General features: G+C 47.1%; 8 protein-coding genes and 1 long non-coding RNA gene across 25 annotated transcripts in view; 4 read left to right on the top strand and 5 right to left on the bottom strand.

The window, feature by feature from the left end:
• map3k12 (mitogen-activated protein kinase kinase kinase 12) overlaps positions 1–26,301 on the top strand; it is a 57,137-nt gene extending 30,836 nt beyond the window's left edge. For 2 of the 4 annotated variants that reach the window (XM_064304376.1, XM_064304375.1), the window contains exons 3-15: positions 1,437–1,620; positions 2,449–2,640; positions 4,229–4,387; positions 12,395–12,553; positions 12,836–12,944; positions 14,099–14,208; positions 16,163–16,279; positions 16,618–16,749; positions 17,276–18,029; positions 19,700–19,767; positions 20,201–20,483; positions 20,519–20,533; positions 24,348–26,301. In XM_064304376.1, coding sequence (XP_064160446.1) covers positions 1,437–1,620; positions 2,449–2,640; positions 4,229–4,387; positions 12,395–12,553; positions 12,836–12,944; positions 14,099–14,208; positions 16,163–16,279; positions 16,618–16,749; positions 17,276–18,029; positions 19,700–19,767; positions 20,201–20,483; positions 20,519–20,533; positions 24,348–24,446 — 2,381 coding nt within the window. In that variant the 3' untranslated portion in view covers positions 24,447–26,301. Of the gene's footprint in view, positions 1–1,436; positions 1,621–2,448; positions 2,641–4,228; positions 4,388–12,394; positions 12,554–12,835; positions 12,945–14,098; positions 14,209–16,162; positions 16,280–16,617; positions 16,750–17,275; positions 18,030–19,699; positions 19,768–20,200; positions 20,484–20,518; positions 20,534–20,568; positions 20,584–24,347 lie in introns of all 4 variants that reach the window. The other 2 variants (XM_064304378.1, XM_064304377.1) reach the window with 2 other exon arrangements.
• Positions 26,302–29,753: 3,452 nt separating this feature from the next.
• Positions 29,754–47,735, bottom strand: LOC135237326 (poly(rC)-binding protein 2-like). 4 transcript variants are annotated; one of them, XM_064304390.1, is made up of 13 exons: positions 47,575–47,735; positions 46,163–46,301; positions 45,561–45,584; positions 45,412–45,444; positions 44,837–44,953; positions 44,035–44,166; positions 41,813–41,941; positions 39,576–39,650; positions 38,728–38,769; positions 36,372–36,471; positions 34,364–34,416; positions 33,466–33,635; positions 29,754–31,088 (listed from the first exon to the last, which is right to left on the bottom strand). In XM_064304390.1, exons 2-13 carry the CDS (start codon positions 46,229–46,231, stop codon positions 31,052–31,054), a joined length of 981 nt encoding a protein of 326 aa, XP_064160460.1. In that variant the 5' UTR covers positions 46,232–46,301; positions 47,575–47,735; the 3' UTR covers positions 29,754–31,051. The 4 variants fall into 4 exon arrangements, with proteins under 4 accessions (XP_064160460.1, XP_064160461.1, XP_064160462.1 ...); XM_064304391.1 differs by having other exon boundaries at positions 36,372–36,444; XM_064304392.1 differs by lacking the exon at positions 38,728–38,769.
• A 637-nt stretch (positions 47,736–48,372) lies between these two features.
• Positions 48,373–53,791, bottom strand: prr13 (proline rich 13). 2 transcript variants are annotated; one of them, XM_064304401.1, is made up of 4 exons: positions 53,596–53,791; positions 51,322–51,387; positions 50,546–51,048; positions 48,373–49,543 (listed from the first exon to the last, which is right to left on the bottom strand). In XM_064304401.1, the coding sequence occupies exons 2-4, from the start codon at positions 51,335–51,337 to the stop codon at positions 49,499–49,501; spliced, it is 564 nt and encodes a 187-aa protein (XP_064160471.1). In that variant the 5' UTR covers positions 51,338–51,387; positions 53,596–53,791; the 3' UTR covers positions 48,373–49,498. The 2 variants fall into 2 exon arrangements, with proteins under 2 accessions (XP_064160471.1, XP_064160470.1); XM_064304400.1 differs by lacking the exon at positions 53,596–53,791 and adding an exon at positions 51,949–52,032.
• Positions 53,792–53,867: 76 nt separating this feature from the next.
• On the top strand, positions 53,868–60,524 carry LOC135237323 (cell division cycle-associated protein 7-like). 8 transcript variants are annotated; one of them, XM_064304379.1, is made up of 9 exons: positions 53,868–54,017; positions 54,130–54,261; positions 54,667–54,945; positions 56,155–56,256; positions 57,045–57,209; positions 57,567–57,710; positions 58,166–58,315; positions 59,433–59,636; positions 60,356–60,524. In XM_064304379.1, exons 1-9 carry the CDS (start codon positions 54,009–54,011, stop codon positions 60,377–60,379), a joined length of 1,209 nt encoding a protein of 402 aa, XP_064160449.1. In that variant the 5' UTR covers positions 53,868–54,008; the 3' UTR covers positions 60,380–60,524. The 8 variants fall into 8 exon arrangements, with proteins under 8 accessions (XP_064160449.1, XP_064160451.1, XP_064160450.1 ...); XM_064304381.1 differs by having other exon boundaries at positions 53,869–54,017; positions 56,155–56,238; XM_064304380.1 differs by having other exon boundaries at positions 53,869–54,017; positions 57,063–57,209.
• A 3,185-nt stretch (positions 60,525–63,709) lies between these two features.
• LOC135238017 (uncharacterized) lies at positions 63,710–66,027 on the top strand. Its single transcript, XR_010324988.1, has 3 exons — positions 63,710–63,786; positions 64,558–64,734; positions 65,065–66,027. It is a non-coding gene; the product is annotated as an uncharacterized LOC135238017 (long non-coding RNA).
• Positions 66,028–69,883: 3,856 nt separating this feature from the next.
• sp1 (sp1 transcription factor) lies at positions 69,884–81,011 on the bottom strand. 2 transcript variants are annotated; one of them, XM_064304812.1, is made up of 6 exons: positions 80,808–81,011; positions 80,008–80,087; positions 77,993–79,187; positions 72,526–72,676; positions 72,056–72,252; positions 69,884–71,957 (listed from the first exon to the last, which is right to left on the bottom strand). In XM_064304812.1, exons 1-6 carry the CDS (start codon positions 80,812–80,814, stop codon positions 71,659–71,661), a joined length of 1,929 nt encoding a protein of 642 aa, XP_064160882.1. In that variant the 5' UTR covers positions 80,815–81,011; the 3' UTR covers positions 69,884–71,658. The 2 variants fall into 2 exon arrangements, with proteins under 2 accessions (XP_064160882.1, XP_064160883.1); XM_064304813.1 differs by having other exon boundaries at positions 72,056–72,249; positions 80,808–81,008.
• Positions 81,012–85,271: 4,260 nt separating this feature from the next.
• Positions 85,272–102,635, top strand: tespa1 (thymocyte expressed, positive selection associated 1). The gene is made up of 13 exons (XM_064304670.1): positions 85,272–85,507; positions 86,217–86,385; positions 86,697–86,739; positions 90,383–90,423; positions 92,684–92,740; positions 94,226–94,265; positions 94,932–94,988; positions 95,794–95,886; positions 96,232–96,440; positions 97,077–98,179; positions 98,705–98,840; positions 101,207–101,315; positions 101,358–102,635. The coding sequence occupies exons 2-12, from the start codon at positions 86,238–86,240 to the stop codon at positions 101,284–101,286; spliced, it is 2,007 nt and encodes a 668-aa protein (XP_064160740.1). The 5' UTR covers positions 85,272–85,507; positions 86,217–86,237; the 3' UTR covers positions 101,287–101,315; positions 101,358–102,635.
• Positions 102,636–105,266: 2,631 nt separating this feature from the next.
• Positions 105,267–113,365, bottom strand: tarbp2 (TAR (HIV) RNA binding protein 2). 2 transcript variants are annotated; one of them, XM_064304387.1, is made up of 7 exons: positions 112,967–113,365; positions 112,028–112,357; positions 110,775–110,844; positions 110,277–110,394; positions 110,043–110,170; positions 108,072–108,264; positions 105,267–106,658 (listed from the first exon to the last, which is right to left on the bottom strand). In XM_064304387.1, the coding sequence occupies exons 1-7, from the start codon at positions 113,017–113,019 to the stop codon at positions 106,501–106,503; spliced, it is 1,050 nt and encodes a 349-aa protein (XP_064160457.1). In that variant the 5' UTR covers positions 113,020–113,365; the 3' UTR covers positions 105,267–106,500. The 2 variants fall into 2 exon arrangements, with proteins under 2 accessions (XP_064160457.1, XP_064160459.1); XM_064304389.1 differs by having other exon boundaries at positions 108,072–108,261; positions 112,967–113,364.
• Positions 113,366–127,922: 14,557 nt separating this feature from the next.
• On the bottom strand, positions 127,923–136,475 carry sp7 (Sp7 transcription factor). The gene is made up of 2 exons (XM_064306022.1): positions 136,344–136,475; positions 127,923–132,081 (listed from the first exon to the last, which is right to left on the bottom strand). The coding sequence occupies exons 1-2, from the start codon at positions 136,362–136,364 to the stop codon at positions 130,735–130,737; spliced, it is 1,368 nt and encodes a 455-aa protein (XP_064162092.1). The 5' UTR covers positions 136,365–136,475; the 3' UTR covers positions 127,923–130,734.
• Between the last annotated feature and the right edge of the window lie 4,741 nt (positions 136,476–141,216).

The following is a 141,216-nucleotide window of genomic DNA, read 5'->3' as shown; positions in this document are numbered from 1 at the left end:
CTCTGGCCCTTAAGGCCCGGATTGCTGCTGGGTTCTGTTTTTATTACATTACAGGCATTTAGCAGATGCTGTTATCCAGAGTGACTTACAGTACACAGCTGTGTGGTACATAGCATCAATTTACACAGCTGGATATGTATGCACTGCAGTCATTTAGATAAGTAGCTTTCCTACAGTGGCAGTTTCCTACCAGAGAATTTAACCTGCAGCCTTATGAGCCAAGTCTGAATGCTCTATGGGCTGTACAGATGTGAGTGTGAATGCTCTTTACACTGTACAGATGTGAGTGTGAATGCTCTTTACACTGTACAGATGTGAGTGTGAATGCCCTGTAGACTGTACAGATGTGAGTGTGAATGCTCTTTACACTGTACAGATGTGAGTGTGAATGCTCTTTAGACTGTACAGATGTGAGTGTGAATGCCCTGTAGACTGTAGATATAGATGTGAGTGTGAATGTTCTATAGACTGTAGGTACAGATGTGAGTGTGAATGTTCTATAGACTGTAGGTACAGATGTGAGTGTGAATGTTCTATAGACTGTAGGTACAGATGTGAGTGTGAATGCTCTTTAGACTGTACAGATGTGTGTGAATGCTCTTTAGACTGTAGGTACAGATGTGAGTGTGAATGCCTAATGCACTGTACAGGTGTGAGTGTGAATGCCTAATGCAGTGAACAGATGTGAGTGTGAATGTTCTATAGACTGTAGGTACAGATGGATGTGAATCTCTTTAGACTGTGCAGAGTGTGTGAATGTTTCTTTAGACTGTGCAGATGTGAGTGTGAATGCCCTGTAGACTGTACAGATGTGAGTGTGAATGCTCTTTAGACTGTACAGATGTGAGTGTGAATGTTCTATAGACTGTAGGTACAGATGTGAGTGTGAATGCCTAATGCACTGTACAGGTGTGAGTGTGAATGCCTAATGCAGTGAACAGATGTGAGTGTGAATGTTCTATAGACTGTAGGTACAGATGTGAGTGTGAATGCTCTTTAGACTGTACAGGTGTGAGTGTGAATGCCTAATGCAGTGAACAGATGTGAGTGTGAATGTTCTATAGACTGTAGGTACAGATGTGAGTGTGAATGCTCTTTAGACTGTACAGATGTGTGTGAATGCTCTTTAGACTGTGCAGATGTGAGTGTGAATGCCCTGTAGACTGTACAGATGTGAGTGTGAATGCTCTTTAGACTGTACAGATGTGAGTGTGGATGCTGTGTAGACTGTACAGATGTGAGTGTGGATGCTGTGTAGACTGTACAGATGTGAGTTTGAATGCCCTGTAGACTGTACAGATGTGAGTGTGAATGCCCTGTAGACTGTGCAGATGTAAGTGTGAATGGTCTGTAGACATAGATGTGAGTGTGAATGGTCTGGTTGATGGGTTGCAGCTGATGTCCTCATCCCGCTCTCTCGTGTTGTGCTCTCTCAGAGCTGTGGGAGGTCCCGTTCGAGGAGATCTCGGACCTGCAGTGGGTCGGCAGCGGGGCCCAGGGGGCCGTCTTCCTGGGGAAGTTCCACGGAGAGGAAGTGGCCGTGAAGAAAGTGCGCGACATCAAGGAGACCGACATCAAGCACCTGCGAAAGCTAAAACACCCCAACATCATCACTTTCAAGTGAGGGTCCGCTGTCCCGCCAACCTGGCTTCTGGGGTCTCCAGCCCTGCAGAGCCATAGGGTCCGCTCTCCCGCCAACCTGGCCTCTGGGGTCCACAGCTCTGGCCCTACAGGGTCTGCTGGGGACCCCAGCCCTGGTCCTGGAGAGCCACAGGGTCTGCTGGAGTCCCTAACCCTGGTCCTGAAGGGCTATATCTGTTCCTGGATTTTGTTTCCACTAGGCACTCTGGCTTATTTAGCCAATTAGCTGTAAACACCAATAGTCCATTCTCTCACAGATTTGACTACTGTTAAAAGTTTTCTGTAGGGTCAGAAGAACAATCTCTCTAATATCTCTAATAACCTTCTGAATAAATACTGCTAAAATGTAAAAGCACACAGGTGATTGAGCTGATTACGTAATGAAGGATAAGCACAGGTTGGCATGGAATCCAGAAACAGATGCGGCCCTGCATGAACGGGGTTTCCTACCCAAGATTTACAGGGCAGTCTGCAAGGATCTCAGACTCTTGTGTTTTAAACCACCAGCCAAACTAGACCTTGGGAACAAAGTGCGGAGAATGTAGTTAATCAAGGACTTAAAAGTACCTTTGCGCAGAAACACAGAAAGCCAGCAGACTCTGCAGTCCTCTGGGCCTTTCTAAATGGGGAATGGATATTTTCTAAATCTCAGGAAGAAAATGGTGGTTCTTCTGTTAACACGCATCTCGATCATCATGTTTCTCTGTCGAGCCAAAAGATGGCGGCTTTGGGTGTTTGGCAGGCTGTTTGGGGGGGAAAGTGCAGAAGAGTAGGCCCTCTCTTTACCTGTGATTCTGCCTCCCCCAGGGGCATCTGCACCCAGGCGCCCTGCTACTGCATCATCATGGAGTACTGCGCCCAAGGGCAGCTGTACGAGGTGCTCCGGGCGGGACGCAAGATCACCCCCTCCCTGCTGGTGGACTGGTCCATGGGCATCGCCGGGGGCATGAACTACCTGCACCTGCACAAGATCATCCACCGGGACCTCAAGTCCCCCAAGTGAGTTGGAGCGATCCGCTGGCTTAGGCAGTTAACTAGCTAACCAGAAAAAGTAACTGGATTGTTACTTATCGTCCCTCATAGTTGGAAGCATTACAGAAAAATACTGATACTTATCGATAACATAGTTTGAGATTCGCCATGACTGACCCTAACTAACATTTGAAGATTCCCGATGACAAAATTCCTTCATCATAACATTGAAGATGTTCATGCATAACACTGGGTCAAGAAGACTTTATAACGCTCTATAGCATGTTATAATGCTTCACAACACTTATACTTCACAAGACTTTGTAACCCTTAATAACAGTGCAATTACTGTACCTGAGTTGCACTGATTCTGTGTGTGTGTTGTTTGTCCACGTACACACCGGTCACGGGAGAGAAACTTAATGCTTAGTTGACACAAGTAAAATCCACAAAATGTTCCTGTTTTGTTGAACATTCTCAGGTGTCTTCGGGAGCATTCTCAGTTGTACTAGAATCTCAAGAGTTGACATGATCTAGGGCTAGATCATGTTAAACTCTGAGGTGACACAGCTTCCCAGAGCCTTAGTTAGTGTAGACTGATTTTCTCATTAATAAAGAGTGGCAGTGTCACATGTTAGTAATTAACAATAAGAATAAACAAGGTATGTCCTACCAGAAAACAGCCTCTTACCCAATGAATAATTTATCCTGCGAAGCACAATCATGATTAAGTATTTATGATGCAATCGCAGCTAAAGGCTTTCTTTTCCTTTTTTCAGTTTTCAAATTTTAAATATGTATCTGACCCTGGTGGAAGAATGCTGATCCTTCCGAAAAGAACGGAAAATTATCCCACATTGGAATGGCTGCGTCATGGACAGCACCTGTCAAATATGATCCAAACCTATATTCTCCTATTGTCCTGTTGTCCTATGCCTGTAATAGTCTGCTCCCGCTGAACAGTAGGCCACATTTAAACTTACAAATTTTTTTATCTTTTATCCTGAAACCTACTTTGACCACTAAATGCCAACTCAGCTGGTTGGTTGATGGTCATAGCTGTAAAATGTGGTTCTGCGTTTGCAAGTTAAAGGGTCGAAGGCCTGCTGTACTCACTAGGCCACGTTGTGTGTGTTCAACACTGTGTGTTGGTTGTGTGATTGCTGGATTTGGTGATTGGTTTATTGATTTGTTTGATTGTTTGGTTGATTATTGACTGTTTGATTAACTGACTTGTTTGTTGGTTGGTTGTTAGTTGATTGGTCAGTTGGTCATGATTCCTTGATGGGTTGATTGATTGATTGACTGACTGAATGACTGTTGGATTGACTGACTGACTGAATTTCTGATTTGATTGACTGTTTGATTGGTGGACTGATTGATTAATTTATAGATAGATTGTTTGATTAACTGACTGTTTGATTGATTAACAGAGTGATTGATTGATTGGTTGATGGGTTGACTGACTGACTGACTGTTTTATTTATTGATTGAAAGACTGATTGATTGGCTGACTGACTGCTTGATTGGTTGATTGATTGATTTTTGATTGGTTGATTGATTGATTGTTGATTGAGTTGATTGGTTGATTAACTCTGTTCGGGTTCCCCCGCAGCATGCTGATCACCTACGATGACCTGGTGAAAATCTCGGACTTCGGCACCTCCAAGGAGCTGAGCGACAAGAGCACCAAGATGTCCTTCGCCGGCACGGTGGCGTGGATGGCTCCCGAGGTCATCCGCAACGAGCCCGTCTCCGAGAAGGTGGACATCTGGTGAGAGCCCGGCGGCGGGGACGGGGGAGAGGGAGAGAGAGAGAGACTCTTCTAAAAGTACAGGCCAGGGGTGCAGGGCGGGGACAGTCTGTTTCAGGATTTCCTGCCAAGCTCCTAATTATCTAATTAGCCTCACCGCCATTTTGTTTACCATTAGCTGCGGCTGCGTGTGATCCATTCCATCTTTGGTGGAAAGGTTTTTCTGTAGTGCAGTTTAGCAGTGAGCTAGCGTTAGCGTATACAGCTGTTTACAAAACTAAGCCAGGGGAATTGGCTGGAACTAAAACCAGCTCACACACCAGCCCTACAAGGCCAGAGTGTGCTGCTGCCATAAAGCCCAGGCGACGTTCCACAAAGCAGCACCGAGGAGCTGGCCTACTAAATTTTGGAAATGTTTTTGACTGGATGAAATGTGATAGTCCAGTTATTTCAAAATATTTATAGAATTTAACCAGCTACCTTTTCACTCCCACTTTGTGAAATACCCCCCGAGGTGGTTCTTTGTGAAAATAAATCTCAGGGTGTCAGGTTTGTTCAAATTGAAACACTTTCCTTGGAAGTAATTTCCAGAAACCCCTTGCCTTTTTTCAGTTACAGTGGGCTTTTAGTCCTAGAGGACATGTATTGCACATGTTGAGGTGCTTGCAATGAAAACCACAGGCACTTTTTCAGGAGGTGGTCCTGAAAAAGGTTTACATCACAGTAGACTCCACAGAAATGAGAGAGAGAACGGGATTATGGGTAATGCTTCGACACAAGGCTAACATAACACTGTCTTACACATGACGTAGCAGCTCACAAGATTGATAAATGTTATGGGAGTGACATCTGTCATGATGACGGTGATCACAGTTTTATGTCATTAACTGTCATTAACATCAGCTGACATCACTTGTTATGTCATCTTGTAACAGCTTGTGACAGGTGTATGACAGGGTTATGATAGCCTGATGTTGAAGGGCTCACGTAAAGTGTTAACACTGCTATAAGCAAGTAAATGAGTTCATTCATTCCGCTGTTTTAAGGGGTGGGTGTGATTTATGTTGGAGCATTTTGGGGCCACACCGGTATTCCTGCTTGGGGCCAACTCAACCCTAGGGTTGGCTCTGAAGCCGCATATCTGTGAAAGATATGAAACGGACACATGTAAACGTATGTCAAACAGCACTGCCGATCCCTGAACAGATCCTTCTTTCCCTGGCTATTGCCAATCTGGGGTCACATTTCCTGAGTCCTGGGTCCTGGGCTTGTTCTGTGTATGATTTATACCACAGCCTGTGCCTTCACCATTTTGATTGCGGTTTTTGTTCTTTAAATTCTGAAATACATACTTGCTTAAAACATTGAATGAAATACATTCTAGCATTCCGCCACGGAAAAGAAAGATGATTATTTCATTGATTGGGATCAGTATTGGGATGGCAGGTATGCCATCCAGCCAAGTTACGCCTTGGCAGGGCGGCATGCCCCATACCTATACAGCACCGAGAGTTTGGCACTTTTCAGGGTTCCCCACAGAAATAACCGCAATGACCACAGGCTCTCAGCCCTTAAAAACATTTATTTCTGTACATTCTGTACCCATTTCAACAAACAGAATTCATAAACAACTTCACACATCCAATCCTACTTCTTATTTTTCCTGCCACAAATGCTCCACAAATAGTCCACAAAAATATGACTTCCCATTGGTCATTTCACGTACATCAAACAATAAAAACATTGGATACAAACACAAAATGAACATATATACAAGTGCGCTCGTTTAAAACAGTACAACTTTGCAGCTCTGACATTTACTTCCCTCATAGCTCACTGGGTAGTGCCTTCTCCTTTTTCGAACTGTTTAGCTTCGAATGCAGCACTGTTAGGAGAGAATGCAGTACTGTTAGGAGGGAATGCAGTACTGTTGGGAGGAAATGCAGTACTGTTGGGAGGGAATGCAGTACTGTTGGGAGGGAATGCAGTACTGTTAGGAGGGAATGCAGTACTGTTGGGAGAGAATGCAGTACTGTTGGGAGGGAATGCAGTACTGTTAGGAGGGAATGCAGTACTGTTAGGAGGGAATGCAGTACTGTTAGGAGGGAATGCAGTACTGTTAGGAGGGAATGCAGTACTGTTAGGAGGGAATGCAGTACTGTTAGGAGGGAATGCAGTACTGTTGGGAGGGAATGCAGTACTGTTGGGAGAGAATGCAGTACTGTTGGGAGGGAATGCAGTACTGTTAGGAGGGAATGCAGTACAGTTGTGAGGGAATGCAGTACTGTTGGGAGGGAATGCAGTACTGTTGGGAGAGAATGCAGTACTGTTAGGAGGGAATGCAGCACTGTTGGGAGGGAATGCAGCACTGTTGGGAGGGAATGCAGTACTGTTGGGAGGGAATGCAGTACTGTTGGGAGGGAATGCAGTATTGTTAGGAGGGAATGCAGCACTGTTAGGAGGGAATGCAGCACTGTAAGGAGGAAATGCAGTACTGTTGGGAGAGAATGTAGTACTGTTGGGAGGGAATGCAGCACTGTTAGAGGGAATGCAGTACTGTTGGGAGAGAATGCAGTACTGTTAGAGGGAATGCAGTAGTGTTAGGAGGGAATGCAGTACTGTTAGGAGGGAATGCAGTACTGTTAGGAGGGAATGCAATGCTGTTAGGAGGAAATTAAGTATTGTTAGGACGGAACGCAGCACAAGTGTACATTTGCTGGCGTGCAGAATGTTGTCAGGCTGGGCACCTGTAATTGAGCCTTGCAGGAAGGCTACACTTTGTGCATAAGCAGTGTTTTTATCTGCTTTTCAGAGACCTGAGGAGGCATCTGTCTGAGGTGTCTGCCCGCCAACACAGAAGAGTCGGAGTCTGACACACTCTTATCTGTTTCACATCATCAGCATGCAGTATCGCTGATTGCGAGTTAATTACCATTATCTAGAATTTAGCTTGTAGTGGCAAACTTCCAAGGTCACCATTCATGATGTGTCATGCTTGGGGGCTAATATGAAAAAAATTCTGCGTTTCCATAGACCAAGCCTCAGATTATCTGCAGAAGGGGTGGGTCTTACAGTGCTGTCTGCCCCTCTCTCTCTCTCTCTCTCTCTCTCTCTCTCTCCCCCCTCCCCCTCCTCTCTCTTCTCTCTCTCTCTCTCCTCTCTCTCTCTCTCTCTCTCTCTCTCCCCCCTCCCCCTCCTCTCTCTCTCTCCCCCTCTCTCCCTCTCTAATTCAGTAATTGATTCGCCAGATGCTGTGTAGAGGCAGAAGCAGCCCTGAAACTTCTGGCTTTTTGCCCAAGGTCCATTTACACAGATGAGGAGAGTCTGATTTCCACTCGTTTGGGCAGAAAAAAAAAAAAAAAAGAACAAACCACGAATGTATTTTTATAAGTGCCTCTGCGTCAGAGAGCTCCCAGCTAATGCGACCTGACAGCGGACCCAGAGTGTGGAGTTTAGAGGAGTCCCAGAGACTGAGGACCCGACATCAGCAGTGTGTGTTCTGGTCTGTTCTCTTTTCAACCTACAGTTCCATTGGGCTGAAAAGTCATTTCGTCTTTCGCTAAAATGTCAACTGCACATTTTTTGGGCCCAACATCAGGACTGCAGTAATATTTCATGAGGGTATTACTAGAGAATGCACTTTAGCATATTAAATAGATTTGTAGCTATAGCAAAGTAAATGTCTTTCTTATAAGAACATTTCTCGCTTTAATTATAATTATCCAGTTTCACGGAAAACTGAAGAGTGTGCATATTTTTTGTGTCCGCACAAGTTCAATTTAATTTCTAACAAAACTTACGGCCGTAGTCAGCGCTTATGTGCTGACTCATTAAAATGTTGTGTTGACAAGGAAATGTTAAACCTGCTGCTCATTATCCTCTGTGTCTGAATACTGTGCACAAAAGCAAAAAATAATTCAGATAGCAGCATAACTGGTTGAGGAAGTTTAGTGTACATAGTAAAGCTCATAGAGGACGTTTAGTGTACATAGTAAAGCTCACAGAGGCAGTTTAGTGTACATAGCATAGCTCATAGAGGCAGTTTAGTGTACATAGCATAGCTCATAGAGGACGTTTAGTGTACATAGTAAAGCTCACAGAGGCAGTTTAGTGTACATAGCATAGCTCATAGAGGCAGTTTAGTGTACATAGCATAGCTCATAGAGGCAGTTTAGTGTACATAGCATAGCTCATAGAGGCAGTTTAGTGTACATAGCATAGCTCATAGAGGCAGTTTAGTGTACATAGCATAGCTCATAGAGGCAGTTTAGTGTACATAGCATAGCTCATAGAGGCAGTTTAGTGTACATAGCATAGCTCATAGAGGCAGTTTAGTGTACATAGCATAGCTCATAGAGGCTGTTTAGTGTACATAGCATAGCTCATAGAGGCAGTTTAGTGTACATAGCATAGCTCATAGAGGCAGTTTAGTGTACATAGCATAGCTCATAGAGGCAGTTTAGTGTACATAGCATAGCTCATAGAGGCAGTTTAGTGTACATAGCATAGCTCATAGAGGCAGTGCAGTGTACATAGCATAGCTCATAGAGGCAGTTTAGTGTACATAGCATAGCTCATAGAGGCAGTTTAGTGTACATAGCATAGCTCATAGAGGCAGTTTAGTGTACATAGCATAGCTCATAGAGGCTGTTTAGTGTACATAGCATAGCTCATAGAGGCAGTTTAGTGTACATAGCATAGCGGGTAGAGGCAGTGGTGAGTGTGAAGGTGAACCCTTTTGTCTTATGTCAGTCAGCAGTTGTAATTAGCCCATGGGGGGTACTGGTGTCTCCCCATAATGTGGCCTGTCAAAGCAAGGTGGGGCCCTATCTCTCTCAGAGAGCTACAGTGCAACACTGTACAACTGTGTGTGCGCACGCGCATGTGTGTGTGCGTGTGTGTGAGTGTACGTGTGTGTGTGTGTGTGTGTGTGTGTGTGCGTATGTGTGTGTGAGTGTGTGTGTGTGCGTATGTGAGTGTGTGTGAGTCTGAGTGTGCATGTGTGTGTGTGCGTGCATGTGTGTGTGAGTGTACGTGTGTGTATGTGTGTGACTGTGAGTGTGTGTGTGTGTGCATATGTGTGTGTGAGTGTGCGTGTGTGCGTATGTGAGTGTGTGTGAGTCTGAGTGTGCGTGTGTGTGTGTGCGTGCATGAGTGTGTGAGTGTGTGTGTGCGAGTGTGCGTGCGTGTGTGTGAGTGTGTGTGTGTGCATGTGTGTGTGTGAGTGTGTGTGTGCATGTGTGTGAGTGTGTGTGTGTGAGTGTATGCGTGTGTGTGTGTGCATGTGTGTGAGTGTTTGTGTGTATGTGCGTGTGTGTGAGTGTGTGTGTGTGTGTGTGCGTGTGTGTGTAAGTGTGTGTGCATGTGTGTAAGTGTGTGTGTGTGTGTGTGTGTGAGTGTGTGAAAATAGCAATCAGCCTCTCAAGCACACTTGCCTACAAATTTTTAGTGGTAAAAGAATGTTTTCATGTATGCCCAGATAAACACACACTAGTGTCCAGTGTGTCGTGCGTGGGGGGTGTAGTTACAGATGAGACTGCGGGGGGTAAAAGCTAGAACATCGAGTTTGTATTTTCAACTCATAATTTGGTTGCAGGAGCACAGAATGTCTGAACTGAGCAATCTAGGCACGCCGGTGTGCCTAGGGGGTGTGCGCTAAATGGTTAAACTATAATCAAATCTGTCTTCTTGCTGTAGCTCCCGGTCGCTCATTGCACACTGTTAAGGTGACCTCAAGCTATCCAGCTCGCTGCATTAGTGGAGGTTCTCGGGGTGAGTGGGCGGGATTTAAGACGGAGGAGGAGACTGCTTTGATTGCGAACACAGGACCACAGCAAGGCTGGAAAATCATGCATAGTGTGCCTTTAAATGGTGGTGGGCAAACAAACGTCTGCTGCAGAACCTTTGTGGAACTGGTGGGTTCAGTATTTTTACGGTCACCGTTGGGAGAAATCTGAATGAATGAAATGAAGTTATTCTGTACTGCAGTGGCAGTGATTAAACAAAGGAACTAAATAATAGAATAATGATAAGAAATGTTAGCTGGATGGATCGTAGATGTGGGCTAAATTAATGCATCAGAGATATGGAGTCTTTTAATGGAGACGCGCAGTTAATGTTCTTTCGGGGCTCAGAAGGAGTGCAGTTCTGAAAGCCAGAAGCACTTTGTTAAGAAAAATCAGACAAAATGCTCTTTAAGAGACAGCCGTGCGCTGTAAATATTTAATAGCTTGCTTTTTTTACTGTGCTGTTTTTCTTAATTATTCACTTGTGATAAATTCACATTTTTTAAATTCTGCATGCACTCACACACACGCACACACAACAAATGCACACACGCACACACGCTACACACACACACACACACACACACACCCACACAATTTAAATTTAACTCTAAAAAATTACATTCTTGCCGCCGATTAAAAATTCATTCTCAGAATGCTCTTAATATTTCATGATTTGAAAAAAAAATAATGGATTGTGTCAAGCGCTTCACATAGCTGTTCATAAATAGACCGTAAAACAGAAAAAACCGCGGTCTTATAAACAAGTCTGCAGCCTGCGTGCTGTTGCCAGGCGCTGAGGTGTCCATGGCGATCCAGCACGCCGTCAACAACCTCCGTGTCCTCGCTGCCAGTGCTCCGGGGCCCCGGGTCCCTGGGGGCCCCCGGCTCGTACCTGACAGGGGCCCCCGCCTCGCTGGGGGCCCACCGCCGGAGCCAGCCGGTCTGAGCAAGGCCTCATGGGAGCTCGGGCTCCCGCTCGATTCATAAACGTGCGGAGGAGGCAGAGGAGGAGGAGGAGGAGGAGGAGAGGTGTGTTTGGCGGGCGTGACTCCCCAAATGGAAAATCGGCCGTGCGCTTACTGAAAGCGCACGCTTCACAGTGCCTTCAGCCTGCGTTCTGCATACAGTGCCGTGAACAAACAAGTTGCCCTCCCCTGCTAATCACCTGTTTTCAGAACATTTTCAATCAGGAGGATATTTGATAATTTCTTAAGTCCTAGTATGGATACAAAGTATGATATAGCAAATAGTCACTGCTGTTGAATGAGGTTTGCTTTGTTAAGGTTGGAGTGAAACCCTAACAAAAACCCTACAGGATGCTAGATCTACAGGAACAGTGCTGGGCAGCCCGGCTCTAGCTGTTGAATGAGGCGTGCTTTCTTAGGGTTGGAGTGAAAACCTGCAGGATGGTAGATCTCCTGGAACAGGGTTGGGCAGCCCTACTCTAGCTGTTGAATGAGGTGTGCTTTGTTAGGGTTGGAGTGTAAACCTACAGGACAGTAGATCTCTAGGACCAGAGTTGGGCAGCCCTGCTCTAGTTGTTGAATGAGTTGTGCTTTGTTAGGGTTGGAGTGAACACCTACAGGATGGTAGATCTCCTGGAACAGGGTTGGACAGACCTACTCTAGCTGTGGAATGAGGTGTGCTTTGTTAGGGTTGGAGTGTAAACCTACAGGACAGTAGATCTCCAGGAACAGGGCTGGGGAGCCCTACTCTAGCTGTCGAATGAGGTGTGGCTTTGTTAGGGTTGGAGTGTAAACCTACAGGACAGTAGATCTCCAGGAACAGGGTTGGGGAGCACTGCTGTAAATGTCAATCAGTTTCTCACACTGTTTACAGAATTGTTTTAACTCTGGCTGTCTTGCATGTAAAGTGTATATCAGACCCATTTCAAACATCTCTGTAGACTTTCAGCTGTGTGATGTGTTCTGCCTAGAATAATGCAGTCAGTCAGTGAGACCACCAGAATCATGGCGGACTCATTGACTGACTCAGTGTCCGGGTCCCGAGCCCAGGGTCACTGTTCCACCACCATGTTTGATGGGGCCGAGGGGTGCAGGCAGTTCAGAGGGGGAATCAGAGAGACCCCTCTGCTGAAGTACCGCTTCACCGTGTGAGACATGACCTCTGACCTCTGACCTCTGTCCTCTTCACCACACACTCTCTGACTCGGTCAGTCTCGCCGTGTCTTACCCATCCGCCTCTCTCTCCACCCCCTCTTTTTTTCTCCCCCCCCTAGGTCTTTTGGGGTGGTCCTGTGGGAGATGTTGACGGGGGAGGTGCCCTATAAGGACGTGGACTCCTCTGCCATCATCTGGGGGGTGGGGAACAACAGCCTGCAGCTGCCCGTGCCGGAGAGCTGCCCCGACGGCTTCAAGATCCTGCTCAAACAGTGCTGGTGAGGGGGCGGGGCTAGGGGAGGGGGCGGGGCTAGGGAGCAGAGCTAGGGGGTGGGGTCAGGCCAGGCCAGGCCAGGCCAGGGGGTGAGGGGAGGGGGCGGAGCTAGAGGGCGGGGCATGGTGTGTATACACACTGGCAGATGAACGAGGGGAGTGCCTTAGGCTGCGGCAACCCGACCCAAATAGTACTGGAAGCATGAGGAAAAACGTGCATGAACAGGGAAATGCATGCAGTCCACAGACAGGAAGTATAATTTCCCATGATGCCCTTTCCTTTGCAGGAACTGCAAACCGCGGAACAGGCCGTCCTTCCGGCAGATTCTACTACACCTGGACATCGCTTCAGCAGATGTGCTGTCAACCCCGCAAGAGACGTACTTCAAATCCCAGGTACCCCCCCCCATACGACAGACAGACAGGCAGACAGACGAGCAGGCAGACAGACAGACAGGCAGATAGACACACTCTTACACTCTGTGATACAGACAGACAGGCAGGCAGACACACAGACAGACTCCGACAGACGGACAGACACACTCGTATGCTCTGTGGCATAGACAGACAGGCAGACAGACAGACTCAGCCAGACGTACTCTTACACTCTGTGGTACAGACAGGCGTGTGTCACACTGCAGTCGGATGTGCAGTGTCTGTGTCCTGCAGCTGCTGGTTAAATCTAATGACGCAGATGCTGATCTCACTTCCCTGCTTACTGCTCACATAATGGATCTATTCTGTGACAGCAGCAAGAACTATTTACTGCATGGAGTATATTGATCGCTTAAATGGGAGAGCGGGAGAGACGGAGCGAGAGAGAGGGGGAAAGGAGGGAGAGGGAGGGAAGGAGGGAGAGGAGAGGAAGAGAGAGACAGAGGACAGCCAGCTGGCAGAGAGGGCTGTGGTCAAGAAAAACCCATTAGCTTAATACCTTAATACCACTCACTCACTCACACACTCACTCACACACTCACTCACTCACTCAATCACTCACACACTCACTCACTCACTCACGAGCACACACAATTACATAAGCATACACGCATATGTGGTCACACACACACACCATCTTGTAAATGAACATCAAGTCAGGACCCTCCTTCCCCTGTCTATACACCCAGTTAACACACTCCTTTAAAGAGCGTTTCCTGTTTGGCTGTCAAATAAGCTTATGATGACAACACTTCCCCAGCAGCCAAACTTCGGTCGAAATAACAGAAAATCTTCCAGGCATGTCACAAACAAACATTTAATCATGAGAAATATCACAAAGGATATGTGTCAACAGCATTTCAAGAACGTTCTGTGTGTACATATTGAAATGGCAGATGTTTTGAGCATTGTTAACTTTCTCAGTAAAATTATTATGATTGACTATCCACAATTCAAATTCATTGAATGCAGTGATCAAAGCTCTCTGTTCTGAGACCTGCTTTATTCCTTGTGATTAAGAAATGACATTCAGGGGTTTGGAGCACAGGCTCTCACTCTGTGGTAATGGTTAGCCGGGTGTCAGCACCTGTGTGACTCACCTGCGCCCCCCACAGGCCGAGTGGCGTGAGGAGGTGAAGCAGCACTTTGAGAAGATCAAATCAGAGGGGACCTGTCTGCACCGACTGGACGAGGAGCTGATCGTCCGCCGCAGAGAGGAGCTGAGGTTATTATTATTATTATTATTATTATTATTATTATTATTATTATTAATATTATTATTATTATTATTACTGTTTATTATTATTATTATTATTATTATTATTATTATTATTATTATTATTATTATTATTATTATTATTATTAATACTGTTTATTATTATTTTTATTGTTATTATTAATACTGTTTATTACTATTATTATTATTATTACTGTTTATTATTATTATTACTATTATTGTTATTATATTACAGTGTTGTTGTTATTGTTGTTGTGATTTCTACTTGTTAATGGGAGCACAGGAGGTCTCAGCGGGGGGGGGGGGGCAGTGTGGGGGCGAGTGGGGCACAGCGATAGAAAGGAATATCAGACGCCAAGTGAAGATAGAGGCAGATGAGCGAGGTGTGGGGAGAGAGTCAGCCAATGAAGAGATGGATAGAAAGATCAGAAAAAATGAAAAAGCCAAGTGTGTGAGGTGAGAATAACGAAGTCTGCCAGACAGCCAGCTCAGCATCTCATCAAGAGTTCTGCTCGACATCTAGCTGAACAGTCTCGCAGAAATCACCAGAAACTCGTGAACAGTAGTTGAACAGTCTGTGTCTGAGCAGAATCAGCTCAGAACAGTCTCTGCTCTGAACAGTATCAGCTCAGAACAGTCTCTGCTCTGAACAGTATCAGCTCAGAACAGTCTCTGCTCTGAACAGTATCAGCTCAGAACAGTCTCTGCTCTGAACAGTATCAGCTCAGAACAGTCTCTGCTCTGAATAGTCTCTGCTCTGAATAGTCTCTGCTCTGAATAGTCTCTGCTCTGAATAGTCTCTGCTCTGAACAGTCTCTACTCAGAACAGTCTCTGCTCAGGACAGTCTCTGCTCAGGACAGTCTCTGCTCAGAGCAGTGGAAGGTTTCTGCACGTGCTGTGTAAGTATGTGAAAATGAAGCAAAACAGGATGATGTGATGGCATTATGAAGGAAGGTGGAGGACTGACACCCTGAAGTGGCTCATTTTCACACCGATGCACAGCCCAGAGCGATTTCCCACTTATACCTCAGCTACGGAAATAACTCTGCCCTCTCACTCAAAAGCACAAAACTGGTGTAATGATGTACTTTTTGTTTTTCCCTTTTCTGTGCCATGGTTTTAGCTCTGTAAAGAACGTTCAGTCCAAGCAGAATTTTGCGTATTGATATGCAACGGTGATGAGGCCACTTTCACTGGAACTACTTCATAGCCCCGAGTTACACTGTTTGTCTGCACACATTATAGGAAAATAATCAACACCCTCTCAACCAATCAGGATCTGGTATTTAATCAAGCCATGGCTATTTAAATGGCCATAAGATGACTCTGACTGTGTCAGAGCTCAGAGCAGTGATGTCAAAATCCAGTTCTGGAGGGTCTGCTGTTTTTTGGTGTGTTTAATTTGATTGACTAAAGAGAGCCTGCACACCTTGTTCTCAAGGCCTTAATTGGCCACTGATTGAAAGGAAACCACAAATTCCTGCAGATGTTGCGGCCCTCCAGGACTGGAGGTAAACCTGCAGACACTGTGGCCCTTCAGGACTGGAGTTAAACCTGCAGATACAGCGTCCCCTCCAGGACTGGAGTTAAACTTGCAGACACTGCAGCCTCAGGACTGAGTTAACCCGCGACACTGCGCCCTCCAGGACTGGAGTTAAACCTGCAGATACAGCGCCCCCTCCAGGACTGGAGGTAAACCTGCAGACGCTGCGGCCCTCCAAGACTGGAGGTAAACCTGCAGACACTGCGGCCCTCTAGGACTGGAGTTAGACCTGCAGATACAGCGCCCCCTCCAGGACTGGAGTTAAACCTGCAGACACAGCGCCCCCTGCAGGACTGGAGTTAAACCTGCGGACACAGCGCCCCCTGCAGGACTGGAGTTTGTGGAGAATCGCAGTGCAGGGCGGTGGAGGAGCTGACTGCTCTGTGCTGTTCATGCAGGCACGCCCTGGACATCCGCGAGCACTACGAGCGCAAGCTGGAGAGAGCCAACAACCTGTACATGGAGCTGAACGCGGTCATGCTGCAGCTGGAGCTGAAGGAGAAGGAGCTGCTCAGGTAGGCGTGCGGGAGAGACACCTGCCACAGGCCGAGGCACAGCCAGCCGTCCTCCGGCTCTCCATCCAATCTGTCCCTTTTACCAGGAGTGGTCTCACAGTCTGGGGTGTGGCTCATCATCACGGGTGTGGCTCATCATCAGGGGTGGGGCTCATAGTCTGGGGTGTGGCTCAGAGTCAGGGGTGTGGCTCATAGTCAGGGGTGTGGCTCATAGTCAGGGGTGTGGCTCATATTCAGGGGTGTGGCTTATAGTCAGGGGTGTGGCTCATATCTAGGGGTGTGGTTTCGGGGTGAGGTTTTAACCTAACAGCTTGTGTTCCCGTCTGTCCACATCGCAGGAGGGAGCAGTCGCTGGACAAGAAGTATCCGGGTCTCTTTAAGCACCACAGCTCCAGGCAAGGGAGCTCCTCCAACTCCATGGAGAAACTCATCAAGAAGCGAAACGTGCCGCAGAAACTGCCCTCCAAGAGGTGAGAGAGAGAGAGAGAGAGAGAGAGAGAGAGAGAAAGGGAGAGAGAGAGAGAGAGAGAGAGAGAGAGAGAGAGAGAGAGAGAGAGAGTGAGAGAGTGAGAAAGGGAGAGGGAGAGAGAGAGAAATTGAGAGAGATGGGCAGAGAGGGAGAATGAGAGAGTGAGAAATGGAGAGGGAAAGAGAGAGAGAGAGATTGAGAGAGAGAAAGACCAAGATGGCCAGAGAGGGAGAATGAGAGAGTGAGAGAGGGAGAGAGAGAGAGAGTGGAGGGAAAGAGAGAGATGGGGTGGAGAGAGAGAAAGGGGGGAGAGGGTGACACCCATCAAAGCCTCTGTACCTCACACAGGGGCTCTGACACCCTCAGCCCTTCCTGCAGCAGTGTCTTTATAGGATCAGTTGTCCCCTGTCCATATTCTGTCCTTCCCTCCGTGAGCTAAAATGGCAAATCTGATCTGGGACCAGCTGGGCTCTGACCCTGTACCTGACCCCCCTCCCCCCTCTCATCCACACCCTCTCCCTCCCCAGGCCTGACCTGCTGAAGTCGGAGGTGATCCTGCCCAAACTGGAGTCCTCCATGACCCAGGTGACCATCCCCTCCTGCCAGAACAAGGGGTCCACCTCGCCGGGACGGTCCCGCCGGGGAAAGCCGCGTTACCGCAAGGCCAGCAAGGGGAGCAGCGGGGACCTGGCGGGCCTGAAGGCCAGCCTGTCCCCGCCCTGCCCCGCCCCCGCGGCCCCCCCGACCCCCGCTGCCGCCAAGCAGCAGCCGCAGCACCTGGACCCCAGCGCGGCCCTGCGCGGCCTGCAGCACGACCTGCTGCTGAAGAAGCTGTCCTCCTCCAGCCCCGACCTCATCTCCACCACGCTGGAGGCCGAGGGCCGTCGCCACGGCAACCTGGAGCGCGCCGCCGGCGCCAGCCTCAGCGCCTCGGCCGGGCTGGGCGGGGCCGGGGCGGGCGGGGGCGGGGCCGGGGGCGGGGCCGAGCTGGAGGCGGCCGCGGCCGAGGACCTGACGGAGACCCCGCCCCGCAGTGACACGCCCAGCGAGGACGCCGCCTCCATCCCCTTCTCCAGCAGCCCGGACTCGCCCTGCGGGAGGGGGGGCGCCGCCGCGGGGAGGGGCCCGCTGGGGCCCCCCCGCCTGCCCCAGGACGGGGACGACAAAGAAGACGGGCCCAGCGTCAGCTGCCGCTCGCCCGGGGGGCTGCCAGGGGCCGGCGGAGGGCGGCACCTCACCCCCGCCGCCATCCTGTACAGGGCGGCCGTCACGCGCAAACAGGTGAGACTGCCAGCCGCTCACCTGGGTCCCAGCGTGACCTCTGACCTCACCTGCAAGGGTTCCTCATCCAAACACAACGACCAGCGCTCAGAACTATAGGGTCCAAACACAACGACCAGCGTTTCAGAACTATAGGGTCCAAACACAACAGCCAGCGCTCAGAACTATAGGGTCCAAACACAACAGCCAGCGCTCAGAACTATAGGGTCCAAACACAACAGCCAGCGCTCAGAACTATAGGGTCCAGACACACCTGCCAGCGCTCAGAACTATAGTGTCCAAACACAATGACCAGCGCTCAGAACTATAGGGTCCAAACACAACGACCAGCGCTCAGAACTATAGGGTCCAAACACAACAGCCAGAGCTCAGAACTATAGGGTCCAAACACAACGACCAGCGCTCAGAACTATAGGGTCCAAACACAATGACCAGCACTCGGAACTATAGGGTCTAGTCTGCAGTTATTTAGCTTCTTTTTACAGTAAGAGCTTCACGGTACAAAGGCACTGGGACTGGAGATCATTCAGAACTTTCTCCTGCTTGGGATAAAGGGTTGGGGTCTAATCTGCATTCCCCTGAGCACGGCCACACAGAGCATCTGGAGCTACGAGATGAAAATAAGATTCATGTCCTTAAGAGATCACGGCAATATACACTGTACACTTTACTATATACACTCTAATTCAGGATCCGTTTATCACGGTAGTTTAAAAACTGTAGGCTACGTACAGACACGGCTTGTAGACAAGCTCTGCTGAAAGTGTGATAAAAGATGTGGCCCCAAATGGGACACATTGGTCCTTGTTCACATAACGTGTACGGTCACATTTGATTGTAACCGGTGTGTACGAACGTTTCCAAGAACATTTCGGGCATTCGTCATTTCTCTATATCTGTATTTGTTCATGTTTCCTTACGCTAGTCACATGAACAGGATTGTGCATAAAATTTACCAACAGCCAGCAGTCATCATCTCATACACCTGGGATAAGCACAAAAACAAACATTTTAAGAACAAAAGTAAAAATAATTCAAGAAAAGTTTTGTAAATTAAGCATTCCATTATAAAAGTGCTAAATCTGTAAGTATATAGCTAATATACTGGACAGAGCACCTACTCTAAGAGTATGAATTAGGCTCTTTGTGAGAAGGTTTGAATCTTAAGCAATTTGCTCAGTGGTAAGTACATTTCTGAAGTACAGTAGACATATACAGGGCTGTAGCAGTTGTCAAAGATCTGATACCCCTCGATGGATGTTAGCATTAGGCTGATGTTAGCATTAGGGCTGATCAATTTCATTTCCTGTCTTTTGAGGCTTTCGGCCAATGCAAACAGTTCACTTAAAACATAGTTTTTGTGATTAAAATAGTATTCCTATTTCAAGTTTTTGAATTTTCCGGTGTAACATCAGTTTGTGTTGTTTTTAACATGTTTGAAGAAGTAATTTGGGGAATTTCTGCTGCTGTACAGCAGAAAGACATGACTGCCTTCATTACTCACTGTTAGCAAAATTGTCAAATCAGCACTGTGAGGAAGATTAAAAACCTTGAACTTTAAAGGAAGTTTTGATCACATGATGCTGGGTCATCATCTTGAGTCCGGTGCAGTCTGGGGTATAACGCTCACCGCGCTCTCACCGCGCTCTCACCTCTTATTTCCTGAACAGAAACGGGGCGTGTCCTCCGAAGAAGAGGAAGGGGAAGTCGACAGCGAGGTGGAGTTGCCACGGAGACGGTAAGGAAGCGCTGCCTCTGCAGGATTCGCACAACAGTCGCGTTCTTCCTCCCGACTCCCTCTGAGGGTTTTGAGGGTTATCCACCATGGGCACGAAGCGGCTTCTCTCATTTCCGAACCCCTTGTCCCTCAGAAAGTAGCATGGTGGGGGGTCACACCTGCACCCTCATGGGGGAGGGGGCTGGGGAATTATGGGTATAGATTTAGCCACATGGGGGGAGAGGAATTATGGGTAGAAATTTGGCCTCATTTGGGGGAAAGAGAATTAGGGGTAGAGTATTTTGGGTCTTTAAATCAAAACTGTAAACTGAAAACCACTCAACTCACCAGCCAACTGTGACCTGTGTTTGAGAGTCATTCACGAACGGCACTATACCAAAACAATCATATCTGACGCTCCTTGTTTTCCCGCTCTGTCCCGTTGCCATGGCAGCCGGCCCGTCAGCATGACGAAGTGCCAGTCGCTGTCCACCTTCAGCTCGGAGAACCTGTCGGTCTCGGACGGGGAGGAGGGCAACACCAGCGACCACTCCCACAGCGGCACGCCGGACGTGGTCAGCACCAACACCGACGAGCGGCTGGACGACAAGAGCGACGACCTGCTCTCCCAGGGCTCCGAGATCCCCGCCGACGCCGCCGAGGCCGCGCAGGCCTCCGACGGGCTGTCCGAGAAGGAGGCCGCGCTCCGGCAGGTCAAAACGCAGCTCACCTACGAGGTACGAACCGCCATCTCACGCAGCTCACCACCGAGCATAACACCTACGAGCTACGAACCGCCATCTCACGCTGCTCACCACCGAGCATAACACCTAGGAGGTACGAACCGCCATCTCACGCAGCTCACCACCGAGCATAACACCTACGAACCGCCATCTCGCGCAGCTCACCACAGTCACAGGAATGATCCTGCTCCAGTTTGTGGATGGGCCCCATGGTCTGGTATCTGTTAAGGCTCTGCTCCAGTGTGTGGATGGGCCCCATGGTCTGGTATCTGTTAAGGCTCTGTTCCAGTGTGTGGATGGGCCCCATGGTCTGGTATCTGTTAAGGCTCTGTTCCAGTGTGTGGATGGGCCCCATGGTCTGGTATCTGTTCAGGCTCTGTTCCAGTGTGTGGATGGGCCCCATGGTCTGGTATCTGTTAAGGCTCTGTTCCAGTGTGTAGATGGGTCCTATGGTCTGGTATCTGTTAAGGCTCTGTTCCAGTGTGTGGATGGGCCCCATGGTCTGGTATCTGTTAAGGCTCTGTTCCAGTGTGTGGATGGGCCCCATAGTCCGGTATTTGTTAAGGCTCTGTTCTAGTGTGTGGATGGGCCCCATGATCTGGTATCTGTTCAGGCTCTGTTCCAGTGTGTGGATGGGCCCCATGGTCTGGTATCTGTTAAGGCTCTGTTCCAGTGTGGATGGATCCCATGGTCTGGTGTCTGTTAAGGCTCTGTTCCAGTGTGTGGATGGGTCTTATGGTCTGGTATCTGTTAAGGCTCTGTTCCAGTGTGTGGCCAGTCTGGTATTAGCCTTCCGTATGGTCTTGGTATCTGTTAAGGCTCTGTTCCAGTGTGTGATGGGCCCCATGGTCTGGTATCTGTTAAGGCTCTGTTCCAGTGTGTGGATGAGCCCCATGGTCTGGTATCTGTTAAGACTTGTTCCAGTGTGTGGATGGGCCCCATGGTCTGGTGTCTTTAAGGCTTGTTCCAGTGTGTGGATGGGCCCATGGTCTGGTAGTCTGTTAAGGGTCTGTTCCAGTGGTGGATGGGCCCCATGGTCTGGTATCTGTTAAGGCTCTGTTCCAGTGTGTGGATGGGCCATGGTCTGGTATCTGTTAAGGCTCTGTTCAGTGTGTGGATGGGCCCCATGGTCTGGTATCTGTTAAGGCTCTGTTCAGTGTGTGGATGGGCCCCATGGTCTGTATCTGTTAAGGCTCTGTTCCAGTGTGTAGATGGGTCCTATGGTCTGGTATCTGTTAAGGCTCTGTTCCATGTGGCTGTATGATTGGGTCCAGTGTGTCTTTGGGCATCTGTTAAGGCTCTGTTCCAGTGTGTGTGGATGGGCCACATGGTCTGGTATCTGTTCAGGCTCTGTTCCAGTGTGTGGATGGGCCACATGGTCTGGTATCTGTTCAGGCTCTGTTCCAGTGTGTGGATGGGCCCCATGGTCTGGTATCTGTTAAGGCACTGTTCCAGTGTGTGTGGATGGGCCCCATAGTCTGGTGTCTGTTAAGGCTCTGCTCCAGTGTGTGGATGGGCCCCATGGTCTGGTATCTGTTAGGCTCTGTTCAGTGTGGATGGCCCCATGGCTGGTATCTTTAGGCTCTGTTTCGTGTGGGATGGGCCACATGGTCTGGTTCTGTTAGGCTCTGTTCCAGTGTGTGGATGGGCCCCATGGTCTGGTATCTGTTAAGGCACTGTTCCAGTGTGTGTGGATGGGCCCCATAGTCTGGTGTCTGTTAAGGCTCTGCTCCAGTGTGTGGATGGGCCCCATAGTCTGGTGTCTGTTAAGGCTCTGCTCCAGTGTGTGGTTCCAGTGTGTTCCTCATTTGAGCTCTCGAGCCGATAGTGAAGGTACCAGCAGTGACAAGAATATTACTGGGCACTGGAGAGAAAAAGATGGTAAAAGCAATTAATAAGTGGAAAAATGGAAAAACCTGCACAATGGTGTAAAATGAAAAAAAAATCCAATGAGGCTACAGCAGAAATGTAATTCATTATGAAGTCTATAATGCTCAAGATAGCAATCAAATTGTGAACATCTCGCTCTTAGACCTTCATCAGCATCTGAATGTGCGAAGGAGATTCGAGCTCGGGACAGGGTTTAAAAACAGTTAATAAAACAGCACGTGACAAACACAGTACCTGCGTAATGATAAGAGCAGCCTGTTCAGCCCGTCTAGGCTGGCCATTTACCTGCTTTCATCCAGCCCGATCTTCAGCACCCCAAAGGTGCTTCTACTGCATGACCCGGGGGAGCTGCTCCATGCATCCCCATGACTGAGCTGGACAGTCCAGGGCTCAGAGAGTGAAAGTCCTGCCATGTATTTCTTTCAGTCGTGATCTCAGCCAGCTGATTTGAGTCATCAGTTCTACCTCCTGGATGAAGAATTGTGCTGATTAGCAAATCCAGGTGATTGGAACAAAATACCGGGGACCACTTTTACTTTCTAGACCTGGATTTCCACCTCTGGCATTGATAGCTCTCTCTACGTAAAAAAAACCAAAACAATTTCCTGATGTCTGTGTGGAATTTACCTTTAACTAAATGCCACATATCTTTTCCTGTTCTGTTAGTCGGAACACAACCTGGAAACATCAGAGAGCTTTGATCGATTGGCTGGTTGACTGACTGATTGATCTGAATTGATACCAGTGTCTTGCAGGCAAAAGTGCCAACCCACAAGGGCTTAAAAAACATAAATCCAACATCTGAGAGTATTTACTTATGTTTCTGCATAGTAGATCCAAAAACCCAGGAAATAAAGAAATTGTGGATTGTCCCCTTAGATTTATAGTATTGTTTTGAGATATCACGCTAGAGAATTTTCAATTTCCTTATCGCAGCATTGTTTTGTGTAAGCATTGAATCTGTGACATGTTCATAACAAAATCATTTCAGGGGTTTGAGCTGTTGTACAGCACTAAAAAATGTACAAAAATGTCAGAACCCTGTCCCAAAGTCAGAACCCTGTCCCAAAGTCAGAACTTTGTCCCAAAGACCGAACCCTGTTCCAAAGGCAGAACCCTGTCCCAAAGTCAGAACTCTGTCCCAAAGTCAGAACCCTGTTCCAAAGGCTGAACCAGTGTCTTGCAGGCAAAAGTGCCAACCCACAAGGGCTTAAAAAACATAAATCCAACATCTGAGAGTATTTACTTATGTTTCTGCATAGTAGATCCAAAAACCCAGGAAATAAAGAAATTGTGGATTGTCCCCTTAGATTTATAGTATTGTTTTGAGATATCACGCTAGAGAATTTTCAATTTCCTTATCGCAGCATTGTTTTGTGTAAGCATTGAATCTGTGACATGTTCATAACAAAATCATTTCAGGGGTTTGAGCTGTTGTACAGCACTAAAAAATGTACAAAAATGTCAGAACCCTGTCCCAAAGTCAGAACCCTGTCCCAAAGTCAGAACTTTGTCCCAAAGACCGAACCCTGTTCCAAAGGCAGAACCCTGTCCCAAAGTCAGAACTCTGTCCCAAAGTCAGAACCCTGTTCCAAAGGCTGAACCCTGTTCCAAAGTCTGAACCCTGTCCCAAAACCGAACCTTGTCCCAATGTCAGAACCCTGTCCCAAAGTCAGAACCCTGTCCCAAAGTCAGAACCCTGTTCCAAAGGCAGAACCCTGTCCCAAAGACCAGAACTTTGTCCCAAAGTCAGAACTCTGTCCCAAAGTCAGAACTCTATCCCAATGTCAGAACCCTGTCCCAAAGATCGAACCCTGTCCCAAAGTCAGAGCACAAAGCCCTGTGTAGCACAGAGCCCTTTAGTTGTAATTCAGCCTGGTGTTCCGGGGCCGAAGGCGTGTTCTCTGAGTTAAGAGCTCCTCAGCTTCCTGTGCGGTCAGCGTGACTCAGTGCTGCCTCTCTCCGCAGAACCAGGCCCTGTACGATGACTCGGACTGCGACAGCGCGGAGCTCGACCATTCAGGCAGCGCGGACGCCAGCCGGCCCCCCAGCACGGGGGCCTGGTAAGGAGCCAGCTCCCCAAGGCCCGACGGACAGTCATCTGTACAGACGGACGAGAACCCCCCCCCACCCCTGTACAAACACCCCGCCCCCCACCCTGTAAGACTACAGAAGACTAAACGTCACTGGTCCTTTTATCAGATTCCTCTTCCCCTTATGCATCTATCATTCTTTTAACATTTTTAGACTTTTTTTTTTTTTTTTTTGGTTGTCATTGTCATTTTGCAACAAAGATGGTCTATTTTTCAAAGACCGTCAGATTGCACGGCGAACCGGATCACGTCGGAAAACCAGGATTTTCCTTGCGTGGAAAAAAAGGTCATCAGGTGATAAACGGACCATAAACCAGGTGACACCGTTCATCTTCAGAGCCAAGAGACACAACTATAATGGGAAGAACAAAAAAAACAGACAGCACTTAATCTCCATCTGCTTTACCTCCTTTTCTTCCACCCACCAGCAGTCACGGGAAACGCTGTCGGGTGGCGCATCCGTTACTGCACACGCCACGCGCACTGAAGCTTATTTTTGTACGGACCACTAGAGGGCGCCGTTTGGGCAAGAGAAACAGCAAGCTTATTACGCTACGCTCCACGTGGGACGCAAAGACGGGTTGTAACTGGTGGAAAGAATTCAATCATGTTTACATTTTTTTTTTTAATTATTATTTTTTATTATTTTTAAATTATTTTAATGGTTTACAATATATTTTTTTATATCAGAGATTATGTTGTCATTTTAAATGTTCCGTATTTTAAATTATCATCTATGTAAATATATTATGTCTTTACACTGTACAAAGTGCAAATTTTAAAAAGGTATAATAATGTTGACACTGTACTATACATTGGTGCTGACGTTCTCAATGGGAAGGAAGAAACAGTACGGCCAGTACACAAGGTGCTGCTCACGACAGGGAAATCATGGGAGGGGGGGAGGAAACAATGGCTTTCAACAAAGCAATATTTCAACCCCCTACCCATCACCCATCACGTTGCAAGCTACAATCCAGTACCATCAGGGCAGCCATGTTAGTGGCCAGATGGGCATATTAATTAGGTATTGTAGTGTTAACATTTGCTACTGATGGCGTAGGTCAGACAAGTATCCGTTTAAAATAAATCCAGTACTGCATAGCATTTCAACACCACGTGCAACAGACTGTACAGAAAATAAAAAGCATGTTTGTAATATAGTATGTGTAACTCAGATTGTATTTTGAAGTCGATTCCAAGCCACTTGGGGTCCCACACCAATCACCTGAGAACAATGTTAAACGAAGTTCCCCTTCAACACACGAATGAACAAATCTTTGACCTTCCAATAAAAGGAGTGCTGGTATTGGTCTAGTGTCTCACTTGTTTCCACTGAATTGGGCGATTATACAGAGTCCGTTGTGTCTATGGCAATGCTGAGAGAGTTCTACATGCACAGACTACCTTCCACAAAGACCTTGTCAGGTTCAATTTTATAAGCTAGAAATGGCAGCTTCTGTGTTTGTTAGAAGTTTATAGACTTGTTGGTGTTCATTTTCAGAAAAGCTTAGATTTGTACATAATAAAAAGACACTTACATTTTGTCCCATTAAAAAAAGAATTACTTAAATGAAATGTCTCATGTCTTCAGTTTGATGAAACTGATGCAATCTCCTATCCACAAAGATCCCATCGCCAGTACCGCAACGCAATACTGCCCCCTGGTGGCCGGAAGGAAGAGGCACTTGTAAGTTCCCAGTACTGGGAATCAAAAGAGCCTCCTTTGAAAGGGTTTTATACTGCATTGCATATTGTATCTGTGTACTGTAGCAAATGTATTTAAAAGGCTAAATAAGAACACAAATTAAAATGACACTGATAAAACATTGGAAGTGTAAACAGTTTCATTTTTTGGTGCCAAAAGAAACACTTGGTGGGACTAGCCCAGTGGTCTCCAACCCTGGTCCTGGAGAGCTACAGGGTCTGCTGGTTTTTGTTTTCACCTTAAAATCAGCACTCAATCGAGACCCAAGACACCAGGTAAGTTGAGTTGACTGTGTAATCAACTGCTCTAATTGATTCATGTAGTGCAGAGTCACTATGAAAACCAGCAGACCCTGTAGCTCTCCAGGACCAGGGTTGGAGACCACTGGTCTAGCAGAACTCCAGTCGTGCTGAACCACATTTCAACCTGGTGTGCACCAGCCAGCTGGGCCTCTCTGGAGAAGAATCTCAACTGCTCGCCTCTCACTACCTCTGAGAACATCGCTCAGACCGTCCCTTCGACACCGCTGGTGGTAATGGAACAGCACTGCTATCAGGGCAGTTCAAGAGAATGTTCTGACATAGCAGACTCAGCTGAAACTATTTATCTTCAAGGGCATACACCTGTCAGTTGCACTGCTAAAATGCCTGCTAACATTCCTGACCGATGGCAAAATCTACGTGATGTTTGCCTGGGCGAATACTCGGGGATATAGCAGTGGCCTCATTCAGTGCTGGAGATGCTGTGCTTTAGTGGTCGTGTACTGTGGTCATTACAGATACCGCATCACTTAACCGGAGCTTCTGAAATGGTTTGGGTTGACTCTTACCCTTAGAAGGCAAGGACGACCTCAATCATCGCTTCATCATTCGTTTTGTCATGTCTGCAGAGCATGAGCAGCCACCTTGTGACTCCATGGATCCTTCTGATTTACCTGCACTCCATCTCATTGCAGATGCTTTGGTACAGCTCTGTGAATGTGTCTTCTGCGCAATAAAAGTAACCTAACATAATATTAATAATATTAACAACAATAATAATAATGTTAACACTGTGTAGAAAGCTTTTTGTGTCCTGGAGGACCAGTGTCTGCGGGTTTAACTCCAGGCCTGGAGGGCCGCAGTGTCTGCAGGTTTAACTCAAGTCCTGGAGGGCCACAGCGTCTGCAGGTTTAACTCCAGTCCTGGAGGGCCGCAGTGTCTGCAGGTTTAACTCCAGTCCTGGAGGGCCGCAGTGTCTGCGGGTTTAACTCCAGTCCTGGAGGGGGCGCTGCATCTACGTGACCCTCAAAGTGTTTGTGGGGGTTTTTTTTTGCCATTTTTCTCTTATTTTCTCCCCAATTTATTTGTTGTACCAATTCCCCGTGTGAATCACGGTCCTGGTTGATGCGCTATCCTCTGTTGGTCTGGGGAGGGTGTAGACCACCACATGCCTCCTCCGACACATGTGGAGTCGCCCGCCGCTTCTTTTCACCTGACAGCGAGGAGCTTCACTGGGACAGCGCAACGCGTTCCCACCTGCGAACACTGCCAACTGTGGTAGGAACGTCTGAACAAGCCGGAAATACCGCTGCCGGGGATTGAACCCGGGTCTCTGCGGTGGTATACCTCTACACTACCCAGACGGCCCATGTCTCTGGGTTTGACTCCATTCCTAGAGGGTTGCAGTGTCTGCGGGTTTTATCTCCAACCCTGGAGGGCCGAGGTTTCTGTAGTTTCCTTTAAATCAGCAGCCAGTTAAGGCCTTGACAACAAAGTTTGTGGATTTAGTGTCAATGACTAAAATGAATCATCGGTGCTAAAACTCACCACGCACAGACAGACACTACGGCCCTCCATGGCTGGACTGTTCCAGTTCAGCTTATGGTCTATTTGTAGTTTCAGGTTAAAATTTTGTTTCTCTTGTATGGGCTTGTTATGGATCTAGTGTTTGTACGTGTCTCGAATGGGTGCTTTGGTTCTTGGTTTGCAGTTAACTAGCACTAGTGTTTTAGTGAAGTCTTTACACGCTGGTTTGGGAAGGTCGTTAACCAAGACTGTCACTAGTGCTTATATAAATAAACCCTCTTCTTACTTATACTTGAACCTGGATTCTCCACTTCTGTTTATGCATCATATAGGTGCTGCATTTTTTCCCCTCTGAAGTCGCTCTCGAAACATTCTGTAGTTAAGCAACAGAATCTTAAAATACCCCAAATCTCCACAAATTGCATTTTGACCCAATGGGACATTCCAGTAATAGACCCACTCGAATCTCAGCTCTACAATCCACAACTTCTCTGCTGGGAAGACAGATTGCTCATTTTAGAAAAATTAGTGTTTCATCAGGTAATGTTACATTAATTGTATTCAATTAAATAAGTGTTTGCTATAAATATACAAACTGAACGGTCCTATAATAGTTTCAGTTCATTTCCTTGGACTGGATACATTTCAACAAATTAACTGATCCATCCACTATTTATTAAACCACAGGGTGTCTGTGTGTGGGGGTCTGGAGCGTATCCCAGAAGACTTTTGGTGAAAGGCGGGAACACACCCTGGACAAGTCACCAATCCATCACAGGGCACACACGCACACACACACCATTTACACCCCCAAGAACATGACACCTGTTAGGCAAACCTGCATGTCTTTGGACTGTGGGAGGAAACCCACGTGGACACGAGAACACGCAAACTCCACACACACAAAGGCCCAGGCCGGGATTCGAACCCACAACCCTTTTGCTGTGAACTGACAGTGCAACGTGTGCTGCCCCGGCTAGATCGGCAGTTTATACAATTTTAATTTACCTGGAACTGGATGAGTAACTACCGTGTGTAAACAGTCCTTGTTGTTCTGTTGAGTTGAGGACTGAATTGAAACCTCAGATTCTCAGGTCGAGCAGCACATCCTTCTGCTCACCAGGAAAAGATTCAGCAGGATCCTGAAGGGACTTAAACAGCCTGGACATAACTAGCACTGATGAATGGCAGCTGACAGACGCAATGATAAAACGTTCAGAGCTACCTCAGACTCCAGTCTACTGCCTTTCAGAGGCAAAATGGCCTGACTTAACCTAGGTCAGAACATGTCCTTAACGGACGTCCTCAACGCACGTCCTCAACGCACGTCCTCAACGCACGTCCTCAACGCATGTTCTTAACGCATGTCCTTAACACAAGTCTTTAATGTACGTCCTTAACACAAGTCTTTAATGTACGTCCTTAACACAAGTCTTTAATGTACGTCCTTAACACGAGTCCTTAACACGAGTCCTTAACACGAGTCCTTAACGCATGCCCTTGAAAGTAAGAATTTTCATAAACACAGGCAAGTTCAGCAATCGCGACTAACTCGCCAGACTGAGTGAAGAAAGTGTAACTTATTCATTTACTTTCAAAAGAGAGTTCGAGCCAAATGACTACACAAGGCCATAGGGGTTTAGAGAGCGTGTTCACAGCAAAGTTACAGGGGCCTTAGACAGGACTCAGATCAATCAAGACTAAAGTCACTGAAACAACCTCTTGTGTTGAAATGGTTTCAAGGCAACGGACACCCCGGGGGAAAAAAAGCATTGCAAAAGCAGAGTTCTTTTAGCATCTCACATCTTTTTAATTCTGTATTTTTCCCCAACAAATTCTGTGGCACCCAGGTCTGTAAGCTTTGAAAACGTGCACAAAAAAGGAGTTTATTTTTTCCCCGCAAAGAATAAAAATATCTGACTCCAGCAAAGAAAAGCAGGAAACTAGTGTTAATCCAATACCGGTCCTTTGTCTAGTTTCAGTTTAATGCTCAAATTTAATAGTCTCGTCACATATACAGACTTGTCAATCAATCAATCATCAGACAGTGTCACCCCCTTTGGTAGTTAAAAAAAATATTTTCTCCATTTAAAACAAATATTCCAACTCAGTTTAGTAGTATCAGTCTTTACAAAAAAAAAAATCAAAAAAAAAAATTCCCTCTGCTTTTCTGCAAACGAATCTGTGACCCCCACCCCAACCAGACCTGCCCCCACCCCCCCCCACCCCCCCCCCCCCCCCCCCCCCCCCCAACTCCAACACTTTAAATAAAACAGGGCAAAAGGGGAAGGTGGAAAAATAGGAATGACACAGAAAAACAAATCAAGTCTGACGTCAACCCATACCGTTAAAATAACACCGAGAGATTTTACGTCCACTTTAAATGGTGTTAAGGTTATGTCATACCCAAATGCCACTGGTTACAAGACAAATTCTACAAAATCTCTTCCCCACAGTGACAATTACGTATCTACTACCACTAAAGCACGCGAGTTTGGCCATTATCAAACTTTCGGTCGGCTGGTCTGCAAACCCTGGGTGGGAGGGTGACGTGGTTAACCAAGAAACGAAAAGAAAAAAAAAAAAACAAAAACAAACAAAAAAAAAAAAAAAAAAAACGCAAGAGAGCAGTCAATCTATTTTATTTTTTGGATTTTTTTTTATTTTTCTTTTTTTTTGTCTTTTTATTTTTAAAGAAAAAAAAAGATAATCTGACGTTACATAACTAAACCTATGCCTATTCAGATTTTTCCACCTCTACACTTTTGATGCCAAACAAAGATGGAGACCACAAGATTTTGTTTTTTTCCCATCAAAAAACATAATATCATTTAAAACCACCAACTGGACTCAAAAAGGGAATTTTAAAACAAAATTCTTTAAGGAAAAAAAATAAATAAAAAAGTTTTTTTTTTTTCCCCCAGCTCATCGTAAGGGGCGGGCATAAATTTAACAAAAACACCAATGAAAAAAAGGGAGGTGATGTAAGGGAGAATTTGGAATACTGGATTGTTGCATTAACCACTCTGACAGGTGACCATGGTAAAAGGGGCGGAGTTAGTGCAGCAGGTGGGAGGAGCCGGTTCAGTTGGTCGCCAGCCCGGTCGCCTCAGAGGAAAGCCTGCAAGGAAACGTCGGGAGAAACCGTCAAACCGTCGAGCCGCCATTTCACTACTTCTTCACCAATTTCAACAGCCCCCATTTTTAAAAAATAAATAAATAAAAAGTGGCCACTACCACCTGGAGGGCTGCAGTGCCTGCAGGTTTAACTCCAGTCCTGGAGGGCCGCAGTGTCTGCAGGTTTAACTCCAGCCTGGAGGGCCGCAGTGTCTGCAGGTTTTAACTCCAGCTGGCCAGGTGGGCAGGGCCTGCTGCGGTACTCCAGCTGAGGCTGCAGTGTCTGCGGGTTTAACTCCAGACCTGGAGGGCCGCAGTGTCTGCAGGTTTAATTCCAGTCCTGGAGGGCCACAGTGTCTGCAGGTTTAACTCCAGTCCTGGAGGGGGCGCTGCATCTGCAGGCTTAACTCCAGTCCTGGAGGGCCGCAGTGTCTGCAGGTTTAACTCCAGTCCTGGAGGAACGCAGTGTCTGCAGGTTTAACTCCAGTCCTGGAGGGGGCGCTGCATCTGCAGGCTTAACTCCAGTCCTGGAGGTCCGCAGTGTCTGCAGGCTCTTTTGTAGTCTGCACACAGTGGCTAATTCAGGCCTTGGACACCGGCTGTACCAACACTTTAGCCAGTTAAGCACTTAAGTGCCAAAATGGCCGACCCCCCACCCCGCCACCCTCCCGGCCCCGCCAGCAGATTTCCAGGATTGGAGTTTGGGATTCCGGACCTCCAGAGGGAAGCTTCCGGAAAATGACCTGACCGATCCCCATCCACGGACGAACATAATGGCTTAGTCTCCCAAAACTTAAACATTTTACACCACAAACTGAAAAAGGGGGCGCATTAACCCCTTCCCTCAGCCTCAAAATCCACACCGCTCGTCTCTCAGAACGCCGAGGCCCAAAACAGGGTCCCGTTCCGGGAAAAGAGCCCCCCGTTGGAACAAACCCCCCTCCCCCCTTACTCACATTTTACTCCTAAGCTCATACAAACTCCTGAATTAAAAAGCCCTGATTCTGTTGCCTCCACTGATTACAGACAGAAAGTTAAAGTAAAATGCCCTGATTTTGTTGCCTGAATTGACTACAGACTAAAAGCACTGAACTTCTCTAGCAGTGTATAATAAGCAGTTTGGTGCTTGTTTTTTTTAATGTAAACTGCTTTTACAGCTCAAAAACAAAATATAAAACCAGAAGCTTTTTTTAATAGGTCAGCCAAAGCTGGTAACCTTGAACGGAACGCAAACTACCCCATCTGACAGAAAACCCCATTTAAAAAGATGGAAGGCCATATTTTAGGATTTGAGCGTAAGGAGTGTGGTGCCAGTCCAAAAAAACGTGCAGGAATACACACACAGTGGAAAAAACTATTTTCGATTACACCTTTTTCTCTTTCGCTAATAAGGCGACAGCCTTCGCTTCTTAGACTTGGAACCCAGCTCTGAGGAAAGCTTGGGTTCGGGCGGGGCCGAGGGGGCGGGGCTACTGGGGGCCGCCCCGCCCACAACGTGGAGGGCCAAGAGGGGGAGGGGTTTGAGGCTGAGCAGGCTGGAGACGCAGGCGGGGGAACTGGGGAGCGGGGAATCGGAGGAGGAGGAAGAGGAGGAAGAGGAGGGAGGGCCCGGAGCCAACAAGGAGGACAGAGAGATGGAGGCTGGGGGGGGCACCACACACGAGGAGGAGGAAGAGGAGGAGGAGGAGGAAGAGGAGGTAGCAGTAGTAGTAGTAGCGGCAGGAGGAGGAGTGGTGGAGGTGGTGGTGGTAGTAGAGAGAGCGTAGAGGCTGGGGCTGAGGCTCGGTTCAGGGTTCGAGGGTTTAGAGGACTCTACGCTGCAGGGAGAGAGAGAGAGAAGAGGAAGAGAGGGACACACAGTCGGGATGGGTACCTGGGTGGGGTGGGGGGTGGGGGGGGGGGGGGGAGGGGCTCAAGTTGGAAAATAGAAGCACAGACCATAATAGGGCAGAGGGGGATTTGGACAAACAGGTAGAGGAGTCTGAGGACACAAACACTTGGAAACCTACGGGGGGTGTTTCAGTAATGTCTGAGGGCTTAGACAGTCATTCAAAGCCTCTGGCTATTTGCAGATCTATGCTATCATGGGAGAAGGGGGGGGGCAGCTTAAGTTCTGGAGCGTAGGTACGCATGTGTGCGCGTGCGTGTACACGTGAGTGTGCGTATGTACGTGTGCGCGCGCGTGTGTGTGCGCGCACGTGTGTGTGTGTGTGTGTACACACGTGTGCGCGTGCGATACACCGCTCTCACACGGACACGTTTAGGGTCAGCGGTTCCAGAGTAAACGGGGGGGGGGGGGGAGGGGGTGGTGGTGTTGAGGGGCTGGACGGAGCGCGCGTCTCCGCCTGGCTGCTAGCGCGCGGAAGGCTCCGGAAGCTCACCTGGCGTTGATGAGGTACTCGGCCAGGCTGATGCTGGCCGGGGAGCCGGTGATGGTCACCTGCCGGTCGGACGACCCCTCCACCGGGTTGGCGATCTTGATCTGAGCGCCGGACATCTGCCGGATCTCGTTGATCTTGGCGCCCTGGCGACCGATGATGCAGCCAATTAACTGCAGGGGGGGGGGGGGAGGAGCCAGAAAAGGGTCACAAGAGCCGCGACGGAAGCGGCCCACCAATCCCGCGCGACTCGCACCAGCGGAGCGGAGCGGCCTTGCAGGAAGAGCAGACGTGTTAAATAATAGTTCAAGGGTCACTTCAGATATAAAAATCAGGCTTTATCCCCGCACACACGCAAGCACACACACACACACATGCGAACGCACTGCAGGTAGCTCAAGTGTGACTGCAGTTTAAATCAAATTCATTTAGTATGAAGAGAAAGGGAGGAGAGCTCTGAAGAAAAAGACAAGATAATCTCTGCCTCGCGGACACAGATCGGGGAGGAAGGCTGCTCGGATGCACAGATTCGCCGTTTCAGAGCTCTGATAGGGGTTTGCACACATTACAGCACACAACAAAGCAAAAAAAACCTGGGTGTGATCAACAACCCAGCAAACCAATTAGTGCCATCACATAACCGCTCGGTGTGCGGCTCGTCAAATGCGTACGGATGTGAGTGGATGTGGGCGGGGCGACTAGCACACACACGAGCACGCTCGCGCACACGCTCACACACTATTTTCTATCGAGCGTTAACGTTTTTTCTTTGACTGGCAGTTGAGGTCATGAGTTGGCTTCTCCGCAGCTGAGCGGGAGCTCGATACCGAGCCTCGGCAGAAAGAGAATAGAACAGAAGAGGAGAGGAGTAGAAGCTCGCGTGGAGCGGAGGAGTACCCACATCGTTTGGAATGGTCATCTCATGGGACCCCGTCTGGGCTGAAGCGTCCATCCCTGTGGGAGGGGGGGGGAGAAAAACATGCTGCATTTGTGGTAGCGCTCATGCTAACACAATAAACCCCGTCAGAGAAGGGATCACATTACTGCACTGAGCGGTCTAACAAACCCATTAGCAATTCACTGTCCAAGAGCTCAGCTGAACCCTTCAGCCAAAGCGAGCAACAGAAGGAGCGTTTAACACAACTAGTAAACCACCTCTAATCCAGCGTTTAACACAGCTAGTAAACCACCTCTAATCCAGCTTTTAACACAGCTAGTAAACCACCCCTAATCCAGCATTTAACACAGCTAGTAAACCACCACTAATCCAGCGTTTAACACAGCTAGTAAACCACCTCTAATCCAGCGTTTAACACAACTAGTAAACCACCTCTAAACCAGCGTTTAACACAGCTAGTAAACCACCACTAATCCAGCATTTAACACAGCTAGTAAACCACCCCTAATCCAGCATTTAACACAGCTAGTAAACCACCACTAATCCAGCGTTTAACACAGCTAGTAAACCACCACTAATCCAGCATTTAACACAGCTAGTAAACCACCCCTAATCCAGCATTTAACACAGCTAGTAAACCACCTCTAATCCAGCGTTTAACAGCTAGTAAACCACCTCTAATCCAGCGTTTAACAGCTAGTAAACCACCACTAATCCAGCATTTAACACAGCTAGTAAACCACCTCTAATCCAGCATTTAACACAGCTAGTAAACCACCCCTAATCCAGCATTTAACACAGCTAGTAAACCACCACTAATCCAGCGTTTAACACAGCTAGTAAACCACCACTAATCCAGCGTTTAACACAGCTAGTAAACCACCTCTAATCCAGCGTTTAACAGCTAGTAAACCACCACTAATCCAGCGTTTAACACAGCTAGTAAACCACCTCTAATCCAGCGTTTAACAGCTAGTAAACCACCATTAATCCAGCGTTTAACACAGCTAGTAAACCACCCCTAATCCAGCGTTTAACACAGCTAGTGAACCACCACTAATCCAGTGTTTAACACAGCTAGTAAACCAGCACTGATCCAGCGTTTAACACAGCTAGTAAACCACCACTAATCCAGCGTTAAACACAGCTAGTAAACCACCTCTAATCCAGCGTTTAACACAGCTAGTAAACCACCTCTAATCCAGCGTTTAACACAGCTAGTAAACCACCTCTAATCCAGCGTTTAACACAGCTAGTAAACCACCTCTAATCCAGCGTTTAACACAGCTAGTAAACCTGTGTTGAACACAGCTAGTAAACCTGCACTAATCCAGCGTTTAACACAGCTAGTAAACCACCTCTAATCCAGCGTTTAACACAGCTAGTAAACCACCTCTAATCCAGCGTTAAACACAGCTAGTAAACCACCACTAATCCAGTGTTTAACACAGCTAGTAAACCACCACTAATCCAGCGTTAAACACAGCTAGTAAACCACCACTAATCCAGCGTTTAACACAGCTAGTAAACCTCCACTGATCCTCACTCAGTCAGGAGAATTTCTCATCAACCTCTAAATCAGTCTATCTCCGGAGTAAATCGCCGCAAGAAACAAACAAAATTCAGCTCACCCCACACAACCGACATTCAAAATCATTAAAATAACAAAGAGTAGGCCTATAACTTTTAAAGTTGACAACTGTGTTTAACTTCAGTGCCTCAATCCACCTAAATAAGCCTGCCGTGTACATTAACGATTCATCGCGATACGATTCGATTCATACGTCACGTCCACGCATCTAAATCGTGACGTCTCCGTGGCGATGCACTGATTGGATGTTTCGGTATGCCCCGGGGATGCGGACAGGAAACTGACCCAAGGTCAGCCCTCACGAGAGACGCTTTATGAATACGGGCCAGGAACGTAAAAAAGCACCCAACCGCCCCTGACTGTGGAGGACTCTCATTGGACGGTCCGCACGAGCCGAGCGCCCGTCCTCCAATCACGTACCAGTAAAGCCTTGGTTGCTGGGGGCCAGCGGAAAGGGGCTTTGCTGCATGGCCAGCTGGTGAAGCTTTGTGAGCTGTGGAGAGATGGAGGCAGAGGAAGACTATGAGAGAAACAGAGGGGAGGGGGAAGAAAAGGAGGAAGAGAGAGAAAGATGGAGGAAAAGGGGAACAAGGGTTAGATCGAGTTCCGGCTCATTTCATTCAAACAGAATTACACAGTGCTATATCTCTTAATCGCACGCTGGCGGTTTCCACTGAACGGTGCGGTCCGATAGCTGTACATCAAGTTAACGAGTTAAAAGCCCTACAGCAGGGCTGCCCAATCCTGGTCCTGGAGAACTACCGTCCTGTAGGTTTGCACTCCAACCCAGACAAAGCCACACCTCACTCAACAGCTCGAGATCTCGTCGCAGCTGCTAATTAGTAGAGTCAGGTGTGCCAATTTAGGGTTGAAAAGAAAAACCTAAAGGACGGTAGGACCCTAACCCTAACCCTTCCCTACAGGATCACATAAAAATGCATTAAGAGCACTGGAGTGGACAGTTTATGAACTATTACAGTACATCCAGCTTTTATTATGAAAATAAGTGGTGTGGTAATATCAGCCCACCCCCCCTCCCCCTCCCTGTGGGCCCAAATGCCAGCATGCATTCTGGGAAGTGGTACAGAGACAGGGCTTCTAGACAGGGTTACTCCTCGAAATAAGCCATCAATTCTCAATCATGTGACAGGGCTGTTTCAACCCCAACCCCCTCAAACCCCTCCCCGCTCCCCCCCCGAAACTGGTCAAGGTCAAAGAACATCAATACGCACTCACACACCCCAAACATCTGCCATCTCTAACAAAGGCGCATTGTGTTCCAGTATTTCTAACAGGGACACGCCAACCTACACAAACCTCACACTGTGCATGCAGACAGTGAAGCCAAACACAAACACACACGCGCGCGCACACACACGCACACACCGCAAGGCGTCTTCACAAATCAATGACACGACCAATCAATCAACTGGAGAGCTACGTACTCAACTGACTACACTAATAATGTCACCCATAATAAGGCTCACTGATCGATTTAAAATGAATACAAAAAGGGTCTCAAAATTCCCCGTGCCCACCGGAAGAGCCAGTTGTGTGAGAGATGGGATGGGGGGGAGGAGGGGGTGCAAGCAAGAGCGGGAAATGGAGGAAAGCGTGGACGGACAGACAGACAGATGGAAGGGAGAATGGGGAGAGTCTGGACACACGCAACCGTTTCTGCACAATTCTCTAATTTATAAAGCCCAGTCTACTGCACGACCAAGACTACTGTATGACCAAGACTACTGCACAATCAAGTCTACTGCACGACCAAGACTACTATATGACCAAGACTACTGCATGACCAAGACTACCGCATGACCAAGACTACCGCATGACCAAGACTACCGCATGACCAAGACTACCGCATGACCAAGACTACCGCATGACCAAGACTACCGCATGACCAAGACTACCGCATGACCAAGACTACTATATGACCAAGACTACCGCATGACCAAGACTATGGCATGACTAAGATTTCTATACGACCAAGACTACCGCACGACCAAGACTACCGTACGACCAAGACTACCGTACGACCAAGACTACCGTACAACCAAGACTACCGTACAACCAAGACTACCGCAAGACTACCATATGACCAAGACTACTGCACGACCAAGACCACTGCATGACCAGGACTATCGCAGGACCAAGACTACCACACGACCGAAACTACCTCACGACCGAAACTACCTCACAACCAAGACTACCACACGACCGAAACTACCTCACAACCAAGACTACCACACGACCGAAACTACCTCACAACCAAGACTACCTCACGACCGAAACTACCTCACGAACGAAACTACCTCACGAACGAAACTACCTCACGAACGAAACTACCTCACGAACGAGACTACCTCACGACCAAGACTACTGCACGACTGAAACTACCGCACGACTGAAACTACCTCACGACCGAAACTACCTCACGACCGAAACTACCACACGACCGAAACTACCTCACGACCAAGACTACCTCACGACCAAGACTACTGCACGACTACGATGTCAATCACACAAACAGGTTCTTCAGCCAACGGTCACCAACTGATCAAGGGGCAACTGTCGGTCAGTTGGGGAACACGAAAATCTGCGGGCCCACAAGCTCTTTCATCTCTGGGTGGGGTCATGTCAGGCATGGGGGAGGGGGCGGAGCGCATAACCTACAGGCTGCCAAACCCCCCCCCCAACCCACAGCCGGAGGGGGAGCGACGATGAGGACGAAAAAAAAAGAGAGTATTTGAGAGAGCGCGACAGCACTTACATCTGGCTGTGGGATGGCGTGCTGTCCTTGAACGGCGTACGCCTGCAAATGAGAACACAGCGTTCAGCGGAGCGCCACACCCGCCGCGCCCTGGCGGAACCTACCGGAACCTTCCGCTACATCACCCCTGTTCCGACCCACATCAACAGATAAAGCAAAAATAAAACTTCAACGTTCACTTTTCTCCCTCAAAAGCTAAAAAATAAAATAAAATAAAACGAGGGTCTGCATGTGCTTGTAAATTCTAGCTGCTTTGCAATTTTTAAAACGTGGTCCAAAGTCTCCGCTTGTTAGAAAAACAGAGAGAAGCTTTTGTCAGACGTCTCAAAGGATTGAAGAGTGCTGTCGTCGGGTTTGTGGTGCACCCTGGGAAGGCTTGCATGGAAGGAGGCTTCCATTTCAGGAATTCAGGTTTATTCAGAAAAACAATGGGGGGGGTGGTGAGGTGCAACCTGCGACTGTAACAGTGAGCGACCAGAAGGGTGAAACTTGGCAGGTGTTAAAAGCAGAGGGGGGTGGGGGGGGAGACTGGTGAGGGTGGAAGAGAGGAGGTTAAGTCCACGCAAACCAAGCACTTTGTCAACTGGCAGCCAACGGATACGTCCGCAACTTACACATCTAAAAAGCACGACTCCACGTTGCTGAGATTCAGTGTACTGAATTGCAATCGCACAGAATCTTTTTTCCCTCCAAAAGTTTAAGATTCCACGCAACTGTGATTCACTGTACTGACATGAGTCAGTCTTACAGCACTTTTAGACAGTTTTCTCCACAACGCTCTACTGAACACAACCCCACCCCCCCCACCCCCTCCATAGCCACGGCCCCGCCCATCCCCAGGTACGTACCTGCCCGCCGGCAAAGATGACGGGGGATCCTGATGGCTTGGGTCTGTAAGGGATGGTGACTCCCTTAGGAGGAGACTGCAGGGAGAGCGAGAGAGAGAGAGAGCACAGAGTTACACAGATCAGAGACAGAGAGAGAGCGAAGAGTTGCACAGAGATCAGAGAGAGAAAGATAGAAAGCGCAGTTACACAGATGGCAGAGAGAGAGAGAGCAGTTACACAGTGACCAGAGAGAGAGAGTTACTCCCATTAACTCTTATTGTTACTATTTATTTTTACTTCTATTTTTTTTATTTATATATTGCCATGTATCTTACAAGCTTTGGCAATACAAATGTACAAATTTGTCATGCCAATAAAGCCAATTGAATTGAGAGAGGGAGAGAGAGAGAGAGAGAGTGAGAGCACAGTTACACAGTGATCAGAGAGAGAGGGAGAGAGAGAGGGGGAGGGAGGGAGAAGGAGAGCACACAGTTACAGACGTTAGAGTTATCTAATGACATCACACTCCGTGTTATGTACACTAATGCATTATGTAAAGCTTTGCCAACACATACACTGAAGCATGTCATACCAACAAAGTGCTCAGAATTGAACCGAGGGCAGAGTTCAACAATGGCAGAGTGCTGATCTAGGATCAGTCCTGCCCTGCTCGTACCCTCATCAGATCCATCATGAGCTAAAAGCAAAAGCTGTTCCTGGGTCAGCGCCACTCAACCCACTCAAAGCCGGTCTAAAGCAGTGGTCTCCACTCCTGGTCCAGGACGGGGTCTGCTGCTTTCTGTTTTGGCCTTAGCATCAGCACCCAGTTCCCATGAAGCCAGGCGGGGCGAGCTGACGGGGACCGCTTTTAACCGATCGATTAAGCGCCGAGTAACGACGGAAGCCAGCTGGGCCGCCAGCACCAGGGATGGAAACCACTGACCCTGAACTGACCGATGGAGCCAAGATGGCGCCAGGATCGGCTGCCTCGGTACAGTGCTCTCTCGTGCTTTGTACTCGATGCATGCGCACGACGCGCTTTACTGCTGTGCACGCTAGCACTACTGTTTACTGCAGGTGAAACCTACTCCTGTTGTTGTTGGTCATCGCTGTTGTTGACATTGTTGAATGTAAGTACAGTGTGAGTTACTGTGAACCGGAGTCAAAATCCTTACATGTGTAAAAAGCATGTTTGGCCAATAAACCCGATTCTGACCTGAGCTCTGCTTAAGAGTCATTTAAAGAGAGAACCACAGCCAGGGCCAGCACACTGACTAATCAGGGCAATGCACACTCACACCTGGAGTCATCGATGTGCAATCACTGCGTCACTGACACACCGATATCACCAAGACAACGCGTCTTCAAAGGCGTCACTGACACACCGATATCACCATGACAACGTGTCTTTAAAGGCGTGTGCACACCTGTTCCAACCATCTAAATTTAATCGGTTACACGTCCTGCCTGACCTACCACAAGAACTGTTATATTTATATTTGTACCACAGTGTGTTTGCATTTTTTTACATTTTTGTTTGCATTCTGACCTCAGAAAAAATTGAAAGTTTTCATTCCATGATGAGGCTACTTCTGCATAGGTCTGTTTATTTTTGCATTTCTCTTTTAAGTGTTTCAGTTTGCTGTATATTTATTTATTCGTTTGTTTATATAATTTATATTTACTTACATTTTAAAAAGAAAAATATTTTTTCAATTTAATTTTTTAACAAAAGGCTGTTTTTTATTTATCATTTGTTTTATATAGTTACTGTGTTAGTGTTACAAGTTCATAAGTTGTGTGATGTTATACGGTGTTGAAATAAATTAACAAAATGTTCAGTCTCCTTGCTGGTTGTTCCGACACATTCAGAATCATTAGCTTTCGTGCGTGCTCTTGTAAAATTTATATTTTAAAAGCTCATTATTACGGTTTTGCATTTCTCTGTAATGTAGCAGTGTTAACAATGTCACTTATAACATTCTTTCTCAGCCCTGGAACTCAAACCATTTTCTGATGCCCCAAAAATATGTATTTAAATAATTAAATTAACATCACAAACGTGCGAAGACTAGTCGACTAATGGCTTGAACTAACTAGTCGACCAGGAAAATCTTTGGTCGGGGGCAGCCCTAATACAGATGAGAAAGCAATTGTTTAAAAAAATAAAATTAATTCTGTCTGTTGAAATGGGGTCAGAAGATACAGAAGTGAATGCTTCTAAGGGCCGAGAGCCTGCGGCCATTGCAGTTACCCACCTCCAGCATGACCACGCAGATCTGCTTGACGCACTCGATGATGGACTGGGGGGTGCCGGCGATGGTGATGGCGCGCTCGGTGGAGTTGGGGAGCATGTCTCCGGCAACCTGAACCTGCGCACCTGTCGACTGTGGGGGGGGAGAGGGGGAGACACGGGGGGACCCCAAATTCACAAAGGGTCTCCTGAGCCTCGTCAACTACGCGCCACAAAGCCCCAGAGATCCCAGATCAGTGCTGGAGTAATCACGCACACGGGGACAGTACTGATCTGGGGTCAGTTACCTGTGCCACACGCCACCCTTTACCCATACTGATCTAGGGTCAGCTCCCTTCTCACACTCATGCACACACTGCACAGGTCACTCTCTCTCTCACACACACACACACACACACACGCACACACGCACACACGCACACACGCACACACGCACACACGCACACGCGCACACGCGCACACACACACGTGCACATAGACACGCACACACTGCGCGCACACACACACACACACACACGCACACACTGCGCGCACACACACACACACACATGCACATAGACACGCACACACACGCGCGCACACACAGATAACAGAGTGGAGATAGCACAGTGTGGTGCCAGCGTTAAAGGTTATAGTCCGCTCCTTCAGTTACACACAGTGCCATTATTGGCGTAGCTGACAGGTTGGCTATATTTCTTTCGCTTGCGAAAGCAGCGACTGTCTGTGACTGCGAACAGGACCGCAGGTCAGGCGCCCCCACCCCCAGGCTTTAACCGCTACACACACCAGCGCGCGGCAGTGCTGTCATGGAAACGGGCTTGAGACCAGGGTCCGGGTTCGAGCTCCAGGTAGGACTGGAGATGGACAGCGTTTGAAGTCATTAAATCCAGGACACCAAGTGCAATTCAATTTATCACTTGGGGAAAAAAAAAAACATTACTTCTCAATTAACTTCTCTTAACTCTCAGAAGTGAACAAAATGGATTAGAGTTGAATCAACTCAAAACCTGGTGCCTGAAATAAACTGCTACTCTACGCTTCTGTGAGGTACAGGCCCAAACTTAACCAGGAAGAAATTATGTTCAGGGATGCCTGTTATATTACATAGGCAAGAACTGATAATAAATCACGAACTTCATGAATCAGTTTCTTAACGTCAGTAAAGCCGTGTTCAGTAAAATGCCTACAGGGACGGACGTTTGAGAAGACTCTAGCATTAGCACAAGGACGAGCGTGTGAACACTGAGCACGTGCAAAGGTGGCATATGTTCCAGGGTCAGTCAAGATGGGTCGTTTCTGCTGGTTACAAAACAGAGAACTGCACACGCCTATTTGTCTTCCTGTTACAGTGGGACATTTAAGATATTTTGGAAGATAAACAGGCCAATTACACACACAACTGCCTCGGAGAAAGCAGTAAGAGCTCCTCTCCAAATAAGCCAGATTCTTAGTTTGTAAGCAGAGAGAGAAAAGTCCTTTCCAAAGGACCTAGTGCTTGGGGTACAGTAAAAACTGTCTGTTAAAAAATATTCCTTCAATTCAGCAGCAAACACAAACTAGCACAGGGAGGCAAATTTTCCTGATTAATTGCAGAAATCTGACTCCCAGACCTCCTTCGGGTGCTAGCAGCTAAAAGCTCTTGAGTCTGCAAGTGTGTGTGTGTGTGTATGTGTGTGTATGCGAGTGAGTGTGAGTGTGTGCGTATGTGAGTGTGAGTTTGTGTGTGTGAGTATGTGTGTGTGAGGGTGTGAATGTGAGTGTGTATGTGAGAGTGTGTGTGTGTGTGTGTATGCGAGTGAGTGTGAGTATGTGAGTGTGAGTTTGTGTGTGAGGGTGTGAATGTGAGTGTGTATGTGAGTGTGAATGTGTGTGTGAGGGTGTGAATGTGAGTGTGTATGTGAGTGTGAGTATGTGTGTGAGGGTGTGTATGTGTGTGATGGTGTGTATGTGTGTGTGAGGGTGTGTATGTGAGTGTATGTGTGTGAGGGTGTGAATGTGTGTGTGTGAGGGTGTGTATGTGAGTGTGAGTATGTGTGTGAGGGTGTGAATGTGAGTGTGTGTGTGAGGGTGTGTATGTGAGTGTGAGTATGTGTGTGAGGGTGTGTATGTGAGTGTGAGTATGTGTGTGTGAGTTTGTGTGCACGCAAGTGCGAGTGAGTGTGTGAAATAACAGCCCTTCCTGCAGAGACCCGAAGGCCACGCCCCCTGCTCCCACACCCCGCCCACCTCTCTGATCTCTTTGATCTTGCAGCCGCCCTTGCCGATGAGGGAGCCGCACTGGCTGGCGGGGACCACGATGCGCAGCGTCACCGGCGGCTTGCTGGTGGCCGTGCTGTTGGTCATGGAGCTGCTGATGTCCTGGAGGAACACAACCATGCCGCCATTAAACCACAACCACACCACAACCGCATCACCATTAAACCCCACAACCGCACCACAACCACAGCGCAACCACACCGCCATTAAACCACAACCGCACCGCTACCACACCACAACCGCACCACAACCGCACCACAACCACACCACTACCACACCACAACCACACCGCTACCACACCGCCAATAAACCCCACTACCACACCGCTACCACACCGCTACCACACCACTACCACACCGCTACCACACCGCTACCACACCACCGTTAAACCAGCGGGTCACGGCAGACAGGGGAGCGTAGGGGCGCGTAGGGGCGCGTAGGGGCGCGTAGGGGCGCGTAGGGGCGCGTAGGGGCAGGTAAGGGGCAGGTAAGGGGCAGGTAAGGGGCAGGTAAGGGGCGTGAAGGGCGGAAGGGCGTGAAGGGGCACATAGGGGCGAGTAGGGCGAGGGCAGGAAGGGGCAGGTAAGGGGCGGTAGGGGCAGGGAAGGGGCGGTAGGGGCAGGTAGGGGCGTGAAGGGGCACATAGGGGTGAGTAGGTGCGCGTAGGGGCAGGGAAGGGCAGGTAAGGGGCAGGAAGGGGCGCGTAGGGCCAGGGAAGGGCAGGTAAGGGGCAGGAAGGGGCGCGTAGGGGCAGGGAAGGGCGGGTACGCACCTCTTCCAGCTTCTCGATGATCATGGAGAAAGCCTTGAAGATGGCGGTGGTAGGGCCAGCCAGGGTGATGATCCTCTCTGGGCAGTTCCCCTCGGAAATGTTGATGCGAGCGCCGCTCTAGAGGGGGCAGAGAGAACTGCGTCAAGCTGCGTTCCACTTTTCTCGTCTCCTAGCAACCGCTCGGCACGCCCCCCGGGGGTCCGGCCTCCCTCTGTGAGGGCAAAGCTGCTGGAGACTTAGCATCGCGCCAGAAATTAAAATGGCTGAGGAAAGGCCTACAGCACAGCCTGGGCACAAGGACCACCCGTCTCTCAGACGCGCTAATGGTGGCAGCCACTACAAAACTGCTCTGCTCAAATGGTGCCGTAACTTTAAATCTCCCAGCATGCTGTGTCACGCGGGGCTGTGCTGCTCGAGAAACAAGGTGGAAGACATGGACTGTGAACCCATGGAATCTAGAGAGCCACAGATTACGTACCGGGAACCAGGGAATTTAGGAAGCCAACTCTACATGCAAATGACCAAAACGAGTAATAAAATGTAGGTGATACACACTTATAAACAAAGATACATACCTCTTCTCTCATTTTCTTCACCGATTCACCTTTCTACAGAGGAAATAAAACATGGCGTGAATCAAAACAGTTTATCAGGACACGGATTATATTAACCGAAAAGGGCAAATTGCAAAAAAATAAACACATTTTTTAAAAGTTCCACAAACCTTGCCGATAATGCTTCCGACTTCCTAGAAAACAAAGAAAAAAATCACATGATTTAGTCTCTGCCCCTTTCAACTCTACAGCCATGTAATGATTTATTAAAAATGTATTTGTTTTATCCAATTCCTGACAAGGGTTAAATAACTAAAAGGACACTTAGTGCTATTCAAACCATGCAGTAAGCCTAAAAAAAATCTCCACACATCTTAATTTCCATAAAACAAAGCAGGCTCCTCCTTCACTGCACCAAGAATGGCACCTGCCATCAATCCGCCATTCAAATTCAGCACATTAACCTTTCAAACATGATTCGCAAAAGATTTCGCATACCGCCTTTCCTCTAAAAGGTGACTTTGTAGGGGTTTTAAATTATTTTAACCCTTTGGAGAGCTCGTTTTTTTGGAATGTTCTTCCTAAATTTTAAATCAGTGTTCTAGAACTCTGTTGTTTTCAGTTGCCAATAGTGATTGTGACATCAGCATTAGAACTCTCACTTCAGAACACTCTAATCACTTTTGTGACCTCACACCTGAAAGGGTTAATATGCTAGTCCCGTGAATGTGGTCGCCAGCCCGTGGTGAATGGGACGTTTGAGGAGCCTAACCTTGCCGTGCATGAGCAATCTGATGGTGAGGGTGACATTGAGCCCTCCTTCAATCACACCGGAGTCCATAACTGCAGCGTGTAGGACAGGGGCTGGTGAGTCCAAAAAGCTGGGGTCTTTGGTCACAAAAAAATGGAATCTGTGAAGAAAAGGAGAAAAGAGAGAGATAATGGACAGGCAATGCAATGTGGAAGTGTCAGCGTGGGGCCAACGGTCTACTCCACAAGCAAAGACAACAGAACGAAGGAAGAGGGAAAACCCAGAACAAATCTAGATCTGAAATTAGCCGTTGATCAGTGCAGGGATTAGGAACCAATTAAAGATATGGGCGGAAAACGTTCGAGGGGAACCCTGAATACACTCGTGGATTAGCAATCGTGAGAAATGGGGGAAAGCATAGATAAAAGGAAAATAAATAATATTAACGGAAGAAAAAAAAATGCTAAATACGTTGGTCTCATTTTGTGAATCACTTGCAGGCCAAAACCTCACAGGTCGAGAGATTAACGAGAGATGGCGTCTTGTTAGGCCCAACTGACTACGTCCAATTTACGTCAATTCTTCATTCGTAGATATATAACCAGCATAAATGCGAAGATTGGTTTGTCTGAATAACAGTCAATGCCTGGGCGGTACCAATACATCCGACTAAATAATCTGAAAGTAAGGAGTTTGTTCGACAGTTAGCTAGCTAGCCATCTTACAGACTTACAGACTGAGGGGCGTGCGTGGTTACTGTGAACCCTCTATACAAGTTCTCCGGTGTTCGGTTCATTATTGATCAAATACAGGAATTCGTAAAAACCAGCTTGAACTGGGCCTCTGTCGACTGTTTCAAACACGTCTCCTCGCTGCAACACTCCGGCGAAACAACGTGGAAATAACGCAACTTCGAAAGGTGCCAGGTCAATTCAAATAATTTGACCAGTCATTGGACGGCGCAATACATTAACAAACAGGTGACCTCGATGGCATTAAAACAGTAAGCTACACGATTCATGGTTTCCAAAAAAAAAAAAAAAAAAACTACTACGACAGCACCGGCTAGTTAGCCATGAGCCCAGAACGCCTGGCTAGCAAAGCTCTCCATACTAGTACCTAGCTAGCTAAATGGCTAGCTAACACAATTACGGATTGATTTGCTTCATAGATAAATTTATAAAAATAATGATTTGAAGAGGTAGATGGGGGGAATGTACAGTCAGACAGCAAAAAGCCGAGAAAAATAAGAGAAACATTCGCTTGTTTAAAATGAAAAACTGGGAATGTGAGCACGCAATGCCTACTGTAATGCGCATTGTGTGCTGCGTGCTCACGCGGCCTAACACCCCGAGCGCAGCCTGAACGAGGAACTGCGCGCGTTAGCCAATGCTTAACCTCTTAACAAATTAAAAATTAAAAATTATTCTTACCTGATCCGTGCCTTGAGATGTATTCAGGGGGAGGGTGGGGTTTTAAGGGTAGAAGGGGAGAGGTTCGGGGGGGTATACACCCAGGGGGAGAGTTTTAAAAGGATTCGGGGGAAGAGGGAAGAGCGATACTGCGAGATCGAGCTCCACTCTTTTACACAAAGACAACAAAACTAGCGCCTCTCAACTTTCACCTTTCACCCACGCCTTCTGCCCGCCCAGGGCACATTTTGGCTCTATTTTCAAAAAGAAACGACTCCAAGGGAAAAATAGCAGGTATTCACTGCAACCAAGACGCATACATGTAGATATTTACCGATCGATCACTTTTATCAGAATATTTTCACAAAAACGAACACATTTTTGAGAGGAATTTCACAGAGATGCCCAGTCCTGCCAATGGAAAACACGTCACTGTTACATCACATCTTTGTTCAGCGCAGGACTCGCGTAAATCACTGTGGCGTGGGTAATGTAGCGAGCGACCCACTTAACGAGAACGCGCGTGGCTTCGCTGGCGAGTAGCGACAGCCTCGTGTGGACTGGTCGCTGTGGCCAGTACCGGATTTCAGTCCAGTACGAGCTGCTCTTTTCGCAAATCCTGAATAGGCTACGGGAAAGTACCACCGCCGGGTACACTATCACTGCCATCACCATCCTGAAAGGCAGCTGCCCAACAGTGAAAGGACTGCTATTCTAATCCGCGATTATTCGAAAATGGGATTGAAGTAGTGTGTTCTTACATCTCCATTCGTGTATTTGCATGCAATTCGTCCATTCAGAAAAGAAACAATAACAATCTTTTCAGTGTATATAGGTTTGTTTTTATTGGAACTCACGTTGCCACTTTATAATATGACATCAAAGGACGATAAACATTATGTAACGTACAGAGGAAACAAACATATTTTGATATAACTTTCGTCGTATACCACAGTGTATTTTATACGTCTTACAGTAGAGTGCATATCTTTAGACAATCCACGTAGAATGGACTCGGAGTAGCGCTATAAATTGTGTCAAGTATTAATGCAGTGAGATTTAGTTGTAAGTCTAATATTTACGCAAGGCACATGCTCTCACAGTATAAACACCGCTGCAGTAGTACAAATCACCGTCTTTATCTGTCTTTTGGCCAATGGCCAAGACACCTGATATTTGGATTTTGAAACAGGTAAAATCCATTAATGATGCTTTGCTAATAATAAATTGTGTGTGTATACACGCGCGCGCACACGCACACGCACACATATATAGATCGCCTTGATAAATTTGGTGATAGCTCTGCGATTAGTTAAATTCTGCTGCTACGGTTCTTAATTTCATTTCATCTTAACAGCCATCATACACAGAAATATTACAAGCTTCAAACATGGTCCCTAAAATGCATTACACATTTCAATATTAATTATTAGTAGTAAAAATATAAGAGAGCAAGACTTTAAAACCTGTCACTGTAAGGTTACCCTATTTATTGTTGCACTTTTCACAAGTTAATCATATTTTCCTTTCAGTGAAATTCCTGCTGCAATGTAGCACTTCCTTCTGATGTGACAGGAACCATTTTACCCGATCGGAATACTCATATTGAATACTCTTTATTGATTGAAAATTATTGATTGTCCAACTCCACTGTATTCCCAATTTAATATTTTATAAAAATCAACTATTTTAATTTCATTTCCTTTTAATTAATCTGAAATACACAAAGGAAAGCAGCATGTGGATGTGATTATTAATACAAGAGCCAAACGATTTCTGCCCCACAATAATATACCATCCTCAACCGCCTTGTTTGAGAGAATTTGATAGGCTGCACGTCAGTAACATACTTCCTCGTCATTGTAATATTAAATGAGCAGGTTCTGGGCAGCCAGTCAGGAGAGGATGAGCAGTCAGACGTCTGCCTGGGGTTCGGTCCCATTAGTCAGTCGCTGCTGCTGCTGCTGCTGCTGCTGCTGGAGGAGGAATGCTGAGGGGGGGAAATGCATGGATTAACCCTTTAAGGTGTGAGATCACATAGGTGATTAGAATGCTCTTAAATGAACATTCTAATGCTGATGTCACAATCACTGCTGGTGACTGAAAGCAACAGTGTTCTAGAACACTGACTCAGAATTTTGAACTTTGCCATCGCTAGAGGATAATCCAATGTGAGTTAGATACCCTCTCAGAAACTAGTACTGGTGCAACAGTAAACATATTCAACAGGGAGGGACAGTGGTTAGACCAGAGGTGGAAAATCCAGTTTCAGAAAGTAAAAGTCCTCCCCTGTATTTTGCTCCAATCACCTAGATTTGCTAATTAGCCCCAGTGGGGAGAACTGATTGGTGAAATCAGCTGGCTGAGTTCATGGGAGGAAGAAACATGACGAGACTATTACTTTTTGACCCCTGGACTTTCCACTACGCATGGCACAAGTGAGTCTGCTTATCATCCCAAAACAGCCCAGATATCCCATATGAACTCCCGGCTGAGAAACTGGACAACTGATCAAATTTAGTTTTCTACATGGTTACCGTGTGCCGAACTTGTAAATACTTAGAGAAATAACCAGTACCCACCTCCCGCATTTCCCCTCACAAAGAGCACAGGACTGTTGGCATCCCTCAAGTACAATAACATAACGTATAACAAAAGCAGATCAACATTTATAACCCTGGTTCTCTCTGAGGTGTGCCAGTTCTGAAGCAATCTTACTGACAGCCGACCATAAAAATCTGCACACACTGCATATAAGAATGCACACTGCATAGATTTCCAATCGGGGCGGGGCAGGCATAATAAAGCAAACGGCTCAATAATCAATCTGTTCTGAGCATTCGTCCGAGAGGTTAACACCAAGGTGTGTGTGTGTGCATAGAGTAGTGTGTAGTGTGAGTGAGCAGGGTGCAGTGTGAGTGTGTAGTGTGAGCATGTAGTGTAAGATGTCACTCCCGGCCCACAGCACACAGCGTAGTTGTGTCTCCCTCACCTTGCCATGTTTTCCATGTTTGGGCGTTTTGTGGGCCTTCTTCCCCTTCTTCTTCCCCTTCTTGTGCATTTTGTGGCCAGCCACGGCCATGCCCGCACCCGCCACCCCGCCCGCCATGGGGTACGGGCCCGAGTGGTGCTTACCCCCGTGGGGCATGTGAGGAGAGTGGCCCCCAGGGAAGCCGGGGGCACCGGGCCCCATGGGGTACGGGCCCGAATGGTGATTACCCCCGTGGGGCATGTGAGGTGAGTGGCCCCCAGGGAAGCCGGGGGCGCCGGGCCCCATGGGGTACGGGTACTGTCCCGGGACCGGATAGGCCGTGCCCCCCGGGGGAAGGGCAGGGTTCACACCAGGGGGGTAGACAGGAATCTGCCCGGGGGGGTATGCAGGATTCGGGCCTGGGGGGCAGGCAGGCATCTGGCCGGGCGGGTAGACTGGGTTGGGCGCAGGGGGACCCGGGGGGAAGCCCATTTGAGGACCTGTAGGATAGCCCATTGGGGGACCTGTGTAGTCAAACATGTAACTTAACCAGATTAGAGATACATCAGTCCGTCATCAGAAAGTAATTTGTTCTTTACATTTTTGACTTGCTGAAGAGACTTGAGACTTGTGTGTGTGTGTGTGTGTGTGTGTGGGGGGGGGGGGGATCTATTAGCACGTAATCTGATTTCTCAACTTCATTTGTCATGAGATTCCATCGTAATTTACAACACTGTACTTTTACACTTATAATCACATTTTTAAAAATTCAATTTACAAATAATATGCATATCTACCTTGGTTAGGCCACATTGCTGGTCGTTTCCCGGTCACAAACTGGAAAACGAAGATCTATAGTGCACCTGAGCAGGAAAAACACGTGAAAATGATTTAAGATTGTAGCACCTCCACTGACGTACATTAAGAGACTAGGTCTAACAAAGCTTCTTTAAAAAAAAAAAATTACTGTTCAGCTTCAAATAAACCTATTGGCTCCGACACAAAATCGTCGCACCTACATCGGGCAGCCATCAACCAACGGTCATGGTTCCGCAAACTATCGGTCACGGCAATACTTTGTTTCCCATCTTTACTGTTTTGACATACACAAATAAGATATGAAAAAGACATTCTGCTGAATCGCATTCTAGTTATTTCACTTGTTTGTAATAAAACTAACAGCTCAAATGAGAGGACAGCGTTTTGTCCGACAAGCAACTGTTTACACAACTGCGAATGCTAACTAACGTTGCTTTGTTCACAGTTAGCCTACTTTTCGGAAAGGTGTGCGTGTATTACATTACATTTACATTACAGGCGTTTAATGTGTATGAGGAAGAATAATTTACAATAACAGCTCCCGGTTATTTTTTGGTTAGTTCATTTTTTCCCCAGTGTCTCCCAAACGAGGCCCAGAATCTCACCTTTGAAGGAATGAAGGAATTAAGTTGTATCCAGAAGGTGTGTCATGACTAGTTTTTCTTCCGCATCCAGAGCGCTCAAAATATTGACGTCATCCCATTCAGGGCGGGCCACAGAACTATGGGCTGGGCCTGCGATGAATAACAACTTCCGCCAATTGTGCGCGTGAACTGCGTATTTTCGGGGCGCTTATAAAGATATGTTCCCTGGACACGTCGTTCGGTCGGCCATGTTAAATTCATTATATAAATTCATCATATCTGCACAGTTGTTCCAGTAAGGAGCAACATATCCGTTCCCTTCTCACTGAAGTCTAAAAAGCACTCAGTGGCATCGTAAAATTAAGACGTTCGAAAGGAAAGCATTGTCTCTAATTTTATTTATTTATTTAGGTTACGACGAGTCGAACATTTTTCCTAAGAGAGGCACTGTTTTCTGAGTAAATAGTTTCCGTAGAAATGACTTCCACTAGGGGGCTGCATCTATAAATTTTCCGTAAAAAGTGCACGTACTGTTCCATTACATCACTGTCATATTGCATAACATTTCACTGGCTGTACAGCCTATAAGCATTGTTGGAATCTAATAACCAGGTCGTAACGTCTTCGTGATAAAAAAAAAAAATGGCCCAACGCCGAAAGAGAAGTAACGTAAAACCAGTCCAATGTACCAAAAAGCCAAATACAGTCTGCCGTTGTTGTAACTTGGTAGAATATTATAACTTATCATAAACATGCCCACATAATCCCCCACGCTTCCAGCAAAATAAATAGATGCTGAAATTGCTGCACTGTCACAATTGTCACAGAGAATCTTCTGTAGACTAAATGATGACTGCACCCGTTGGAATTGCTTTACATGCATTCTTTCTCTTGAAACCCGTGCTTGTTAAAAGCAGTTATGCACAGTCAGTTCGTTGTGTTTTGTCAGAAATTGTTCTTTAGTTTCCACCCAGGCTCGCCTTGGCTCATATTAAACCTCCGGAAAGCTAAATGGCGGGACACCTTAAGATCACGATTATCACGAGTCTGGAATGACCCTTAAATTAGCTTTTCAAGGCAATGCAATGAGCAAAAAGATCGAACGATATTCCCCCACTACAGATGAGTCCTTGGTCATATATTATTTGGACCATCAAACAAAAATCTGACCGCGTCTGGGCAGTTTCAACTTATTAACTGAGAATAAAAAGTATCAACTCATCAGTGCATATTTGAAGAATGAATCCACTTTGTCTTTGTACATGTACCATACATCTTATTGATGCGCTGTTTTATGAATTTTCCATGAGAAATGTTCAGAGACCACTATGCACCTTTTTTTAAACCAAGAAGTAGTTGGAAAACCCTACATTTACCGCTAGGGGGGCAGATAGGCTAATACAGGGCCTTCATCCGAGAACTATAGGCAGAGGAAGAAAATGTTACACAGACTTCATTTGAAGCATAAATCGTGAGCCACAAGTGCTATGTAGTCTGAAATGAAATTTTAAAAAGTGCACATCTAGCATCAGGCTTTCACTTATGTGGATTTCTGTCATATCCATTTTGAAAACATCAGGTGCGGTTCGCCATATAAAATATGTGTATAATTACCGAGCACGCTGTGTGCTGTCATTGACAAGGCAATAGCAGCATTCAAACGCTTACCATAATGTGATATCTTCGCTGAGATTGACAGAAGTCAACAACTTTTCCTAAACTGTTGTTTATGTCCAGTAAATGTAATGTATAGTATAATATTAAATCCATTCGTACGTGCAAGTCCAAACGTGTTAATATCCACTTTTGCCGACGTCCGTGCTCCTTATCATTTCGTGCTCGATAAACTGGGGTTTTCCAACAAACTCATTAAGTCGTCTACAGCAGCTTTGGACGTTTGGTGGAATAGTTTCTCCAAGGACGAACGTATAAGAGCACGGAGCGCAGTTTCGTTGACCACATGGCGGCAATTCAATTACAAACGCCTGTGCATGAATCCAATAAAAGCACAGGCAATTGATTGGGAAAGCTGTTTCAGAAAGTTACGAAGTGAGCAACGGTGAGCTGCGGGCTAGAATATCATGGAAAAGGTAAAGTTTATTTCGCCACAATATAAACGTTTATGGTTTTTGTATTTTGGATCCGATTGAGTATTTGTAGAGAGCCTGCATATTTGGCATCTCTGTAATTTTCCATTTTCAGGAAGGTCACCTGGAGCTGTCTTCACTTTCGAGACAGCTGTCTGATATTTTCGCTGAAGACTCAGACAATGAAAAAGATAGAACTTTTCATGGATTTTGCGACGATGAAATTAGTGATCTCGACAATGATAAGGTTGAGTATATACTTTCACATCCTTGAGCTCCGCGGGTTTCACAATATTTGTTAAGAGTAACGACCGAAGCACAGGTGACTGGGCCTCGCGTCAGTTATAAATCACGCAAAAAAACTGGTGCGCAAGTTTTGTTGTTGCTCAACGCCTTTAGCGTAGGTTATCTATTAGCATTTAATTGCACAGTTTACTCTACTGAACTAGTATTCAAAGTTGGTAGGGGTAAACCGAAAGCGACAGCAGACATTGAGGGTCCCCAGGACCAGGACTGGGGATGTATTTATTCCATGTAATTATATAATTATTGAGCAAACAACCATGGCTTCAATTTCAATTCGGCATTACACTTTGCGGTCCCTTAATGTGTGTGCGCGTGCGCTTGTTAATGCTTTTATTCTTTCCTTCAGTGCTTGGACAGTGACGACTGCTCCGAGAACTCCTCTCCAAAACAATCACCACCGCCCAGCCAGCGTTTCACGCTGAGAGTGGCCCTTCGCCCTCGAACCCGCGCCAACCAACGGGAGGAGACTAAACTGAGAGATGCTAAAAAGGAGAAGGAATCAGGAGGAGGAAATGACATTCCTCTTATCCAACCGACACTGCCATCAAACTCTGACTCTGAGAATGACTTCCCCCAATCGTTTCTGGAGAAGAGGGCATTGAACATCAAATCCAACAAAGCCATGGTGAGAGGGGAAATTAAACTTTTAAAGGCCTCAAATGTGGACCGCCCAAAGCTATATCGACTCATTTGCTGCTGAAGGTTTTTGAATGAGCCAGTGTTGTTGAGTTGTACTGTGTACTTCAGTTCCATAGACTGTACACCCTGTAGCCAGGGTCATGAGTTTATTTCCTGAGCATGACCTAGGAAACTTTTAACCTGTACTCCAGTCCTTATCCTCAAGATGTCACTGTTGGCACTGTAATTGCAGTCCTCAGTGGTGAGCAGAGGTGGACAGAGACCTAGAACAATAACCTACACCAAACCAGCCCTTTGCAGATACTTCTGGTCACATAGTGTATCTGGACACCCCTTGGTCTGGGGCTGTTTTTCATGGTTTGGGCTAGGCCCCTTCGTTCCTGTGAAGGCAATCGTTCCTCTTAATGCTATAGCATGCAATCACATTCTAGATGATTCTGTGCTTCCCCAACAGTTTGGGGAAGGCCCTTTCCTGTTTGAGAATAAGAAAGCCCCTGTGCACACGGTGAGGTTCATATAGAAATGGTTTTGTCGAGAACGGTGTGGAAGAACTTGATTGACCTGCACAGAGCCCTGAACTCAACCCCATCCAACACCTTTAGGATCAGTTGGAAAGCCAACAGCGAGCCAGGCCTAATCGCTAATTCAGTGCCTGACCTCACTAATGCTCTTCTGGCTGAATGGAAGTAAACCCCTGCTGAAATGCTCTAAGATCTAGTATAAAGCCTTTCCAGAAGAGTATCTGTTATAGTAGCAAACGGTGGACCAACTCTATATTAATGCCCATAATTTTGGATGAGATGTTGGATGTCAGGTGTCCACATACCTTTGGCCCTGTAGTGTAAGCTTGAACACCCATGTGCTTAGAATGATTGAGATGATTAACATTCAGTCCTATGATTTAGTCCTCTATTGCCCTCTTGGTGTTGGTTTATGGATGTTTACATTTTTATATATTAAAAAATTAGAAAGTCAGGAAAAACTCAAGGCCCTATCTATAGCTCTACATATAGAAATGATTTGCTTAAGATGTGCACTTTGGTGGTAATTTAGCAGTATTTTCAAAAGTGTGTTGCTTTTTTCTCAGCTGTGTCTGTGGTTAGCAGTGCTAACTGTGTTTCAGGGATTACGGTTTCACAGTTGTATTATTGGACAGCGGTGTTAACTGTGTGTTTCTGGGATTGTGGTTTCACAGTTGGCCCAGCTAATGGCCGACCTGCAGAAGATGCCTGATTCGCTACTGAAGACTCCGGGAGGCCGGCAGAAGCGTCCGAATGCTGTGAGCTCACCGCACGTCGTTAAGTATTTATCCAGTCCCCACGTCCTGCTGACTATGAGAATTCCCTCTTCTGGAACCTGTGGCGAAATTTTCTGTTTGCTTTTTTGTGGCTTAGCCTAATAAAGGAGTTGTAAGAAGTGAGTGGCTCGTTGGTAAGGGCTTGGTTCATTTAATGAGTAGCTTGTTGGTAAGGGTCTGGATCATTAATAAGCGAGTAGCTGCTGGTAACGGGCTGGCTCATTAATAGGTGAGTAGTTCATTAAGGGGCTGGCTCATTGATAGGTGGGTAAGGGGCTGGCTCATTGATAGGTGAGTAGGTCGGTAAGGGGCTGGCTCATTGATGGGTGAGTAAGGGGCTGGCTCATTGATAGGTGAGTAGGTCGGTAAGGGGCTGGCTCATTGATAGGTCGGTAAGGGGCTGGCTCATTGATAGGCGGGTAAGGGGCTGGCTCATTGATAGGCGGGTAAGGGGCTGGCTCATTGATAGGCGGGTAAGGGGCTGGCTCATTGATAGGCGGGTAAGGGGCTGGCTCATTGATAGGTGAGTAAGGGGCTGGCTCATTGATAGGTGAGTAAGGGGCTGGCTCATTGATAGGTGAGTAAGGGGCTGGCTCATTGATAGGTGAGTAAGGGGCTGGCTCATTGATAGGTGAGTAAGGGGCTGGCTCATTGATAGGTGAGTAGGTCGGTAAGGGGCTGGCTCATTGATAAGTGAGTAAGGGGCTGGCTCATTGATAGGTGAGTAAGGGGCTGGCTCATTGATAGGTGAGTAGGTCGGTAAGGGGCTGGCTCATTGATGACTTCAGCACGTTTTTTCGGTTCAGCGCGCTCCTCGGACCTCCCTGGCCCCCAGTGAAAGCCGGCGGAACCCTGAGAGGACCTCGCGAAGGCACACCCGCTCCATGGGGGGGTGTGTGGACCCCATTAAAGACGAGGAGCTGGAGATGAGCCTGGAGGAGGAACTGCTGGAGGTTGGGGGGTGGGGGTGGGGTGGGCCTAGACACTCAAATCTGGACCTCAAATCCAGCCCTGGAAAACCAGAAGTCTTTTGACCTCAAGGGCCATGATTTGAGTAATGGTGATCTAAAGAGTGGAAGTGGTTAAGATTTGTATTTGAGTCCAGGCTGTGTGATCTGTGAGATGCGTGTGATCTGAGATGCACGTGATCTGTGTGATCTGTGAGATGCATGTGATCTGAGATGCACATGATCTGTGAGTGATCTGTGATCTGTGAGTGATATGTGAGATGCGTGTGATCTGTGAGTGTTCTGTGAGATGCACATGATCTGTGAGTGTTCTGTGAGATGCGCAAGATGTCTTTCTTCCAGGTGCGGCGGGCCCCCCGTCGCCGTGGCAGCCCGCGGCCCAATCCGAGCAGGCCCCACGTGGTGCGGCCCGTGGAGGACGTGACCCAGGAGGAGCTGGAGCTGGTGGCCGACAGCCTGGTGGGCAAAGTGTACAACAGCGCCACTGTGAGTCCCCAACGGACCCGGGGGGGTTCTGCGGATCCGGGGGGGCACAGTAAGCCCTGGGCTGGGGTTCCACTCCCTGCTTCTGCTCTTACTCATTTAACCAGCCCAGTCATTTATACCACGGATACCCAAATATGGCCCCAGAATCCAAATCCAGCCCTGGATTTTTCTCTCAGGGAATTAACCAAACTATTAGTGCTACTGATTGGTCGGACTGTTTTCACACCTGACTCCCAGGTAAAGGGAGGGTGGGAAAACCAGCAGTTGTGAGTCCCTGAGGTTAGTGATTTGAGTGGGATTCATTTATACCATCTGACATTTGATCAAGTCCAGCCCCTTTAGTCTGAAGGACTTCGGTACATTCAGACAGAACGTACCTTCTCACTTAAGCCGCTGCAGCTGTGATGTTTAAATTTCCTCGATGGCTCGGAGCTTAAGAGCCCGCTCGTCCACAGGGCTCCACGTGCCACCAGTGCCGACAGAAAACCGTGGATACCAAGACCTGTTGCCGTGACGAGGGTTGCCGAGGGATCCAGGGCCAGTTCTGCGGACCGTGCCTGAGGAACCGATACGGAGAGGACGTCCGGACCGCCCTGCTCGACCCCGTGAGATAACGATCGAACGCCGTCTCTGAAGGCAACCGTCTGATGTCAACCACGTTTGTTTCACACCTCTGTATCGACATGGAAACCACCTCTTCAGTTGCACTTTTTCCCAGAAGTAACCCTAACCCCTGGATTAGTGAATTATTTTCAGACACTAATTGTCTTTGGGGTTGGCGCTTGGCTTTGTTGGTGGACGCTCTCCCCTGGTCCTCTGTGTCCGCGCTAAAGCCTTGATGCTAAGTGTTCGTGGCTAGCAGACCCTCCACCTCTGGGTGAGATGTTTAGGGTCACACGAGGCTATAAATCGATTTGCTGATTAAGCAGGAAAACTGGCATCCATCCAAACAGCCACCTCTCGCCTTTGTTCAGTGACTTAATCACACACAAAGCATTTTGGCTACACAGCAAATCGCCACGTTTTGGAGGAAATTGTACATCGTACTCGAGAGTGAGACGCTTGCGTTACTGAAGCAGTTCAGGGTATCCTGCAGTATGTGGAAATAAGTCACTCTGGATAGCAGCAGATGCTAAATAACCAAATGTTTAGTGTCAGTGTATTAAATCTGAACCTGCTATTTACTCATTGTATCAGTCATCTCTCGAGTGTCAAGCTTGCATTCTCGAAGTATTTCAAGTGCACATTTGACACGTTTCTAGTGGCTATAGATGCGCTCCCACTGAATTGATTGGATTTCTACAGGGGTCACCAGGTCATGCATGTTCCTTAAAGCAGGGGTTTCAGACTAGTCCTGGAGGGCTGCTGTGTCTGCTGGTCACTGTGGCCCTTCGGGACTGGAGTTAAACCTGCAGACACTGCGGCCCTCCAGGACTGGAGGTTGATACCCCTGCCTTAAAGTGAAGTGCACTAAAGCTACTGGTGCCTTGTCAGTCAAGCCAAATAAGTGATCTGCCCCCACACCAGGAAAGCAACTTCTGGATACTTTCATACAGCCAGTCCTGAACAGATCAGACTGAGTGAAAAGTGACCAGTTTGTCCCTGTAAACCCCCACACTGATCTGACCAGAGGAGGATTTCCCCCCCCCCCCCCCCCAGTTTCTCCCAAGGTTTCCTCCTATATGCTGCTCCTTTCTTTTTGTACTTGCATGGCCACCCTAGCCCTACGGCTCATCCGCCGATGCGCCGTATCGATGCGTCCTGATTGGTCCGCTTGCCCTCCTCGCAGGCCTGGCGCTGCCCGCCCTGCCGCGGGATCTGCAACTGCAGCTTCTGCCGCCAGCGGGACGGCCGCTGCCCGACGGGGATCCTGTTCCCGCTGGCACAGTACCACGGCTTCTCCGACGTCCACTCCTACCTCAGCAGGTGCGGTTAGAGATGTGATATGTCCACTCCTACCTCAGCAGGTGCGGTTAGGGGCGCGATATGTCCACTCCTACCTCAGCAGGTGCGGTTAGGGGCGCGATATGTCCACTCCTACCTCAGCAGGTGCTGTTAGAGATGTGATATGTCCACTCCTACCTCAGCAGGTGTGGTTAGAGATGCGATATGTCCACTCCTACCTCAGCAGGTGCGGTTAGTGATGCGATATGTCCACTCCTACCTCAGCAGGTGTGGTTAGAGATGCGATATGTCCACTCCTACCTCAGCAGGTGTGGTTAGAGATGCGATATGTCCACTCCTACCTCAGCAGGTGCGGTTAGAGATGTGATATGTCCACTCCTACCTCAGCAGGTGCTGTTAGAGGCGTTGATTGGGCAGGGAGGGGTTTTGGGGAGGGGGTTTGATACTGAGTGAGGCGTTTGATTCGGTGGGGAGGGGGGTTGATGCTGAGAGGCATTTGATTGGGCAGGGAGGGTTTTAGGGCATTTGATTGGGCAGAGAGGGGGTTTGGGGGGGGGGTTTGATTCTGAGAGAGGCGTTTGATTGGGCACAGAGGGGGTTTGGGGGGGTTGATGCTGAGATGTTTGGCCAGGGAGGGTTTTTGGGGGTGGGGGGGATATGAGTAAGAATCTGCCTGCTGCTCATGTTTGTAATGTTTACTTCAGTTTTATTTATTATCCTCTGCTGAATTTCCTCAACAGTCTTCGTCAAAAACTGAAAACTGAAGATGAGGACGAGTAACTGAAGCTGAAGTTATGGAGAATCTCCACTTCCCCTTTCTGACCAGCTGGTGGCACTGTTCTGTTTTTATTTTTTTGTTGTTTTTTAATACCTGCTTTCAACCCATTTAAATAAATATGACTTATTAAATATGTGCATCTTTGGTCTGACTCTTCAAAGCAAAACGTCCAGGGCTTCCACAAACCAAGTGGACAATGAATAATCAAAACTTTGACCTCTCAACACCACTGACCCCAGACCCATTAACTGGTCTGACTGCACCAGGGTCCCAGGCCTGAGGAAGTGGTGACATCTTGCTACTGCAGGTCACGTAGAAATGTCCTAATGTACACAACGGTGAAATACTTTCATTTCCCACTTCTGAGGACCCAGAACTCAGCACATAGCAATACGAAAGTAATCTGATGAAATTACAACAGATCCTTATACAATTCTGATTACTTCAGTTTCATTAGCCAAATAAATTCTAGATTACATTTTGGCAGTTCATTAGTTTGTATGTTCCTGGACAGAATGTTTTCCTTTCAATGAATAGCTGCAGTACATGCACACTTCCTGTTTGTTTTTCTGCGTAGGGGAACACGGAGTGCTTTGACGTGTGCACCTGATGCATGGACCAGTTTTGGGGTCACTGTTTGCAGTGGACTGTTGGAATCACCAGTTTTGGGGTCACTGTCTACAGTGGACTGTTGAATCACCAGTTTTGGGGTCACTGTTTGCAGTGGACTGTTGGAATCACCAGTTTTGGGGTCACTGTCTGCAGTGGACTGTTGGAATCACCAGTTTTGGGGTCACTGTTTGCAGTGGACTGTTGGAATCACCAGTTTTGGGGTCACTGTCTGCAGTGGTCTGTTGGAATCACCTGACTAATTCTGTAATAGGGGACCAGTTGTCTATTATTCAGGTGGTTTGTTGATGTGACACAATGGCTGAAAGGACGGAACACATTACATTACATTATAGGCATTTAGCAGACGCTCTTATCCAGAGCGACGTACAACAAGTGCATAGGTTCATGATGTAGAGGTGCAAAAGAAACACTAGAGTGAAGTAAGGATCGTAGTGCCAGAAGTGACCACATCGATCAGGACTCCAACCCTGTAGAGTAAGCTTGTTCAGCAAGCAAGAATCCTACCAAGTACAAACTAGCACTGGAATCACATCTAATCAACACGACGTAGATGGAATGAAGTCTTCGAGCAACCGGGTGTAACAGCACCCTCCTGGAACACTGCATGTCAACAGAGACTATTTACACACATCCAGCAAATCCAGAGGCACCAAAACAACTGGCAAAAAACAAACATTACTCACCGTCTAAAAATAAACAATGATGGAGGATCCTCTGTCAGGGGAAAACTGGACAGATGTCGTGTCGAGATTTGACATGTTTCTGGAAACCGGAAATTCTCCTACATGACGCGTGTAAGAAAGGGCTGGGATATTCCCTCTGTGGTACAGCATCCGGCACAATGCTGACTGCCACTCACAAAAGAAGCAGGAGCTGGTCGGACCAGCCGAGCGCATGTCTGCGGCGACAGAAGAGTCAACAGATGGCATAGACAATTACGCTTTGCGCGTCTGATTGGTTGCTTTGCCGGGACAATAAACCGCGTCCCATTCAGAAGCTACTCTGCCGACCGTGTGCCTCGAGGCTGCAAATCACAGCGCAGAGCCGCGTCTTGCAGACCGACTCAAACGATGCCCGCTGAGCTTCGAGGATCGCTTCAGCAGAGTAACTGCATTCTGCTCAGATAATGCAGGGCACGCACTGGAAGGCATTAAATGAACCCAAATGCACCTGACCAGTGCCTAAAGAAGTTGGATACTGTATACCACTGTGCCTTACGTTTTATTACTGGCTGTGGCAATCTTGTACAACATTGTACTCTGTACGCTGCTGCTAAGTGGCCATCTCTGTATGTCCGCAGACTTTCGCATTGGTTGGCTTTAGTATATAAATCTCTCCTTGGGCTGGCTCCTCCTTATCTGTGTACATACATGTGTCAAAACCAAAATCAATATGGCCTGCGCTCTCACGATATTCTACAGATGTTGGTCCCCAGAGTTAGAACAGAATTAGGCAAACAAGCTTTTAAATACGCTGCCCCCTCTTCCTGGAGTAAGGTACAGAACGACCTGAAATTGTCAGAACTGATTACCATGGGGGAATTTAAGTCAGTTTTAAAGGATTGTGAAAATAGTACTCTTGGTCAATGTGATTGCTCCTAAATTTTCACTGAAATCGTTTTATAAAATTGCACCTGTTTCTGCATCATAACTGGATTTTTGTCCTTGACCTTGTATTGCATATTAACTGGATACTCGTTTGTAGTGTGTGGCAGTTGTATCTGTCTGTTTGTACTGTTTGTGTTTATTGTTGTAACAATGTTTATGCTGCTCTCTTGGCCAGGTCACTCTTGAAAAAGAGATTTTAATCTCAATGAGACTTTTACCTGGTTAAATAAAGGATATATATATATATATATATATATATATATATTAAATGAACCCTTGGAAGGCTTCATGCCAGATGCAGCTTGTTTAGCGTGCAGTGCTTGCAGTCAGCCGTGACATTTGGACAGCAATTTTCCAGCGGCTGAAATTTGTGAGGGCCATCAAAAAGATTTTCAAGCAATTTGCCCCAGCAAAATGTTGCACTCAACAGCACTTCTAAGGAGTGGTCAAAAGTAGCAGATTGCAAATTATTAGCCTGCAAACAAGGCACTCACTGACAGTTCTGGAACAGAGGTGGAAAAACTGTTCCAAAAAACTGTGCAGAAGGTAAAATGATGCTGTTCTGTTTCAGAGAGATGCACCTCACACTGAACGTGTTCTTTGGCAGAGGGGATTCAGTGAACTGCCAAAGAACAACAGAGGAGACTTGCACAATTGGTTGTGATGTATAATCAGTTTAAACCTTGCATTTTCATTTGAATTAATCTGTACAGGCCCACTGATTCCATTCTCAATTACACTAATTAGTGAGATCATCTACAGGTGCGAATGGGTGAATGAGCAACTGGGAACATGTTTCTTAAACCCTTTGTCTTTTGGTTTGCGAGACCAAACACTGCTGTTGCTGTTGCTGGGGCCTGGGCACTTTCTGGAGTAATTCTTTGATGGTAAATGGTAAATGGACTGCATTTATATAGCGCTTTTATCCAAAGCACTTTACAATTGATGCCTCTCATTCGCCAGAGCAGTTAGGGGTTAGGGGTAAGGTGTCTTGCTCAAGGACACTTCGACACGCCCAGGCGGGTTGAACTGGCAACCTCCGACTGCCAGACATCGTCTTACCTCTGAGCTATGTTGATTTGGAGACATTTCTGACGTTTGAATACCTCGAGTGAACTAATGCGAGCCGATGCATGAGAGGGCATTGTGAAAGGTTTGAATCCCGCATGTGAACTAATGCGTGTCGATATGCGAGACGGCATTGTGAAGCGCGAGTGCATCTGGCGTGCCCCGCCCCAGGTGCATCGGTCACTGTTTTCCTAGTTACGCGCTGTTCCATGGCTGTTCAAAAAGGGGATCGTCTAAAAGCAATTGTGAACTTTATAGCGCAAGGGTTGGTTGTTCCGCGCCCGGTGTTCCACCCAGTTCGGGGGAAAAGTGATTTCGGTATCTCTGGTGGTAATTCGAGTGCCGCCCGCCTCGTGGGTGTACCCCTCTCACCTGCGGTCCCGGCTTTGGATGAGTGTCATCTTCCAACCGTTCGGTGTGCGGAGTGGATTTTTTCTCTCTCTGTCCACTTCAGTCTCTCCCCTTTAGAGGCCTGTGGTTGGAGGCGGAGCTTGGCGGTGGCCATGCGGCTCTCTGGGGCGCAGTCTTCAAACCCATCTTGTTTTAATTAGTATAATAAAAAATTCTTACATCGAAATTTTGAGCAACTTGTAATAAAGATCATTTTTGTATTTTCATAAATCAGGCTTCAATTGGTATTCTTCAACCTGTGTTTTGGGTATTATAGCAACACTCTTTAAATGAGTTTCTATTTGAGCAAAGCAGAATTCCCCTCTACTTAATGTTGAGTTCCTTCTACTCAAACAGAAGGTGGCGTAGTTCAGTCAGGACCTATTTTTCTAGTGGTGCAAAAGGTTTATAAGGCATTTTGATATGCTTAGCTGACACTAGGAGTCCTCTTTTCTCTCTTCCTCAGCTGGTTTGCTGAACTTCAAAGTTCAAAAATGCCTAACCATGCATGAACAAACAGTTTTCATGTAGCTGCAGTTATCCGTGAAGTTTGGTGGGGCAGAGGAAAAATTTGAGGGGCAATGCCCCCCTGCCCCCCCAATATCCAACCCTTCTAGTTGACTTATTTCACCATTATTGGCAGGTAAGCTAATTGTAGTTTTACAGTTTACTTCCTATTGCTTAGAAAAAAGTATAACAAATAAATAAATAAACGTCACCAACCAACATGGAAAAAATGTCTATGGTTCTATGCACTGAATGCAGTAGCTGACAGTGCAAGAGCATTGCTGTTGAGTATGGTTGGTGTTTATTGGCAATTGGTGTTGATTATGGCGAAGTGTCAATTCACTGACAAGTAACCTCTACTGCTGGCTTGTGGCGGGATGACTGAATTGCAGGTGACAGAAACCTTTTGATAAACTGGTGTCCCTAAGAACAATTTTCATGCTGTGCGCCACATTTTATTCCACAGGGTTGATGTCAGGACTCTAACTGGGCCACTCCAGCACTTTTATAATGTTATTCTTAAAGCGCTCCAGTGTAGCTTCTCCCTGTGGATCCACGTCCGTCTGAAAGGGTCATTTCAGACCGAAACCGGTTGTCACATTTACATCGTTGAGCAGACGCTCTCATCCTGAGGAGCACACACACCTGCTCTGACCTCCAGCAGAAGATGCATTCTCCTGCTCCTCCCCAGGGACTCTGTACCGCTCCCCCCAGGGATGCTGTTGGCTGACCCTTCTCACATGTTTTGCAAGTAAAAACTCAAGACAAATTACTGTCCATGCAAATGGGAATAAGACTGTTTTTCAGGGAAGGGCTGGGGGTGGTGTAATTTTACTGAGGTTAAGTGCATGGTATGGAAGCTCTTAGTTCAGGCACTCTCTGAAGAGACAGGTCTTCAGTTCATAGTAGAAAATGGTGAGTGGTTCTGCAGTTTTGGCAGGGGTAGGGATGGTTGCGTGGTGGTTGGTTGAGTATGGGTTGGATCCCTGTGGGGTGGAGTATGAGCTGGATCCCTGTGGTGGGTGGAGTATGGGCTGGATCCCTGTGGCAGGTTGAGTAGGGGCTGGATCCCTGTGGGGTGGAGTATGGGCTGGATCCCTGTGGGGGGTTGAGAATGGGCTGGATCCCTGTGGGAGGTTGAGTATGGGCTGGATCCCTGTGGGGGGTTGAGAATGGGCTGGATCCCTGTGGGAGGTTGAGTATGGGCTGGATCACTGTGGGGGGTTGAGTATGGGTTGGATCTCTGTGGAGGTTTGAGAATGGGCTGGATCCCTGTGGTGAGTTGAGTATGGACTAGATCCCTGTGGCTAGTTGAGTATGGACTGGATCCCTGTGGGGGTTGAATATGGGCTGTATCCCTGTGGGGGGTTGAGTATGAGTTGGATCCCTGTGGGGGGTTGAGTATGAGTTAGATCCCTGTGGGGGGTTGAGTATGGGTTGTATCCCTGTGGGGGGTTTAATATGAGCTGGATCCCTGTGGGGGTTGAGTATGAGCTGGATCCCTGTGGGGGTTGAGTATGAGGGTGGATCCATGTGGGGGGTTGAGTATGGGCTGGATCCTGTGGGGGTTGAGTATGGCTGGATCCATGTGGGGGTTGAGTATGAGCTGGATCCCTGTGGGAGGTTGAGTATGAGCTGGATCCCTGTGGGGGTTATATGAGCTGGATCCATGTGGGGGTTGAGTATGAGCTGGATCCCTGTGGGGGATTGAGTATGAGCTGGATCCCTGTGGGGGTTGATATGAGCTGGATCCCTGTGGGGGTTGAGTATGAGCTGGATCCCTGTGGGGGTTGAGTATGGGCTGGATCCATGTGGGGGTTGAGTATGAGCTGGATCCCTGTGGGGGTTGAGTATGAGCTGGATCCCTGTGGGGGTTGAGTATGAGCTGGATCCCTGTGGGGGTTGAGTATGGGCTGGATCCATGTGGGGTTGAGTATGAGCTGGATCCCTGTGGGGGTTGAGTATGAGCTGGATCCCTGTGGGGGTTTAATATGAGCTGGATCCCTGTGGGGGTTGAGTATGAGCTGGATCCCTGTGGGGGGTTGAGTATGAGCTGGATCCCTGTGGGGTTGAGTATGAGCTGGATCCCTGTGGGGGTTGAGTATGGGCTGGATCCCTGTGGGGGTTGGTATGAGCTGGATCCCTGTGGGGGTTGAGTATGGGCTGGATCCCTGTGGGGGGTTGAGTATGAGCTGGATCCCTGTGGGGGTTGAGTATGGGCTGGATCCCTGTGGGGGGTTGAGTATGAGCTGGATCCCTGTGGGGGGTTGAGTATGAGCTGGATCCCTGTGGGGGTTGAGTATGGGTTGGATCCCTGTGGGGGGTTGAGTATGAGCTGGATCCCTGTGGGGGTTGAGTATGAGCTGGATCCCTGTGGGGGTTGAGTATGGGCTGGATCCATGTGGGGTTGAGTATGAGCTGGATCCCTGTGGGGGTTAGTATGAGCTGGATCCCTGTGGGGGTTTGATATGAGCTGGATCCCTGTGGGGGGTTGAGTATGAGCTGGATCCCTGTGGGGGGTTGAGTATGAGCTGGATCCCTGTGGGGGTTGAGATGAGCTGGATCCCTGTGGGGGTTGAGTATGAGCTGGATCCCTGTGGGGGTTGAGTATGAGCTGGATCCCTGTGGGGGTTGAGTATGGGCTGGATCCCTGTGGGGGTTGAGTATGGCTGGATCCCTGTGGGGGGTGAGTATGAGCTGGATCCCTGTGGGGGTTGAGTATGGGCTGGATCCCTGTGGGGGGTGAGTATGGCTGGATCCCTGTGGGGGTTGAGTATGAGCTGGATCCCTGTGGGGGTTGAGTATGGGTTGGATCTCTGTGGGGGGTTGAGTATGAGCTGGATCCCTGTGGGGGGCTGAGTATGGGCTGGATCCCTGTGGGGGTTGAGTATGAGCTGGATCCCTGTGGGGGGTTGAGTATGAGCTGGATCCCTGTGGGGGGTTGAGTATGGGTTGGATCTCTGTGGGGGGTTGAGTATGAGCTGGATCCCTGTGGGGGGATGAGTATGGGCTGGATCCCTGTGGGGGGATGCCCTAACCAACTGACCCTCCCATACGCTGGGAAACACAATGTCCGCCCTATGGGGCTGCTGGCCCTGGGACAGCATGGTCAGATTCAGGAGGGGGATCTACTCTTGGCCCAGTACGTCAGCACTGGGGGAATCTAATCTCACCTGCAACAGGGAAACCATGCAGCTCCCCATGCATGAGAACCAGGAGAGACTGAACATCAGCCAGGCTGCAGGACAGACTGAACACCAGCCGGGCTGCAGAACAGACTGAACACCAGCCGGGCTGCAGGACAGACTGAACACCAGCCGCGCTGCAGAACAGACTGGACACCAGTCACGCTGCAGGAGAGACTGAACACCAGCCTGGTTGCAGGGAAGACTGAAGACCAGCGGGGTTGCGGGAAAGACTGAACACCTGAGGCGCTGCAGGAGAGACTGGACACCAGGGCGGTTTCTCACTTTTAGAGTAACTGTGACCAATGCACCACACAAATGCAGGTGTTTTTTTCTTGAAATCTAGACATTTTAATGGCGATTTATGCCAATTAACTTATTGTATAGCTTGTTAAACAGTTCACTTTCACTTTTATGATAGATCAGTTATATTGCATTTCAAAGCAATTTCAATGTTTTACACAATTATACAGTTTACAATGACAGATATAGGCATTTGGACCTGTGAAGTAACTTCTACAAGACGTGTTGTTTCCAGGCTGTGCATAAGAACAGATTCATTTTACAGTATTTATTCGCAATAACAAAACCATTCTAACATGATCCTTCTGCATATCGATATTGTAGAAACTACTTCGGCGTTGCTACACATGGATTTTCTTCCTTTGGACTACAAACCCCAGAATGCCCCTATACCAGCAGACAGGCTGCCAAATAGATTAAATATCCTTCATCTACAAAAACTCTGTATGAATTGAAATAGTATGAAACGTCACAGTGGACACTGTTATAGGTCAGTTACCCCACAGACCCAGAGAAATGGGTGTGCTGCCAATCCGACCACATCCTTTCTTCCTTGTGTAGATCCGGTGTGCGTAACTCAGGTCCTAGAGAGCTGTAGTTGTAGTTTTCTGACAATTCTATGAACTACGCTGGTTCATTCATCTAATGGAGCAGAGCAAAATCTTTAGGATACACGTGCAGTCTGCTGCTGTAGCTGGTGTTTATATAAATATCAGCTCAAGTTGGAGCCAATGAAATGATTAAGAGCAGAAGTTGGCACCCTGGGTGTAGATGAATAATCTCACCTTTCTGCCTTTCCAGAAGCTTTCCTGTTACCTTCTGGAAAGGTAGAAAGGTGAGATTATGCATCTACACCTATTTACTGTGTCTTCCACACACTCTTACTGTGTAACAAATACCAGTTTCAGTATGCATACTCAACAAGGCCTAGCCATTACATTACGTTTGAACACGACCTTAATATGCTTTAAATGGTCTGCTTAATTCTCAATTCTCATAAACATAATGAATTAAAAAATAATAGTAATTAACATACGTATACTGAAAAACTGTTAAAATAATACATTTTGGACACAAGTGCCAATTACTGAGGATGGTGTTAAGCACAGCAAATCCCCAACAAGCAAACCAAACTGCTTCATTTGGTGCAATGCCCCATAAAGTTAACTGGAGCAAAACAATCCCACAGAACAACTCCCAAATGGAAGAAATGGCCAGCGGGCTGTAAGTTTGGGGGTGCCAAAGGAACCCCCGCAGCAGAACCCCTCCCCTCAGAGAGTTACCAGGGGCGGCTCTCCCCGTCGCTTCCTCCTGGAGGTGTTAACTGGGGCAGCGATTCAGCAGGTGGTTCCACAGGAAGCTGGGGACATGCAGGCAGGAAGTGTAGGGCTGCAACGGCATCGCTTCAGATCACGCACACCCAGCCCCCCGACACACACACACAGGCTACTGTAGATCCCACACACACACACAGGCTACGGCAGATCCCACACACGCACACAGGCTACTGCAGATCCCACACACACATACAGGCTACGGCAGATCCCACACACGCACACAGGCTACTGCAGATCCCACACACACATACAGGCTACGGCAGATCCCACACACACATACAGGCTACGGCAGATCCCACACACGCACACAGGCTACTGCAGATCCCACACACACATACAGGCTACGGCAGATCCCACACACGCACACAGGCTACTGCAGATACCAAATGCACAAACTACTGCAGATCCCACATGCACACACACTACTGCAGATCTCACACACACACACAGACACTGCTGATCCCTTTATGTAGGCTTTTAATCCAGCTGTTGGCATCTGTAGTAGTATTCACAAATACAAGCCCAACCCCTCCATATAAAATGAAAAGATTAATAAAGACTGTGGCCTTTAATAACACACAGGTTCAACTCTGAAAAGGGTTCATACACAAACCAGGTACTGTCCCTGGTTTTAATATTCAAATTATCCACTTTAAGCCCAAAGAACCTAGAATGTTATTCTCCAATTAGGTACTTCAAATGATAGTTGTAATGTACAGCGTTTTTTAGACCTTCACCCCCCCCCCCACCCCAAACACCCCCCGCCCCTTCCAATTTGATAGCCCTTATTATAATATACACATCCTTCTGTTGAAACAGCTGAATCGGAATAAAAAGTGTATAAAAAGGTACATTTTAAATGTTACGTTAAAAGTTTGCATACCAACAGATCTTTTGAGTTCCAGAATCCGTACATACACATTTAAACTAGCCTGGAAAAACCCACCCACTTCTTTAGAGAAACACGAAAACCCAAAGTGGTAGAAAGTAGTGCTCCAAAATGTGGGATTAACCAGCGATGGGCCGCCATGATGGCTCAAGCTGTTCTATACAGTCCATTCCGGCTCCTCAGTTGCCAGAGAATTCTGAGTGGTTTAGCGAAACGAGCTAACGAAACGTTGGGTCCCAGTCGACCGTTTCCACTGGATACAGACCTTTGGTTACAGTCAGCATTCCATACAAAACATTGATATATTTCAACAGAAAACCTTTAAAATACTTTATGATACAATATTAACTGCTTTTTAATGATGTATTTTTGAGAATTTGATTGATGCTGAACCCAAAAGTAAGTTGAAGAGGCAGTAAAATAGCTTCACCGGCCCAAAAACAGACATACTGGACCCAAGTGAACTGGACTGTACTGTACAAACATAGTTCTAGACCAAACACTTTTTGAGTCCAGTTTACAAACTTGGTCTCACAAAAAAATCTGTATTTGTATAAAAAAAAATAATAGCAAGGTTTAAGATTGTTCATGTACTGAGGCGCACGCGCAGAAGAAAGGCAATCTCTGGCGACCATTATTTGATCCTTTCTATGTTCATTTTTGTAGTATTTTATAATTAGAAAATATATATTTACAAAAATCAAACTATCAAAAAAAAAAAAAAGTTTCGCCATGATAATTTTATCAAAGCGTGATGGCTTAAATGTGTACCTATAATATTAATTATATAAAAGGCAAAAAAAAACTCTCCAAAAGATTTAAGTGTCTTTCCCCTCCCCCTCCCCAACATGACTAGAGCTGGTTTTCCCCTGAGGCCTGTTTGAAGCATCCACTGCTGCTACCTGCTCGCTGTGTCTCAGGTGAGAGTGGACCGGTCTCATGTGACAGTGGACTGGTCTCAGGTGGGATTGGACTGGTCTTCTCAGCACTGTAGTGGAGTGTTACCATGGGCTGGACTACTGTCTGGCCAAGGCCTGAGAGGGGACGGGGTCTGATATGGAGGCTGAGGTGTAGCCGTGAAGGCTAGCAGGTGTAGTGTTTGCTACAGGGGAGGTTGAATTCATGCACCTCCAGCTACAAGTAGATCAACGCCCCCCTCTCCCCCAATTTAGACATCAAATTAGAATCAAAAACCCATTTCTCCCCCCTCCCTACACTTATTTCATTGGCCTCAGGTAAAGTCAGGGTCACCTCTGACCCTGTATGGTCTAATCTCTGGCCCACTTCCACGCTCGGACTCGTAGCCCCATAACCCAGCGCCTACAAGTCCCATCATGCCTTGCTCCTCAGTAGCCGTTGCTGTTCATGTTAATGGAGTGGAGGTCTGCCACCTGCATCACGTTGATGCCGCTGTTGGCCAGCCGCGCGATGCCCTCCGGGGATAGTGTTTCCATGGTGATGAGAGCGTGCTGGTCCGAGGGAACGCCCCCCGCTGCGCCGGTGTCCGCGGCGACGGGGGCGGAGCCACTGCTGTCGGCGGCCCCGCCCGCCCCCTTCTTGTTCAGGTGGGTCTTTATGTGCTTGGACAGGTGATCGCTCCTCATGAAGCGCTTGGGACACTCCGTGCAGCAGAACTTCTTCTCTCCTGAGGACAGAGGAAAGCCAATCAGCTTCACCCCCACACAGCAGTGCGCAACCCAAGCCCCAACCCGACACAGAGCCAACCCTAGCCCCGCCCCTCACCGGTGTGGGTGCGCTTGTGCCTCTGCAGCTCGTCGGAGCGGGTGAAGCGCTTGCCGCAGAAGGACCAGGAGCAGACGAAGGGCCGCTCGCCCGTGTGCCAGCGCAGGTGCGCCCGCAGGTGGGACGTCTTGCCGTACACCTTGCCGCAGCCGGCGATGTGGCAGATGTGCTGCTTCTTCTTACCGGGGTCGCTGCTGCTGGGGTGAGAGGAAGTGACATCATTAACCGAACGGCATTATGAGACACAGACTCAGAGACATGCGTGCACACGCACAACCTAACACGTGCGCACAACCAAACCTGTGCTCGCACGCCTGCACACACACACACACTCACACACACATACACACACACACACATATATATACACACACACACACACACAGACACACACACTCACACATATACACACACACACACACTCACACATATACACACACACACACACTCACACTCACACACACACTCACCGGCCCTCTCCCTCCTTGCAGTAGGGGCAGGTGCAGGCCTCTCTGCGTGTGCGGCGGCTGGGGGTCTGGGGGCTGGTGTCTCCGCACTCATCCATGGCTGTGCCGTCATCCATGGTGTCCCCGCCCACTCCGCCCTGCAGCCCCTGGTCTCCTGGACAACCAGACAGAACAGCCAATCAGGAAACGTGTCCTGCACGAACAGCCTAGCGCCTGGGAACACGCTTCCAAAACGACCAGCGTCCGCGCCCCCCTACCCCGCCGTTCATGGCTACAGTGTCCTGGCTAAAGCCCAGATCTGGCTCTCGCAAACTGCCACCAAAATCATCCCCAGATTTAACTGGCTAAAATATGTTCTCTCCCTCTCCACCTTCGCTAATATGTGGTGAGCTTTCTGGCGCAAAATGGCTACCGTGCATCACCCAGGTGGGTGCTACACATTGGTGGTGGGTGAGGTGAGTTCCCCCTGACTGTAAAGCACTTTGAGCACTCGGAGAGGTGCTATATAAATGCAAGGATATTATTATTATTATTATTATTATTATTATTATAGCTCCGTCCGCCAACTGCGCGCGGCTGCAGTGCGGGACCACCACCCATAGGGGGCAGTCAAACCCCATACTCTTTCAAGACGGACACAAATGGAGGGCAAAAATTACAACGATGACACTGAGGTAGCGGATACAGCTTTGCATCTGAACGTATAACACTGAATACATTCACACGCTTAGACTCTTACCCTTATAGGACCGTCCTGGTCAGCTGACTAACACTGGTACATGCGGTCACTGTCACACCCACAGCATGTACACACACTGACGTTTACAGTTTCATAGGTGTGTGTGAACATTAGCTGTAAACACGGACTACTTCTTCATTTGCAAGATTCTTAAAGGAAAACCCCACTTATTAAGACCTGAATGGCTTAATATGCTGTAAATGCACTCAACTACGGAAAAATGTTGTAAAAACCACATAAAAGAATTCAGTTATTTTTAAAAACTCAGCCTTTCATAGAAATTTTGACGAGTGCAGATCGCCATTATTTTAGACGCACAGTGCACTTCTTCAATCTGAAGAAAAACACGTTTTCAACGTACAAAATTGCCAAGTTATTCACGCATATAAAGCACTATAAGCCATTAACACTTGCAAAATCTAGGCCTGTCATTAAAAGTACCGTTATCAAAATTAGGCCAAGTTACAATAAACAATATTGCCTACCTTAGCTAACACAAATTGAACATGCCGTATTCCAAAGCAACGTTTGTATGTCGGTAGACACAGAACAGGGCGAGATAACATGAATGTAGTAACATGGCGTTTGCTGATATGAACATTTTCTACAGTAGAAAAGTGAAGTAGTTTGCAGAAACGCCACAGTGATCAGCTGTTGCAGTTGTTTAAGAAAATCAATAAACGTGCCGTCATGAAATCCATATGGCTGCCCACGTGTGACTTTTGCCAAACGTAAGCATCGAAGATTCTCATATTCCCATAACCGCAAAAGCAACAGTTTAAAAACAACAGACGATTATTAGTTAGCAAATGAGTGTGCACAAGGAATTAAAGATTCGCCTGAGGCCGAGGCGGGATTCCATCCTGACGACAGGATTCCAAGGAAACGACATTAGCAGTGAGCCAACGACAAAGTAGCTGCGCGAGGCATAAGAAATTAAGAATTTGCCCAAGTCCAGGCTGGATTCGATCCTGTGGCTCAGAGGCCGCGATGTTACCAGTGAGCCGCGAACCCGCTAGCTGTTCTCACTAGAAATGTTCTTGGGGGAAATGTTCATTTCGCGTGCGTATGTGACATTTTGATTGGCTGGTGTAGGTAAACGTCCAAGACATATTGTTTGTGGGCTTGCAGCATTGTGATGATGTAATCGTGCAGGGGAAAATGAAGGAGGAGGAGAAAAACGCAGTTTGGGGCTCTGTTGTGCGAAAGTGTTGTTTGTGAATTCTGTCTGTTGAAAGGGGGGTCAGAAGGTACAGAAATGAATGTTTTTAAGGGCTGAGAGTCGGTGGTCAATGAGGTTATTTCTGTAGGGAAGCCCAAAACGTGCCAAACTCTCGGAGCTCTACAGGTACGGAGCATTCCGCATTCAGCATTTAACTGTGCTGAGTAAAACCCGGAACACTCCCAAATCTGGAACATGGACTAAAGTACTAGAGAGACTAAAGAGCTGTTCTGAGTTTTATTCAGTACAGTTATCCAGCTGACTCAGTAATCGTGCTTCATGATACAGGCAGCTGATCTAGGATGAGCCTCCCCCCCTGTCACCACGCTGCCCGTATCCATTGTGAGTGAAAAAAGCTGATCTCAGATCAGTCCTCCAGCTCTCAGACACTGGCCAGGCTCAGGTGTTTTACAACAGCACATACACACCTGAGGCAGGAACAGCTGTAAGAGCACACACACAGCTGTTCCTGCCTCAGGTGTGTTACACACACACACATAGCTGTTCCTGGCTCAGGTGTGTTACACACACACACACACAGCTGTTCCTGCCTCAGGTGTGTTACACACACACACACAGCTGTTCCTGGCTCAGGTGTGTAAGAGCACACACACAGCTGTTCCTGGCTCAGGTGTGTTAGAGCAGCACACACAGCTGTTCCTGGCTCAGGTGTGTTAGAGCAGCACATACACAGCTGTCCTGCCTCAGGTGTGTTAGAGCAGCACACACACAGCTGTTTTTGTTCCCGTTGTTTAGTTTTTTCTTTCTCTTTTTTTAAAGCTTCTGCTGTGACCCAGTTCGCCAGTCATTTGCACACACAGACAGAGACAGGAAACAGGAAGAGTGGAGGGGGGACGGGGGGGATGGGGGCGGGGGGTCACTGGCCCATTGGAGCAACGGCGCAGAGGCACGGAGCGTTTAATTACCCCCGCCCCCCGCCTGCTCTCCCTCCGTGGCCTGCTTCGCCGTTTGTTTTTCGCGGGAGGACGGGAGAACCACGGCAGGCCGCCGGGCTGGAGATAAACACAGACGGCGTGCGTAGCGCCCCGGGCCTGCCCCCCCCCACCCCCCCCCGACCTGCCCTCCCCGATAAGCCCCACCCAGGGGGGGCGTGCCCCCATACGCCCCTCCACTGGCAAGCCCAAGTGACGCACTGCTGTCTCCAACACAGCGACTCACTCACGCAATCATGCACGCGCACTTACACACATGCAGACACACACACATACTTGCGCGCAGACACACACACACACACCCTCTACCTGGACAAACCAGTCCAGCCAGTGCTGTAGGCAGAGCCAAACAGGAAGCTGTTCTATCCTGCTCAACATGCAGATCATTTACATGATAAGTGTCCATTTTAACAACAGCGCACTCAGACACACACACACACACACTTACACTCACAACCACAGACACACACTCTCACACACACACTTACACTAACAACCACAGACACACACTCTCTCACACACACACACACACACACTTACACTCACAACCACAGGCAGACACTCTCTCACACACACACACTAACACACACACACACACTCTCTCACACACACACACTAACACACACACACACACTCTCTCACACACACACACACACACACACAAGCTATTAAGTGGATCATTTGACACCGCATTTAAAAAACTTTGAGCTCGGCTAGTGACAATTGAAATGAACACCAGTCACAGGGACCTCAGCTTCTACTTCATGAAATAAACCAGGAGAGAAAAACATTTTAAACTCCTCCGACTTGCATGCCTGAGCGGGACCAAACCCGGATATTCTGCGGACATTTTGTTCCCAATCAGCAGACCAAATGAGACACAGTCTCAGGAGACTGAAGCTTGCAACAGGAAGGCCACCCTGTTGCTCCACAGCTACAGCTGCAGCCGGCCATACTGAGAAGAGCGAGCAAGCCAGGCGACAATGGGTCTGCCCCACACACCCACGGCTAACGGACTGACCCGTCACCCCTACCCCACACTCCCACGCCTACCCCACACACCCACGCCTACCCCACACACCCACCCCTACCCCACACACCCACGGCTAACGGACTGACCCGTCACCCCTACCCAACACACCCACCGCTACCCCACACTCCCACCCCTACCCCACATACCCACGGCTAACAGACTGACCCGTCACCCCACCCAACACACCCACCGCTACCCCACACTCCCACGCCTACCCCACATACCCACGGCTAACGGACTGACCCGTCACCCCTACCCAACACACTTACGGCTAACGGACTGACCCGTCACCCCTACCCCACATACCCATGCCTACCCCACATACCCACTGCTAACGGACTGACCCGTCACCCCTACCCAACACACCCACGGCTAACGGACTGACCCGTCACCCCTACCCAACACACCCACGCCTACCCCACACACCCACGCCTACCCCACACACCCACGGCTACCCCACATACCCACGGCTAACGGACTGACCCGTCACCCCTACCCCTAAATGTAAACCATTTATTACACAGCCTATGCTAATCCCAAATCTATACTGATCACTACACAGTTTATGCTAATGCTAAACATATACTGATCATTACACAACCTATGCTAATGCTAAATATAAACTGCTTATTACACAGCTAGGCCAATGCTAAATCTAAATTGTTTATTACACAGCTAGGCTAATGCTAAACCTAAACCGTTTATTACACTGCTAGGCTAATGCTAAACCAAAACACACCTCAGACTGAGACAGAAATTAACGTGACGATGGCCCGTGATCTTTGTGAGGATGTGAAAATGCACTCTAATGCGGAGTGGCCTGTATGAATGCACCACACAGCCTGCCATGCAGCGCTGTTCACCGCCATAATAAACGTCTCCCCCACCAATAACTCACTGCAACATTAAGAGTCCAATTAATCGGCCTAATTAATAGCAAGCAGTTTTCAGAGAACGCTTTGAAATCACACGCGGTTCTCCCTCTCGGCGTACAATATGAGAAATGCACAAATGCTGAGAAAGGGCGCGGACGCGATCACAGCAAGCGTATCCAGCCACAGCCCGCCATGCAGACAGACAGCACCCCGCAATCCAGCATCCAATCCAGGGGCTTCCCATCAGTTCCCCCGCAGGGCCTGCCGACTGCCTGCTGGCCGTTACGCTCACATTTAATTAGTTTCATTCACTTACTGCAGTCAAACGGAAATGGACTCAACTCTGGTGTATAAAGTAAGAAACCTAAATGTACTGACCATGATTTACCACCTCATTTACACCCCCTACCCCCCCCCCTCCCCCCCTCCAAAATTGCTCGCATGCACAGCTCCCCAGCCCTGGTCCTGGAGAGCTGCAGGGTCTTCTGAGGTCCCCAGCCCTGGTCCTGGAGAGACACAGGGTCTGCTGGGGTCCCCGGCCCTGGTCCCAGAGGGAGACCCCGTGTCTCTGCAGGACCAGGGGCCGGGGGCCCTCCTCTAACCCACGGTTACCCCCCCCCCCGTCCCGTCCCGTGGCAGCACACTGACCTGCGGGGTTGGCAATGGTGATGGGCAGGCCCTGGAGCTGGTGCATCTGCAGGCCGGAGTTGGCGAGGGCGTTGATGTTGACGGTCTGCAGGCCGGGGATCTGGGCCTGGAGGGGGGCCAGGGCGATCTGCGCCCCCCCGGCGCCCTGCAGCTGCAGCGTCTGCCAGCTGACCTGCCCGCCGGGGCCCACGGTGCGCACCAGGATGGGCCCGCCGCTGGGGATGGCCTGGATCTGCAGGGCGTCCTGGGAGAGCGCCTGGGTGGCGAACACCTGCCCCCCCGCCTGCACCGCCTGGAAGGACTGCCCCCCCTGGAGCAGCTGCTGGGGCTGGATCAGGATCTGCTGCTGCTGCTGCTGCTGCTGACCGTCCCGGTTATCGGGCTGGATCGAGACTCCGCCCCCCGAGTTCTGGAAGCCCGCCCCGCTCTGGGTGACCACGCACCCTGCGTAGGACGTGGGGGCGGTGGTGGTGGAGCTGCTGTAGTACCCCGTCCCGCTGCCGGAGGACACCGCCTGCAGCAGCTGCTGGGAGGAGGAGGAGGAGCCGCCCCCTCCCGCGTCCGCCCCGCCCCCGCCGGCCGCGCTGACGGGCAGCAGGGCGATGTTCCCGTTGAGGGACACCGGCATGTTGGCCAGGAACTGGGTCTGGTTCTGCAGCATGCCGTTCCCCAGGCCCAGGTTCTGCAGCGGGATGGCCTGCTGGAGGAGGCTCGGCACCGCCAGCACGTTCCCGCCCGCCCCCGCCCGGTTGGTGGCGATCAGCTGCTGCCCGCCCCCGGGGGACGAGACCAGCTGGAACTGGCCCCCTCCAGAGGGGTCCTGCTGGGCCGAGGCGAACTGCAGCTGCTGGCCGTCCACGGTCTGGAACTGCGGGATGACCTGGTACTGGATGTTGGGCATGACCCCGGACAGCGTGGTGAGGACCTGCGGGCCCTGGAGCCCGGCGCTGGGGGCCACCACGTACTGCTGCTGGCCCTGGGCGGCCTGCTGCGCCCCCGCCCGGCCCTTGCCGGCCTCCGAGCCCGCGGGCGACTGCACGCTGACGGGCACGAGCTGCCAGCCGTTGGCGGTCTGCGTGAGCTGGGCCTGGCCGAGGTCCGGCTGCGCGTCGGACACGCCGTCGCTCTCCCCGGGCGTGTCGATGCGGCTGCACGTCGCCGCCAGCAGGGCCAGGGGCGAGGGCTGCTGGGAGTCCTGGGGACGGCGAGCGACACTTTCACACCTTCCTCCCCCCCTCTCCTCTCCTCAAAACCTCTTTCTGCTTTTATTTTAGCCATCCCAGGCGGTTTGACGTCGGCTCGTGACATCTACAGCTTCCTCCTTTTTAACTTAAGATGCCGCGTGCTAATCGGCATAAGATCCAGATTTGGGAACGAGACGCATTAAACATTCCCTCTTCCATATTCCCTCAAACACGAAAAAAGCAGCGGTTAAAAGTCCCAGCGGCAGGCTGGTGACACGTTTACAGGATACACCCGACGGCGCGGTCGAAAAACACGGGTGCGGCGTCATAAAACGCCCTCGCAATCTCCCGCATTGCTTTTGAACTCCGGAGGGAGAGAGCGCCAAACTACCAAATGGGTGGGATTCAGCAGTGATCCTTTCTACGCCAAAGGCTGGCCACGCTTCCCCTCCCCCACCCCACCCCTCTCCCTCCCACCTCTGTTTTTTACCCTATAAACTCTCGCAGTCGCTGGTAGCCACCCCCTCAAAGGACAGCCAAAGTGGGCCGTGCGGACCGCTCTTAAAGTGCGGGGCTTATGTCAGGAACACCCCGCGTAGCCTCATTTACCTCCGTAGTATCTCCCTTTCCCCACCCCAACATGTGCTCAAAGCGAAAATCAACAACAAACCCAATCTACGCAGACCACAGAACCGACCGCTTCGCTCGATCTGCGTAACAATCTAAATGATCGCTCGTACATTCCGATTGCAATGCAGGCTATATATATCTATATACAAAATCATGCTTATATATTGCTAATGTTAACTGAACATTGTCAAAAAACCTTACCTGTCCGGTATTAGAGTTTCGCTTTTGAAGAAATCCTCCGCCGCCCTCCACCAACGCGGCCATTTCATCTTGCTGTTGTTCTGTTAAAAATGTAGCGAGTGTTGTTGGCAAGTTACAGCTAACTGGCTACATTTTAACCATTATTTCATTCACCGAATACAGCAAAGTATATACGCGCATATTAGCCAGCGCAACGCGAAACTTGACACAAGTTGAGTACTGCGTTAGGAAACCAGTCCGAATACTAAAAAACAGCTAGTATTGGCTAACTAAAAACAAGCTACCGAAAGAAACTGTATTTGCTAGCCAGTTAGCGAGAGTGTATAGCAATCTAGCGAACACGTCGAATGTAGCAACCTAGCAGGCTAATACAAAAGTCACCCTGTTGCAGTTGGTTACTTGTAAACTCTTCTATACGGCGACGGCTTACATATTGAATTATTGTAACTAAATGGCCATCCAGCTAACAAGTGATGTCGCCTTTAAATTCCGCTGTTATCTTAAAACTTCGGCTTGTTACACAGACAGTAGCAAGTAAGCGGTTACGGTCAGAGAACTTTGCTAGCCAGCGCGACACCGTCCCAGCAAGCTGGCAAAGTTAGCTGGCTATCATGGATAGCAAACCAATTCAGCGCTTAAATGAGAAACAAATTCGTTCTTGTTTTTGTAGCTAAATACAAGCGTCGCTGGTAATGTATCCGTATCATCTATGACCGGTCGAATTTCATTTTATTTTTTCTGTTAAGTTTATATAGCTACTTTTCCCAAAGTACTGAACTACTTGAAAAGAGTTGACTTACCACTCATAATTTTGAGACGGGAGGAGTTTCTCAGCCTTCTTTTGGGCTGACATCAACTTAGAAACGACGCAACCGAACTTGAGAGGTGCCACAACTGAGAAGACGCAAAGGCAAACCCTGCTGCCAATCGAGGCGCAACCGTCTCGCCAGTAGCCAATCAGAGGCTTTCGGGGGACGGGCTTACAGGAGTTGAGTTGTCCGCCGCGTTTATGCAGGACGGGGTATGGAATGTTTAGCTTGAGCGACGCAGCGTAAGACCCAGTGGGCAATGTATATTGCTTTCGAGGCGCTGGAGATAGCCAATGGAAATGTGCATTGAGCTGTTTAGTAGGGTGGGGTCAGCTAGCTAGTAGGTTGTGCCACTGGGTTTGACTGATGACGTCGGCCGGAGGGAGAACGTATTTTTTTGGCGGAAAAGGCGCCATTGATGGATCTGTCTCGGATTAAATATTGTTTAACAGTGCAACAGTGACGACGTGTTTCCCTGCCGATGGGAAAGTTTGCTTGGTCAAAGTGCAATTGTTAAGAGGAAATTTATGAATTAGAAAGCTAAATAGCTTTGGCAAAATTTATCGTTCTTTACAACGAAGTATGTTCAAGATGCAGAATGAGAGTTATAGTTAACAATTTTATGCCGTATTTAAACAATAAAATGACTGGCTGAAACCTTTAACTCCGATGACAACACCACTTCATGTTCAGACAGGTCTCCACTTGACAGAATATGTTCCTGAAACGCTTCATCAGTCCTGCTGTACCATATTCTTAAGTTTCCACCATACATGTACTGAAGTTTTTGGTAGCTTGCGGCTATCACTCCATATGTCGTTTTAATATCTCGTAACACAATTCATAGCTGTGTTTATAACGACAGAGTGCTCACTGGTTTCCCCGCACATGCCAGTAGCTACGCCCGACTGTAGAGCATAGGCTACTACTGATAGTACTGTTTAAATAACCCTTCATAGGCCTACAGCTAAATTCTTCAAAATACAAACGCCGTGCCCGGTGTGCCGCTGAAACCATCGACTTTGCTTTAAATAGCTTACAATGCGACTCAAAACAGTCTTGCAACACCTATAAAGTGCTTACAGCGCAAGAACGTCGCCAAAAGAACATGATTATTATGGACACTGTAATAAAGCTTGTCACACATTGTGCAAATGTGATTTTATTTAGCTATGCATGTAGTTTATGTGGCAGATTGAATGCATTTGTTTGTCATGTCAGTCTTGCCGTCTGGCTTTTTCTTCGCGTGTCTCTGCGTGGTCTCTATAGCAACGATGGTTTCCTCAGGTCCACGCGAAGAGCTGCCACAGAGGGAGTTTAAATGAAATACCGAGACGCGCGAGGCGGAGGGGGAGGGAGCGGGGGCGGGCAGTCTCGAGGAGGGAGAAACAAACTGCTCTGGCCACACCCTGCCGTCCTGTGGGCCGGTGTAGCGCGGGATAATTGCAGGGGGAGGGCTAGAGAATGGCCATTCAGGGCAAATAGGGGTGGGGGTTGGGTGGCGTCCGGTCTGGTGAACGCGTTGTGGAGAGTCACTGCAGCACATGCCGGTTGCTTGCATGTAAACACTGAACTCTATGAGGGTGGGGTCAATATGCCAGAGACGGCAAGCCTGCCCCTCAACTCTCACATCTGCACCCCAGATTTTTATTTAGCCTCGTAAACCTGACTGCAAACAGCGGGACTGTCCCCTGTCCGTCAGACACACACTCCGTCCGTTCACCAACACCCACAACTGCTCCAAAATGCGTATTTCTGTGACTGAGGAACTAGTCTTTTGTTTCACATTGCTCAAAAAGTCAGTGATATGTAAGCAACTCAATTTTCATTTTAGTCTTCAACTGAATCACTGTCTCAATCATTTGTTAAGCAGGGGCAGAACAAATATGCATGTATTATGGCAGTTATTTTTTTTAACTTTAACATTGTGATTGGTTAATTAAATTAATGAGGTATATTCACCAGAGGAAAAGATAGGCACATGCAAAGTATTATCCACAGACGATGTAACATTTCTTTTTAGAAAAGTATTGTGCTCTTTATGTTCTTATTTATTTATCTGTTCATTTATTTAATTTTAATTCTTAATATGTTTATTTGCTGTCTTAGGGCCGTAGTTAGTGCCATACAGATCTACCAAGAAGAAGAAGTCCGTTGAAAATCCATCACTTCAGATTGCCTCTTTTTCCTTTTGAACCTGGACCAGTCCCATTTACACTAACAGTGGAACTCAGATTTAATACGATATCACTTTCTCTGTTTTGTAATAATGTTGATTATTACTAAGGACGTCACCTCAAATGTTAGTACACAAGTATTGATTTACTGGCTTATTTTGTGTTAGAGTTATTGTCTACTCTATTCTGGGTCTTGCCGTTAATTTGATTATTTATGCGAGGCGTTATTTGCCGTGGTGGCGTTATTTGGATAAAGTAACAGCCTAATTCATGCATGCAAGTGCAAACAACTGCATAGTTATTGGATGGGAGTTAGAGAACTCGATAAAAATCAAATACCTCATGTACTTAATTTCACATTCGCTTTAAAATAATGGATACAATATTGACCAAGAAATGTATTACTAAATTAAGCACTGCATGTAATTAACCAATGCATTCCATTGTATCAGTCCTTTGGTTCATAAATCTCCCGATCGGCGAAGACGTTGTGTGTATTTGTTTCGACTGCCATCTTGTGGCCGTAATATGCATGTACAATACATAGAGTTCAGTCAACGCGACTTATAATGAAAATTATCAATGTCGCGCCGGCTACATTTAATTTAAAACCACGCTTTTCCCTCATACGCGACCAGCAAAATCAACATATTAGGCTGCCTCGTTGGCATTCTGGAAAGTTCTGATAACTCTTCCCAAGTTATCTGCCTACTCTTTTTTTTAAATTTTTTTTTTTACATGTATTCTATGTTTTTACTTTTTTATTATATGTTGTATTTAATTGCCTTGGGTGTTTTTTTTATCTTGTGTTATTATTTCCACTGCTGCACAACCAATTTCCCCTCCGGGGACAAATAAAGTTCTACTACTACTACTGCTTAATTCCCCTACTCTCAATTCCCATCTCATTTTCTCCTCCCCCAGCTCAGTCATGTGTCCTGTTTCCTCTTTAATTCAGCATCCCAAAGTCATCCGCGTCCTTTGTGGTTCACAGCAGAGATCGGTATTAAGTACGGAACTACGGGGAACGCGCTCGGAATTGGGTCACCCCAGTCTTTAAGGCCAGTGAGCTGACTAGGCCTTCTGAAGAGTCAACTGGTAGCAGTTCGTCGTAATCGCAAGCCCGAGCATTCAAAACAATATAAACTTTTATAGGCTGAAGTTAAACATAATGAGTCCCCCATTCCCTCCCTTCCCCCCCTGTAAATGACTAAACTTAGGGGTGTAACTAGGCAGCTGTTTAATAGGTGACTTAGTTGATGCGCCAGTCTTAACGACTACTTGTATTTTTATTTATTTTTATTTTTCCATAGATTGCGTTGTTGCCGTTCTCGTTGTTAGTGTTAATCAGTTTAACCACCAGGGTCCAAGTTGAACTATGCGGTTGTTCCCTGCACTTGGACCGGTACTTCTCTCTAGGGGTTTCGTCATACTTGTTCCTGGTTATGGTTATACACTTTGTTGTACGTCGCTCTGGATAAGAGCGTCTGCCAAATGCCTGTAATGTAATGTAATGTAATGTAATGTAATGAGTCGCAGTCAATAGCTAATGGATTTAGCGCACTTTTGTATGCGTCAACGACAGTGGAGCCCTTTTCAAAAAGTTGCCTACAGTGCGTGCCGACACTGTTCTTTAGGCGCTCATTTGTTTAAAAGAGATGATATAATCAAATGCAAACCAGCTGCCTCTGACCGTTGTACGATATTTGGGCAGTGAAGTGATGTGGAGCATGACATTTATATCCGACAGCACCGCCTGGAGCGGCATATTTACCTGGTGGTCACGGCATTGATAGGCCTATCGATCGTCCCACGCGGGCTTTTATGATCAGGCCTATTTTGAGCAAATTTTGATCATCATTCTTGGCACATCGCTCTGGTCACCTTCACTGTCTTGCTGATACGAGCGAAATTAAGTTTTTAAACCTCGCCAAAATCCTTTCTTTTTAAAGCCGTGAAAACTAACTAACTAAATAAATAAATAAACTTTTCTAATGCTATAAAAAATAATTCATTATATTACTAGGATATCCCTAGTTTTGGTTATTACATGAGTGTTAGACATAGATTTAAAGCGAAAGGAATTGGCTACTGCCGCAAACTTCAAAGAGCATAACATCGGCTGATTATTTTGATCACTGGCTGGTTGGCCATTAAAATTTATTAAATTAGATAGGCTATATTAAATACAGTTTAATGGCAAACAAACAAAAAATCCTCTAAAAGATTGGGCGCCATGAGATCGTCACAGCGTTTCATCTCGCGCACACTTCCTTTTTCTTCTTCCTTGCTTAGGTTAAGCCAGTAAACGCGTCATTTGTCGCAAGTGCGCATTCTTGACAGTTTGGGTTGGCGGGGTGGCTGAGGTCTAAATGGATGCGTGCAGCTGAAGCTTTCGCCTGGAGAGGAGGAAGTTAGCTGGTGCAAATGTCAGCGAGAGCGGACTGAAGTTTATCGGAACGATGCAGAAGCCGGGGAGCTGGCTGAGACCTACCTGAATCAGCGCGGCCAAAGGTAGGCTACCGAACTCCAGATCTTAATCTAATATTATCAATTTTCGCCCGATGTAAAAGCATTTACCCATACACCGAAAACAGTGAGACACCGAAAACATTGATACTAATACTGTATGCGTACCCGTGCAGCTAATATGTTACCTGCTATTTCCAGTTTAAGGCACAAGATAGTAGCCGACAGTGGGTTTGCGAGATTCTTTGGTTCTCAGGGCGGCAGCAGGATCTGTCAGACTTTTTTCTAAATTAGTGCGTGGGTTTCTGTTCAGTGCGATGGCTATCTCGTGCCTGAATGGTATATGACAGTATCCTTTCATAGCATAAATATATCACGAAAGCCTAAAAGTATGTCTAAATAATTCTAACATGCAAGATTGTTACGTTTTTCTTACGACCTGTATTCGATGCTTGGTCAAGAAAATTTAGGATTATTGAAGCATTCAGTTTTGCCCAGAATAATACTTATTTTATTTACTTGACACTAACGCCTCATTCACTTGACTGAAACATCAGCCGCTGCATGATGTTTTGGGGCTGAAATAGGCTAAATTTCAGTTGGTCTTGCAGATAATAATTGCAGTTATTCTGCAGTCAGTATGTTGATTGGCTGTGTATTATGCGACATTAATTCTGATATAACGGTAGATATTGCACTGAGTGGCTAAATTAAGCCTTTGAATTCGCTTCCTACGCTTCCATTCCTACGCCAGGCTGCCATTATAAAGGCCTGCATGGAGAACCCGTCCCCAACAGACCGGCGGCTGGCGTGGGCGCGCACCAGCCGGCACTGGGTCACTTTGGAGGACAGGGACCCCCAGGAGCCCCGCGTGCCCGCCACCCCCTCTGACACCCTACCGGATGATGACGTCTTCTTGGAAGGTCAGGGGGGTCAGAGCTGTTCTAGGTGTTCCGAGAGAACAAACAATGCGAAAATGCGAACATAATCACAATACCCAGAACCACAAAACTGAGGTTACTGAAAAACAATAGGAAACAATCGAAAACAACCGCATGATAGCTGCAGTTTATATTTGTATCTCATAAAGATGCCGCCCACAGACGTAGGCTACCCTGGCACCAGAACTGACTGAGATAAAATGAAGTGGCGAATGACGCCCGCGAATGCGCATCTCAGAGACGCAACGCTCCTTCTTCACGGCATGTTTTTGAGCCTGTGTGTGTTTCCACAGGATGCTGCGCAGGAAAGATCGAGAGCTGGCTCCGAGGCTGCGGGTGAGCACGCGCGCAAACGTCTCCGAGACACGCCGGTTTACCCCAGAGCGATAAACACAAAACACCGTACATTGGTCTAACGCTGTCTGTAGAATACAGGTGGTTGCGCGTCTGAAATCAAACTGAATTTGTAGTGATGGGAGTATGTTCAACAAAGGTGATATCTGCCGAATTACAATTTGGCCTATTCACTTGACATTTGCGTTCAAAGCTACCGAACTTTGTTTCCAGTAGTTTACTCCATTTTCTCCAGACTGCATTCTGCTACAATATGGACTGTTACAGCATTCTCAAACTTCTTACGGTTCTATTTATAACCTATTACCCAAAGGTTAGCAACAGGAAATCGACGGTTTCGGTTACCAGTAAAAGCAATGTCTCTGTGTGACTATGGAGGTTATAGATTTCCACTTTCTATTTTAAGTTACGTCTCCAGCAGACAGGAAGGTGTTCTGGGGGGTTAGAACACAAACAAAAACAAGTGTGAACCACATTTGTGCCTTATTGATTGGAAGAGGTAGCTGTGCCGCTTGTGCCCTATGGAGTGCGTCCTTTTCTGTCATCGTTCGTGTAGTGGAGACGGGCTTGGTTGGCCGTTTTTGTCTGGTAAAATTCATATTAGAATATCCTAGCAAGTAGCAAATGAAAAGTTAAGGTCTCAGGTATGAATAAATATATTTTCATATCCACAGTTATATTGATATTTATTCCGTTGAATATTCATATTTTCTGGTACTTCTTTGAATTACATATAAGAAAAATTATTTCTATTGGTTACTTCATTCTTTGTAACTGTAGCATTTTAACATTGCGGTAACCAACCCCAAAATCAGTGTACCAACAAAACCCGCTCACATAGGAACCCACCCCTGTGATAATATAATGTTACCCAGCAAACATCACTCATCACAGACTTTCAAATTTTATATCAAAATGCAGCTTATTCTGATCCCTAAACTGGAAGTAATATAGTACCAAAATTTCTATCCAACATAGTTTTATGATACGATTTTTTACTTTTGATACTACAAAACGTAAACGTTGACTCACAAAGAAGTAATTTTTCAGGTGTTTTAACATGGTACACGACCGCAGTTCAAGAAAACAAACATTTAGATTTTACATGTTTGTGTCCGTGACCTACAAATGACCAGAAAACAGCTATGTGCCAACCAACCCCATTGTGCCAACTAACCCCTGTGCCAACCAATCCCAGTGTGCCAACTAACCCCTATGCCAACCAACACCGATGTGCCTACTAACCCCTGTGCCAACCAACACCGATGTGCCTACTAACCCCTGTGCCAACCAACACCGATGTGCCTACTAACCCCTGTGCCAGCCTGTGCCCTGCTCGTGGTTCATTCTCCTGGCAGCGTGCAGAAGCAGCGTCATTGGGCTGCACCACTTCCTGCCACTGTAATCAGGGTCTTGCTGATTGGTTAATCATTTACCTCTCTGCCAACGTTCAGTCTGCTGCACGAGGGGCCATGTATGCAAAAATAAACAATGGAATCATTTTAAATTTTATTATGTCTACATTTCAGTGTGTAGTATATGCAGTATAAAACATTTAAACTATCATTAATTTCGAAGGTGTCATTTTATGTATGATGACAAATTCCCTTAAATGACAAAATATTTGAAAACATAATACCATATACGCACAAAAGTGTCAATGTTTTCCTTATTTTTACACAACCTATTTGAACATGTATCAAAACATGTTATATTTGTAAAGATTTTAATTCCAGCGCATAGCATATTTAGCAAAGGAATGCGTACGGTGTATCATAAGTGAAAGAAATTTTGGTAGTGGTTTCAACTCATTATTCTTTGTTCTGTGTTCAGTCCAGGCATGTGTAGGAATGTTAGATGACAGTGGTGCCATTTATTTGATAAAAGCTCAGCGCATTGTTCTGTGATTGGCTCTGACATTCCACAGAATGCACGTTGCCCAATGCCTTCCTCACAATATGTTAAGTTTCACAACCCAGCTTTGCTGATAGTGGGTTCTCCCCTATCACACAGAGAAGCTGTGCAGCCAGCCAATCACTGTTAAGCATGATGATTTGTCACTGGCCAATCTTGTTCATTTCCAGAGAAAACAGCAGATGGTTTCAACAACATTAGGCAAAAAAGAACACATTTTGGTTAGACTGTAATTTGGCTGTAAAGTACCATTATGATAACATTCACTAAACAGTCTTGGAGCATATTTATTTTTCCAAACAAGTTTTGTCCGCCAGACAAACATTCCAGACGTGTTGCATGCAGACCCACTGCCAGCATTCCCAGATGGTTATCTTTTAGTCATGAAATAACCTGGGAGAAGGTCTGTGAAATACATTTTAAGAGTGTTCCAATTGAGTACTGAAATGATAGATTTGTTTGATCTTGTAGAAAATTAAGATGAATGTCCATACATGTGTTAAATTATTTTTTAACTGGAACAGCCAAACTGTATCACGCTCTGAGTCTGTTCCTGCAGTGTTCCATAACGCTGAGATAACGTTAAAAGATCATTCAGGAAACCGGACTGCCGTGCATTCTGGGAAAATTTACCCTGACTCTCTCCGAGTGTGCTGGGATTGTTTAAACCCTGTGAGCTGGGCCCACCTCTAAATGAAACATAATACTGGCTGAACCTGAACAGCGGCTGTTGTGTGAGGTGCTGATGGTTTGTGGGGCTGGTGTGTGAGGTGCTGATGGTTTGTGGGGCTGGTGTGTGAGGTGCTGATGGTTTGTGGGGCTGGTGTGTGAGGTGCTGATGGTTTGTGGGGCTGGTGTGTGAGGTGCTGATGGTTTGTGGGGCTGGTGTGTGAGGTGCTGATGGTTTGTGGGGCTGGTGTGTGAGGTGCTGATGGGTTTTGGGGCTGGTGTGTGGGGTGATGATGGGTTTTGGGGCTGGTGTGTGAGGTGATGATGGTTTGTGGGGCTGGTGTGTGAGGTGCTGATGGTTTGTGGGGCTGTTGTGTGAGGTGCTGATGGTTTGTGGGCTGGTGGTGAGGTGCCGATGGTTTGTGGGGCTGGTGTGTGAGGTGCTGATGGGTTTTGGGGCTAGTGTGTGAGGTGCTGATGGTTTGTGGGGCTGTTGTGTGAGGTGCTGATGGTTTGTGGGGCTGGTGTGTGAGGTGCTGATGGTTTGTGGGGCTGTTGTGTGAGGTTCTGATGGGTTTTGAGGCTGGTGTGTGAGGTGCTGATGGTTTGTGGGGCTGGTGTGTGAGGTGCTGATGGTTTGTGGGGCTGGTGTGTGAGTGCTGATGGTTTGTGGGGCTGGTGTGTGAGGTGTTGATGGTTTGTGGGGCTGGTTGTGAGGTGCTGATGGTTTGTGGGGCTGTGTGTGAGGTGCGATGGTTTGTGGGGCTGGTGTGTGAGGTGCTGATGGTTTGTGGGGCTGGTGTGTGGGTGATGATGGTTTGTGGGGCTGGTGTGTGAGGTGCTGATGGTTTGTGGGGCTGGTGTGTGAGGTGATGATGGTTTGTGGGGCTGGTGTGTGAGGTTTGTGGGGCTGGTGTGTGAGGTGCTGATGGTTTGTGGGGCTGGTGTGTGAGGTGCTGATGGTTTGTGGGGCTGGTGTGTGAGGTGATGATGGTTTTGTTTATTCTCTTCGGATGCTGTGACTCCCTCCTCTTCTCCCCAGGCCAGAGCAGGGTGCCGAAGACCCCAGTCACATGACTGTTGGTAAGTCGTACGCAACTTGGTGCTCCTCCATACATTTAGAAATATCCGTTTTGATCGTCACACAATAAATGTTCAGATTTTTAAATAACGCTGATTCACTGCTTTTTCCTTTGATGTAGTATGTCCCATCTCTTCTGAACTCTTCTAAACTCTGATAATTTTTCTGTGAATGTTAACTCAGAATATGGACTGTAATTGGTTCTCCTGCAATTCCTGGTATTGCTTAAATTCTGTACCCAGCACCAGTGATCCACATTTTTCACTTTTAAGATTTAAAAAAATATTTTCTGAGCTCGAAATCCTTGAATTAGCGCCAGTGGCTAATTTGCCCAATGGCTGTGGAGGTAGCTGGTTGTGCCAGACGAGATGCTTTGGTCACGTGACTATCACAGATGCTTAGATTTTAAGAGATTTATCCAGCTGCTTAGAGGCAGGGTTTATGGAGATGTGACATCACGCCTTACCTGAGGGAAGGGAGGACACCTGTGTGATCTCCTGAAGAGAGCAGTCAGGGATGACTGCGTGCCGGTTGTATCCAGCATGTTCATTATTACAGTACTTTATCTAGGAGATTACACAGTTTACATTCAGAAGTATCAGTCAGTTACCCAGAGGCCTTGTGTATTTTATTGGCTATACTGCATTGTAATCATGTGTGAATTAAAAATATATTTTATACGTATGTAAAGGCAATCATATATGGTTAGGTCACTGTGCTTGTAACCCAAAGGTTGCAGGTTCGATTCCCAGGTAAGACACTGCCGCTGTACCCTTGAGCTAGAGGTACTTCACCTGAGTTACTTCAGTATACATGCAGCTGTATAAATGGATATTATGTGGAAAAAGTTGTAAGTTTCTCTAGATAAGAGCATCTGCTAAATGGCGGTTATGTAAGTGGAATGACTCAACATGGCTGCATAAGCTCGTCTCATTATCTCCTATGATAACGAAGAAGCGATCGAGGCGTGACCACGTTGTGACATCACAAACCTAACTGCGGAACAGCAGGAAATGGGGAACGTTATCGCTCTCTCAGTCGTGGGCCAAGGATGGTGAAAATTAGCGAAGTCACACTTGTCAGTATAAAAGGAGGTGTGGCCACTGCGCCGGGCAGGAAATGAGAGAAAAAAAAGCACTGCTAAAAGACAAATGTCTGCTCTTGACGCAAGTGCTGTACTGTACATTTAGTCTGTGACTTCTCTGTTTGCCTAGCTTCAGTGTGCAAACACTTGGCTAGCGTTGTATGACAGCTGTTCCTTAAATAGCTCCTGTGGCTTTAGGGTAGGGGTCTGAATTTTCTGATTTTTGTCATTTTTTTTAAGTCAGCAGCCAATTGGAAACCAGGTGCCCTGACTATTTAGCCAGTCAGTGGCTTAGATTAAGCACTTAATTGCAGGAACTTGTCAAGTACCAGCAGGTACAGCAGATATCAGAGATTTGAGTTTGAGACCCCTGCTGTAGATAGTGTAGGAGTAGGCTTCTGTGAATGGTTTCAGTTTGAGACCCCTGCTGTAGATAGTGTAGGAAGAATAGGCTTCTGTGAATGATTTGAGTTTGAGACCCCTGCTGTAGATAGTGTAGGAGGAGTGGGCTTCTGTGAAGGCCTGTCCTTCACAGCTGGATCTTGTGCTTTCACAGTGAGGATCACTCAGTACATTAATACTATTTACCAGACACTCATAAACAGAGCAGCTTATATAGCTCATGTTTTTATTTTGTCACACAATCCATTTATACAGCTGGACAGCTCAAGGACAAGCATTTCACGTTAAATACTTTTGCTCAAGAGTGCAGCAGCTATACCCCGTTAAGGAATCAAAACCCAAACCTTTGAGCTACAAGCCCGGTTTACTAATCATTATGCTATGCTTTCATGTCACACCTGCAGTGGATGGATGATGTCTGATTGTGGGCCTCAAACGTTTCCACATAGACCTACCTGACCGAGTAATTGTTTCCATATTATGCTGAATTGGCAATATGGCAGCATCATATTTTTGACCTTGAAACTATTCAGTGTCGCACTTCAAAAAAATATTTCTTCTCAGTGGGAGTCATGTGGATGCAAAAAGTATAAATAAATATAAGAATAAATGTATTTCAGAAATATGCTCTCCTATAGATGGAATTCACACACATCTTATATCCAGCTGAACAGGAATATACAACAGTCCTTAGAGTGAGGTCATGTGCGTAGTTTGATGTACAGTGAACACTTAAAAGTGTACTGGTTCTTTAAATGGTGTATTTGCTGTTCCAGAGGCTTTGCTGAAAGCCAGCAGCAGTTTTGAAGATGACCTGAGTCTTGGTGCAGAAGGTGAGTAAACTGACATAGACTCTGTGCTTATCTGGGTTCTTTTAAAGCTGAGGGTGTTGATCTGGGTTCTGTTAAATCTGATGTTGTTGATCTGTGTTCTGTTAAAGCTGATGGTGTTGATCTGGGTTCTGTTAAAGCTTATGGTGTTGATCTGGGTTCTTTTAAAGCTGATGGTGTTGATCTGGGTTCTGTTAAAGCTGATGGTGTTGATCTGGGTTCCATTAAAGCTGATGGTTTTGATCTGGGTTCTGTTAAAGCTTATGGTGTTGATCTGGGTTCTGTTAAAGCTTATGGTGTTGATCTGGGTTCTTTTAAAGCTGATGGTGTTGATCTGGGTTCTATTAAAGCTGATGGTGTTGATCTGGGTTCTGTTAAAGCTGATTGTGTTGATCTGGGTTCTGTGTTAAAGCTGAGAGTTTTGTTCTGGGTTCTGTTAAGCGGATGGTGTTGATCTAGGTTCTGTTAAAGCTGATGGTGTTGATCTGGGTTCTGTTAAAGCTGATGGTGTTGATCTAGGTTCTGTTAAAGCTGATGGTGTTGATCTGGGTTCTGTTAAAGCTGATGGTGTTGATCTGGGTTCTTTTAAAGCTGATGGTGTTGATCTGGGTTCTGTTAAAGCTGATGGTGTTGATCTGGGTTCTGTTAAAGCTGATGGTGTTGATCTGGGTTCTTTTAAAGCTGATGGTGTTGATCTGGGTTCTTTTAAAGCTGATGGTGTTGATCTGGGTTCTGTTAAAGCTGAGAGTGCTGATCTGGGTTCTGTGTTAAAGCTGAGAGTTTTGTTCTGGGTTCTGTTAAGCTGATTTTGTTGATCTGGGTTCTGTTAAAGCTGATGGTGTTGATCTGGGTTCTATTAAAGCTGATGGTGTTGATCTGGGTTCTTTTAAAGCTGATGGTGTTGATCTGGGTTCTGTTAAAGCTGATGGTGTTGATCTGGGTTCTATTAAAGCTGATGGTGTTGATCTGGGTTCTATTAAAGCTGAGAGTTTTGTTCTGGGTTCTGTTAAAGCTGATGGTGTTGATCTGGGTTCTGTTAAAGCTGATGGTGTTGATCTAGGTTCTGTTAAAGCTGATGGTGTTGATCTGGGTTCTGTGTTAAAGCTGAGAGTTTTGTTCTGGGTTCTGTTAAGCTGATGGTGTTGATCTGGGTTCTCTTAAAGCTGATGGTGTTGATCTGAGTTCTCTTAAAGCTGATGGTGTTGATCTGGGTTCTGTTAAAGCTGATGGTGTTGATCTGGGTTCTCTTAAAGCTGATGGTGTTGATCTGAGTTCTCTTAAAGCTGATGGTGTTGTGGTTGTCTCATACCCCTCCTCCATTTTGAGAAACCTAAGCAGCACTAGTGGTCTCCACGGTGGTAACCATGCTTATCAGTTTCTACTTCAGGTGATGGTACCTTTGCTACTTACCTTCCTGACTTAATTAATGCAGTGTTGATATTTTACACTTTTGCTCTCATGTAACTATGTAATTCTCATACTCTCCAGCCACTGTGTTAAATATTGAAGAGGATGGACCAGAGACAGGGTAAGAGATACAAATATGTTCTTCACCCTTCTAATAAGGGATTTTCCTCCAACAATATGAGGGCAATCCACAGGGCAGTAATTATCATTTAAACAGAATAGAGCCGTGTTTCTATAACTATGGGTCGGGACCAAAAATAGATTGTGCGAGTGTATGAGGTTGGTTCCAGAACGAGGCTGTAGTCCACTAGGCTATGCTAGTATTTTTATTTGACAGGTCCATGAAAGGCACTAAATCAATTTGGGTCCTGATATTAAAAAGTTTATGAACCCGTGGTATAGGGCATCTTAACATTGACAGCTTTTTAATTAAGTTTAGAGCAGCATAATATATGCGCTATACAAACAGGCTGTCTGTGAAGTGTATGTGGAGACATACAGCTCATTTCCACAGAGGGACCTGACTGTGCCTGTCGGTCTGTTTAAAGCTCGCTTTATTGCATTGTGCTAGAGATTAGCTCAATTAAGAGACACCTGGTTATGAAATGTGTTTGCATTCCACGTGTGGCTTCTGAGTAATGGCAGTATGAAAATGGCAGTTCCAGGTGAAAAGTGATAAGCTCCACTGGAACTTTGGCGGTCCGTACCGATGAAAGTGAAAGCTGGTTCAGCCAGGTAAGGTACCTGTCCTGTTGCTCACCTGTCCTTTATGTGAATTCCGCTTTAGAACCTGCCCTCTACTGCTGTCTCCACCCAGGCCTCGTCAGAAACGTCCGGACACCAGGTGAGTCTTACCTGCTTCCTCACCTGCTCAGGCTGGGTCTGCTCCTGCCGTTGCCCTTGACCAAGGCTCGGGCCTCAGAGCTGGAGCTGGTCCCCGGGCCTTGCACTGTGGTTGCACTGTGGCTGCCCCACTGCTCCTAAGCAATTAGGGTGGAGGACAGTAATGATATGGAATTTCCTATACTGGGGTTAGCGGATATTATGCCGGAGGGGGAAGGGTGGAGGTAGGGGACTTAAAAATGTATTATTATTATTATTATTATTATTATTATTATTGATTAGGTTCTGTACTCCAAAATTTTAGATTTGCTATCAAAAAATTCAGATGTGATTGAAGTGCCCATTCTCAGCTTTTATTTAAGCCTATTTTTATATTATATATTTTGGTTAAAATTACAGAACTTTTTATAAATAGTCCCCCCATTTCAGGGCGTCATAATGTTTGGGACCAATGGCATCACAGACGTTTCTGATTAGTCAGATGTGTTAAATTGTTTCCTTAGTGCAGGTATAAGAGATCTTTCCGTATCTAGTCTCGATTCTAGGCTTTTCATTGGCTTTGGAGTCTGTCATTGCCATTGGTCAACATGAGGACCAGAGTACCAAAGAAAGTCAAGAAAGCCATTATGAGGCTGAGAAAAAAACATTGGCCAAACATTGGGCCTACCAAAATCAACTGTTTGGAACATCATTAGGGAGAAAGAGGGCACTGATGAGCTCAGTAATCACAAAAGGTCTGGTTGTGTCTAAGCATGTCTGTCTGTCTGTCTGTCCGTCTGGCCGTCTGTTTGTCTGTCTATCTGTAGCCTCCAGCAGAAACTCAGCCTGCCATTGGTCAACCTGGGTCACAGCATGGCGTCTAGCGGCCTTTCATCCGAAACCAGCAAGACAGCATCCAGGTACAGGTTCCCCTGGCTTACAGTCTACCCCCTCATTAGGGCTGGGTTGCCTGATCCTGGTCCTGGAGAGCCGCAGGGTCTGCTGGGGTCCCCAGCCCTGGTCCTGGAGGGCCGCAGGGTCTGCTGGGGTCCCCAGCCCTGGTCCTGGAGGGCCGCAGGGTCTGCTGGGGTCCCCAGCCCTGGTCCATGAGAGCCGCAGGGTCTGCTGGGGTCCCCAGCCCTGGTCCTGGAGAGACGCATGGTCTGCTTGAACCAGGGTTAAATACCCTCTTCAGACTGAAAGCAGCAGGACTCAAACACAGCTCTGACTCCCCCTCCCTCTCCTCTCTCCCCCCCCCCCCCCAGCGTGTCAGAGGTGCTGCAGCTCTGTGCGGAGGACGCGGAGGAGACGCTGTACCAGCTGGGTTTTGGCTGTGACGAGCTGCAGGTCCCCGCCCGCATCCCCGCCCGCTTCTTCAGCTTCCCGTCCCGGCTTCGCGGCATCAACTTCCGCCTCTTCCTGGAGTCGCAGCTGCGCCGGCTGCGCGAGGAGGACCCGGGCCTGTCGCTCGCCAGTGAGAGCGCGAACGCCTGCCTTACAGACCGCACCTGTCACCTTACAGACTGCACCTTACAGACTGCACCTGTCACCTTACAGACTGCACCTTACAGACCGCACCTGTCACCTTACAGACTGCACCTTACAGACCGCACCTGTCACCTTAAGACTGCACCTGTCACCTTACAGACTGCACCTTACAGACCGCACCTGTCACCTTACAGACTGCACCTTACAGACCGCACCTGTCACCTTAGACTGCACCTTACAGACCGCACCTGTCACCTTAAGACTGCACCTGTCACCTTACAGACCGCACCTTACAGACTACACCTTACAGACCGCACCTTACAGACTGCACCTTTCAGACCGCACCTGTCACCTTACAGACTGCACCTTACAGACTACACCTGTCACCTTACAGACCACACCTTACAGACGCCTACTCATTGGCTGTGTTCCTGTGAGACAGCTGCTCATTGGCTGTGTTCCTGTGAGACAGCTGTTCATTGGCTGTGTTCCCATGAGACTGCTGCTCATTGGCTGTGTTCCGGTGAGACAGCTGCTCATTGGCTGTGTTCCGGTGAGACAGCTGCTCATTGGCTTTGTTCCTGTGAGACAGCTGCTCATTGGCTGTGCTGCTGTTTTGCAGGTCGTTTCCGGCAGGTGGAGGTGCTGACGGCGATGGCTAACGCCTTCTACTCGCTGTACTCGCACGTGTCGCGGACGCCGCTGCAGAAGCTGGCCCCGCCCGAGCTGAGCTTCTCGCCGTCGCCCGTGGAGACCAAGATCGGCTCGCGGTTCTTCAGCAACGTCCGCAGCGAGCCCCGCTCGCCCGTCGAGCGCTTCAAGGACACCGTCTCCAAAATGTGCCTCTACACAGGCCCCTCCCTCTCCCGCGGCCCAGACCCCGCCTCCCCGCGCAAGCGCCGCAGCCTGCCCGACGTGGTCGGCATGGTAATAGGGAGCGTCAGGTCAGAGGTCCTGTTGCAGGACCAGGAAGCTGGGGACAAGGCCCAGGGGAAGGCCGACGAAGAGGGGGGGGACCCTGGGGAAAGGGGCGGGGTCAGGGAGACGGACAGCGGAAGAGCCGCTAGACCTGAACCGGACAGCACTAAGTGCCAGGCGGCAGTTCGTCCGCGACGTTCCATTTCTGGCAAGTTCCGGCCCGGTTCGGAGCCCAGCCCTGCTCCTGGTCTGGCCGGCCCAGCGGAACCCTTGGCCTCGCGACTCGAACCCGGTGCCGGCTGTGCTCCCATTCGCAAGATCACCCAGGACGTCATCTGCCCTCAAATCACAGAGAGCGTCAGACTGGCTCCATTCAGGTCGCTCAAAAGAGCGCCCCCTCCTGGAGGGGTTCCCTTGCAGGACACGTCCACTGACCCCCCGGCCTGCGGGGGTGGGTCCGGGACGGACCAGGCCGTCCGAAACACAGGCGCAGGGGCCGGGAGTGTAGAAAATAAACCTGTGCGGGACGAGGCCTGTTTGGCCGGAATCGGACCGCCGGACCCCCTGCCCACGCCTCCCCCCGTCCTCTCCGCAGAGCCGTCGCCTTGCCGCATCACCGTGACCGGGTGGGAGGGGGACGTTGCCGCCGGTTACGCGGACGCGCCCAGTCACGCCAGGCCCAATGTGATCGCCCCTACCTCAGACTCCGGGGGCTGCCCAAATTTCCTGAGCCCCAACAGAGCTCCGTCCCTGGGGCAGGAGCCGCGTCCCGGCGATCAGCAGGCGAACTCCTTTGAGCTGGAGGAGGTATGGACCCGTCTTCACCACACCCGCGCTAAATAATACGTCTGAAACACATAAGACCCTTTAAACACTGGTCAAATTCCTGCAGATTACTGACAGCATTCGCCACTATTCAGAACAAAGGCTTGTCTTTTTTTCTTATGACTACACGTCGGTGAACATTGTCAGGGATCTTCAGATTTCATCTGCATTTCTAAATCTAAATTTTGAAGACACATTTGACCAAAGCCAGATCTTTACCCCATTAATACCCCACCAACAGCAGTGGTGTAACTCCTCCCTCCTTTGCCTCCTTGTGACTTTTAAACCACACCCCTCACATGCCAGCAACAAATAAGACTCCATCTTGCTGTCTGCAGTGTAGCTGTAATGAACAGGCTTCTGTGTACAGGTTTATGTTGTATTCACAAGGTTTCCTCTGGGATTCACAAGACCAGTCTGTGTGTGGTGAATACTGTGAATCCTGTGAGCCTGCTACCGTTAGCACGATGCTAACGGTTAAATGCTGCTCCCGCTCCTCTGTCCCAGGTTCACAGTGCTGGTGAAGACGATGGTCCCGCTCTTCTGTCCCAGGTTCAAAGTGCGGGGGAAGACGATGCTGGACCGACAGACGGCCGGACTGTCATGGCCGCAGCTCCACTGTCTGCCGTCAAAAGACACCAAGGTGAGTGCCTCCAACAGCAGACCCTACCCCTATCGCTAGGGCAGTGTTTATAGAAATACAATATACTGCCATATACTGCAAATATATGCACTTTAACAATAAATATATTTCACAGAAATGGTATTTGCAAAATACACTACAGGGCCAAATGTATGTGGACACCAAAACGTCATATCCATATGTGCTTGTTGAACATCTCATTCCAAAACCATGGGCATTAATATGGAGTCAGACCCCTCTTTGCTGCTATAACAGCCTCCACTCTTCTGGGAAGGCTTTCCAGTAGACTTTGGAACATGGCTGTGAGGATTCACTTCGAATCAGCCACAAGAGCATTAGTGAGGTTGGGCACTGACGTTGGGCGATAAGGCCTGGCTCGCAGTCGGCATTACAATTCATCCCAAAGGTGTCTGATGGGGTTGAGGTCAGGGGTCTGTGTAGGCCAGTCAAGTTCTTCACCACCAAACTCAGCTAAGCATTTCTTTATGGGCCTCGCTTTGTGTACGGGGGCATTGTCATGCTGAAACAGAAAAGGGCTTTCCCCAAACTGTAGAATGTCATAGCATTAAGATTTCCCTTCACTGGAAGGGGTTAGCCCAAATCATAAAAAGTAGCCCCAGACCATTATTCCTCCTCCACCAAACTATACAGTTGGCACAAGGCAATTGGGCAGGTAGCGTTATTCTGGCATTTGCCAAACCCAGATTTGTCCATCAGACTGCCAGATAGTGAAGCGTGATTAATCACTCCAGAGAATGCATTTACACTGCTCCAGAGTCCAATGGCAGTGTGCTTTACACCACTCCAGCCAACGCTTAATTAACATTGTGTATGATGATCATAGGCTTGCGCATGGCTGCTCAGCCATGGAAACCCATTCCATGAAGCTCCCGACAAACAGTTCTTGTCCTCGCGTTGCTTCCAGAGGCAGTGTGGAACTTGGTAGTGAGTGTTGCAACTGAGGATAGACGATTTCTACAAGCCACATGCTTCTGCTGAGCTGTTGTTGCTCCTAGATGTTTCCACTTCACAGTAGCAGCACTTGAAGTTGACTAGGGCAAATATATATAATTTCAGTGTATTGGGGTATATTGCATTCCTGTAAGGGGTCTGGAATGGGAACAGTTTGGGGAACTAGTTTTCAGCAGGTCCGATTGGTCCAGGCAAGTTTTTGGCAGGTCTGATTGGTCCAGGCAAGTGTCAGCCAATTATGTGGAGCTGTGCCTACCCACACAGGGTCAAAATTAATCAGCAGATTTAATATATAATTTCATTGCAATTTTAAGCAATTATAACCACTAAACCATGACCAGGGAGCCAACTGCTGGTTTATTGGGAAAGCAGATTAATGAAAGTTGGCCAGGCAGACCTATCTCAGATCTGATTCAACATAGTGGATTCCCCAACATGGTGAACCTGACATATCAGGCTAATACTACAGCTGAACCACTTCAACATCCTGCCCTGTGCACTGGCATTCATGAAGCATTCTGTATTTGTGTTCTTACTTAGTACCAGTAAAGCTGATACCATTTTTAGTCCACATTAGAAGTCACACAAGTACGACTTAAAGCAGTCATTTATAATTATTGTATATGTTCTGGAAGGATGATAGTTATAAAATATGTGCCATTTCTATTGATTAAAAAAAAATCTCCAGCGCACACTATGAAGCCCACTGCCGCCAAAATGCCCATGTGACCCGCGTTCGGCGCACTTCCTGAGCTGCGGGTCGCCTTTTTCATAATGTGGCGGCGGCAAGCGTGTGTAGGAGTGCAAGTGCGAGGTGTTGATGGGTTTCCTTTCTCGCTTTCCCCGTTGTGTGAACTGCTTTCTTTCCCTCCTTAAGTGCATTTCATGCTTTCATACTTTTCGTACCCAGCTCTGGGAAGTCAGCTGACAGGAAATGTGAAGCTATTTTCAGTATTGAATTCAGGCACTTCGTTATTAAGAGAAAAACGTCTTGTTCTCACCCTTGCTGCCCAAAATTAAATTGGCCCTAGTACACGGATTAATAAAGCAGGCTATAAGTGAATTGTAGTTTATCATATAAAATCCATCTTCGTTTATATAAAAAAAAAAAATTATATTAAAGATACAAGTATATCAGGCCTGGTTTAAAATGTGTGTTTGAAATACTTTTAACTCTTTAGATGCTGGTACAATATGAATACCGTTCTGCAGAACAGTGAGAATTTTAAACAGTACCAGCAGAAATGTGCAACCATATAAAAAAACTCAAGATTGTAGTCGGCGTCCTAGACGGATGTTTCTTTTTAAAATGTCTGTAAACTCCAGGAGTTCTGAAGCATTTCAAACGGTCCTTTCGCCCTTTCACTCGAGTTTTTTCTGATTTGTGCTTTCAGATGTTATTCTGAGGGGTGACAGTCTGCAGTCAGACAGCAGCGGCTACGCTGAGGAAGACTGTAACCCTTCCTCACTCTGACCGACAATCTCCTGCAGTTCACCATGCTCGTCCTCACCCTGAAAGACACACTCCCACAGCTCACCATGCTCTTCCTCACCCTGAGACACACTCCCACAGCTCACCATGCTCTTCCTCACCCTGAAAGACACACTCCCACAGCTCACCATGCTCTTCCTCACCCTGAGACACACTCCCACAGCTCACCATGCTCTTCCTCACCCTGAGACACACTCCCACAGCTCATCATGCTCTTCCTCACCCTGCAAAACACACTCCCACAGCTCACCATGCTCTTCCTCACCCTGAGACACACTCCCACAGCTCATCATGCTCTTCCTCACCCTGAAAGACACACTCCCACAGCTCACCATGCTCTTCCTCACCGAGACACACTCCCACAGCTCATCATGCTCTTCCTCACCCTGAACGATACACTCCCACAGCTCATCATGCTCTTCCTCACCCTGAAAGACACTCCCACAGCTCATCGTGCTCTTCCTCACCCTGAAAGACACTCCCACAGCTCATCGTGCTCTTCCTCACCCTGAAAGACACTCCCACAGCTCATCGTGCTCTTCCTCACCCTGAACACTCCTGCCGCTCACCATGTTCTTCCTCACCCTGAACACTCCTGCAGCTCACCATGCTCTTCCTCACCCTGAACACTCCTGCAGCTCACCATACTCTTCCCACTCTGAGGACTCCTGAAGCTCACCATGCTCTTCCTCACCCTGAAAGACACAGTCCCCCAGCACGTCAGCCACTTCCACAGCAGAAAGATCTAGAAGCGCCTGCCGTAGCTACTAAAGGACGGACCTGCAATAAGGGACTGCCCTTGACTTTGCATGTTTCGGGTTCTTTGCATGATATTCGCCATTGGACTGGCCGACTGGGGACGGTTTGCCAAGACGGAGCACGGCCCGTCCCTGCAGTTACACAAACCTTCAGCTACGGCTAAAATACCACCATTATGACTTTGGACATCCAGAGAAAACAGTACACTCCTTTCCCGAAGGCACCTCCATTCGCTAAAAATGATAAGAGTAGGAGTTATATCCCAGTGATATTACATCCTCATTTGCCTGTAGATTTGGTTTTGACTTATGAAATCCAGGCCTCTCCTGTCTTTCGGGGGGTAAGGCAGTTTGCGAGATTATGGCGTGGAGTTCTACTGTATGCAGTAGATATTTACGGCTCGCCACAGAAGGACCCGCTACGCTCGCTGGGAGACTGCAGTCAGGGTCCAGGGCCCCGCGTTCGTCGGACCGTTTATGACAGAACGCGTCTTTTATTCTGTATCCTCCTGCCTTTCTTTATTTATGAATCATATGTAGTGTAATTTATTAAAAATCAACCAGTCTTATGCATTTCTTTTTCAATAACATTTTGTTTCCAGAGACAACGCAGACCTGGGTTCAATTACAAATTAACATTTTATTTTAAAAAGGAAAACACACAAAACATCATTTATAAAACATTGGGCTCTCATTCCATGTAAGCCTCATTCAATTTGACATTTTGAAATAAACGAGCCAACCGGAACTAGTCTCAATACAGTGTCAAGTACAGAGCCAATGGGAGCTGGTCTTAGTGCAGAGTGCTGCAGATCAGAGCCAATGGCAGCTAGCCTTAGTACAGGATGCACCAGTACAGAGCCAATGGGAGGTAGCCTTACTACAGAGTGCTCCAGTATAGAGCCAATGGGAGCTGGTCTTAGTGCAGAGTGCTGCAGGTCAGAGCCAATGGGAGCTAGCCTTAGTACAGGATGCACCAGTACAGAGCCAATAGGAGGTAGCCTTACTACAGAGTGCTCCAGTACAGAGCCAATGGGAGCTAGCCTCAGTACAGAGTGCTACAGTACAGAGCCAATGGGAGCTAGCCTCAGTACAGCGTGCTGCAGTACAGAGCCAATGGGAGCTATCGGCCGGTGGCCCGGGTTTACAGGTCACTGTAAACACTGCGCTCGGTTGCCCTGCTGTGGCTTACATGCATAAGCAGAACAAATCAATTTCACTATGGGCCCGAAATGAGGACTTCCACAATAAAACCAGCATTTCCACACAGAGCAAGAGGCAGACAACAGTCAGGGACAAGAGTAATGATTACAATAACATTTTCCAACAAGGAAAGAGTCAATATGCTAGAGTCCACCCAGTAACTTCTGTGATGAACCCTTAGAGATATAAGCAATGTTTCAACATTCATAAATAAATCTATATTAAATCCGGATCATTAACCCTGGTCCTGAATTGCAGGAGATATTTTAATTTTGAATAGTTCCATCTAAACCTGTAACTACATATCTGTAGTAGCCACTGCACCAAATAAATATAGGTGACCATGCGCTAGAGGAAGAAATTATGTAATAATATGCATCATCCCCTGCATAAATTTCATTTAATAATGGACAGTTATACACTGAAGACCACAGATTTAAAAACGAAAGCAGTCCAGGACCAGGGGTGCGCGCTGCTGTAAAACTCACATCCATTCTCAGCATTAACCTCCAAACATCACTGCTAATGAAATGACCCAGCACCATTTATTACTCAACGGACCAGCTTATGACCTCAGCAACTGAACATATCTGAAAAAATAACTACTATTCCTTGACTTTGATAATCTCTGTATTGCTTCAAAATTCATATGTATTCAGGATATACAGAACCTTCATCTGTGCTGCTGCATGCAGGACGCACGAAGGCAAAGCTCTGATGGGCAGACAGGGTATTTGTCTTGGGTTCTGAAGTCCCAGTAACCCCAGTAAGAACCGGAAACCGTGCGGACGCTCACGTTCCTCAACCCTGCGTCCATTCCTCCAGTCCGGCGGCTCTTTCGCTGACAGGAACCGTTAAACCGGCTGGAGGCTCACTGGCCCTCAACAGCAGTGTTTCGGAACCAGGCCCTGGGGACCCCACTGTGGGGTCCCACTGTGGGGTCCCACTGTGGGGCCCCACTGTGAAGCCGGCTGTTCTCCCAACCGCACTGACAAGCTCTGTGTTGTAATGGGCTGCTAAACTGGTCTTAATTAGACATCTTTACAGTCTGCTCAAGGATGATTCACCCTATCAAAGCCATGTTATGCCAGAAATAGCCATGTACGCCTGAAAAACTAAATGTGCCATATTCACATCGCAGGAAATTCAATCGGTCAGACCAGCTCATGCTTTAATTTCCTGTGCTTATGTACTATATGACAAATGATTCCAACGCTAAAGAGGTTCCATTTTAACAAACTGACAGTTGGCTCCCATTTGCCGAGTGTGGAAACAGGAAACCCTCTGTGTAAAATGGATGAGTTTACCTGGCAGGGAAAAATAAGTCTAACCACACAATTACTGCAAAAATGAAACACATTTTCAACAGCCAAGAAATCAGCTTTGACAAAACCACCATACAGTGGGTTCCCCCGTACTGAGAACCTTGTGTGAAAGATGAGGAACAGCACCACCATGTGGCTGCACATGAAAGGACACTTAAGAGTCAAGTTCACACAGTCACTGATGATGGATTTCTAGGCTAAAGTACTTTCTCTACACTTATTTATACTCCAATAAAGTAAAATATAGTCCAGGGCAAACACTACCCGTATCAATTTTTATTACTAAAATGTAAAACCAAAGAAGTGTGTTTAACTTGGAAGGCTTGTTGATGAAGGCATGGTCTTGTTACAATCGACACACTTCAGGCATTCATCCATTTATACAGTATTCATCAGTTTAGTTTTCATGCTCCAGGTGGTAATGTTGAAAGCAGTCTCTGCTACTTTGGCGTCTTGCGCTAAAACCTGACTGGCGGTGAGCGAAAGAGGTATCTAAATCAGGACCAAACTCCAGACTGAGGCGCGTGTTGCAGGTTACTCGCCTGGAGCACAGTGCCGCAGTTACTCAGCCTGGGGCCGAGTGCAGTTACTCAGTCTGAGGCAGAGCTGCAGGTTACCGTCCTGAAGCAGCATCCAGGTTAACTCCATCTGGGCGCAGTGTCTGCAGGTTAACTCCTGAGGCACAGTGTCCGCAGGTTTAACTCCAGTCCTGGAGGGCCGCAGCATCTGCAGGTTTAACTCCAGGCCTGGAGGGGGCGCTGTGTCTGAAGGATTTTGAGGTTTTCTTTCGATTGGCAGCCAGTAGAAAAAGGGTGAGAAGTGTATGCCGACTCCTGAGCCAGTGGGTGACTTAAATTCACTCAGGAGCTTAAAATCTCAGAAATTCATTCAGGAGTTAAAATCTCAGAAATTCAATCAGTAGCTAAAATCGCAGAAATTCACTCAGGAGTTAAAGCAGGTGACAGGTCTATGCTAACTGAAGGGCAGAAAACATTCTTCCGGGATTCAGTGTCTTAGTCCAGATCATTTTGGGGCAATGGTCTTGCTTAAACACTTAAAATGGAGATAAACGACCTGTGTAATTACTTTAAAAAAGAAGAATAAAACGAGCTCTGTTACAGCTCTATAAATATTACATATTGGTTATATCTGGACTCCCTAACCAGAGATCGGGGCCGGTAATGGGATAGTTCACTGATGTTTTTTAAAAATGTACCGTTTCAGATTTAGTGCATGTTCTGGACTGGCTCGGACAGTTTTTGCGTGTGATGAAGGATGTTTTAAACACTTACAGATGTTTCCGATGCCTGCCAGCTTTACAGTGGCTGCTATAGGGGCATTCTAGTATCTGTAGACCAAAGCAGGAAAATTCATGTGAAGTAACTCCAAAGCAGCTTGTTCAGCTATGTTACATCAACAGACTGTATGAAGAATTATCAGATAACAGAAGCTTCTGGACATACCTAAAACCTCCCTCAACACACACGAACAGTCTGAGGCAACCAAATGATGTACTAAAACTGAAATAGTGTTTTAAAAACATGAGAAAGTGATGTGTGTCTTTCAGGAAGGGGGGAAATGTATTCGCTTAAAATCATGTCCCTCAAAGCTCACCTCTGCTGTGGGCGGGGTCCACAAACACACTCATCTCAAACATGGGGTACAACTGCGGGAGGGCGCCCCCTGCTGCTTCAGCACAGCAGCGGGAACGGGAGGAGGAGGAGAGGGTCATTCACTGATTTTCTGGCGGGTATGTCTGCGCCCAAAGTCCTCCTTTTAGGGAAGCGAAGAGCGGAAGTGTGGGGCGGGCGGAGCCACTCGCGTGATGTCACTTCCTCCTACCCAAGTGAGGGCAAGGCGACAGGCAGACGCTGAAAGGGGCAGGAAGTCCGCGGAGGGGCGGAGAGCAGTCACTTCCCCCCGGCCATGATCTTCAGGTACTGCAATGCATTGTGGGCGGCGCTGGCGCGGGCCCCGTCCAGATTGGGCGCGAAGCCGTGGCAGACTGTGATTGGCTGGGTGGAGAGCTCCACCAAACACTGACACAGCCCACTGAGGCTGCGTTCCTCTACAGGGCAGAGAGAGCAGCATTAAAATGGCTAATTACTCAAACATTAAATACTTTTATTATTGTTACAGTTATGAATACATCATTCATATATTTAAACTATTTCTCTGTTCACACGGGATGTTTTTCTGAAGCTGTGCAGGTTAAGTGCCCTGCCCCAGGGATTTGAACCGGCAACCTCCCCCAGTGTGGCGCAGCCCTTAAGCACTCGGCTCAGCCGCCACCCGTGCGCGAACACACGGGACGTAATGACAGGCCGGCCGTTTCATTTCTAAAAATATGCGGGAGGAGCGCCCGGAACGGCCCACGTTTAGCGCCGCGGGTGCGCCCAGGCTCCCCGGAGGCCTGCGCGTTATTTTCGGAAGCATTCGGGAAGCAATTACATAAGGAGTGACACACACAAAGCCGTTTTGGTCGCGCGTTTAGAGCTGGCCTCCACATTTCCTTGGTTACAAAGAGGGAAAAAAAAGATGTTCCCCTGATTAGCTCATTATACAGAGCTGCACTGAGAAGCGGGGCTGAGAGAGACAGGCGATTGGATGCTGAGGGAAAGGGGCGGGGCTGAGAGAGACAGGCGATTGGATGCTGAGGGAAAGGGGCAGGCCTGAGCGAGACAGGCGATTGGATGCTGAGGGAAAGGGGCGGGGCAAGGCTGAGAGAGACAGGCGATTGGATGCTGAGGGAAAGGGGCGGGATGGGGCTGAGAGAGACAGGCGATTGGATGCTGAGGGAAAGGGGCAGGGCTGAGCGAGAGGCGATTGGATGCTGAGGGAAAGGGGCGGGGCAAGGCTGAGAGAGACAGGCGATTGGATGCTGAGGGAAAGGGGCGGGACGGGGCTGAGAGAAACAGGCGATTGAATGCTGAGGGAAAGGGGCGGGGCTGAGAGAGATGGGCGATTGGATGCTGAGGGAAAGGCGTGGGGCGGGGCTGAGCGAGACAGGTGATTGGATGCTGAGGGAAAGGGGCGGGGCTGAGCGAGACGGGCGATTGGATGCTGAGGGAAAGGGGTGGGGCGGGACTGAGCAAGACAGGTGATTGGATGCTGAGGGAAAGGGGCGGGGCTGAGAGAGATGGGCGATTAGATGCTGAGGGAAAGGGGCGGGGCTGAGAGAGATGGGTGATTAGATGCTGAGGGAAAGGGGCAGGGCTGAGAGAGATGGGCGATTGGACGCTGAGGGAAAGGGGCGGGGCTGAGAGAGACAGGCGACTGGATGCTGAGGGAAAGGGGCGGAGCTGAGAGAGGCAGGCGATTGGATGCTGAGGGAAAGGTGTGGGGCGGGGCTGAGCGAGACAGGTGATTGGACGCTGAAGGAAAGGGGGGCTGAGAGAGATGGGTGATTAGATGCTGAGGGAAAGGGGCAGGGCTGAGCGAGACAGGCGATCGGACGCTGAGGGAAAGGGGCGGGGCTCACCCAGGTCCAGGTAGCTGACGTCAAAGCGCTGCTCCTCAGACAGCTCGCTCAGCAGGGAGCAGAAGTTGGAACTGGGCATGCCCAGAGGATGACTGCGCAGCTGCAGGATCTTCTCCCCCACTGAATTACGCAGGCTGTCCCAGGTACAGCCAAAACCTTTACTCTTACCCCCCTCCATCCTGCCCCCCATCTGCTGGGGAGGGGGGGGGTGGGGAGAGAGAGAGAGAGGAGGGGTGGGGGAAGGAGGGAGAGAGAGCAGAGGGGTGGGGGGAAGGACGGGGAGAGAGAGAGGGAGGGGGTGGGGGAGAGAGAAAGGAGGGTGGGGGGATGAAGGGTGAGAGAGAGGGAGGGGGTGGGGGAGAGAGATGAGGGGTGGGGGATGAAAGGCGAGAGAGAGGGAGGGGGTGGGGGAGAGAGGATGAGGGGTGGGGGATGAAAGGCGAGAGAGAGGGAGGGGGTGGGGGAGAGAGAGAGGAGGGGTGGGGGTGAGGAGTGGGAGACAGAGATGAGTGGTGGGCAGAAGAAGGGCGAGAGAGAGGGAGGGGGAGAAGAAAGGGAGAATAGAGGTGTGGGAAAAAAGAAGAGAGAGGAGGATAAAAGTAAAGTATTGAGGGAAAGAAAAAGGGGGATAGCAAATAGAGGGAGAGATACAAAGAGGGAGAGGGGGAAAGAGAGAGAAAAGAGGAGAGAGAGATGGATAAGAGGCAGTGAGAAAGGGAGTGAGGCAGAGAAAGTGACAAAATCACAATAAAAAACAAATACTATAGTCATAACTGCAATATGCACCACCACCTCTACAGTCTCAACACCAAACATGGCCTTACAGCCTCATATTAAACAAGGAACAATTATTTTAAAAATCAGAAAACAAATTCTGCAATTATCCTGAATCCACATTAAATGGCACAATACTGATATTTGAAAATGCTGATAAGCCACTAATTTGACACAGGGCTGATTTGCGAAGTTGTTATTGAGCCCTTTTGGATACAAGGCTGACAGGCTAAGGTGCTGGTGAGTGAGAGATGTTCCCTATCGGACACAGGGCTGATATGCTAAGATGCTGGTGAGTGAGAGATGTTCCCTATCAGAAACAGGGCTGATATGCTAAAATGCTGGTGAGTGAGAGATGTTCCCTATCGGACACAGGGCTGATTTGCTAAGATGCTGGTGAGTGAGAGATGTTCCCTATCAGAAACAGGGCTGATATGCTAAGATGCTGGTGAGTGAGAGATGTTCCCTATCAGACACAGGGCTGATATGCTAAGATGCTGGTGAGTGAGAGATGTTCCCTATCGGACACAGGGCTGATATGCTAAGATGCTGGTGAGTGAGAGATGTTCCCTATCGGACACAGGGCTGATATGCTAAGATGCTGGTGAGTGAGAGATGTTCCCTATCGGACACAGGGCTGATATGCTAAGATGCTGGTGAGTGAGAGATGTTCCCTATAGGACACAGGGCTGATATGCTAAGATGCTGGTGAGTGAGAGATGTTCCCTATCGGACACAGGGCTGATATGCTAAGATGCTGGTGAGTGAGAGATGTTCCCTATCAGACACAGGGCTGATATGCTAAGATGCTGGTGAGTGAGAGATGTTCCCTATTGGACACAGGGCTGATATGCTAAGATGCTGGTGAGTGAGAGATGTTCCCTATTGGACACAGGGCTGATATGCTAAGATGCTGGTGAGTGAGAGATGTTCCCTATTGGACACAGGGCTGATATGCTAAGATGCTGGCGAGTGAGAGATGTTCCCTATAGGACACAGGGCTGATATGCTAAGATGCTGGCGAGTGAGAGATGTTCCCTATTGGACACAGGGCTGATATGCTAAGATGCTGGCGAGTGAGAGATGTTCCCTATTGGACACAGGGCTGATATGCTAAGATGCTGGCGAGTGAGAGATGTTCCCTATTGGACACAGGGCTGATATGCTAAGATGCTGGTGAGTGAGAGATGTTCCCACCATGTTGAAGGTGTCGTCCTCGGCTTCGGCCTCATGACTGCTGCGCAGGTCCACCGGCACGTCGTGGATTCGAGAGAGCATCTTAGCAGCAGCGTTCCGCTTGGCCAGCTTCTTCGACGTGCCGCTGCCTGCGGAAAGACGTCGAAGGGATCGCGGTCACCAAAACCGCAGTACCGCCAAACAGCCAAAGAACTACGGAGACCACGAGGCTCTGGGCCAAACCGCGGTGCTCACCGATCTCCACGAAGCGCTCCACGCGGCAGGTCATGGTGAACTCCTTCCGGTGCGCTGGGCCCGACTCCTGCGTGACGGTGTACTCTGGCAATCGCCACCCTTTCTGTACCACCAGCTCCTGAGGGTGAGGGTGAGCGAGAGAGAGACAGAGACAGAGAGACAGAGAGACAGAGAGAGAGAGAGAGAGAGAGAGAGAGAGAGAGTAAGAGGAGACCAGCAGCCCTGGTCCTGGAGAGTTGCAGGGTCTGTCTGCTGGGGTTTTTCCCCACAATAAAATCAGGGTTCCCCCAGGTGGCAGACCCCTGGAGTCAGGGAATTGCAGGTGCAAAAAAACCAAATGAAAGACAGAAATGGGGGGAAAATGACCTTGAAGGGGGCAGAAGGAGTCAGATGGACTATTCAACAAGGGAGGAATAAAGAGAGGGAGTCCGAGTGAATTAAAAAGGAGAGAAAGAGACAGGAGGAAAGGAGGGATTTCTCCCTTTTTCAGGGGCTCACCTGCAGAGCTCCCACAGGGTTGCATTCCGCTTGCTGCGTGGAGCTGGACACCTTCACCTCCGAATGAGAGCTGCCAAGAACAGGAAGTACACCCGCGGTCATACCCAAGCATCTCTGCATCAAGTTAAGCCTGCTGCATCCATACCAGGCCAAATAATAACAGGAAGTACACCTGCAGCCACACCTGAGCATGTCTGAATCAAGCTAAGCCTGCTGCATCCATACTGGGCCAAATAATAACAGGACGTACACCTGAGCATCTCTGAATCAAGCTAAGCTTGCTGCATCCATACTGGGCCAAATAATAACAGGACGTACACCTGACTTCACACCCGAGCATCTGCGCATCAAGCCAAGCCTACTGCATCCATACTGGGCCAAATACGAACAGGAAGTACACATAACAAGTTGCTATATTGAAACTACAACGGTTGTCACATGCAGGCAGGGTACTATGGAAACTTGAGTGGCGGTTGCCACAAAGCATCCACTCTTGTAGTTTCAATATAGCAACTTGTTAGCATCTTACTTCTTTAAAGCACATAACGTCTTTGAATTTCACGGTTGAGACATTAATGGGTGTAATTTATCTCGTAGAACAAAACATGAAACTCTCTTCAACATACGTTAACCACACCTTATTTTCGGCAGTGAACAAAATCCCTATGGGACAAAAGCATTGGAAATCTGACAAGGGAACCCATGGCTCAAAAATGCAAACAAACTTCCAGGTTTTAGGACTACAAACTGTAACACCCTTTTGACTGCCGATTTTAAGGTAAAAAATGGCAAGGTTAAAAAGAAGAAACCCTGCAGGACCTGCAGCGTTCCAGGACAAGGGTTGCAGAAGCCTGTTCTGATGCCCAGCCCAGAAACGTCCAAGATCACTTACATTACAGGCATTTAGCAGACGCTCTTATCCAGAGCGACATACACTTTTTACATAGCATTTTACATTGTATCCATTTATACAGCTGGATATTTACTGAAGCAATTCCGGTTAAGTACCTTGCTCAAGGGTACAACGGCAGTGCCCTACCCGGGAATCGAACCTGCGACCTTTCAGTTACAAGCCCAGTTCCTTACCCACTGTGCACCACTGCATACACACACACACCTACATACATACGCACACACACACACACACATACATACACACACACACTCACATACTCTCTCACACACACACACACGCACAGACGCACACACATACACACAGAGCCAACTTAAATGAAGTGGTAACTGACACTGACCTCCCCCCTTCAACAGGCACCTCCACCCCAGCCAGTCCTACATCTCCTCCGCCTCCTCCCAGACCCCCGCCTCCTCCTGCTCCCCCCAGCCCTCCTTTCATCATCTTGAGGGCCGCTTCGGCTGCCTTGTGCTTCGCGGCCTTTTTGCTCGGGCCCTGGCCGGTGCAGCTTATGTCGCCCACGGACACGCGGAAAGTAAAGTTGGGTTGGTGGGCCTGACCCTCCGCCTTCAGCAGGTCGTACACCGGGGTCTTGCCTATCCGCGTTCCATACTCCTGCAGCAGACTTATGGGCGTTTTCCCCGGGTTCACGGCCAGCATTTGCTCAATACTACGAAGCAAAGAGAAACGGTGCACGTCAGTATCACTCCAGTGCCCGAGTTGAAGGGGATCGGACAACACAACTGCACGCTGCATCACTACCGCTAACGCTAGTTTACAGAAACGAAGCCAAGGTAGCTAAACGTAATACGGTTAATACAGTCAGTCAGCTTGCTTAAAATAATATGGTCAGACAGAATGGTTAGGCAAGGTAACAGATTTTCCAAATGTTGCAGTGAAGTGCAAATAGTTAACCTACACAGCCAAAACGATAACGGCAGTTGGGTAGCTAAAATTGCCATGCTTGTTGCAATGTGTGTAACGTTAAATTTGCCTAAACAAATAGAAAGATGCAACATAGAGGGCAGTAGCTAGCGCTGGGTAGCATCCGAACATCGAGGAATGTGCAAGTTAGTTTCGTGTTAATGAAATCGGTCTGGTTTTTTTAAAGACCGGTAAGTTAGCTATGCTGGCTAGGTAGCCAAGTTTTGTGCACGCACGAAGCTAGCTATCCAGTTGCTAATTAGCCAATAGCGCGTTAGCGAGGTCTTATGTCTGTTTATCAATAGTAATCAGCCTAGCCACCTAGCACTAGATTAGCCATCTGAAGTGACCCTACCTGGAACACCCAGAGTTTCTCTTGAAGCTGCCCGGCGTTTTCTCGTCGTTCATTCCCTATTTACGGAGCGAAACCCAAACAGTTTCGGATTGCAGACACCCCCCCACAGCCTCTTGTTTTCATTAACGGCTCCCACGGTTGCGACGGTGGCAGCGACATGAAGAAACGGCGACAACTCTCGTCTAATTGTCCCCGCCACCGACAGCCATAAACCCTGCAGGAGGAGGACAACACACTACCATTCGACGTCGGTTCACGACAGTGGCTGCCCTAGGTGGACGATGCCATCAATGGTTGATCTAGGATCAGCAAATCCAACCTTACGCTTGGCCTCGAACCATTCTGCCCGAGCAGGCTGGGCTGACCCAGGGTCAGTGTTTAACAAATGCTATCCATCGAAACCCCGCCGCACTCGACCATCCAACATCTCGCGTTCCCATTGGTCGTCTGCTGAAACTCTACGTTTTCATTGGTTTTAGGTTGTGGCATCTCAGCGCCTTTGAAATGTCGAAGTCCTACAACACTCGCGGCAGAAGATGAGGTCCACTGGTCCAGTCAAGCGGAACGGTTGTCACTGTAAGACGTACGAGATAAACCGTCAGTTTGAGCCAGTTCAAAGAAAATTCAACGGATGACACCAAAGACCATCGTTTCCCATCGAAATAATAACTTTTGCTGTTCTTTTCACTTTTACATTTTCCCCAGACGTGCCCTGCCCTAGTCATGTTGAAATTTTTAAATCACTACTTTGACATGATTTTCTACGCACGCGCCACACAGTTGATCTAAAATACGTTTTGTAAATGAGGCCCCAGGTGTAGTAACCTTTTTTTACAGTCTCTGGTAGTAACCTAGTATTAAAGTTCACCGATGTCCTCTATTCTACTGCCCACTCGTGGAAAATAACACGTAGGCCAGATTAGAGGGAGCTTATTTTTGTGAATTATAGGCAAATGATATTCGAATATAGCCGAACTCTAACTAATTACAAAAGCTAATATTCGAACTCAATTTCATGGCACTTTTGACAGCCTTACTTGGGATCAAGGTAAACTATCAACTTTCATTTGAAGGGGAATATGTTGTAATAGCACAGAACATGCTTTTTATTGCCACACAACCTAGGCTGGTGGTTATTGCTTTTGGTACAGTGTGATTGATTAAACTATGGCTTCAAACACAGAATATTGCATGGCCCCAATAAAAGTATCACACAAAGTAAATATTGACACATAAAACATATGTGTCAATATATGCCAGCTCGACCACTCCACTCTGTGGCAGCAGGGCGACTTGCGCCCCCTGCCATCCGGGTGAATGGTTCTCACTCATCCCTACCATGGAGCTTCTCCACCCTAGCTCCCCAGTGGTGGAATTAACTCCCCGTTCCTCTATGAACCACTCCCTCATTGCCCATTTTCCACAGTGGTCTGAAGACGCATCTCTTCAGACTATACCTGGACTAACTACCTATCACCACTCTGCAGGCCACTCCCAATCTAGTATCACTTGTATCCTCTATTTTGTTCCTGTAGCATTTTAATGTTACAAATGTACCTCCTTTCAGCACTTAAATTGCACTTGCATTGTTACCCTGATGTTGTAGCTTGTTGTCAAGCCTCCTAGTTTGACTTAACGTTATTTTCTGACCGAGCCTATGCTTAATGTGTGAACTAGACTTAATGTGTTCATGGCTATGGATAACTGTTACATAATGAGTGCTGTACCTTATCAGACCTGTGTTCTGTAGTTGTTCCACTGACCTTCGGTATGCACTTATTGTACGTCTCTTTGGATAAAAGTGTGATGCAGGTCTGAAAAAGAAACTGGCCAATCCAAAAGGAGACAAAAAGAAGAAAACACAAGAAATGCTTGTAATTTATTTTATAATCACAGTGACCATCAGGGGGCGACACAGTCACACTAACCTTAAACATTGGAGCAAGATGCGCATTGGAATATTAGAAAAGTAACAGAAAAGTAGTATGCCTCAAAAATGGTAAATATAAAACGAATGCAGATATTATGTATATTTATATATATATATATATAATCTGCATTCGTTTTATATAATATATATATATTATATATTATATTATATTATATTATGTATATATATAATATATAATATATATATATATAATAATATAATTATATATATATATAATATCTGCATTCGTTTTATATTTACCATTGTTGAAGCATACTACTTTTCTGTTACTTTTCTAATATTCCAATGCGCATCTTGCTCCAACCTGGAATAAATCATAGGCTACTGTACCGAGCTTTCGTCGAGGTGGAGGTAAATATGTTTGAATAAATATCTTATCCAGATAAATCAGATCTGGTTGAATGCTGTCACATTTGAAACCACATTCCTTGCTTTTCGGTGTACAGGAGACAAATATTTTGGCCAAGTTGTTTGGTAGAGGGGAGAATGGCAAAAACAATTGTAATTGTCTGAGGCCAGAATTAGCGCTCCCGGCTCTTGTGTCGCGTAGCTGGAAAACAAAGCTGCGGGTATTGGGAGATGGGCTTCCAGAGCAGTTCCATGCGGTATTCCTAATTTAAACTTCATTGTCTCCTCCACAGACCCGCCGAGATCCGAACGTGGCTTAACTTTTTCAAGAGAGAAATCGGGCCGAAGTCTGTGCAGTCAGTTGTTTTACCTGTAGAGGGCGACATTTTGCAGTTATTTCGCCGATGTGGCTGAATCGGTCGTTGCAATGCGCTGTGAGTTCTACGTTCGCGCGCAGAATCAGCCCTCCGGGGCCGCAGGGGTTTCTGGTTTTCGTATCGACGCGAGTCTACATTTCTGCATTTACATTAAGGACTCTTACGTGAACAAGAAATTATGAATAATAGCCGTGCGGTCTCTGGCTTTTTCCTCAGCGCAAGCCTCAATCTACGAACAGACCTGAAACAGTGTGGACGTGAACGTATGAATAGAAGATGAGTGAATGGGTGCTGAAGCAAAAGTGCTATCAAATGTTTTTCTCAGAGTTGGAAAGCTCTCAATCAATATTTGAGTCTCATATCTGTAGACACATGTCATTCCTGATTAGGCCTACTTTAAAGGACATATTTGTTTCAGTTTTTACAGAATATGAAAATAAAAATATAACCTATGTATCGAGTTACTTTTCTACCAAACCCAGTGAAAGTTTTTTAGGAACTCAACTTAAAATTGCTTCTTACATTTGATGGGCTAATCTTGGGTTTGTTTCTTAATCAATCAATCTTTGTCTCAGTGACCTATATGGTCATAAAAGTTGTTTAAGCGGTTATAAATGTAAGTTTAAATGTGCCACTGACAGTAAGATCTGTCTCATTGGATACAGCGACAATGTTAATATGACCTTCCTTCATACGATAAAAGTCAGGATTTGATAACAAATGAATTTTCTTCTGTCTCCTGAATTGTGGAAATCTTATCATGACCTAAAGACAGAGAAAAAAGTAAGAATAATAACAACAGCAGCACATACATTTTAAGAATGAATCTGTGGGGCATATTATACAATCCTTTTAGCTTTGTCTTTTCCCTGAAGTTCTTAGCAGATTCTGTAAAGTTATATCTTTGTGAAAGGAGCACAGCTAAATGGACACTTTTTTCCCCTTCCCAATATGATGTGTTTCCTCTTTCTGTGTGTGTTTTGATCCCCGTCCTGCGGCCAGCCCGCTTTGTGGCCGAGCGCGGGTTCGAGTGGCGCTCCAGCGTTATTTTTGGCGGCAGAAGCGGTTGGTGGCTCGCGGGGAGAGAGTGGAGACAGAGGGGATAAACGGAGCCCAAACCCAACGCTGCTCCAGGGATCTCTCCTCTGGAGGAATCGCTCTGCGATGACTGCAGTCATTATGTGCGCACGCACGCTCCGATGCTTGCATCAAAACGCACAGGCTTGCGCACGCATGCACACGCATGAACACGCAGGAACACGCATGAACACGCATGCACACGCATGAACACGCGTGCACACGCTTGCACACGCTTGCACATGCTTGCGCATGCATGAACACGCATGAACACGCATGCGCACGCATGAACACGCGTGCACACGCTTGCACACGCTTGCACATGCTTGCGCACGCATGAACACGCATGCACACGCTTGCACACATGCACACTCTGCGTTCCTGTTGATAAATGCAGACTGTCACTTATTCCTCTTTCCATCCTGATTTTCTAAATGCAAAACCCACCCACATACAGACATGTCTGCAAATGTGCCTGCATGTGCGCACACACACACACACACACACACACTCACATATGTATGCATACACACACACACACACACACACACGTACGCACACACAGATACACACACACATACGCACTCATATATGCATACACACACACGCATTCGCATATGTACGCATACACACACTCACACATGTATGCACATGCACACACACAAACATACACACATGTATGCTAACACACACATGCACTCATTTACGCATTCACACAGACACACAAATATGTATGCATGCACACACACATTCACATATGTGTGCACAAACACATCACGCACATGTGTACGCATACACACACACACACACACACATACATGTATGCACAAGCACACACACACAAACACACACATGTATGCATACACACACACACGCACAAACTTATGTATGCATGCACACACGCACTCACATATGTGTATGCGTACACACACACACATGCATTCACATATGTATTTCACACACACACACACACATTAAGCTGTCTTTTACAGGGTACTTGTGGTTTCTCTGTTGCTGGGGGCCCTCTCTCATACAAATTTAGTACATAGACTCACATGTGTACACAGTTCATATACTCTCATACATATATAGTACATAGACTCGCATGTGTACACAGTTCATACTCTCATACATATATAGTACATAGACTCGCATGTGTACACAGTTCATACCCTCTCATACATATATAGTACATAACCTCTCATGTGTACACAGTTCATACTCTCATACATATATAGTACACAAACTTGCATGTGTACACAGTACATACTCTCTCATGCATGTATAGTACATAAACCCACATGTGTACACAGTGCATACTCTCATACATATATAGTACACAAACTCGTGTACACAGTACACTCTCATATATATATAGTATATAAACTCGCATGTGCATACAGTACTTACACTCTCATACATATATAATACATTTACTTGCATGTGTACACAGTTCATACACTCATACATATTTAGTTCATAAACTTGCATGTGTACACAGTTTATACTCTCATTCAAAGTTAATATTTTGTACCAGTCCCATGCTGTTGTTATAAACCTATACTCTGTTGAAAGCACTCGCTGTACGTTATAACAATAAATAGGCGCACGCAGTACTGATAACATTGACAACTCAGTATTTCCATTTAACTCCCTCTCTCTCTCTGTCTCTTTCTCTTTCTCTCTCTCTCTCTCTCTGTCTCTTTCTCTTTCTCTCTCTCTCGTGCAACGTCAGGCTTTCCCCCTTTCTCTCCCCACCACTTTCTGAAACATTCCATCAGAAAAAAGAGCGAGGCTTTCTTTCTGTACTTGGCGAAGCATCAAGAGAATATTATTATTTTATTTATACATTTTTTTTGGTGGCGAATGAGTGTAAGCGAGTGTGTGTGTGCGTGTGTGTGTGTGTGAGTGAGTGTGTGTGAGTGTGTGAGCGAGTGTGTGTGTGTGAGTGAGTGTATGTGTGAGTGTGTGTGTGTGAGTGAGTGTATGTGTGAGTGTGTGCGTGTGCGTGTGTGAGCGAGTGTGTGTGTGTGAGTGTGTGTGTGTGAGTGAGTGTATGTGTGAGTGTGTGTGCGTGTGCGTGTGTGAGCGAGTGTGTGTGTGTGAGTGAATGTATGTGTGAGTGTGTGTGTTAGTGAGTGAGTGTGTGTGAGCGAGTGTGTGTGTGAGCGTGTGTGTGTGAGTGAATGTGTGAGAGAGTGCATGTGTGAGTGAGTGTGTGTGTGTGCATGCGTGTGTGAGTGTGCGTGTTAGTGAGCGAGTGTGTGTGAGTGAGTGCATGTGTGAGTGAATGTGTGAGAGAGTGTGTGTGTGCATGCGTATGTGAGTGAGTGTGTGTATGTGCATGCGTGTGTGAGTGAGTGTGTGTGTGAGTGTGTGTGTTAGTGAGTAAGTGTGTGTGTGCGTGCGCATGAGAGCGAGTGTGTGTGTGCACACAAGTCTGTGTGTGTATGTGTGTGCTTGTGTGTGTGTGCGTGTGCTTGTTTGTGTGTGTGTGTGCGTGTGCGTGAGTGTGTGTGTGCATGTGCGTGAGTGTGTGCATGTGTGTGTGTGTGTGCACGAGCGTGAGCGTGAGTGTGTGTGTGTGTTAGCCCACAATGGTATTTCTATTTCTTGGGGATATTAAACAAACATGCAGGGGCAGCAGCTCCAGCAGTGTGCTCTCTGCCAGCCGGGAGTGTTGTTGGGGTGGTGGGGGGGGGGGGTGATTTGGGGCGGTGTGGGGGGGGCCTTGGTCAGGGCCCCCGCCGGACACGCTGGCGCCTCTCGCTGGAGGACTTCTGAACCACCACACTCCTCCCCAACTCGCGCCAACTCCGTCTCTCTCTCTGTCTGTCTGTCTCTCTCTCTGTCACTTTCTCTCTGTCTGTCTGTATCTCTCTATCTCTCTGTCACTCTCTCTCTGTCTGTCTGTCTCTCTCTCTCTCTCTCTCTGTCACTCTCTCTCTCTGTCTGTCTCTCCCTCTCTCTCTCTCTCTGTCTGTTTGTCTCTCTCTGTCACTCTCTTTCTCGTTCTGTCTCTCTCTCTCTGTCTCTCTCTCTCTCTCTCCCCCCCAAATCCAGATCTGTCTGTGGCCCTACGCCTCTTTCTCTCTGGCTCTATCGCTTTTTGCTTCCGTTTAATTATTCTCAACTCAGGTCTTCATGAATCAGCCCCCCCCCCCCCCGGCCCCCTTTTTTAGGTTCTGCGTTTCCTCTTCCACTGTGCTTCCCCCCCTCTTCACCCCTCTCTTTAAATCCCTCGCTTTTAAAATGTTCCTAGGAAGTCTTTAGTGGCTTGCGTAAAAAAAGGAGAAATGAAAGAAACTAGGATGGTTTGGGCAGTACGTCAGTCGGAATATCCTAATACCATCAGATACCAGAGCGGGCTTTTTTTATAGTAAGCATTTTTTAAAGAGAAATGCTATACATGCCCTCTCTGCTGTATGTGTGTTTCTGTGAATTCCTTCTGGCCAGCAGTCTTATTCAGGGATCACATTTTGCTACTTTAAATGCAGTGAATATTGCCTTTCTCCTTGACCTAAAACTATATACTATACATCTCCAATCAAAGTGAAAAAAAAAAACTACAAGCAATACTTTTTGGAGAATATATTGAATCGGGAATAAACCTCAAAGAGAATATATTTCAGCACAGTTTCAGCATTTCAGTGTATATTGTGTGACTGTATTCACAGATATGGCTACCTAGTGCATGCATGCAAATGCTGATGAGCAACTGAAAGATTAAAAAAACAACAGCAAAGCAAAAAGATTCAATAAAAGGGCAGGAAACTATGCTTTATGCTTAACGGTCGCCTCGAAGTGCGCATGCTGCTCCGGACCGTCTTATCCAATCAGGCGAAAGCGGCTCCGTGTCCAAAAGTGAAACACCGTGAAAATAAAGCAGCGGAACCTGATGGTAAAGTTTACTGTGGGCTGGTGACCAATCAAACGGCCAAACCTGATGGTGAAGTTTACTGTGGGGTGGTGACCAATCAAACAGCCAAACCTGACGGTGAAGTTTACTGTGGGGTGGTGACCAATCAAACGGCCAAACCTGATGGTGAAGTTTACTGTGGACTCCGCCCAGCCCATGGGCCATGGAGGTGGCCAATGAAAGGCGCGCTATGCGCAAATTTAATTTAATATGGGTGTCATCCCCAAAACCGAGCGTCCCGCGGCGAAGATGGGTGTGACCGGGCTGTAAAACGGGAAAGCGCTTCCGCAACAAACTTCCCAAAAATGCCTGGGAGCAGGGCATTCCCAGAGCGAGTCTGCACACGCAGCCGACGTTCCCAGAGCGTCAGCCATAGATTTAGCAAATCCCCGTTTCTAAAACAACAACAAGGCCTTCCCACACACGCGCTCTGTACCCCTCACCTATGAAGCTATGGGTGGGCTGTGTTTCCCCAGGATGAAAAATGCCTCACGTCCAATACGTTGAATTTGTTGGGCTGAAGAGGTTTTATGGGACTTTTTATAGGAAGTCATTTCTAAAATGTAGTAAGTGCTTTTTAAAAGATGGATAAAAAACTTAAAGAGGTATAAACTGTCTGTGAGGTAAACTATGTTAAATGTTTGAGAATTTCATACTTCTGAAAAATATGAGTGGGAAACCGGTGTCCTGACTTACAAATTTTTTCCCATGAGCCTAATTAGTCATTTACTGAGACACTTCAAGTATTTCATGTACTGTACTGTAAAATGTGATACAGTGTATTTCGTGCATTGCACTGTAAAATGTGTTTCACTTTATTCAATGTACTGCACTGTACAATATGATGCATTATTTTTAATGTACTCTGCTGTAAAATGTGATACATTGTATTTAATGTACTGCACTGTAAAATATGACACATTGTATTTAAATGTACTGTACTGTAAACTATGAAACACTGTATTTAATGTACTGTACTGTAAAATATGATTCATTGTATTTAATCTACTGTACTATAAAATATGATACATTGTATTTAATGTACTGTACTGTAAAATATGATACACTGTATTTAATGTACTGCACATGTCTTTCACTGTATTTACTGTATTTAATGTACTATTATACAATATAATAAATATTATTAAATTAACTGTACTGTTTAATGTGATACAAATTATTTAATGTTCTGTACAATGTGATATACTATATTTAATGTGTTTTACTGTAAAATGTGATTCACAGTATTAATGTACTGTAGAGTATGATACACTGTATCAATTTACTGTACTGTAACAGATGCTTCACAGTATTTAATGTCCTGTACTGTAAAATGTGATACACAGTATTAATGTACTGTACTGTAAAATGTTATTCACAGTGTTCAATGTATTGTAAAATGTGATACTTGGCATTAATGTACTGTACTGTAAAAGATGCTTTACAGTATTTAATGTCCTGTACTGTGCAATGTGATACACAGTATTCACTGAATTGTACAGTGTAATGTGTAATACTGTATAATGTCATACACAGCATTTAATGTCCTGTTCTGTATTATGTGATACAGGGTATTTAATGTACTGCATACTGTAATGCACAGCAGAAGCAGTGTGGAAATATAGAAATAATTTAAAATTGGCTGCAAGTACTTAAAAACAGCAGCATCAGCATTAACATGTCGTATCGCAGCACGTATAAAAAGATGTTTTTAAAAATGGGCAGAGGGCCTAAATCCACCATAGACGTAGCAGAGCAATTCCAGAGGTTTTGGAGAAACACAGAGTTCCTGTCCTGTGGAACAGTCTAAATGAATTTCATCACTCCCCGATGGCTTCCGTCTGTCAGACAGATCACGCTGGAGGAGTGTGCAACCAATTTATATATCTGAAAGAAATGAGGAAAGTAGATGTATATTTTTTTAATGTCACTTATGATATCCGGACCTTTTTTTCTGAAAGCAATTTGTCACGCGGAGAACATTAAATGGGGAACAAATGATCTTTTCACAGGGGCTGAGAAGCACCTACGGTCAGTACAGAGAGCCCCCCCAGCCACAGGAACTGGAACAGGATGGATATATGTATGAAAAAAAGAAAGAATAAATGTCCTAAAAGATGAGCAGTGTGGTAGATAGGGGCTTGTGACCATCAATGTGTGCGAATGTATGTTGTGTGGTGTGGATTGGTGTGTGAATGTGATGTGTGTTGGTGTTTATGTGTGTGTGGTGTGTGTGTGTGTGGATGGTGTGTGTGTGTGTGTGATGTGAGTGGTGTGTAGTGTGTGTGTGTATGTGAGTGGTGTGTGTGTGTGTGTGTGAATGCGTGTATGTGATGTGTGTGTAGTGTGTGTGTGTGTGTGGTTTGTGTGAGGTGTGTGAGTGTGTGTGTGGTGTGTGTGTGTGTGTATTTATGGTGTGTGAATGTGACTGTGTGTGTAGTGTGTTTAGTGTGAGTGTGTGTGTGTGTGTGTGAGTGTGAGTGTGTGTGTGTGTGTGTGTGTGTGTGTGTGAGACAGGCTGATAGCGTAGTGAGGGCATTGTGCTGCTCAGGTTAAGTGGCTGGAGAACCTGAGGAGATGCAGAGCTATTTGTGACGGACATCAATCACTGTTCCCCTGTCAGAATCCAAGTGTCTCTCTCCTTGGTTTAGGCCCTGCCTGACCCCTCCTGACCTCTCAATCTTCTGGCTCATTTGGCTCTCAGGTCACCCCCCCCCCCCCCCCCCCCCTCCGGACATGGCCATTTTTTTTTGTTGTTGCTATGCCCCCGGGGAAAGACTATGCCCACACCCCCCGGAGAGAGTCCCGTCACACCTGTGGACACCTGTGCCTTTGTCCTGCCCTTAAATTGCACCCCCTCCTACACCCCCAGGGGTATGAGGAAGTCTGGCCTTTGGAACCAGAAGGCAGTTTAAGTCATTGTGACCTACAGGTAGCCCCACCCCCGGCTCTCGGAGGTGTATGGGAAAATGACGAAAGCTTAATTCTTCTGCATGTTCGCTGATTCCGCTCAGAAACAAGCGCATGACAAAAGCACCGGTAGGATGCTGTTAGCCCTCCGCTAAGACTCCCATTCACCCCGACCACAATGGGCTCCCTCCCCAAACCTCAACCAGATGCCATTCATTTCTGTTTCTTATTCATTATCACATTCAAAGGTGTTTTTAGTAAGCATTGGCATGAAATGTAAAACATAATTTTTGGGCAGCTAAATATGTGACAATTAAAAAAAAAAAAATTATTTCATTTTTGAAAATAAGGGAAGTCTTGGTAACATTTATCACTAAAACGCGGCATCATCCAAAGTACTGATTCCCATACCCTGGGATGTAGGATTGTGAGGTTGTGAGATATACATGAAAATAACCATATGTCCTGCATAATCATTCAAATTCAAATGAAACAAAGCAATTTTTATATGCACTGCATTAATTATATCAGAGATCTAGTAATTCTTGCATAATGGTATGTTTTAAAAAAACATTAAATTTAATTCTTTAGGTTTAAATTTAAATTTATTTGACAATATATTTTAATCTCCATTAATCATGTGCTACATTTCTGTACAGAGCAGCTCTGAAGTCACGGCTCCCTGGTCCAACGGACACCAAAGGGGGGTGGGGGGTTGTGTTGACGAGGATGACCGATCTATATGAATTGTTCTTCATATGACGCGCTCTGTGCCCCGGTTTTGACAAAAGCGCGAGACTACGGACGGATGAAGAGCTCATTTGACTAGCAGGGAACCATAAAGACGCAGACATCAGACCAATATGTTCAGGTGGGCTGACATCACTGGGTACCACGTTCCAAATAGCATAATCTTTATATCATTTCATTGGCTTGTGAAGAAAAACTCCCCGATTTAAGGCCAAAGCGCACATAATAAAATAAAATAAATTTCCAACCACCTGCATCACAAACAATTACTGCGTAGGCAGATCAAGTTAGTATAATCATTTGTTAATTTGGATTTATGTTAGAATTTAACCTGTGAAAAACTGATGTGCATAATTTTCGGTTTTCGATGTTTTGATTAAAAGAAGGTATCTGTGCTGTGTGTAATGGTACACCATCCCTCATGTAGATGGGAAATCCCTTAAATGCCGCAACGAGAAAAGAGAGGGACGCAGGAGACATATGGAACAGTTTTCTCCAGGGCTTCTCCTTCATTCACGCGCCTCCGAATATATTTATCTTTTTACGGCTGCATTTGAACAGACTGTTAACTCTTCCTGGCTTTCGAAATAAAAAAAATAATAAAAATAAAACACGGTTACCACTGCAGCCGCGGTATAAAAACGGGAGAAAACACCAGCGCTGTAAGTCGAAAAAGCAACTCCGCTGACCCTACCCAGAACCCCTCCCCCCGCCCCGCCGCACCCCACCCTTTCCCCGCTCGCCTTTAATGTCGCGCGGGCGACCACACGCCCACTTCAGACCGCCGTAAACATGTCAGTCCATGATGACAGAGTTGTGCCCCGGGACGTTTTATATAAATTGACCTCAACTACAGCTCATTAGATCCCTTAAATTGGAACCATGCAGGCAGGGTAACGTCGCGGAGTTGGTCGGGGGGGGGGGGTGCGACAGGTCTCCCGTGCCTCGATACACCCACCATCACCTCCCGCTTTCCGTCAATCCACCAGAACCGCCACTGGTTTCCGTACCTACGAAACTCTGAACTTACATCGTCTGAAAAGTAGCAGAAAAGTATCTCCCATCCACTAAACCAGCCTTAGCCTTCTTGGGTGTGACTCCATGTGCACGGAATGGAACAGTTCTACTGAAAGCAGAACCCCATCGTCTCCGAAATGATGGCGGCCGTCGGCCTATCAGCGAAGTTCATTCAACACGCATCATGAAGTGAGAGTTCTCGTCAATAGCCTAATCGAAATTAGAAAAACCTTTATGCATTAGCCCACGTTCAAAATGTTAACTGAACATTAAACTAAATTCCAGTTTGCCGTGTGAGACCTTCGCCCACATCGGTTCGCTTGGGGTTCGGGCCCAAAGTGGCCCCGTCCCGTAAGTGGCTCCGGTTGCGTCATGCTGAAGTCCCACGGAGCGCCCCGAGGTCTGCCTCGCTCTACCTGCCTCACATTCGCAATTCCAGTTCACTGAATTCTTAGGTTTCACGGACACAGATGAAGTTCAGTCCTGCACGAATGTGAGTTTTCAACAGAGAATCTTCATTCAAAATTAAATTTGGTATAGGTCTAGTGTCTGCCAAACTGGCCCATCATTTCCTAATTTCTCATCTTATTTTCGATTCCTTATTTTCCTCCTAATTACAGTTTCCTTATATACTTCATTCCCATGTTTTATTTCTTTCTTTTTTTTTTAATGTAACTTACTTTCTGGAAAGTACTGCAAGAAAAGACTTACATTTTCCTGCTAAACCAGAGATTGATACGCAGTAAACTGTCCAACTGGGACCGTATGTACTCTGTAAGAGTTGATTTAGCACTGAATATTTTTACTGTGTAATCAGCAGTGAGGCTAGGCTACACGTTCCCCAAACTAGCAAACAGACTGCAGGCTGCCGGACTCCAGCAACGGGAGAGGGACATCACGTGCTGCCGTGTCCCACAATGCCACTGAACAGCGTGCAGAGATCCAATCAGCCAACCGGCCGCGCGTCGGTCCTCCAGCCGGTCCCTTCAGTCCCAGAATCCAGCTCTGGTGCCGTTATTAACGGCTATTCCTTTCTTTTACCGTTTTCTTTTTATGGCACACATCTGTGATCATTCCCCCCCCCCACTCTCTAGGACAGTAAAACGTGTCCCCGCCAGTACCCATACTTTCCCGAAGCTTGCCTACTGCTGGTCTCATTTGAAGTCCCCTTTGTGAACACCTTCTCAGGTAGGAGTCAGATGAAAGTGCCCTCCCCGCCCCCTCTCTCCTCCACCTTGTTGGAACAGGGGCAGAGTAATTGCCCCACTCAGACTGTAGAGTGGAGTAATTGCCTCTAGTGTAACTACAGTGATGCTCAAAGGGCTCATTGTATCCTCTGGGAGTTCCTCTGAGGTTGGCTTTGTTTGTGCCACACAGGATAATTAACCCACTTGGTCAGGTAAGGAGGGGGAGGGGGAGGGGGAGGGGGGGGATAATTAAGAAAAAGGTTTAAAGCAGGGAAAATGAGGAAAAAAGCAAAGGACTGAAAACTTGAGAGGGGAAGAGAGGAAGATGTTCAAACAAGTCAGACGAGAAGGGAGAGAGGAAAAGGAAAGGAAGAGACGAGACAGAGTGAGAGAAAGACAGAGAGACAGAGACAGAGTGAGAGAGAGAGACAGAGACAGGGGAGAGGAAGAGAGAGAGAGAGAGAGAGCGAGAGAGAGAGAGAGACAGAGACAGGGGAGAGGAAGAGAGAGAGAGAGAGAGAGAGCGAGAGAGAGAGAGCGGTTGAGGGAGTTAGTGGAGACTCCCTAAAGTAGAGTCTCTAACTCTCTCCCTGGAGGGTCTTGGTCTATGAGTGGAGACCAAATATTTGTGATGTGACTGTGTTTGCTGTCCAAACACTCCCCCGTCCACGGTGGCCCCCTCAGTGTGCTGTGGGGGGCCCCCACTGCTTGTTTTAGGAGTGCCCTGGAAACGCACCAGAACCCACATTTAATCCGCACACATTTTATTAACCCAATTTCCACATCAGGGAGCATGACACTCAGTAACTGTCCGGTCCATGTTGTTTCCACCCCATTGCTCCCAGTAGAGAGTAATCAGAAGCCAAAATATGAAAGATAATTTGTCTTCGTGTAGATTTTTGAGGATTATCAGCTTTTTCGAAGATTACCCTTAGATCTAGTGTTTTTCTGTGAAGAGTGCAAAAATATTTAAAGGGGTTCTCCTCCAGTTCGAAAGTGTTTCTTAAGGGACAAACCTGCATACCTAAATCACCAAAAAATATGTTTGGGGACCATACATTATTATGTGGCCCAAAACTTAGTTGGTGATTGTTTCACATATATGTATCAGACCTGTTTCAATTACCTATTTAAAATCATTTAACTCTTTGGGTGCCACTAAGACTCAAAAGAACTCCATGATAATTTTCTACAACATTTAACAAAAATTCTAACATCCTACAAAAGAGGAGAGAAACATTTTGTTCTGAATATTGGGAAAATACATGGTTCATTTTATATTGTCAGTAAGCTGCACAGATTTTACTGGTGTCTAAAGGTAAAACTGATTCAAATTGCAAATTTGACCCAAATCAGGCATTAATGCTGTGGAAATGACTGAACAACACTACAGATAAACCAGACAGCCGACACAGATGAAAACGGTAAATAAAGTGTTTCTTTACTTTAGCACCAAGTTGCTGTGTCACGGTACACTTTCCCCAACATGACAGACATTTTATTCTTACTGCCTGCTCTTACGGACGTTAAACTGAACAGCCAGCGATGCACTTCTGCTACATCGCTGGGAAAGAGACACTGCGTTTCACAAGTCATGTGACAATGCAGCCAGACTTCTGCGCAAATGCAACAGCAACATATGCAATACACTAGTCTATATCATAAAAACAAATGATCAAAGCATTAAGACAATTACATTATCTCTACAAGTCATTAGCACCATTAGTATCTGATAGCTTACTCAAACTATTTGACTTTAGAAATTAATGATGTTATTCTTACCTTTATTAAAATGATTATCATTATTATTGTTAATACATTGCAGATTGTTTTGGAGGAAAATGCCATTAAAACAAAAAAAAAGAAAAGAAAAAAGAAAAACATTAAACACACAAGACAAATAAATACACTTTACAATGTATTCAAAAAAATCCATGAAGCCTTTTATATACACTCTTAAATTGTTTATTAAAATAGTATTTAAATAAAAAGTTTAAGACACAAAATAAAAATGACAATGGAGAACAAGAGCCATCACGGCTCCATATTTGAATAATGTCAACACTGGAAAATAATAAAGGAATGGTAGCTTTACGGCAGAACTAACGTCCGAGATATATAAATAAAATCCCACTTAAGTACCTGCAGCATTGGTATATAATTAACTATAACTTCAAAACGGTTTAATAAATAATAAAATTAAAAACATCTTAATTTATTTAGTTTAAAAAATGGCCTGCTACCATTATCACATCAAATTAAGCGATACCTGTAAAATGCAAAATGATTATTCTATTTCAAATACAGGCAGCATTTTCTTTTCATAATTTAAGACATAAATTAAAAGAATTGCAAGTAAGAACGAAATTAAATAAAACGTAAAAGAAAGCCCACCCATAAAAACACAGTCAGACAAATCACACGTACATGAACGAACACTTAAAGACTGAGAGGATCCAGGTACCAAATCAGTTTGACTACTGCGATTACATCTACCATTTCTGCAAAAAGTGGTACTTTACTCGTGAAAACTCCAGGGTGCCTGTTCCCAGGCTGAGTTACTTACACTGTGATGTCTTACTGAGATCTCTTGTAAGACAAGTAGCCTTGCGCTTGGCAAACTATGGTGTGCAGATTCAAAAAGCTGTAGAAATTGAATAACACTTGAGTGGTGTTTGATAGAAAGATTAGACATTATTGTAACATACACTACGGATAATTACCAGTGGGGGGGGGACGGGGGGGAGCCCCCTGTCCCTCCTGTTGTCGGTAGATTTTGCCACAAGTGACCATTTGCTTCGGGGGAGCTATACCAGTGGTCTTATTTGTACAGTCAACGTGTGTGTGTGTGTGTGTGTGTGTGTGAGAGAGAATGTGTGTATATGTGTGTGTGTGTTTGAGTGCGAGTGTTTGTGTGTGTGTGTGCCTGTGTCTTTTGTTGTGTGTGTGCATGTGCGTATGTGTGTGTGAGTATATTTGAGTGTGTGTGTGTGAGTACTGTGGGTGTGGAGTTTTTCCTCAGTGTTCAACATTATAAATGTTGGCAGCATAATCCAGTGAGTGTGTGTTGTGTTCTCAACAATCCCGTCAACAGATCTCCAGCGTGAGCTTGTTTTGGGACAAGGGGCAACAGACGCCCCTTGTTATTAACATTATGGGCTCCACAGGCAGATTATTCTGTTTATATCTGATCAGCACCAGCAGAACAGTTACGCTGTGGGGTAATCTGAACAGTTACGCTGTGGGGTAATCTGAACAGTTAGGCTGTGGGGTAATCTGAACAGTTACACTGTGAGGTAATCTGAATGCTGAGGGGTAATCTGGACAGGTACGCTGTGGGGTAATCTGGACAGTTACGCTGTGGGGTAATCTGAATGCTGAGGGGTAATCTGGACAGTTACGCTGTGGGGTAATCTGAACAGTTACGCTGTGGGGTAATCTGAATGCTGAGGGGTAATCTGGACAGTTACGCTGTGGGGTAATCTGAATGCTGAGGGGTAATCTGAACAGTTACACTGTGGGGTAATCTGAATGCTGAGGGGTAATCTGGACAGTTACGCTGTGGGGTAATCTGAATGCTGAGGGGTAATCTGAACAGTTACACTGTGGGGTAATCTGAATGCTGAGGGGTAATCTGGACAGTTACGCTGTGGGGTAATCTGAACAGTTACACTGTGGGGTAATCTGAATTCTGAGGGGTAATCTGAACAGTTACGCTGTGGGGTAATCTGAATTCTGAGGGGTAATCTGAACAGTTACGCTGTGGGGTAATCTGAATTCTGAGGGGTAATCTGAACAGTTACGCTGTGGGGTAATCTGAATGCTGAGGGGTAATCTGAACAGTTTACGCTGTGGGGTAATCTGAACAGTTACGCTGTGGGGTAATCTGAACAGTTACGCTGTGGGGTAATCTGAATGCTGAGGGGTAATCTGGACAGTTACACTGTGGGGTAATCTGAAAGGGTGCAGGAACCCGAGGGTGACCGTGTACAGTGTGACATCACTCGCTTTAATCTGCTGACACCATAGCATGCCTGCCACGCCCGCCAAACGGGAGGACACAGGTCAAAGGTCGCTGCGGAGTACTGCAGCACGTTACAGATGAACGCGTGAGGCGTTCACGGGCAGACGTCGCAGAACGCAGGAAACGGGCTTCGCATCCCGCACGCGGTCCTGAGCGTGTGCGGCCAGCGTGGGGTGGGAGGGGGGGTTCGGGTGGTGGTGGGGGGGCGTCAGATCTCCAACAGTCCTCCGCTCGTCTCCACCCCGCCCCCCACCCCGCTCTTATCCTCCCCGCCGGCGGCGGGGTCCACGGGGGCCGCGCCCGAGGGGGCGGGGTCGCCGGCGTTGAGGGCGTCGCCGGACCGGGCGTGGTCGCCCCCGGGCGGGGCCTCCCCCCCCTCGCCGGCGACCCCGCCCTTGCCCTGGAGCGGGGCGTCGGCGTGGGTCTTCTGGTGCTTGCTGAGGTGGTCGGAGCGCGTGAAGCGCTTGTTGCACAGCGGGCACGTGAACTTCTTCTCCCGCGTGTGCGTGCGCACGTGGCGCTCCAGCTCGTCCGAGCGGGTGAAGCGCTTGCCGCAGAACAGCCAGTTGCAGACGAAGGGCCGCTCGCCCGTGTGCCAGCGCAGGTGCGCCTTCAGGTGCGAGGCCTTGCCGTACACCTTGCCGCAGCCGGGGATGTGGCAGCTGTGCACCGGCTTCTTCCGCAGGGAGGCGGCCGACGCCCCCAGGCGCTCCAGCTCCTGGCAGTTCGGGCAGTCGCAGGTGGAGCGCCCCCCGGGGGCCCCCCCGCCGTACCCGCCCGACGCCCGCGCCGGCTTCAGCCCCATGGGGGGGTCCATCAGCCCCGCCCCGGGCATGGGCTTGGGCTGCGGCAGCATGTGCTGGTGGGGGGCGGGCAGGAGGTGGGAGGAGGACCCCAGGCCCACGGCGGGGTAGGGGGCGGGGTTGAGGGAGGTGAAGTCGGCGCCGTAGCTGGGCAGCTGGGGGCTGAGCGAGCCCTGGGGGGCCACGGGCTGCAGGGAGGCCTGGAGCGGGTCGGGCTGGGACTGGGAGGCCGCGCTCAGCCAGTTGGAGTTGGGGTGCACGTCCCACCAGGAGGACGAGGTGGGGGGGTTGGCGGGCGCCGCCGTGATGCCCGGGTGGATGCCCGCCTTGTACCAGGAGCCGTACGGGTGCGACATGTCCAGCGAGGTGTACACGCTGGTCAGGCAGTCGGCCGTGGCGTGGGCCTTGGAGGCCAGCAGGGAGGGGTCCTGGGACACGGAGGTCTGGAAGGAGTGGGAGAAGGGGTTGTATTCGGAGGAGTAGCCCCCGGCGGGCGGGGGCGGGCTCCCGGAAGGGGTGAGGAGTCCCCCGCCCGCGCCGAAGGAGGCGGTGTAGGCGTCGGCCAGCCCGTCCCCGCCCCGCACGCTCTTGGGCGCCTGGAGGTCGGAGGTCAGGCCGTAGGGCTTCTTCACCGGGCCGGTGCCGCTGGCCTTGCCGGGCGTGGCCGTGTCCCGTGCCGGGCTGGTGCTGCCGAACTTGTTGCAGGTGGCGGTCAGCATCGCCAGGGGACTGGACCCATACCGGGCCTCCTCCTGCAGGGACGGGAAGAGAGAATGACTGAGACTTGGACATCACAGTTACCGTGTCAGAATGACTGAGACTGAAAGTCTGTGGTCACAGTGTCAGAATGACTGAGACTTGGACATCACATTTACCGTGTCAGAATGACTGAGACTTGCCCATCGCAGTTACCATGTCAGAGTGACTGAGACTGGGTAAGACTGAGACTGGAGGGTGAACGAGCCTGGGATTGCACAGCCACAGTGTCAGAATGACTAAGATTGGGAAGAGACCACTAGCATATCTATCAACACCAATCAAGATTCCTCTGCTTCAGTGGGGCCCTGTCTTTTCCTCAACAGCATGAAGACAAACGTGCTATGCTACATTTTTTTAAGCGAAAGCAAATGTGCATTTTGAGCATATTTGGTTGCCAGTGTTTGTATGCTATGTGACATTACTGTAAATTACCCTTGGAGACACGAAGACAAGAGCCATCTGGATTTATGGCGAAAGAGCAACACAACAAACCAATTATGCTGGTATGACTGGGTAGTCCCCTGTTGTGGCTAGCCTGCTGTTGGTTTGTTTTTGGTAAATGTGTTGTAATAATTCTCATACAATGCTCCTGTTTATTTCAGTCTAACATATTGTCTCTTATCAGATGCTGAAAACCGCAAATAACTTCCACTGGAAGTATGATATTCGAAAGTGAAAACATGTGACGTGTTACGACTGAACGACCGATATTGACAGTGTCCAGTGGTCCTCAATACTGTCAATATAATTCCTCGTCTACATGTTTTCTTGTTACGAAAGCAATGATGGGCTTCAGACAACATTGATCTTTAACTTTGACTAACAATCAAAATCGAAGTGTTTGTTCTTCACACACACAGTAGGGCGAATTAAGCGGACAAACTGTAGTCGCAGAAAAGGAGCACGCTTAAATTTATTTGATTTGAAGTAGGACACTTCCCTTCCGCGCGCGACACGAGTGTAACAGGTTAGTAAACAATGTTGAGCAGTTAGAAACGGTTGTTTCTCTTTGTCGCTATGACACCTGAGACTGTCACTATGTCAAATCTAACAATGGCACATTGTCCTGAGAACCAAGGCTGCTGCAGCACCGATCATGTTCCCTTCAGATGCACGTTTTTCGGAGTTCGCCAAACTGCGGTCACGTCGGCCTGTTCCAGATCAGCGCGCACCAAAGAATGTATTTATTCTGAAATTTAAGCGAAACAATGGACATTGCCAATAATTCTGCAATTGGCGATGATTCTGAAGATAGTTATTTTTCTTGCTCAGAATAGCACTGTTTCGTAAGGTGACCGGAACCACGACAACGTAGGCTAATTATATTATTATTATTATTATTATTATTATCATCATCATCATCATCATCGTCATCATCGTCATCATCATCATCATCTAGGGGCTAGAAATAGAGGTTTGACAGTAGTAAACGGCAATGATGCCTCATGTCTATATTTTCAATCTATTTGCCATTGTGCACCATGGCGCAGAGTTGGAAGGCCTATAGTTTTACATGATATAGGCCTAGTATTACAGCATCCAAAGCCGTGCAAATTCCGTTGACTTGGGTAAAGAACATTTGTCTCACAGCCAGAGAGACTACTGCAATTACTAATTAGCAGGAATGGCTGTTTAGTTTTTACTTTGCTTTAGTGTTACCAGAATGGCTGTGCTTAATGAATCTCATCACAATAAAAAATTAAACGCACATTTTCAAGCCGCACTTCGGCTGGGGTTTCCCCCGGTCTCCCCCTGCCGTCGCCACAAATGACATTTAATCGCAGAAACAGAAGAGGCTAAAGCCGGTTGTTAATATAATCAGCGCCACCGCCGCTGGTCTTCAATGGAGAATGAGTTTTGGGTTCTTCGTGCGGTCTATTTTCCCTCTTACATTAGATTTTGAAACCACCGAGGGTCATCAAAAGTCGTTCAGTTCTAAGAATGCAAAATCTACTAGCTTAGCGTTGTCGCGACTGATCTTTGCACACGTGTCAGGTGACATCGCCTTTTGAGACACTGTCATTCCGGTTTCTAGAATTGTATCAGAACATAGGTTAATTTACAGGTATGGGCCTAATTATTACAATAAGTGTAAATGTGAATATTGGCACGTCTAGAACAAGGGACAGTATATATATCTCATACGTTATGGGTTGACAAATTATAAAATGTACATATTGCGTCCTACTTTCTGCTTTGCAAAAACGCTCGTTTACTGATCAATCGCAATTTGCAACAGGCTGTTATATTTTCTCTAACTGTGCAAGTTAGATAATTGTAAATCCGCCAGCGTATCATCTGAACTTTCAGAGAACACTGGTGAAGCACACCGTCCGCTTTTGCGCATCGATGCGAGGCCTCTCTTCGTCTGATTCTTTTGGAGACAGGGCCTTGGTCAGGAAACGGAGTTGACGTTAGTATTATTATTTTAATTCCGCTGAAGCGCAGAAGGCTCGCGCTGGAATCTGCCTTTACACAAGCTTTGTTTTCATTTCGTTTGAGCGAATTGCTGACGCGCTCCGAGGAACAGACTTTTGGGGACTCGGAGGCCTGGCATTGATCTCCCCCTCATTCCTGCTAAGCGCCTGCGGTCGACGCGGCGTATCCTGTTGCTTTAGCTCCCATTTCCAGGTTAATTACACCCCATTACAGAGCTAAACGGCAGGGTTTAACTTGTCGGTAATGCTTGCATTCAAAGCTCTTTCCGCACGCGTTTTATTTCCTTTATACTCCTTCTCTGGACGAGCTGTGGAAATGTTATGCTATAATTGTGGCAGCATTACGTATGACTGTCTGTATAACTCTCCGATCGGTAGAATGATTTTTACTGACTTTCAAAATATATAATAGTATAACCTGGCCGTTTTTTAAATACGTTATATGTTTGACACTTCCTGTATAGTTGGTACTTCATTTATTTAAGGTGCATTTGGAAATTTTGAAATATTTAAAACTGGAATATTGAATATACCACTGCCAGGGTGCTTGCCTGAAAATAACACCGTTATATCTTAGACGGTTGTTTGTCGTGTTTGGCTCGCGAGGCTATCCGTGAGACCGCAGTTTGTTTCATGATCTCGTTATTATTCGGCTATAACAGTATATCACAGAGTAGACCGCAGGTCACATTTTCCCTCTCTTAAATAAACGCAGTCAAACAGACCTGAGAGTTCCAGAGTCTGGGGTTGCTCAAAGTTCACCGCCTGCATTCATGGCAATTTTACCGATCGAAGAAGAAAATGTTTTTTTTTTTAGCACGGACACATTTCTTTAAAATAAATTTACACATATAAATGTTGCGAGAAAAGAGCGTTGAAATAGCAGTTCTAGCGCACACCAGCTGTTTTGGTTTTACACTCTGGAATCCAAATGTATTTTTCCGATTTAATGGTGCAGTGATGCTCGCGACAGTTGCTCTAGGGTAGAGAGACCAAAGACCTTCACTAATGGGTAGCACATCAAAGCGCATAGCTTTACAGGTACTTATCAGTCTGGGACTAGAAAAGCTAATTATTAGGAAATATGGGATGCTGAAGGAAACGGAAGTCGTTCAAGACAGTGCCTGGAAGTGAAGTTCACCTGGTCGCGGTGTTTTGTCATCTTTGAACCTTAGAAGAAAAAAATCAGTTCCCCGTCGGCCGGGGGTCTCACTCAAGTGAATACTGATTTTAAAAAAAGGGGGGTAATAGCCAAATAATATTCTTTCACGCGCTACTTCTGCATTCCCTGCTGGAATTAGCCCAATGTCTATAGTGTCTTTTTGTGAGAGTCTATAGGAAACTCTGCGTACTATAGACTATAACAAAAAAAGGGCATGGTTCCTTGTAGAACAGAGCCTATACTCTGCCCGGGGGACTCGAAGTAAAATATTATTTTAAGTGAAAATGGCAATAAACATAGCTTTACATCAATAAAGCCGGGGATCCCAAATACACGGTAACACGAAGGACGCTCTATACGCAGCAGTACGCTCTCTCGTTCTACCCGTTTAAACTTCCTCAGTGGATCCGCGTGCCGTTTTCACTGCGCTCTATTAAAATTGACAGACTGATTGGAAGCCTACAACGTAACAAACTTGAGGAAGAAACAGATGCGGACAAAAATCCGTGTACAGGCGAGTCAAAGAGGCGCCTGATTGACCGCGTGCAGCACCAGAAGAAAAAACAACACACATATTAGACCACAGCGCGAGACGACTGATGAAGCTATTTCACAAGTAAAATCCAGCAGGACACTCAACAACGCATTTCCATACCTCCAAAATAGACGCGGCCATCCCTGAGAGTCAAATCCCAAGAGCACTATAGGTAAAAACAGAGGGGGTCTCAGCTCGCGGTCCCGGGACAGTTTGAACTAACTCCGGCACGAGCTAAGGAACCTCTATGAGAGACACAGGGCCCGCCTCCTAATTACAGGGTCCGGACGCTTTGAAGAACCGCCAAGGAGCAATAAAAGAAGAGATGGGGGAGAGCGGAGGGGGCGGAGGAGACTGGAACGAAAGTACACTCGGATTTGCCCAACCCCTAAAACACAATCAAGCCTTTACGGATGTAGTAATGGAAAAAGCATACTATGAGGAGGAATGATAAGATAAAATAAGTATTTTTGTTGTCTGGGAAGATGAAAGACACTCACGCCTGCCGCGAATCTCTTCCGGTCCCGCAGGTCTTCCTACAATTAGGCTCGGCTATGCCATAAACCCGACAGTCCATACCGACTATGCATTTTGTCATGATATTATAATTAAACAATAATATTAGCCTATAATAGGTCTACCACACGTACTCTTTCTCGCTTAAAGCCTTCCTCGTGAGAGGACTGAAGAAACAGACGGTCCATGAACGTAGCTCAATCGACCCCGTAAGAAATTCTTTATATCGGCAATACAAAATATAAATGTAGGCCTAATTGCACAAATTGAGTTTTATTCATCAAACAGTGAAATCAGTCTTTAATAGATGACTTTAATAGTTTAAACAGATTGAAATTGTTTAATAATATTTCTACATATAAGCTTTTTTTGCATAGCCTAAAAATCAACATAAATTATTCTTGTCGTTATTATGATGTTTATTATATATTTAATGGCTATAAAATAAAATAAATATAATAATAATATTAGTCGTGGTGGTGGTGGTTGCCGTAGTAGCCTAATAGTAGTAACAGTAAACTAGCAGCAGTAATCGTATTTTCAGGGGTAAATTTGATGAAATTGTCGAAGTTAATTAGTTTCTTTAAATGTATTCGTAATCGCTTAAAATACGGAGGGGTAGGGGTGGGAGTGGGGGTGGAGAAACAGAAGCAAGGAACCCACATAAATAAATCCGGAAAAATTAAGACGGTAGATTTGCGGTTTCTGTTAGAGATTTTATTGTTTGGGTTTTTTAGCCTTAGTCTGTTTTCAATCCTTTCTGGTGTTTTAAAATGATTCATCTGTACAAAATAAAAAGAGAACGAGGCTAATAAATGATTAAATAAAATAATAAATAATAATCACGAAAACCAAATAGGAATTTCGACCACTCTAACTTCAACGATTAAAAGGTTTCAGGAAGTATTTCATCTAGTTTAAAAAAAAAGAAGTATTTATTCCAAAATGAAATCCCACTAGGCTAATTAAAGAAACAGCATTTACAGATTAAGTTAGAAATCTCGTCACATTTGGAAGCATTTACCTACTATGCCGTCTAAATCTGAACTTTTTATAAGCTTCTTAAAGTGTCACATTTAGGAATCTGTGGTTTACATTAAATGCTTGTGAAAGCTGAAATGTTTAAAGTCGTTTTATTAATGATACGGGCTATTAATGGGACATTCTTTTATTGTTGTTATATGGTGTGGGTTTTATTCTTGAAGTATAATTGGTCTATAGATAACTAACATAAATATTTTATGTTTTTGTAATACTTTATGAATCATAACCATATGCTCTCAATCCTCAATCGGTCTATTCAGAAACCGTCTGTTGTTAATTTACAAAAATTGTAAGCTGAATTTGGGTTGCATAAAATAATGAAAACAAAAGCAACACGTATGTAATCAGCCTTTATAATTTCTTCCATAGTTCTGCTTATCATGATTTAAATGATTTATCAACATAAATCGACTGTGCGCGTGTTTATTGTAATATAAGTAGCCTTAGCCATGGCATCTCAACATTTCTGTGTCCAATATCCTTTGTTTACTAACATTAATTAAATTATTTTTATCTCCTTGTGAAAAATTCAATGCAGATGTTCAAAAGAGGCGATGACTTTTGATATTCTTCTTTGTAATATCTTCCTTGAATATTAGTCTGCAACTATTATTATGACCACACTGTTAAGGGAGAGTAAGAAAAAGATTGACGTATTTTAGGCTACTCGTGATATTATTTATGCTTGTCATTGTACTGACAGATTCCAACGAATCCCCTCGGATCGTGTCAGAGAGCAATTTTGTCTGCGACGTTTGGCTTCTGACGTTATATCCGTCTCGCTGTTTGTTTTTCTATTTCTCTTCAACTCTCTGGAGCCGAAGAATTAAATAGGATCTTACGTGCCCTTGTAATTAACATAACAGCGACTTCTGCAGATAAAATGTGATTTATTCATATTTCACGATGTCAGAAGATATTGCGAGTCAATTCAGAAACTAGTCAAAATGTCCAAAAGCGAGTGTATTGGTTTACAGGCTGTGGAGACTCCCGTGAATGTGGTTCATGAACCCGCGCGTTCACACAAACTCTTATATTTATTACCATTTGCGGAATCATTTATCGCAATTCAAAATATGCATGTCTACGTAAGGAGTCATCGGCAGCGTTCAGCCGCAGACGGTCCAAAAGAGAAACATTCACATCATCAGGTTTCAGAAATGACATAAGGTTTCAGAAATTTTGTAATTTATTCGGATTTTCAATATTTATTTTTTTCGCAATTTAATTTGGTCAGTCACGTAGTTGACCACTATCAGGCCCCTCCCAATGATTCATTTTTCAAATAAACACCTATTCTTTTTATACAGACCTAGTAATCGTCTCGCCTCGCCCGTGGACCGGAATCACCCAGACTGCATGTTCTTCTGCACGAGGAACAACTGGTAATTTAGAGAAATGATATCGGTCGCGTGGATTTGAGAAAACTAACTTATGACTCTCACAGAAAAGGTACTCATGAGAAACGTGTTCTCAACCTCAATGTTGCACTTCTGTTGTGTTACCTCATTTTGTATATGCGATGTGGAATTATATGTGACGTATTAAATCTAATATTCCTTTCCTTGCGCGTTTGTATTTTTATTGTTATTGCAACAGCAATACATATGTGTCCAATAATACTGCACAAGCTCAAGAACAAATATAACCTAAAATATAGCTGCATGAAAAATAGCGCAATCCTGGGGCAAATATTTTATGAACATGCAAAATGTACTGTAAACAATGAATAACAGCGCATAACGCATTTTTTAAAAATTATAAATACATGGTAACATTCGAATACGTATACATGCAAACTTGCACACACAAACACACCCACACACATACATGCATGAACACACACACATACATGCATTCACACACAAAAATGCGCACACACAACATATACATGCACACACACACATCCCCGCATGCACACACACACACATGCACACATGTATACACATGCACATGTATACACGCGTGGGTTTACTCCGGGTACTCCGGTTTCCTCCCACACTGAAAGACATGTTAGGTGCGCTCCTGCAGTTGCCCTTGACCTCAGAGCTGGAGTTGGTCCCCGGGTGCTGCACTGTGGCTGCCGACTGCTCCTAAGTAACTAGGATGGGTCAAATGCAGAGGACAAATTACCCCCACGGGGTTCAATAAAAGTATATCTTATCTTATCTTATCTTATATGCACATATACACGAGCACACAAACATGCACCCTCTCATACACACACGAACGCACACACACACACAAACACACAATATTTGCACGCACACACACACACACACACACACAAACAGTTGTTTTATCTCCCGGAACAACCTCAGCAGAAAGTGAACTACAGAACACAATGAGGATTTATAAACAATTAACAATGGAGACGTTTCCATAGCAGCCTTTCAGCTGTTCATGTCTCCGTGGAAACGAGCCTGACAGCAGGCTCTTTTCTGGTGCTATGCGGGGCTACCGATCTGATACCAGAGTGTCACTGTACCTCAGACTGAGGGAAGTTTGGATTTCATATTCATTTGAGGTACTTGACACTTCATTACAATAATACCACGCAGTTCACTGGCCCTTTACTAGTATTTGTGTTCATTTTAGTTTTAGCATTCAGTTCAGGAAATAAAATTAAATTTGTTAACTGAAAAATCCTCACAGAACATTACAATTTGTGGATTTTTTTTCAATGCACAACTGGAATTTTAACTTATTTCCTGAACTTAAATGGAGTTAAGCCCAATCCTGGAATTTACTATGAGATGATTATGTGTGTGTGTGTGTGTGTGTGTGTGTGAGAGAGAGAGATAGAGAGAGAGAGAGAGAGAGAGAGAGAGAGAGAGAGAGAGTCCAAGGCATTAGACCATTGGGTGTTTAATGTACAGGGCTTCAGTCGGGTCCAGAGAGAGGCGGGGAGCTCCTGACGGTCTGCCTGGTCTGATGATCAAAGACGGAGGCTGGAGGCGAAGGATGGGGGGGGGGGGGTAGGTTGAGGGTGCAGGGTGCATGCGGGGGTGGGAGTGGGGGTGCAGTTGCTGGGATGGGAGTGGGGGTGTGGGGGTACTGGTGTGGGGGTGGGGGTGCGTGGTGCAGTGTGTGGGGTTGGGAGTGGGTGGAGGGTGTGGGGTTGGGAGTGGGGGCAAAACTGTACTTTGGGGAGGATACAGTGCCCTCTATCCGTCGTGCCCAAACGGCAGCTGTACGTTGGGGCGCCACCAGGGATTTTGGGATCACACACTGGACCCCACCACCCCATCCCTGCACTACAACACCGCAGTTTTTTAATGAATACATTTTTAGGGCTTTTTCAGCATTATTGAAAAACACAGTGTAGATTAACAGGAAGACTGGAGAGAGAGAGAGAGAGACATGCGACAAGGGTTGCGCGGAGAGATTCAAACTGCTGACGTCGCAGCTCACGATGAGCATGTGGTCCGTG

The sequence above is a fragment of the Anguilla rostrata genome, chromosome 13 (genome assembly GCF_018555375.3).
Source record: "Anguilla rostrata isolate EN2019 chromosome 13, ASM1855537v3, whole genome shotgun sequence".
NCBI classification, from domain to species: domain Eukaryota; kingdom Metazoa; phylum Chordata; class Actinopteri; order Anguilliformes; family Anguillidae; genus Anguilla; species Anguilla rostrata.
Note: the sequence above shows the minus strand (reverse complement) of the source record. Positions and strands in the feature narration are given on the sequence as shown.

Excerpts from the sequence above, each read along its gene's own strand:
- tarbp2 (XM_064304387.1), bottom strand. The coding sequence starts at position 113,019 with ATGAACGACGAGAAAACGCCGGGCAGCTTCAAGAGAAACTCTGGGTGT. Across the intron at positions 110,845-112,027 it reads GTGCCTGTTGAAGGGGGGAG|CTCTCATTCGGAGGTGAAGG; the intron begins GTCAGTGTCAGT and ends TGTTCTTGGCAG. Across the intron at positions 108,265-110,042 it reads AGGACGACACCTTCAACATG|CAGATGGGGGGCAGGATGGA; the intron begins GTGGGAACATCT and ends CCCCCTCCCCAG.
- sp1 (XM_064304812.1), bottom strand. Across the intron at positions 72,677-77,992 it reads CACCATTGCCAACCCCGCAG|GAGACCAGGGGCTGCAGGGC; the intron begins GTCAGTGTGCTG and ends CTGGTTGTCCAG. Across the intron at positions 71,958-72,055 it reads GCACAAGCGCACCCACACCG|GAGAGAAGAAGTTCTGCTGC; the intron begins GTGAGGGGCGGG and ends CTCTGTCCTCAG.
- LOC135237323 (XM_064304379.1), top strand. Across the intron at positions 56,257-57,044 it reads CTGTGAGCTCACCGCACGTC|CACGTTTTTTCGGTTCAGCG; the intron begins GTTAAGTATTTA and ends TGATGACTTCAG. Across the intron at positions 59,637-60,355 it reads GTCCACTCCTACCTCAGCAG|TCTTCGTCAAAAACTGAAAA; the intron begins GTGCGGTTAGAG and ends TTTCCTCAACAG.
- sp7 (XM_064306022.1), bottom strand. The coding sequence starts at position 136,364 with ATGGCCGCGTCTATTTTGGAG. Across the intron at positions 132,082-136,343 it reads TGGCCGCGTCTATTTTGGAG|GAGGAGGCCCGGTATGGGTC; the intron begins GTATGGAAATGC and ends CCGTCCCTGCAG.
- tespa1 (XM_064304670.1), top strand. The coding sequence starts at position 86,238 with ATGGAGAACCCGTCCCCAACAGACCGGCGGCTGGCGTGGGCGCGCACC. Across the intron at positions 90,424-92,683 it reads CCCCAGTCACATGACTGTTG|AGGCTTTGCTGAAAGCCAGC; the intron begins GTAAGTCGTACG and ends TTGCTGTTCCAG. Across the intron at positions 96,441-97,076 it reads CCCGGGCCTGTCGCTCGCCA|GTCGTTTCCGGCAGGTGGAG; the intron begins GTGAGAGCGCGA and ends GCTGTTTTGCAG.
- LOC135237326 (XM_064304390.1), bottom strand. The coding sequence starts at position 46,231 with ATGGACTCCGGTGTGATTGAAGGAGGGCTCAATGTCACCCTCACCATC. Across the intron at positions 38,770-39,575 it reads TCATCTTTGCCGGCGGGCAG|GCGTACGCCGTTCAAGGACA; the intron begins GTACGTACCTGG and ends TCTCATTTGCAG. Across the intron at positions 31,089-33,465 it reads GAGTACCTCATCAACGCCAG|GCTTTCCTCTGAGGCGACCG; the intron begins GTGAGCTTCCGG and ends GTTTCCTTGCAG.
- prr13 (XM_064304401.1), bottom strand. Across the intron at positions 49,544-50,545 it reads AACATGGAAAACATGGCAAG|CATTCCTCCTCCAGCAGCAG; the intron begins GTGAGGGAGACA and ends TCCCCCCCTCAG.